The sequence below is a fragment of the Salvia splendens genome, chromosome 17 (assembly GCF_004379255.2).
Source record: "Salvia splendens isolate huo1 chromosome 17, SspV2, whole genome shotgun sequence".
NCBI classification, from domain to species: Eukaryota; Viridiplantae; Streptophyta; class Magnoliopsida; order Lamiales; family Lamiaceae; genus Salvia; species Salvia splendens.
In genome coordinates, this window is record NC_056048.1 from 9,675,898 (window position 1) to 9,820,076 (window position 144,179).

Consider the following 144,179-nt stretch of genomic DNA (forward strand, 5'->3'; position numbering starts at 1 on the left):
ATCATTTTATCGGCTGTAAGTATCATTCTATCCGGCAAAACTATCATTTTATCAGTTTTATATCATTTTGTCACGTTAAAGTATCATTTTATCAGCTTATATGCAATTTCTCCAGCTAAACTATCATTTTTATAAGCTAACTGTCATTTTATCCGCTTAGATTATCATTTTATCAGGTAAAAGTATCATTTTATTAAACAAAAATGTCATTTTATACACCAAAAATACCTACCATTCTATCGGCTGAAAGTATCATTCTACCCGGCAAAACTATCATTCTATCGGCTGAAAGTATCATTCTATCCGGCAAAACTATCATTTTATCTGTTTTATGTCATTTTGTCACGTTAAAGTATCATTTTATCAGCTTATATGCAATTTCTTCAGCTAAACTATCATTTTTATAAGCTAACTGTCATTTTATCCGGTTAGATTATCATTTTATCAGGTAAAAGTATCATTTTATTAAACAAAAATATCATTTTATACACCAAAAATACCTATCATTCTATCGGCTGAAAGTATCATTCTACCCGGCAAAACTATCATTCTATCGGCTGAAAGTATCATTCTATCTGGCAAAACTATCATTTTATCAGTAAATCTAACATTTATAAGCTAAAAGTATCATATTATCAACTCAGAGTATCATTATATCCGGCAAAACTATCATTCTATGCAATAAACCTATCATTTTATCATTTTATCATTTTATCAGTCAGTCAAAAGTATCATTATATCATCTCAGAGGATCATTCTATCCGGCAAAACTATCATTCTATGCAATAAACCTATCATTTTATCATTTTACTTGATATTTGGCGAAATTCAGAAATTAAATGAGGGAAATGATAGTTTTACCCCCGCGCTTTTTTTATGAAGTAAATCTAAGTTTGAATCTCAAAACTATCATTCTATGCAATAAACCTATCATTTTATGATTTTATCATTTTACGTGATATTTGGCAAAATTCAGAAATTAAATGAGAGAAATGACAGTTTTACCCCCGCGCTTTTTTTTATGAAGTAAATCTAAGTTTGAATCTAGACCGCGTGATTTTAAAAAAGTGTGGTCCAGATTTGGTTATAGGGTTATTACGATATTTAGGGGTTATCATATGATCACGACTCTATATATATATATATATATATAGGATTGTATATATATATGAGTATTAAGGTCCTATTGCTCCCTTAGTGTTAAGTTACTACTTAATATCAACCATTAGATTATGTGGATGGACAGATTAGGTGAAACTTTGATAAATGAATCCGCTTTGCATTATTAGGCATATTCTGTGCATTATATGAGTATAACTGTAAAACAACATTCAATCACAGACGTTTCAAAACGGAAGGAGTGCGAATTAAGAGGGATTTTGCATAGACCTTCCACTTACTCTCTCTCTCTCTCTCTCACACACACACTCTCTCTCTCTCTCACTCCAATCGTCTCACCCCTCAATCCACGACTGAAATTCGTCTCCCCTAATTCACCCCAATTTCCAAACCCTAGCCGCAACTACAAGCCACCGGAAATCAACAACACCGTCGAATTTCGCCCTAAATCAACCTCCAGCGCCGTTTCACAGTCGAAACCTCACTCCCTTCGCGCGCGACCATCTAGTTGAAGGCGACGACAAGGTGGGGTTTAAATGGTTAATTTTTTGGTAATACCCACTGTTAATCGCCGATTTTCACCGCCTACACATCACCTACTCGTTGATTCAGTAATTTCTCCCAAAAAAATCACGGTCTTCAAACTCGTTTTGTTCGATATTTTCTTCAATCATAAAATTGAGTTCATTTTTGTTAGGGTTCTGTCTATTATTGAATTTGTAGTTATTTACTGGTTTACAATTGTGTATTGGGCGATTATGTAGTGGATATGTTATCGGGTTTTGATTTTTTGTTCGTATCACAAATCCAGTATGACGAAGAGAGGCCTACCTTTAAAAAGCCAACCAACCCAGGCAGCAAGTGAGCAATCTATTGCATTTGCATTTAGAATTCCTGGAGTAGTGGCGTGCATTTTTGAATTATTGTAAGCAGTGGCTTGCTGGTTTAATAGAAAGGTTGTAAATGAGTGAATGTTATATTCATTTGTGCATTATTTGATTGCGTGTGTAAATTATTTATCAAGTGTTATGCATTATCTAATATAAATGCGATAAAATATTGATACCTTCGATTATAATCATGTTCTGATGTCGTATGTTGGACAATAGCGAAGCAGCCTAGATTGGACATTGACGAAGCGATCGATGATGTTATTCCAATTGCGATTGCGCACAAATTCCGGGAGAGATTGGCTGAGCAAAGGGCCGAGACGAGTACCGCTCATGAAGAGGCAGAGCATAGGAAACCAAAGAGCTGGAGTGATGGTATCGATGATGATTGGATACGCTTAGTATTATGTGTTTGAACTTTATGTTTTTTTTATAACTCATGTTGGAAGGGAAAATAGCCGACTTGTGGCTGAGTATGTTTTGAACAATATGTAATGTGCTTCTTGCAAACGTAATCATATTTTGGTATTAGTGTATGATGTCATCAACGCAAAGTCTATAATTGATGTAAATTACAGAATAATGACACTTCACTCCTTAATAATGTAAAATAGGTAGAAAATAATGTAGAACAAGTTAACTTGATTTTAATAATAATGTACAACAAACTGAATATATATTGTATATAGAGGTATGCGATCATAGACTCTCAAAAGCGTAATGGATGTAATTAACCGAATAATGTACAGAATGTGCTGATTAATGAATGGAACTGGAATAATATTGTACAGTAAGTTAAGTGCTTGTGAATAATAATGTACAACTTCATGAATAATAATGTACATTAACAGTTTAATAATGCAATTTATAATGTATAGAATGTGTCTAATAATGAACTGTACTCGAATAATTGTGTACAGTAAGTTAAGTGCATGTAAACAACAATATATAACTTCATTAATAATTATGTACATAAACAGATTAAAAACATAAAATTAGTATGCATAAAATGTTGATAGTGGTAAGACTAATAAGACGAAGACAACGAATTGGATAATAAGACTAAACCGAAAAACATAACCAATAATGTTGTAAGGTACAAAATACTTCAACATTTCCTCTTGCCCTTACGAAGCTCTTCCTCCTTCGCCATCTCTTTAAGCATTAGACAATTTCTAGAGTCATGATGGCCCATCTCATCGCACGCCTTACACCGTCTAAGAGGCCTAATAGCCTCCTTTATAGCCTTTTATCTCTTGGAAATCAGACGGCTCGTTGAGCTACTTGCGTGGCCCTTGGTCATGATAACATTTGGAGGATGGACCTCAACTACATCAAGGCTTACCATTCCATAAAACTCTTCAATCATTCGCTTCTTTTCCGAGGCGGACGTTGTAGGAGTTCCAGCTTGAAGAGAATTACCAAGTTCTTCCACATCACCTACGAATGCACGGAGCACATCAATGTCCGTCTCAAATCGTCGAAGAAAACCGTAGAACATCGAAATCCCATGATTTGAAACAATTTGGATAACCGTCTGCGTTTCATAAAAAAACCAGAACGTGCATTCAATTGGTCATCCTCGTTCGACTTCTTCTTGCCTTCCCTATTGCATACAACATAATACAAAGTTGTAACAACATCCGTCTTCCTCATTCCTTATTTGGGCGTATCAAAACCAACAACGTGGGCATATACATCGTAAAACACAAAAGCGAAATCTAGGAACTTCTGACCAACGACGGGATTCAATTCTATATTCTACATTATATTGCACATCATTAACATCATCATATACATTATTCCTACACCACTCACCAAGTCATAGTTCTTCCACTTAAAGTTACCTGTACCCAGCGCTTCATCATAAATAAAAGTCCAGAATGCCTCGAACAACCTTTTTTCTTCCCACTCAGGTGGTGCGTCCACCACCATGTGTGTCTACAATTTTTTTGGGCTAATTAGTTAATCATTTTTAATTATCAGAGTAATTGTTGTACAACATAATAAAATTTTGTACTCACGCAAGCAAGGACATGTTGAGAAGAAAATCCTGAAAACCGTCTCCGGAGCATTGAGCTTTTCCATATTATTAAGGTACGAGCTCCAAGCAGCAATAATACCAGGCGAAACTGGCTTGAACGGAGCCAAAGACTTGAACTCACTCTGCACAGTTCTATTAAAGTTGTCTTCGTAAACAACAGAATCCCTGACCAACATTAAATCGTTCAATAAATTAACAGATGTTCACGCAAAAGCAAAACCATAACTACAATACTTACTGATTTAGGTCAGCTATGTTAAGTACCCGGTAGTACAATTCTTTGTCCACATTATTAGGCTTGGCTATAATTCGAACCGCCCGCTCGTTGAATGGAGAACGCACAGCGAGACTTGCCTTCTTCAAACGACCGGCTGCTTGATTCTTACCCTCCTGCACGAATACACTCAATGTTTACAACAAATAAGAAACAACCCAACATGGTTGTTGTAACATATGCACTAATATACTGTAATCATTAAATAAGTTAGTTAATACCACATCTCCAGCCTCATATATGTGGATCTTCTTGCCTTTCCCCTTTCCTGCAGCAACCCTTTTTCAATGACCAACTCTTTTCCCTTCCTACCCTCTGCAGCTCCATCTTTTGTTGGTTTTGTAGTTTTTTCAACATAAATCTCAACACCATTCCCCTTTCGAGCAGCAGGTTCCTTATTGAAAAATACAAAACAAATTAATGTAGTGAATCAACTATGTAATGTAGCAATACATTCATATAACATACCAAATCATGCATATAATGTACCAATGAAACATATAGTGTAGCAATACATGCATATGCTGCAGGTATAACAATGGCAATAATGTACCAATACATGTATATAATGCAGGTATAACAGTGTTTATATCATACAATTTCAACCCTAAGACAATAACAATATATCCAACAGCCCTTAAGATGTAAATACCTTGCCACTCTCTACAACTGCACTCTTTTTTGTCACCATAATATTTTCATGACCACTGTCACCTTCTTTGCCCTTTCTCTGCTCATTCACATGTAATTCAAAAGAAAAATCCTTAGCATAATGACCGTTTTAATGTACATTTGAGCAAAAAATGCTTAAATATAACAAACCTTGGATTGCTCTTTCTGGACTTTACTCTTAGCCTCTGCACCACCTCCATCTTTCTTCAGCACATTTGTATTATGTGATTGATCAACTATTTTTTCAGACCCCTGTACACAAAAGCATCATTCGGTTCGCTATGTTTTGAAAACAAGTTAATAATGTACCAAAGTACGATCACAAAAAAAATTGTAAATTCAATACCCCAGTCTTGGTCAGCTCTCCCACACCAGCCGCAATATTTGATGATGTCCCACTTGCACCTACTGAACTATGCTTTTTAGGTGAGTCTTCAAGTCCGGCTTCACCATCATTGTTAGATATGATATTGGGGATATCATCAGCTCTTGCCTCGTGCATTGGAATGTCTCTTGGCTGATCATCATCTCGCGGCTGATCATCTACATGCTGACCAACAACATGGGCATCATGTACTGTCTCAGCATTATTGTTTTCCCGTCCACCACCACTACCCTCTTCCCCCTGTGTTTGCTGTGTAGCAAAGGGGTCAGGACACCCGAACGCATCCAAAATAAACGATGGCCTAGCGAAGCTGCTGTTTATCGTCTTCTTCTTGTCGTATGCCGCCATCATCTTCTCTATTTCTTCAATCCATTCAAGACTATACTCTTCTTCATCCTCCCTTGCCTGCGGCAGTGTTGTCACAATTTCATCATCTTCCAAAACATTCTCATCTTCCACTCCCAACAATTTCTTTCCAATTTGAATGCCAACTCTAAAGCACTCATCGTCAAGCAACTCAACAGGTATTCGTATAAAATCATCAACCCACGTTGAAATTTCCTGCGCCATGTGCGCGCTCGAAGCGATAAACCGATCTCTGATTCACTTAGCCCTATACATGCTGGGTGCTCCTCCTTCTTTCTTGTTCGACCCTTCCAACCTCCTCTGTTCCTCTTCCTGAAGACACTTCTCCTTGTCAATCCGGCCCTCTAACCTCCCTAATCCGAATTGGTCATCCTCTGCGTCCCCCCTTTGCTTAAGCGCCTCAGAAGTCCAACCCTTTATTGTGGGACGGTGCGGATTACTCGCCGTCGACAGTGAACAACACGGTCCATATATGCGCACTGACAACAACCACATAACTGTGTCATATAAATTTGCAACAAAACAGATACGCATGTCTAACTTAAATCATGTATTTTTAACACGGGAGCATCAACGATGCAACAGATCAATAATGTAACCATATAGCCATATAATGTAACAGTTCAATAATGTAACTTCATATGTTTATAATGCATGTGTTATATCTATATAATGTAACAGTTCAACTACAATAATGATTATTGTAAGAAGTCATTAATTTATGAAACTTAACAAATAATTTAAGAAAACATATCAATAATGTACCAAAATATATTAATATTTTTCATGCAAATCAGTAATGCACCAACAAGTCCATATAAAACATAGTTGATGACTGCAACAAGATTGGCAGAATAGATAATGAAGCAATTACTGACTAATAATGTACCAAATTGTATGTATAATGCATTAACAACAGCTACACATTATTGCATATTGTGCCATGTAAGTAATGTATGTAAATTGTCATATAATGCATTTATTATTTCACTCACCAATAAGAAGTGGATAGGCCCAGTGAAAGACACACTTAGGCCTAGGGTCCAATTGGGATACATGACTTCAAGAACTGATAACAAGTACCCACACCAATTCATGTTCCTAATCTCATCCACATCATCGGTGATATGCAGAATCTTTGGCTTGCAATTGTCATTGGCCGAAGTCTCTATAACGACATTCTCCAACATAAACATGAAGAGTTGCTTGAAATCTGGACCCCATCAACATCCTCCATCATCATCTTCCCAACATCTCCAGGGGTCATTTTGAACCGTCCCTTATTACATCTTTATGCAGCGTAGTCATTATATACAAAGTTGGTTTGTTTTTCGGAGGGGCGATGAATGGGTGTCGAACCTCTTGGAAAGCCAAATGAAAGATGTACGTCCTCCTCGTCCAGGTTTAGGTCCTCACCCCCAGGCAATGGAATCTGCCACCGAGCAAGATTAAATTTGGTGAGAACCCAATACGCTAGGTATCCGGGAATCTCCTTTATATTGAAACTGAGTATAGCTCCGAAACCCAGTTCATGAACGACTTCTATCTACCTAGGAGTTAGCCTTTTTAAACAATTCAGAAACTCCGTTGGGATCCATCGGCAGTACAGATGGTCGACTTTCTTCCCTCTAGACTTCCTCTGTTCTACCTCTTCTTGTGCTTAACTCGTCTCTGCCTTTTGGTCGGCCAATCTCTGTCGGAACTTCTGTGCTATTGCTACAAATATAACATCATCAACAACTTCCTCAAAGTCCACTCTAGGCTGCTTCGCTGCTGTCCAACAAGCAAGGAATTAAATTCGACGGTATCAATAATGTATCACATGATTATGATGTAATGCATACTACTTGATAAATAATGTACACAAGCAAGCAAATAATACACAGATGAATAAAAAATAATGTACACAACTGTCTACAATAATGTACAACTCCTCTATGAATACAAATACCAAATGCAACAGGCTTCTTCGTTGCTGTGCAAAATAAGACATCAGTACAGAATTAAAACCGACGGTATCAATAATGTATCACATTAATCTAATGTAATGCGTACTACTTAATAAATAATGTACAACGACAAGCAAATAATGCACAAATGAATACAACATCCACTCTATTATAAGAATTATATGAATGAATACAACATCGACTCTATTACAAGAATTATATGAATAATGTATAAGAGGGTATAAATAATGTCTCTTATAAATGTAATGGAATGTTGAAATCCCTTTAAATCCATAAGGTACAAAAAAACAATCAATCAATGTACGAATGAGATAAAATCAAGTAAGCAATTACATCACCACAACCATGTTGGACAGATAGTTCTATGAAAACGATACATGTACGTTTTAAAACCAACATAAAGAACACCTCTGCCTACCAAAATGTATAAGTAAACGACGAATACTTATGCAGAATAATGGAATTCTGCAAAAATAGGAAACCAAGACATTACTCACCTGCATTTTGGGTGGGTTGGCTCTTAAAAGGTCTCCCTCTCTTCGACATATCTTTGCATATCAGATATTCAAACCACTGTCCATCAACCACAGTCCAAAATCAGTAAGATTTCATCAACAAAATCAACCAAAACACAAATCTAAAACAGTAATCAACTAAAAAATTCAATAATGGACAAAACCATAAAACAAATGAACACCATTTCATGATTTACAGATAAATCGACCAAACGTTTGTGCAAAATCGTGAAATCGTTTAGTACAAGACTGATTAGTACTTGATTCAAACCACTGTTAGTCAACCACAATCCAAAATCAGTAAGCTTTCCTCAACAAAATCAAACAAAACACAAATCTAAATCAGTAATCAACTAAAAACTTCAATAATGGTCAGAATCCTAAAATAAATGAACACAAATTCATGATTTACAGAAAATATCGAACAAACGTTTGTGCAAAACATGAAATTGGTTGACACAAAACTGTGAATTGTCGACTATGTGGTGTTTTAATGCAGAAAATCGACGATACAAAAGTGTCTCTTACCAAAAATCGGAACTTTAGAAACCCGCCTTGTTGTCGACTGCAAATCGAGCAGCGCGTGACGAAGGAATCCCACTAGAACTGTGAATCTTCGATCGACGGTGCTTTTTAGGGGTGTGCATTCGGGTTTCGGTTCGGTTTTTTGCCAAAACCGAACCAAAACCGAAAAATCGAATTTAGTTCAAAATCCAAACCGATCCGAACCCGAAAAACCGAAACCGAAAAACCGAAAACTGAACTTAAAAAACCAAAAAACCCGAACAAAACCAAAAAATACGAAAAAAAAACCGAAAAATCTGAAAAAAATAAATATAATATAAATATATATTTATATATGTGTATTTTATTTTATTTTATATATACTAATAGAATATTTATATATAATATAAATTAATAATACATATAATATATATTATATAGTACAATATACTAAAAGAATATATATATTATATATAATATAATATATTAAATTAATAGAATATATATATAATTCGGTTTTTCGGTTTTTCAGTTTTTTCTTCGTCCGAACCGAATCTAACCGAAAAACTGAAATTTTTTTATTTTTAAAACCGAACCGAACTGAAAACCGAAATAACCAAACCGAATTTCAAAATTTCGGTTTGGTTCGGTTCGGATATTCGGTTTCTGATTTTTTTTCTCACCCCTAGTGGTTTTCACGGTGAAAATCGACGGCAGTGGTGGTGTGTCTTCGAAGTGAGTAGCGGCTAGGATTTTCAGCGGGTTTGAAATGGGGGAGAAGATTTTTGATCGTGGGTTGATGGGATGAGACGTTTGGAGTGAGAGAGAGTGTGAGCAGATGGAAGGTCTATGAAAATCCCGCTTAATTATCGCACCTTCCGTTTTGAAACGTGTGTCATCCAATGCAATTTTACTCTTATACCCTCATAATGTACAAATTACCACTAATAATGTAACACAGGGTCAGTTATTTAATCATCATCTGGACCGTCCACACCTTTAATCTAATGGTTGAGTTTATGTTGGAACTTAACTCTAAGAGGGCAATAGGAGCTTAATGCTCCCATATATATATATATATATATATATATATATATATATATATATATATAGTCCCATTATAGCAAATCTACTCCTTATTGCCGAACCGCAAAACCATACCAAATTAGGGTTTTTAGATCTAGTTTTTTATGGATGAGATGCACAAATTTATAAATTATTTTTGTCTTCATCACGAGCCTATTTTAATTCATCTCAGGGCAAATAAGTCATACTAACATATTACGAAGATTTAACTTCATTCCAGAATATATTACTCTATTCTAGTAGGTTTTTACTTCATTCCAATAAGATTATTACTTCATTCCAGTACGTAAAGACGGTTTTGCCGTCGCGTACCGTTCTTTCTCTCTACAATGTCTATCACCGCCGCCACGACGCTGAAAAAAAATGGAATGATAGCCTAATTGAATGATGTAATAAACTATTTGAATGAAGTATGTGTAGAAGCATTTAAAGTCCTACTGAAATGAAATAAAAAACTTTTTCCAATGAAGTAATAACGTTTCTAAATGAAGTAATAAACCTACTGTATAAATTGCATTTTAAAAAGTGAATAAAGTTAAAATCCAGTTCAATGAATTCGAATGAAACATGTGTTGAATCATTTCAAAACCTACTGGAAGTAAGTAAAAACATACTGTAGTTTCAAGGCATTACGTACCAGAATGAAGTAATAAACCTAATACAATGAAGTAAAAGGGGCTTGTAATGAAGACTGAAATAATTTACCCAACAATGCATCTCATAAAAAAAAGTAGATCTTAATGGCCCAAATTTGGTCTCTAGTTTGGTCTTTAATATTAGTTCGACATTGATCACAACTATAAAGTCCCATTATTCACAAATCCACTTCTTAATGCCGAACTAGAGACCAAATTAGGACCATTAGATCTTGTTTTTGATGGATTAGATGAGCTGATGTTGTGTTATTTTTCACATTCATTATGTACCGAATTTACTTCAACTGAGAGATAATTTTGTCATAACACATTATGAAGTAACAAACTAATGGAATGAAGTAATAAACTAATGGAATTAAGTAATAGAATGGTTGAATGAAATAATAAGTTCATTACTACTGCTTGACATTTAATACACATTGTATTTCAACAAAATGTCATATTTACTTCATTACTAACATTCATTTGGTTCATTATTTATCAAATATAGTTCATTACTACCGCTTAACGTGATTGTCAGCACTCTTATTATTGTTATGTTTAAAATCACCGAAACTCGTCCAACTCTTGCTCGAATTATGCCTACTAGTGATGCTCGACTTCACCTCATCCGGAAAAATCAGCGTATACTGTTCCTCCCCTTCCCTATTCCTCTTTATTGAGTGTCCCGCCGAGTGCGATATCGAGAACTTCTCTCTCTCCGTCTCCGTCTCCTGATTCCACCGCTCCTCGTCTTCCTCTGTGATGGTGACGCTGCAGCTGTCTAAGTCTTGGCGGACACAGGTGGAGGGATGGAAGGGCTTACGCCCTCCCCAACAAGATTTTTTTTCATCCTTTTCTATTTATAAATTTTTTGAAAATTAATGATAACAGTTTTAAGCCCTTCCAAAGCCAATATAATTGCAGACTAAATTGCTGGAATTGAATGATGTGAAGGGGCTGGACAAATTTTGAGGATCGAAAATTTGCAAAAGATAATGAAAGAAGAAAATGGCTGACGAAACTTTGGGGAAGAAGTTAGTGATATAATATTACTATATTAGGTATTGAAAGTCACATTTAAAAGTACTGTACCGTTTTGAGCTCCAATTAATGTTCTCTTATAAAATAAAATTGATTATGAAATTTATCCTGAGTTATAAATTTTGACCAATGAAAACTTCCTTAATTCCTTTTGCTATGTTGCATAAATGGTTAAACTTATTTCAAATATACGAGTAGCTAAAATGCATAACAAAGATTTTTTCTACTTTTCCAAGTTCTTTCACATCACTTCCTTTAATTCCTTTAGCTATTTTAAATTTATGATGGGTTGGACTAGTGTATATGATTTTTTACGATACAAGTATTACTTTTTCATATATACTAGTATATAATATGAGCCCGACTCAAGACAGGTGAAGCATTTTTTTAGACACGATACTTAAGAAATTGATGTGTTAAATGTTAAAAGTGGAAAGAGTAAAGTAAGAGATGAAATAAAATAAGAGAGATGAAAAAAGAATAAAGTATAAGAGAAGATAAATTTTTTGCCAAAAAAGTAAATGACTTAACTACTTTGAGATAATAAAAAAAAAGAATACGATACAATTACCTTGGAACAAAGGAGTATAATATAATAAAACTATACTCCATCAATTTACTAGAAATAAAAATTCTTTCATTTAAAAACCATTTATTAAAAATAGAAACTTTTCATTTTAGAAAATGGACACACAATCCACTAACACTAATTTCCCTATATTTTTCTCCTCCTCTATCATATTTTATCATTTTTTTTTTTTTTTTTCATTTTTTTTACTTTACCGATTTTGCATTAAAACTCATGCCGTTTTCAGAATTTCTATTTTTAGTAAATGAAAGGAGTATATGATTAAGCCCCTACTATTAATATTTCCTGCGTCCGCCACTGTTGGCGGGTACCCTCGTCCTCCTCGTTGACCGACACCCTCGGCGACTGCAGAGGTGAGTTGAGGTCGCGGTGACAGACCAGGCATGTCTTGTAGGACTCGAGCCAGAGGTCGATGCACTCGCGGTAGAACACGTGGCAGCAGGCGGAGGACGTCGATGCTCCAAAATTCCACCAGGCAGATGGCGCACTCTTGTAGATGAATTAATATGACCACAAGATTATAAAATTGGTAGATGAGATTTGGTCTCTAGTTCGGTCTTTAAAATTTGTTCGACATAGATCACAACTCTATATATATATATGTAAATAAAAGAACTTTCAACATTTTTTTTTATTTTTTCTCAAATTTTACTTTTTTAAATAAAATACATAAGTTTGAGATTTCTAATTTCTCCTTCAACAAAAGATTTCGATCAAATTAAAATTAATGTGGATATATTATCATCTCTATGTCAAAAACTGGCAAAACAATTTTTGTGTTATTTACTTGTAGTTATATGAACTTTTGACATATGAATTTTCACCTAAGCTTACATTTTTTTAAATTTAAATGTATGAACTTTGAGTTTTTCTCGCTGAATGAATCCAATCAAATTAATATTTTTGTATCGCTTTGAGACACATAGATTTATGAGATATTGTGCATTTAGGAAACATCTACTATATATTGGGAAAAAACCATAAAATCTCGAAAGTTTGAGAAAATTCTAGAAAATTTCAAAATTATTGGGAGGAATTTTTTTTAAAAAAGTTTGTGTGTTTACATACCAATTACCCTTTTCCTATTCAAAATGACATTACTTTAATGATTGTCGTTTTTGCCACATTAACATTTTCGACGGACAAGTCATCTTGAATTTGGAGGAAAAATCAGAAGATGTAAAGTACATGTATTTAAATTTGGAAGATAAAGTTCATGAAAAAGATTAAAAGAATCCAAAAATGTTAAAAGTCCGTGTATTTAATACCCCCTCTGTTATGCAATAGTGGAATAATAATTTTCTAGCAAAAATCAACACATTTATTCTCTTTTACTTTATTTTCTCTTTTACTTTATTATGTTTTACTTTATTATTTCTTCATATGACTATCCTTTTCATTTCTTACTTTATTAGTATTTTTCTGCTTAATTCATTTAACACAATTTTTATTAAATTTCGTGTCGAAAAGAAATGCTTCCACTGCTGCGGAACAGAGGAAATGGTAAATAATTCAATTACGAATATCAAAATATACAAATTCTTGTTAAATGCATATAAGAAAAAAAGACACAATGAGAGTGAATGAAAAATCTAAAGAAAATACAAAATAAAATTGAAAAAGGTCTACAGCTTCACCGCAACCGTCGCACCGCAGCCCCTGCAATCGCATTGGAACACCTGCCTTGCCACAAAAGCAACATCATTAACTTGCGAGTGCTTTTAGTTAGAGGTAATGTTAGTAATAATAAATAAATATATTATGAGCCACGACCGTTGCACCCCAGCCCCTGCAATTGCATCGAAACACATGCCTTGTCCCAAAAGCAACAGTGTTGTGAGTGCTTTTAGAGATAATGTTAGTAATAATAAATAAATGTATTTTGAGTATATAAATTGATGAATCACGGACCTAAAATGATATTTAAATAAATTGACATATTGAGTATAATGTATTTCTAACTTTTTAAATTGCTAACTCTGTTAACTCATTAATGCACTGTATTAAAAACGTCAACAGGATGACTTTAAAATGCCAACACAATATATTGAAATGACAATAAAATTATGTGTTGACATATTAATGTCTGCGTTGGTGAGATAGCAAAGTTAGCTACTTAAGAAAGTTAGTAATTGATCACACCTCACCTCTTCCTTTGAGTATAATATATTGTTAAATTGATATATAGAGTATAATATGTTATAAGATAGCAGTCTCTATGAATAAAAAGACAACTAATTTTTTGTGTATATACTAAATGCTAAAAATGATAGTAGTACTCGGAGTAGATATCTGTTCACAACAATGAGAAATGCAATATGAATAGCATTTCTCAATCCTAGTACATATTCTTGACTTTTAAGTTCTCCATTACACAATGGTCTACCATATTTATTTCTTCAACTGTCGAGCACAGTCACTTGCTTCATATATCTGTGTATATATAGGTCTAAAACCGCAACCCATTATACTCTTAGTTCACATATACCAATTCCAAAATAAAAAATACTTATAAGAAATGAGAACTACTATAGAGAATAGCCCAAGGCCTCTTGAAACATCATCTCCAATTCCATTTCTAAACACAAGAGGATCTCTTTCATCCACTCCCGGCATTCACTTAACTTGGCAGGACCTCTGGGTGACGGTGCCAGATAAGGCCGGCAAGCGGCGACCCATCCTCCGCGGCCTCACCGGCTATGTCCAGCCGGCCGAGGTCCTAGCCATCATGGGCCCCTCCGGCTGTGGCAAGTCCACCCTCCTCGATGCATTAGCAGGTTCACCTATGTATATATATTATAAATATTATATTGCATTAATATATAGGTTAAAATGCTCGTTTCGATTAAATGTTTGGATTATTGATACAGAGAGGCTCCATTTCAACACTAGACAGAAGGGAGACATCCTTGTCAACGGCCGCAAGCAGCGGCTTCCATTTGGAACTTCAGTAAGAATAATATAATAAAATAACGTTTAAATTACTTCACTGACAAAAAACAACAACAACAAAATATCTCTTTAATAATTACTACTAATAAGTTTATATTTACCAAGAACCGTTTTAGTTAAGCATGTGGATTTGACGCTCAAGTAACATCGGTCGATTTGGCTATACAGAACTCTCAGCGACTATGCCAACATTAAATTTGGCATGGTTGCCGTAGTAATTACTTACTTAATGCTGACATAGTCGCCTGAGAGAGTTGTATATGGCCAAATTGACATTTAAATTAATTTATAAAATTCATTAGTTTAATTTACTCTAAACGTTTCCTCGGTTCGCAAGGCGTACGTTGCCCAGGACGATGCCCTAGTGACGACACTGACCGTGAGGGAAGCCGTGTACTACTCGGCTCTCCTCCAGCTTCCAGATTCCATGCCAGAATCCGAGAAAAGGGAGAGAGCCGAGGCCACCATCAAAGAGATGGGGCTGAGCGACGCGATTGACACGAGGATCGGTGGGTGGAATGTGAAGGGGCTGAGCGGGGGCCAGAAGAGAAGGGTCAGCATCTGCATCGAGCTGCTGCGGAGGCCGAGGCTGCTGTTCCTCGATGAGCCCACGAGCGGCCTTGACAGCGCCGCCTCGTACCATGTAATGAAACGCATCGTTGGACTCGCCCAGCACGAGAGGATAAGCGTGGTTGCATCAATTCACCAACCAAGTTCTGAGGTTTTCGAACTTTTCCATAACCTTTGCCTTCTCTCTTGTGGCCAGACTGTCTATTTTGGATCCACTTCTTCAGCAAATCAGGTAAGGCAACATTTTCACCTATTTATGTTTTTTTTATGTTGTGACAAATTTTATTTTACTTTTTTTTGTGGAAGCAGTTTTTTGAAACAAATGGATTCATATGTCCACCTAAGAGGAATCCTTCTGATCATTATTTGAGAACAATTAATCAAGACTTTGATTTGGTGAGCGCTTACATGATTAGTCCTTCTTACATTATTAATTATTTATTGTTAATATGGAGAATTATTTACTGTGATGTTTAGGATATCGAACAAGGGTTTGCTAAGGAAGCTATTAACGTTTTGGTTAAAGCCTATGAGACTTCAGATACATTCAGAGAAGTGAAACAATTTGTGGATGAAATAAAACTACAGGTATTGATGTGGAATTGCCACGTACAAATCCTCTTTCATGTCTCTCTCCGACATAACCCTTCTGTAGTAAGTGAGCGAAAACAATGTGTGTGGATGAAAAATGGGAAGTACTAGGATATTTGTCGACAGTAATTAGATTAGACTTAGAGATAATGCACCTAAGAATTAATTTAATACATCGACAATGACTTTGTCAAATACTTTTTGAGCGCTCTGATTGGAATGAGCTATGGTTAAAGTAGTCAGCTAGTGACAATTTTCAACGAGAATAAAATTAATGAATTTAGATCAAGATTTATTGGATTTAGATTGTTATCAAGTTAATATGTTAGAAACCCAGTAATTCCTGATTGAGTTCATAATGTGTTGGAATAGGTTTAGATAACCAGTAAAAAAGAAATACTCCTACATATTATTCAAATCATTTTCATTTCCTTTTAAGAACAAACTATACTTTAATTTTATTCTATAAATTCATGAAAAATAGGTTTAAATCATTTATATGAGGGTTTTTTTATCATGTAAATCAAATTTATAAACTAGTTTTAGTTGTGTAATATCAAATTACAACCGTATAAAGCAGGTTTGTTTAATCATGTAAATAAGTTCGTGTTGTGTTACGGTATCATTAATATGTACGTGCTTAGCGGGGGTTATGTTCGGGCTCATTTTCGGGTTGAAAATTTTCTTAACAGGTCGACTTTATTGGGTTAGAACATTATCATATTAACACGATAACCACTCAATCCGCACGATTTGTCACCCTCCGCTACCTTCCCATGATTATTAAAAATGAATGTATGTACATACATTAAGCAATCTAGCGCGTAACATGCATATAGCTAGAGCGTTTTATTGATTGCAAATAAATTATTTCCATTAAATATTGAATTTTAATATTCATTTTATTGTTGTTGCAGAAGAATGGACGGTTGGAGAAAAAAGAGAAACAAGCTGGATTGATAAGTCAATGTGCAGTTTTAACAAGAAGATCATGTTTGAACATGTTTCGTGACGTGGGATATTATTGGTTTCGTTTTGGAATATATGTTGCTTTGTGCTTATGCGTGGGAACAGTTTTCTATAATATTGGCTCTACATACAGTTCCATACAGGTACTTAAATTTATGTGTGTTAGATATTGATTAAACGTTACATATGTATTTTCTATAAACACAAAATATTAATCTATGAATATAGAATGTCATGCTATTAGAAGACAATATATAACATTAACAGATATAGTATTATAAATAAAAGTATGTAAATTATTCATTTTCGATCAAAAATTTGTTTAATTCTTTAATTAATCTTAAGTTTGCGACCCAGATATATTTATTCCAATTACGCTAATTATTTTGACAGGCGAGGGCTTCAGTGTTGGTTTTTATTTCATCTTTCATGACATTTATGGCAATTGGAGGCTTCCCTTCGTTCGTGGAGGATATGAAAGTAAGTACTTCATAGGTGCATTCCGATCATAAAATGACATGTTATTTTAAAAAAGTAATTTATTGCAAGTATAAATGAGAAATGATATGTTATATACTTTATCTAAACATATTATGCGAGTAACATCCTCGATTAACTTTGTTTGTTTTATTTTGTATTAATATTTAGTTTGATTTTCTAATAAATTAAAAAATATTTCTATTGATATATCTAATTTCACAAAATTCATAAAATCAAAATCCGATTTGTTCGTTCCAAGCGGCTGCTTATGCAGATATTCACACGCGAGCGTCTCAACGGGCACTACAGTGTGGCGGCATTCATGGTAGGAAACACCATCTCCTCCTTTCCATACCTTCTCCTCGTAACGGTCATTCCCGGGGCGATGGCGTACTACCTTGTCGGCCTCCAGCGAGACACCAGCCACTTCGCTTATTTCGTGCTACTCCTCCTGAGCTGCATGATGCTGGTGGAGAGCCTGATGATGGCGGTGGCGACCATCGTGCCCAACTTCCTCGTCGGGATCATTGCCGGGGCCGGAATCCAGGGCATCATGATCCTTAACGACGGCTTCTTCCGGCTGCCCAACGACATACCGAAGGTCTTCTGGAAGTTTCCGGTTTACTACATCTCATTCCAAAGATACGCCAACGAAGGCTTCTACAAGAATGAGTTCGAGGGGCTGGTGCTGCCCGACGGGCATTCCGGGCAGATCAGTGGGGAGGAGATTTTAGGGCGTGTTTGGCAGATGGAAATGGGGCGGTCAAAGTGGGTGGATTTGGGTGTGGTTATTGGGATGGTGGTGGTTTATAGATTGCTGTTTTGGGGGATTGTAACGGCGACGGAGGTTATTAAGCCTATGAATAGAGCGATTTTGGCGCGATTAGCCACACAAAAGAGAAACACTAATGTGGAAGATTAGATTCGCAAGAATAAAAAGTCATCAATGATCAATTTTATTGTAATGTGCGTTGAATATCAATGGAATTATCTTTTTCTGTTTGAAATGTCATACTCTATCTGCAATTGTCCATGTTTGACTGGACAGCAAGGACAACATTTTTCTGTTTGAAATCATCAATGATCAATGGAATTGAGCGATTTTAAGAAATGTGTAGAAAAATGAATGGAAAAAGTTAATGGAATGTAGTACTCACATTTATTTATTAGTTTTATAATAGAATGTGATTGTAATGAATTGGTGGAAAGTAAAGTCCATTTACCAAAAATGGGAAACAAGTAAAGTGAACAACATTTCACGTAGAACCTAAAATGACAAAAATGGACAACATTTCACGGAAGGCGGGAATAATAATTTTCATTTAACTCACCTACAAAACACCCTATCTCTAAACTCTCGGATATCTCATTTTAGAAGCAAGTGTGGAGGGCTACTCTAACAAAGAGGTGGTTCACTTAACCTCACAGAAGAAGCACACCCTAGATCGGACGCCTCTCACTCACGGTCCGCGCTGAGTTGCCAAGTTGACGTGGCGGCCATCGGCGAGCTCAGGTAATTGGGCCGCATAAAACACTTAGATCACTTTAATTCTCACTTGGGCTTACAACAATCACATAAATGGTCCACAAATATTCAATGCCACTAATTTGGACCGACTTTGGGACCATTGTCACGTCTACTTATAAGTTGCTACAAAAATCAATGACTTATATATAGGTCAATATCATATTTTAAAAACAAAGTACCGTTTTATTTTTTCCAGTAAAGGTCAGTTTCATATTTTAAAAACATGGTTTCCACGGCACGATAAACTTAGTAAACAATTTCGTGTTTGCCACGTTGACATTTTTGACACACAAGTCATCTTCAATGTGAAAGAAATATTATATTTGATGAAAAATCTGAAAATGTAAAGATCATGTAATTAGATTCAATAGATAAAATACTAGAAAAAGGACCAAAAAAATATTAAAAGTTTGTGTGTTTATAAGGAAAAAACTCAATTATATATGAATATCAAAATGCACAGTTTCTAATCAAATGCATATATGAATAATAAAAAAGTACAAGTTTCACTAAAATATACTCCATCCATCTATCAAAGAAAGTATGAGATAATGTGTGTGCGAGTTGGTCAATCGATTCAAGCCCTCCTGGCACGGCCTTTAAATTTAAAGGCATTTACTCATAAAAAAAAGAGAGTACGAGATAATGTGAGTAAAGTAGGAGAGATAAGAGAAAAAGTTGATAAAGTAGTAAGAGTTTTTTTTAAGGATAGTAAAATTTCTACTCGATAAAATTTCTACTCGATAAAATTTCTACTCGATTAGACCATAATCCGAATAGGGTTGGCCCGAAATCCAGACTAACCCAATTGACACCCACCCTACAATAGCACCAGAACATCCACCTCATCAGCGTTGTGGTTATGTTGAGAGTAATATTAGTAAAGATTAGTAAGTATACTGTATATACACGAATTGATGAATAGTGATAGATAAATTGATATATTTAGTAATACTTGTAAGATAGTGTCTAAAAGAAACTAAACCTTTTATTTGTCATATTAAAATGCTAAAAATGAACTATTTTCTAGAAATGAGTGCAATGGAACCACAGCATCATGTTCACACTAGTGAGAAATACAGTTTTACTAGCAATTCCATCCTCCCAAAAGTACATATTCTTGACTTTTAGTATTCTATCTGTCCTAAATATTTTTGGACACATAGATTAAGAAATTATATTAAAAAGTAGGAGAAATGAATAAAGTAGGAAAGATAAAAAAAAGAGTAACATAGATGATAGAATAGTAACAATGATTGAATGTTTTGTTTTTTATCAAAAAAAGAAATGTCACAACTTAGTTGGGAATGAGGGAGTATTACCCAACGGGCGACCATATTTATTTCTTACTATCAATCATAGTTATTTGCTATATACTGATACGAGTACAACCCCGACCGTCGTGCCCATCGTGCCAGAGCAGGCACACGAGGTGGAGGAGGCGCCAGAGAGCAGTGAGAAACGACTCAATTATGACACGGTCGACAGAGGGAGACCCGCACCGTCTGCGACCAAGGAGTCTCGGCCTAAACCTCGAACTCGTCTGCCCAACAAATTCGGGGAGTTTGTCTCCCGTTAAGAAATTAGTTAGTTGTTCATCTTATTATTTTAATTAGTTTCTTTTTTTTGAAATATGTTAATTATCTTAATTTGTTTCCTTTTTGAATTAGGTTTATTTGGAAACATTATAATTAGCCGTCTGATTTCACTTTTTCAGGGAATGAATATCAATTTTCGCCTACCTGTTATTTTATTGCTTTCAAGTATCCAAAATCTAATTTTCCGAGCAGTCGACGGGATTCTTCCTCCCGGGATTCTTACTTCCCGTTTCCGGCATCACGATAAGGGAAAACCCCTTATCATATACTCCTACTACATTTTGTTAGAATATGCTAGAATCATGAATTAATAATAGGAGGATATCGAGGGATTTCTATCCTTTTAGAATGTGTATATTACTAGGTATATATTCTGTATTTCTTGCTCACTTCTTCATCCTTTTAGAATGTGTATATTACTAGGTGTATATTCTGTATTTCTTGCTCACTTCTTCATCCTCTCTATAAAGGCTGATATCTCTTTAACATAATATACAATTAATACAATATCATTCTCCCAGTACAGCTTATATAACACATTCTCTATATACATATACCAAGTCCAAAATAAAAAATAAGAAATGGGAAGTGCCGGCATTCACTTAACTTGGCAGGACCTATGGGTGACGGTGCCAGATAAGGCGGGCAAGCGGCGATCCATCCTCCGCGGACTCACCAACTATGTCCAGCCGGCCGAGGTCCTAGCCATCATGGGCCCCTCCGGCTGCGGCAAGTCCACCCTCCTCGATGCATTAGCAGGTTCACCTATGTATATATATTATAAATCTTGCTTAATATATTAAAATGCTTCCATTTAATGTTTGGATTATTAATACAGAGAGACTCCATTTCAACACCAGACAAAAGGGAGACATCCTCATCAACGGCCGCAAACAGCGGCTGCCATTTGGCACTTCAGTAAGAATTACTACATAATAGGAGTACTAAGTTTAAATTAGTTCACTCGGACAAAAAAACAAAATAAATTTATCTTTGATAGTTATTAAGTTTCCAATAGTATATGTTATAATGTTGTATTTAATTTTAGCTAATCATGTGAAATTTGTCTTTTAAGGAAATAGCATCCGCCGCCAATAGTATATGTTATGATGTTGTATTTAATTTTTGCTAATCACGTGAAATTTGTCTTTTAAGGAAATAGCATCAGCCGATTTAGCCATATATAGAACATCACATTTGACAGTCACTAGCATTAAACTATTTACTTAGCTAATTATGCCAAATTTAATGCTGGCATCGTCGTTGAGTTCTATATATATGGCCAAATTAACCTTTAAATTAATTTTAAAAGCTACTCTAAAAGCAGTCCTTGGTTCGCAAGGCGTACGTGGCACAGAATGATGCCATTTCGCACTTCAGTAAGAACTTAGAACTAATAATAACTTTTAAATTACTTCACTCCGATAAAAGACAACATAAATGTCTCCTTAGTAAATACTCTCTCAGCGTCATTTAAAGAGTCATTTCGTTATTTTTGATCGTTCATGATTTAATGAACCATTTACTTTATACCACTTTTATATGTGAATGATAAACCTTGGGGGTCTATCAATTGAACAGAGCACTGATAGTGTTTGTGATGAACGAAAAATAGCAGCCCTTGCGTGAACAAGGGTTTGAAACTAGGGTTTCGAGAAAAAGATTTTATTCCTTAATTCTCGATGATTTTGACTCTCTAATGAACTCTTTATATATAGAGTTCGGACCCTGCTTGATTCGACTTACGATTCGGGAAAGAATCCCGAAAAGATTTAAATAACTAATCTAAGCAATTGTTCAAATAAATAAGGAAAACTAATATAGTAAAAATAACTTAAATAAGGAAACTTCTAATGCTAATGGACGTGAAGTCCCTATACTTCGCCGGCCGCGGTGCGTTCCTCTTCGGCCTCTTTTTCTTGGCTTGTGCTGGGGTCAATCGTTCCTTCCTCTCGTTGCTGGTTCCTGCTCCTTGTCTGCTGCTTCCTCGGGTCTGCTGGTTGAGTCCCTATCAACTTCCCCTTCGTTAGAATCAACCTTGTCCTCAAGGTGGAGAGTAGGAAAATGGCGCAGCAGAACCTCCTTTGGCTCCCAAGTTGGTGTTGACGGATCTGACGACCAGTGCGTCAACCATTGAGACTATGGTAAACCGTCGACAAGGACGGTCCTCTCCGTCGACGCTCTGACTGGGCTGTCGACTGGCTTGCTGTTGTTGAAGTCCGTTGGTAGCTGGCGATGCACGGTGTCTGATAATGGTGGAACAAGAGGCTTGAGTAAAGACACATGGAACACGTCATGGATACGACTCTCCAAGGGTAATTGTAAGCGATATGCCAACTTGCCAATGCGCTCGGCAATGAAGAAAGGGCCATAGTAACGCCTGCTAAGCTTGGCCGAACGGCTGTAAACGAAGCAACACCTTATCTCCAACACAATACTCCACATGTTGCCGGTGCCTGTTTACGAATTCCGCCATACGCGACTGAGCCCTAGCCAAATTTTATTTCAGCTCCTGGAGAAGAGCAGTTCTCTCGCCCAGATTCGGGCGCACCTCTGCGTTTTTCGCCGGTCCCGCTGGTATGCCGAAAATATTAGGCGGATCCCTCCCATAGAGAGCCCGGAAGGGAGACATCCCAATACTCACATTCACGCTACAATTCATGGCCAATTCGGCCCACGGCAAAAATTCGATCCATTTTCTTGGCTGTTCAAAGTAAAGGCACGAAGATATTGTTCGAGAGCACGATTCGTCACCTCGGATTGGACGTCCGTCTGAGGGTCATACGCCTTTGTAAATTGCAGTTTAGTGCCGCTCATTGTCAGGAGTTCCTTCCAAAAATCGCTCATGAAGATGGTGTCACGATCCGATAACAGTTTATCGGGAAACCCATGTAACTTTACCACTGTGTCAACTAAGAGCTTTGCAACTCTCGGGGCATCAAACCCGGTTGGGAGTGCACTGAAGTGGGCGTACTTTGATAGTTGATCGACGACCACCATAATCGCAGTGTACCCATGAGAAGGCGGCTGCCCCACGATGAAATCCATTGACGCGGCTGCCTAAACGAAATCAAGAATTGGCAGAGGTTGAATAAGGCCCGAAGGGCGGTCCGTCACATACTAAGTAACCTGACAAACCGCGCAAGTCTCCACATACTTCCGCACATTCGCTCGCATTCCCGGCCAATAAAATGAACTTACTACACGCGCGAATGTGCGCTTCTCGCCCGGATGGCCTGCAGACTTAGTGCCGTGACACTCTGCCATAACGTCTTGGCGGACCGAAGATTCCCGGCTGATATACCAACGGCGTTTAAAGAACAGGACACCGTCGACCACTGTAATTTGTGGGGGAGCAGTGTCGGCTGCCACTGCGGCGTGCAACTGGAGGATATCGTCGAGTTGGGAGTTCTCGGCTCTGATTGTCTCCAAAACTGCTGGAAACGGTCGAGTAAACAGAGTCAACATATTAGAATCGCTCGGCATCGGGTCCTGGTCGCGACGAGACAGAGCATCTGCTACCCGGTTCGAGGCTCCTGACTTGTACTCAATTCTAAATTTGAAACCCATCTGCTTCCGAATGTAAAACTATTGATCGGGAGTTTGAACAATCTGTGACAGCAAGTCCATCAAACTCCGTTGGCACCCCGAATTACAAACTCCCGGCCTAGCAAGTATTGCCGCCATTTCTGAACTACCTCGACAATCGCGTACAACTCTTTGTGATAGGTTGACGCTACGCAACGTCTTGGTCCCAATTTCTTGCTAAAAAACGCCAATGGGTGGCTGTTTTGGAGGAGAACCGCCCCGACGCCGAAATCGAATGCATCGATTTCAACAATAAAAGGGGTGGTGAAATCTGGCAGGTGCAGCACAGGGGCGCTGGTCATCACCGCCTTGAGGGCCGAAAAGCTTCCAATTAAAATCCTCCTTCTTTAATAAGTCAGTGAGAGGGGCCGCAATGATACTATAGTTCTGAACAAAGCGGCGATAATAGCCGGTAAGGATTAAGAAACCTCGTAACTGCTTCACTGTCGTTGGCGTCGGCCACGTAGTCATGGCTTCTATTTTTGCCGGATCGGCCCGAAGCTCACCTGCAGAAATTATATGACCCAGGTAGTTAATAGTATTCACACCAAACGAGCACTTGGATTGTTTGATGAAGAAGCGATTGGTGGATAAAATCTGTAGGACATGTTCCGAGTGTGCCGTGTGGGCATCCATAGAGGTGCTATACACCAAGATATCATCGAAGAAGACAATCACAAATTTTTGCAAAAACTGACGGAATATACTATTCATAGCAGCCTGAAATGTCGAGGGGGCGTTGGTCAAGCCAAGCGACATCACCAAAAATTCAAAATGACCATCGTGCTTGCGGAACGCGGTCTTGTGGATGTCCGCAATATGCATACGGATTTGGTGGTATCCTGAGCGCAAGTCGAGCTTAGAGAAGACCCGCGCACTGTGAAGCTCGTCAAATAACTCGTCAGCTGTAGGGATCGGGAAATGATCCGGGGTAGTGGCTGCGTTTAAAGCTCGATAATCGACACAAAAGCGAAAAGAACCGTCCTTCTTACGCACCAGCAAGACGGGCGACGGGAAAGGACTAGTACTTGGATGTATGACGCCCTGCTGAAGCATCTCTTTCACCTGGCGCTCAATCTTAGCTTTCTGAAAATAAGGATACCTATAAGGGTGTAAGTTCACCGACCGCGTCCCCTCGGGTAAGTGAATCTTGTGGTCCCACTCGCGGGGTGGGGGCAGTGTTGTCGGCACCGAGAAAACAGAGCCGAAGGATTCTAGGAGCGAAGCGATTCGCGGCTCCGAGTGGTGCTGGTCGCTGATGGTTGATGCCGGGGCGGAGTCAGGGGGAGTCTGGAGCAGCTCAAACAGATCACAGTCATGATCTTGGCCAATAAGAGAAAATAGAATGTTATAAGAGATCCGTTTTGGCGGTGCCTCGTCCCCTTCAAGGAGTATCACTCTATCCTCCCATTTAAACTCCATTGTCAAATCCCGAAAATCAATAGAGACCTTGCCCAGGTCCTGAAGCCATTGAACACCCAATATGACATCTTCGACCTGCAGAATAAACAATCTATGTCGAACATGTTTCCGTGTAGAGAGATAGGAGTTTTCAAACAGGCATATTTGCAACGCCATAATGCGTCGTTACCGACAAAATCACGGAAATGAGTAATAGCGTGGATCGGAAGACTTAGCTGTTCAGCGATGGTGGGATTGAAGAAGTTATGTGTACTGCCACCATCAATCAGTACGGACACCCGAGAATCGTGAATCAGGCCATGCAGGCATAGAGAACGGGGGCGCAGTTTTGGGCCGATGACATGAATGCAGGAGACGTCGTCCAAGAAAGCAATATTTTCTCCCTCTTCATCGGTTGCATAATCAGGATCGGGCTCCTCAACATCATCCTCGTCGTCCGCGCCAATCAGGACGTAGAATTTTTTGTTGCAGACGTGTTCCCTGCTGCCGAAAGTCGCACCACCAGAATGTTTGGCCGCTGTAATAGCCGAGATCTAATTTCTCGAGATTTATGAAATAAATACTAGAAATTTAAGAGAATGAGAACGAAAGAGTATTCGTTGATTTCTTGAAACACAATAATTGGAATTTCCAGTTAAATCTAAATTTACAAATGCTTGACGATGAAAATAAAGGAGAAAGAAAAGCGTTAACTATACGTAGACTTTTCCTACATGTTACAATATGAAACACTATCATATTACAACATAGAACTATTAACTTCGGTCTCTTCAACACGGGTTTCTCAACCCAGATTTTCGAGGGTCCGCTGGGCCGAACGAGAGAGGCTACACGAAGAGAAGTCAGCCTCGGTCCCTGCCAAAGGTAAACCGTTAGACAAAGAAAAAATGCATAGAAGAAGGAGAGTAAACAACTTGCACCAAAGAGGGAAAGGAAACCTTACCTTTCACAAAGAAAAGGGATGAAGGGCTTGGCTAAAAGAAGAATAAGGCCAGTCAATACCATCTGGCAGTGACAGACTCCATGTGAGACTGCAATTGGCAGCTCGTACCTCCACCACACAGCTGCCCTTGCCGAGAATATGGCTTACAAACCATGCCATTCAGTTGTGCACCTGCCGCAGGAGACAAACCCCATAAATGATTAGTGTACCATGTTGCTTTGTTACAAGGGAAGAAAGTGGTTAAAGAGGCTACATACTGCAGCAACCAGAACCGTGGGAAACCGTATCCCACAGATACACAGCCTGCAAGTTGCAGGGATATCAGTCAGTTTAAGTCAGTTTAACACAGTTAAGACCCCTTTTGTCAGCCAAGCAACAAGCTTTTGCAGCTTTCAGTTACAAGCTATGAATATAAATACATATGCTGATTCCCTCAGTTACACTCTATCGCCCCACAACATTGCTCCCTCAGTTAGCTAGCAGATTAGAGAGTGAAGAGAGTCGAGGCTAGAGGTAGAGTTCAGCATAATATTGTGCAGAGAAGGTAAGCTCACTTAGTTTCTAGCTCACTTTGAATGTCATACCATCACGTAGTAGAAACCTCACACCAAGGGTGAACACAAGCACACTAGGATGCCATAGTCAGAACTCAGGCACAGTAATCACATAACATTAACGAGCAAACACAATAGCCTTATCAAGTGAGACATATAAGCTCCCTGAAGCATGAACATTTATGAACACCAATTCAAAGGATCGCTTCCTATAAGAGGCCGCATAGAATCACAAATAACGCGATGAATGACAAGTTGAACCTAGATCTGTAGTAGAGCCCTAACCCAAACTACAACACAAAATCGATTGAACATAGCAAATCTACCATAAGAACTAAGAGGGAGTTAGAACTTAGCTACATCCGAGAGGGAGACAGAGAAGGAAGGAGCTCCACCGGAACAGAGGAGGTGCTGCCCGGCGACGACGCTGCAGTAGAGACAGAGGCGACGGTGGTGTTGTCCCGTCGGATTAAAGGACGAGCAGCAACCGATTACAGCCCCTGCAACGTCGCCAACGGAGCACCGACGGTGGACTGTCGCGACGGAGGGAGAAAATGAGGCGATGCCTCTACTTCTTCTCTGGCAGCGAAAGATCAGAAACGAAAAGCAGCAGCGCCGCTGCTGGACCATTGACCGACGGCGAAACGCGCCGAAGAAAGGGAGACGGCGATGATGGCGGTGATTCCCGAGAAGGCGACGCCCTCCTCTGCCTATAACGCCGACTCGGCAAAATAGACAGCGACCAGCCGCGGCGCCAGCATGGGGCGACGGTGAACGGCGAGTCAGCGCCGTCACCGAGAGTGAAAGGGGCGGATGAGCTAGGGTTTCACCATTTCTAATTTGAGCTCTGAAATTGAATTTTGGAAAAGTGAAGAAGATGGGAGAAAAGGAAAGTGACGGTTTGGGGGAGTATTCTGGGTCAGAATTTTAGTTGCTATTTGGGTCTTTTTAGTTGGGCCTCAGAAGGAAAAGAAAAGAGAAAAAAAAAGGAAGGGAAATTTAGATTTGGGCCGCTGCACATTTTTAAGCTGGGCCGAAAATTTAAGGACCCCTAAATTAAATATTTGGGCCACGTTTAATTATTTGGGCCACCGCCCATAACAGAATTTAATCCATGGAATTTGATTCCCCTAAGCCACGGAAGAAAGGAAAATTTATTAAGCCGTGCGGAAATAGTACCCAGTAAATAAATAGATGAGAAACTCCATTAGTCACTGAAAGTATTTTTAAATACTTAAGATAATCCGGGAATTTAGTATACCCGCACAGTTCGGCCAGATTCCGAATAAATTAAATCGCCGATTTAATTACAGAATTAAGATTTCTAAATTTAGAAAGAAATAAATAAAATAATAAGCACACGCTTAGGCATGCATACATGCAAGATAAATAATTACTTAAAGCCTAATTTAAGAATTTTATTTTTGAAAAGGAACGTCGTCGCATGGCGCGTAATCCCAGTTCAGGAAGCGCCCGTTTGAAAGAGTTAAGCAGACGAGGTGGGCTTTCTTTTGTTTCTTTTAAAGCGTGTTTTATGTGAAAACATGATTAATTGAATATGTTGTCATGCCATGTTTTGTTTTATGATTGCCTATCTGTTGGCTATGCCAACCAGTTAAATCGAATTCGGGTTCCAGTAGGTCAGTAAATCCTACTAGGACTAGTGTACACATAAGGACCGTGAGCTAGCGCCAGGTTGGCTGGTCCAGGGGTAGTGAGCTAGCGCCAGGTTGGCTGGCCCAATGATCATGGAATGTGGCCACATTCCCGATTCACGCATTGAGATATGGTATATCATCAGAAGTTTAAAAGACTGCAGTCTATTTTCAGAAAGAAATAACAGTTTTAGTGACTGGGACTTATTTTCTGAAAAACCCCGCGTTCACTCAGATTGGATGACAACTAAAAGAGAAAAATTTTTCGGCATGAGCCCACTGAGTGCATCAAGTACTCAGCCCTGCATATTGTTTTCCTTAATGTGCAGGTTGATTGTTGTCAAGGCTGAGGAGGTGTTGGGACAGAAGAATAAGTAAGTAGGAAGGTAGATGGTGTAGTATGTCTTCGTACATATTACATCTGTCTTGGTACTCTTCCGTTGCGCAAATTTAGAACTTGCTTTTAGCAAAGACAATTGTCCCACAACTACTCTGATTCAGTATGATTGTACCCTCAACACATTTCAGACAATGTTTCCCTTGCTTTAAGCATCTTATGATGAGTTGGGACAGTTTCAGTAACATTTAGTCGCGATATAGCTACACTTTCTTTGACTAGGAAGATGTGGTCGTGACAGAGTGGTACCAGAGCACCTTTTCTTTCGCTCTGACCCAAGAATCTTCCTTCTAAGCCTTAGTCCAGAACAATAGTACTAGGCTAGGAAGTGAACATAATGATAAGTACAAGATCCCAACACCTAAGCTCGACACGACCAACTGCACCAGAAACAGGGGTCGACGCCCGCTCGTCCAGAAAAGAGAATTTCAAAGAAAGAAAATATTTTTCCGTTTCGAGAAGGAAAATGAAAAATTTCTAGATTTTCAGGAAAAGAAAAGAATTTTCACAACCCTACATGGGAACGAAAATGTGTATTCAAAATGTTTGCGTGATGCAACGTGATAGCAAATACTTTGCATAAGATATGCTTAATGTATCTGTGATATTTATCAAAGAGCTTGACAGAAATGTATAGCTGTCATGTGGGCCCATGTATGCGAACCTAGAGTGCTTTAGAAAAGTACTTTAGGTGAGACACATGCGACCAAGTACTAGCAGAACGAGAATTTGTTACCTCCTTCTAGGGCGACGAGACCAACTAACACCCACCAGTTTGGGTAAGCTTCTAATTCCAAGGAAATATGAGAAAGAAACGACGAACCAGAAAGTACTATTCAACAATTAAAGGAAGTCCATTCCTTTGAGCACACAGATAGTATACGTATATATATATATATATATGTATACTAGACGATAAACCAAGAAGGTCTCAATGTCTTTATAAAGACCAAGTCATAACGAAAATAGTGTACTTTCAAGCCTGTTCGGGAGATACATCCCTACACGAAAAGAGATCGTACCTGCAATCTAGTAAAGTGATCTAAGCTGGCGTAACAGGCCCAAGTGGCTACGTGACCCAGAAACGATACTTATAGCGTGCTATGAAGCACGAAGGAGAATGCAATGTTTTAAAAGAATCAGTGTTCTAAGTTATCGAGAACGATATGAAAGTATGACCTCCAGCTACGGTTATCAGTTTAATAGCATGAGAAACCCCATCTTGGAATGTATGGTTTCCTAGAACGTGTTTATCGTGTCAGAGCTCCACAAGAACAGACAAAGGAGTGTCACATAACTAGAACCGATGATTATAATCAGTAGTACTTACTTGGATTCCCAATGAAATTCCTTCTAAGAGTCTCCCCAAAGGACGGTACCCCCGCCTATTCAGACTTTAGTTTGACTCGCAAGTAACCTGTTTGTATTCATTTTTCTATGCGAGATTTGACTCACTTCCAGTTTATGGACTGTAGTCCTTTGACTCATCGTTCATAAAGAGTAAAGTTTGACTGTGTAAGCTCCGGTCATAAATTCTGAAGTTGTTTATATCTATGACTTTCAGAATGAGCTTATTCTTCAGACCTTCTCTGAACCTCCTGGATAACGATGTCCTCTCGTCTATCTAAAGACTTGTGATTGACTCACAATTTTTGCAAGAAATACGCCACTTTCATTTTTTTTCACGAAAGCAGTGATTCAGTTTCAGTTCCCAAATTTAGGATACTCCTATGTTTCAAGCATCGTTATTTGTTGTTGTCTCTTTTTGAGCCACAATATAGGGGATTTATATCCCGATTTCTTGGACCCATGCAATGAAATTTCATTCTTATGATGCTAATGATCACGACACTTAAACAGTTTTCCTCGGGGAATTTCATGTGGTGCTGGAACTTTTGTTCACCTCCCTATTTTAAAACCCTACAGAGGTGAAATTATTCTACCTCAGTTCCAGTACATGTATTATTCCTAGTCTCAGAATTTTTCTGCAACTTGAAGTTAAGGCAAGCATATTGCACTTTTCCCTAACGAGCTAGGCCTAGCTGATTTTTCTGAATAGTTCATTTCAGTGTATTGCCTTAATGAACCTATGAAATCATTGATGTGATTTTGTTATTCCATATCAAGATGCCTTTGAAGCATGATCAATGTTCCTTCATTGCAATCGCCTACGTTTCTAAATTTTTGCGGTTGAGCATCTTAGGCGGTGACATGTTTGAACCACTATCCTTGATGCTCAGATCCTTTCAGTTTAATTGGACAACAGTACTGTCCTATTTGGCAGCTTACTATGGAAATTTACAGTTAATTCATTTCCATCCAGTTTTCATGACCTATCTCATGATTATTTCTAGCTCCCACCAGGGGTGAGCCTCAGCTTCTATGAGTTTATCTGAAACCAGTTGAGCTATGTAGTTCTTTGAACTAACTCAGTACTTACCTTCAAGGTCGATTATCGATGAAAATTCATATGAGGTGAACAAGAGATGTTATTCTTGTCCAGTTGGGTAATCAGGAGCCCTTCAAATTTTCAGTCATACTCTCTTATGTTATTGGAATTTTGGTTTTTTTTAAAAACGTTTGATTTTATGTGATTAAGTGCTTTGCGTGAAATAAATTACCGTGGTAATTGTGGAATGATGAGCTTGAGATTTTATCGTTTTTTCCAATGTGGGGAAAAGATTAATAGGATCATGCATTTATCCTTTCTCGAGTCGATTCATTGAAATATTCGGCCCTTCCTAATTATTGAAATAGTACTTCTTTTTGTGGATTTAATTAATTATTTTGGGATACTTCTCCAAATTAAATCCAAACCAAATGACCCCTAAGTAGTACTATATGAAATTCGAACTCCATTTTATTTTCCTTGGGAGTGTCCGAAAATCTCCTATAGGAGAAAGAATTATTTTCATTTGATTTAATTGGTGCTTTATTGACTCCCTTCCTTTGATTTTAATCCAATTAAATCATGTTAAAATTTATTCCTTCACCCAAAATAGATAGAGAGTTGGGATATTTCCTTGGCTATTTAGCCTAGCAATTTTCGGCCCTCTCCAATAAAATTTGGAGAATATTTTATTTGTTTCCTAATTTGTGGAATCCCTATTTATTCAAATAAATTCCTTTGTCAATTTAATTGGGGATGTGAATATTTTTCTACTACTTCCCTTCCATGTCACACGCCCCATACTATTATTTTCCTTGTGGGAATTTAAATAATTGTTACCTATTTTATGGGAGCCTCTTTCCATAAAGAATTTACCAAAATTTAAATCCTATTCTATTTAATTGGGGATTTAAATAATTTCCTTGTGCAAAGTCCTTGAAATTTTCGGCCCCCACCACAATTGTTCCTACTTGGAGATTTAATTTATTTGTTTCCTTGTATTCATTATTTTTATTTCCCAAATTGTGGATTTATTTCTCTCCAAGTAAATATCAAATAATCTCTTATTAAATTTCAGCCATAATTTTCGAAAATTAGGCTCTTTATAATTGTGGGATTTTTATTCATTAGCCTATATTTTAATTCTCCACAATTTATTTATTTAATTCATTCATGGACTTAAACCTAGCAAATAAATACCAACTTATCAAACCCTAGCCCCCATTCCTTCAAAATTTCGCCCACCCCTCTCTCTCCCTCTCCCACACGGTTCTTCATCTCTCCCACTCTCCCATCTCCAAAAATCCTCCATCCAACCCTTGTTCTTGCAATCCGTTGAAGTTATCTTCGAGAACCTCCGACGAATCGCTCCATTCTACGTTTCTACCGATTCGTTTTGTCAAAGGAAGGTATATTCGCACACTTTTCCTCCTCCTTCTCTTTTGAACCATGTTTTGAGTCCTACATGCATGTAGAGAGTGTAGGTTTGATAGATCGCAAGTTTTAACGGGAGGGAAATTGTGTGTTCGTAAGAACTTGTTTGATTTTTTTGCATTGTTGGTTGAAATCATGGGTGTTGGATCGAAAAATTTGTGATTGATATGTGTTTGTATGCAAATATGTGAATGAGGAACGTGTGAGCATGAATGTGTGTTCTCGAGCATGAAGAATCGGTGTTTTGTTGTGGATGTTTTAAAAACCCTATTTTCGAATTTGAACCAGAAATCTGTGATGCACGACCAGTGACTTATGATCTGTGTTCGACCCATCAAACGAACGAATTTTGCTACGAAATTTTTACTGAGTAAACTTCAAAGTGTTTTCTGTGTCTCGTGTGAATTTCAGCCTGTTTTATCAAAAAATGAATTTTTAATAAATTTTTGAAGTTGACTGCGCAAATCTGCCAGAAACGTGAGTTCTCGCCAGGAATGTTTCATTTTCTGTTTGACTGACCAAATGACCTCCGATCGATGTGATTTTTAAACTATGTGAAAATGTGAAGTGTCTTCTGTGTTGTGTTAAATTTTTAGCCTTTTTGGGCATCGTATGAATTTATGGTGAAATTTTCAAATGAACTGCGCAATACTGTCAGAAATTGTATGTTCCGACCAGAGAGTTCAATATGTGATATGACTGACTGAATGACGTGATTTCGATATGAAAATTTTCATGGATGAACTTGAATGTGTCCTCTGTATCGTGACCAAAATTTAGCATGTTTTGAGGTCGGGTGAATTTAAAGTGATTTTTACAAAACGGTCGCGCATTTCTGCCAGTTTTCTGCCTTGATTAAATGAGACTTATTTCTCAAGTTTAAAAGTATTGTATGATGCATGTATGTCCAAGGAATGTGCTTAAATGTTGAAATCACTTGTGAGAAGTTGAAATGTGTTACGTGTGTTTTACACCTTTGAGATGTATGTTGGGTTTGGGAAATTGAGGAAAACGTTGAGAGAGAGACGATAGGACATGCATAGTAAAATAATGTTGTGTGAGGCTGACTTGTGTTGTCGTTGACAAGGGTGTTGGGTACTCGTGAACTCGAGGATCGAGAGTTGCTAAGTTGGGTTGTGAATTACTAAGAGAACGAGGTGGGCTTTCTTTTCAAACCTTTTTATTTTTCCGAAAAATATTATGTGGAGATACAAGGGTGGTTTAACTGTTATGTCATGCCATGGACTGTTTTTGTTATGAGATTGTGTGCCTGATGCCTAGTTCGTATGAGTTTACTCCGTTAGGCTACATGGCTGTTTTGTGAAACGAATTCGGGTCCGAGTAGGGCCGTAAACCCTATCGGGCTGTGTACACTGGTGGGATCGTGAGCCGTCCTTGCAAGTCGGCCGGTCTCGTGGGCGAATAGTGTGGCCACACTTTCATCGCACTGTGGTTGTGATTGTTGGATTGATGTGAAAAGTGGGGAGATTATTTGACTGGCCAGTCTATGAAACTTTTTGTGTTCTCGTGATATTTTCTTTACTACATATAAAACTCGAGATCACTGGTATGGATGACATAACTATATAAATGTTTTCGGCATGAGCCCATTGAGTACAATAAGTACTCAGCCCTGCATTTTCTTTTAAAAATTTTGCAGGTTGAGCGGGATGTTGCGGTGGATGTTGAGCTGGCTAAAGACCCTAGGATACGTTGTGTCGTCATACATAGGCGTGATCCTTGACTCTCTTGAACCTTATTTATCTGCTGCTATATTTTAAATTGTGTCTTAAGACCTTAATCTTTATGTTTTTGTGTTTGAACATGTATGGTGGTGTTAGGATTTAAACGTGTGTTTACGTCGTCTTTTGAAAATGGTATTCTTCGGGATTTGAGTTAATGTTTGCTTTACTTTAGTTATTTAATTGTTGTGTTTTCTTAAGTCTAATTTTTCCGTTATCCTTTTTTTTAAGTATTTTATCTTAGGTCTTTTCAAAAAAAATTTACCTTAAAATCTTTTAAGTAAGGTGTTCTTTTAAATTGTTGTCCATGCATGTCGGTCACGATCGCCGCGTTGTGGTACCCCTTGTTTGGGCGGTCATGACAATTAATCATTGAGTTATTGATACGAGACTATCAGAAAAGGCATGGTCTCAGTTTCTTTCAGATACGCTTGACAAATATGTCTCTATTGAGACACGTGCAGAAGATGAGGCACCAGCCAGAAGCGTCGCACAATCGACGGCACAAAGCGTTAAATATTTCACGTCTACGTACCGCTTGTAACAAGCTGGTAGAAGATCGAATATTATGCTATGTAGAGAAGTAACTAGCCTTGAGAAGAGAAACATCAAGGAATATACAAGGTTTAAATGACGTTCGATGACGTAAAGACCCATATATATATGTATGACAGTTTGATCGATCGAAATGCTTATTCCGAGTAGGATAAGTATGCCACCAGAACAAAGACTCAATCATGGTTAGGTAGTGAAAACCATGGAGAAAATGCAAGTACATTCGTGGCTTATGTTTGACGAAACAAATCCCATCAGCAAGAGGGATTCGTCTTAGCGGTGGCCAGGAAAAGCTAAAGCTGGAGAGATATTCGGGAAAGAGGAACGCAGGATAGCATCGCTACCCTCACCATCCCTACTATGAAGGGAAAAATCGAAATTTTTCTATAAAGAGTTATCGCAAGATAACGGGTTTATAGCCCTATAATATAGAGCAAAGGAAAACGTTGGCAATAAAATGCGAAGAAGTATTCTACGATATGCCACACCTCAATTAAGCGGCCTAGAAAGGAGCTGTCGATAGAGTTTTATGTTTATCTAGACACGAGATCTAGATCACTTTGGAAAGTAATGCTTGATTATTTCACCAGGAATCGCTCAGTCGAACCAAAAGGTGCATGGACACAGTAGCGTTGGGAGAAAGAAGCCAACACCTCCACATGCACTAATCCAGTATTCAAGGATTTAACGCAAGTAGAACAAAGTCTGTGCTAAATCATGATGAAAGAATCGCGGTAAGCACAAAAGCGTCTTGAAAGCGGTGAAAGTAGACTACCTCAGCTAAGCGAGAGGTTACGAGGTCGTTATGCCAGCGCAATGACTACGATTATGATCGATGCAAGCGTTAGAGAAATCAATATCTGGCGATGAAATCTAAAGCGAGGAATGGCTTCAACAGCCAGTCGAAATGAAACGTCTAATGGATGACTCGAATCAGTCATATTATCTCAGTCACCAGATAGAATGACGCTTAGGGAACAAGCAGAACTCAAGATCTAGATACAAGAACTACTAGACCCGCGTTTTATTAGACTCAGTGTGTGACCATGTGGTACACCAGAATTCTTCATGAAGAAGGATAGAACGTTGAGAGTTGAACAAGTTAGCACTCAAGAACAAGTACCACTACCGAGAATCAACGACCTCTTCGACCAGTTGCAAGGAACCAGAGTATTCTCAAGGATGGGTTTGAGGTCGGGTTATCATCAGCAGAGAGTCCGATAGGACGATATACCTAAGACTGCATTTCGCACCAGATATGGCCATTTCGAGTTCACTGTAATGCCTTTTGGGCTTACAAATGCCACAGCTGTGTTCATGGACCTAATGAACCGCGTATTCCACCCATACTTGGGCAAGTTCGTCCTAGTCTTTATAGATGACGTGCTCATCTACTCAAAGAACAAGAAGGAACACGAGGAACATTTGAGAGCCACTTTAGAGACGTTAAGAGCCGAGAAACTCTATGCTAAGTTTATCAAGTGTGAGTTCTGGCTTAACGAAGTGAACTTCCTTGAACAGATAGTGACAGCAGAAGGGATCCGAGTGGACCCTGTAAAAGTGGAAGTCGTGCAACGTTGGCAGTCACCAACGACGCCCAATGAAATTCGGAGTTTCCTAGGACTGACAGGATACTACCGACGATTCATTGAAGGATTCTCTAAGATAGCAAGGCCAATAACTCAACAGCTCAACAAAGGAGTTAAAGTCGATTGGACCCCAGAATGTGAAGCAAGCTTCCAACTACTAAAAGAAAAGTTGACCACAACACCAGTGCTAGCCGTGCCGGAGACGAGAGTCGAGTATGTGGTGTATACAGATGCATCGAAGGTCGGATTAGGGTGCGTGCTGATGCAGAAGGGCAAGTTGATTGCATATGCATCACGCCAGCTCAAACCACACGAGTTGAATTACCCGACGCACGACTTGGAATTGGCAGCAGTGGTGCAAGCTTTAAAGATCTGGATGCATCATCTCTATGGAGTTCGATGTGAGATCTTCATAGATCATAAGAGCCTCAAATACTTCTTCGAGCAGAAGGATCTGAATATGAGACAACACAGATAGCTAGAATTAGTCAAGGACTACGACTGGTATTAAGTATCACCCAGGCAAGGCCAATGTGGTAGCAGATGCCTTGAGCAGAAAGACTGCACTCCAGTGGCTACTTTCCTCACACAGGAGGAAGAGCTTATCCTGGAATTCGCCAAGATGCGACTGGAAATAGTAAGAGCACCGGACACAATGGACAGCGGAATTTCCACCTCGGTCATAGAACCAGACTTAAGAGCCAGAATCATCGACGCCCAGAGACGCGATGAGGCGTTGGAAAAGATCCGCCTCAAAGCGAGGACCGGAAAATGGGACAGTTACCGCGAAGAGGCGGATAACGCTCTCACCTTTGAAGGAAGACTGTGCGTACCCAATGATGAGGCACTTAGGAACGAGATCATGAGTGAAGCTCATGAGACGCCCTACACTGCCCATCCTGGAAGTACAAAGATGTATCAAGACTTGAAGAGACAATTTTGGTGGGATGGCATGAAAAGAAGCATAGCCTCGTTTGTAGAAAGATGTCTGGCTTGCCAGCAAGTGAATGCTTTACATCAACGGCCCTATGGGAAGTTGCAGCCCCTCAAGATTTCGGAATGGAAATGGGAGCGTATAGCTATGGATTTTGTGACAGGGTTGCCAAAATCTCAGCGGGGAAATACTGCCATCTGAGTGATTATAGATCGCCTCACCAAAAGTGCTCACTTCATACCAATTCGTATCACATACAGATTAGACAAGTTGGCACAGATTTATGTGCAAGAGATCGTGCACCTGCATGGCGTACCAGTAACGATCACTTCAGATCGAGATTCGAAATTTACTTCTAGATTTTGGATAAGCCTACAGCGAGAGTTAGGCACTCAGCTAAATTTCAGCACAGCATTCCATCCACAGACGGACGGACAGTCCGAAAAGATGATTCAGACATTAGAGGATATATTGAGAGCCGTAGTGCTCGACCGTGGAGTAAGCTGGGAACCAATACTTCCACTTATAGAGTTCGCCTACAACAACAGTTACTAGGCAACCATCAATATGGCCATATATGAAGCACTCTATGGGAAGAAATGTAGATCACCGCTTTACTGGGATGAAGTAGGTGAGAGAAGAATTCTCGGACCAGACTCTATTGAAGAAATGATAGAAATTATCCGACAGATCCGAGAGAGAATCAAAGAAGCTCAAGACAGACAGAAATCTTATGCAGATGTTCGCAGAACAGATTTACAGATCAAAGCAGAAGACAAAGTCTTTCTGAAAGTATCCCCGTCGAAAGGGATAGCTAGATTGGGCGTCAAGGGCAAGCTAAAACCGCATTTCATCGGACCTTACGAGATCCTAGAAACAGTCGGCCCTGTGGCGTACAGATTAGCACTCCCGCCAAGTTTCGGGAATGTACACAATGTGTTTCATGTATCGCAGTTGAGGAAATATGTGTTTGACCCCAAACACATAGTACACCAAGAAGAAATGGTGTTAGAACCAGATTTGAGCTATGAAGAAAAAAAAGAAGCAATTCTGGATAGAAAAGTAAAAGAATTGAGAAATAAAGTTATTGTAACAGTGAAAGTCCTATGGAAGCACCATGACCGCGAGGAGGCGACGTGGGAGCTTGAGGACCAGATGAAAGAAACGTACCCAGAGCTTTTTGCCTGACCGAGACAAAATTTCGGGATGAAATTTTAGTTAAGGAAGGTAGAATGTAATAGCCGAGATCTAATTTCTCGAGATTTATGAAATACATAATAGAATTTAAGAGAATGAGAACGAAAGAGTATTCGTTGATTTCTTGAAACACAATAATTGGAATTTCCAGTTAAATCTAAATTTACAAATGCTTGATGATGAAAATAAAGGAGAAAGAAAAGCGTTAACTATACGTAGACTTTTCCTACATGTTACAATATGAAACACTATCATATTACAACATAGAACTATTAACTTCGGTCTCTTCAACACGGGTTTCTCGACCCAGATTTTCGAGGGTCCGCTGGGCCGAACGAGAGAGGCTACAGCAAGAGAAATCAGCCTCGGTCCCTGCCAAAGGTAAACGGTTAGACAAAGAAAAAATGCATAGAATAAGGAGAGTAAACAACTTGCACCAAAGAGGGAAAGGAAACCTTACCTTTCACAAAGAAAAGGGATGAAGAGCTTGGCTAAAAGAAGAATAAGGCCAGCCAATACCATCTGGCAGCAACATACTCCCTGCGAGACTGCAATTGGCAGCTCGTACCTCCACCTCACAGCTGCCCTTGCCGAGAATATGGCTTACAAACCCTGCCATTCAGTTGTACACCTGCCGCAGAAGACAAACCCCATAAATGATAAGTGTACCATGTTGCTTTGTTACAAGGGAAGAAAGTGGTTAAAGAGGCTGCATAGTGCAACAACCAGAACCGTATCCCACATATACACAGCCTGCAAGTTGCAGGGATATTAGTCAGTTTAACATAGTTAGGACCCCTTTTGTCAGCCAAGCAACAAGCTTTTGCAGCTTTCAGTTACAAGCTATGAATATAAATACATATGCTGATTCCCTCAGTTACACTCTATCGCCCCACAACATTGCTCCCTCAGTTAGCTAGCAGATTAGAGAGTGAAGGGAGTCGAGGCTAGAGGTAGAGTTCAGCATAATATTGTGCAGAGAAGGTAAGCTCACTCAGTTTCTAGCTCACTTTGAATGTCATACCATCATGTAGTAGAAACCTCACATCCAAGGGTGAACACAAGCACACTAGGATGCCATAGTCAGAACTGAGGCACGGTAATTACATCACGTTAACGAGCAAACACAATAGCCTTATCAAGTGAGACATAGAAGCTCCCTGAAGCATGAAAATTTATGAACACCAATTCAAAGGATCGCATCCTATAAGAGGCCGCATAGAATCACAGATAACTCGATGAATGACAAGTAGAACCTAGATCTGTAGTAGAGCCCTAACCCAAACTACAACACAAAATCCATTGAACATAGTAAACCTACCATCAGAGCTAAGAGGGAATTAGAACTTAGCTACAGCCGAGAGGGAGATGGAGAAGGAAGGAGCTCCACCGGAACAGAGGAGGTGCTGCCCGGCGACGACGCTGCAGTAGAGACAGAGGCGACGGTGGTGTTGTCGCGTCGGATTAAGGGACGAGCAGCAACCGATAACAGCCCCTACGACGTCGCCAACGGAGCACCAGCGGTGGACTGTCGCGACGGAGGGAGAAAATGAGGCGATGCCTCTTCTTCTTCTCCGGTGGGGAAAGATCAGCTACGAAAAGCAGCAGCGCCGCTGCTGGACCATTGATCGGCGGCGAAACGTGCCAAAGAAAGGGAGACAACGATGATGGCGGCGATTCCCGAGAAGGCGACGCCCGCCTCTGTCGATAACGCCGACTCGGCAAAATAGACAGCGACCAGCCGCGGCGCTAGCATGGGGCGACGGTAAACGGCGAGACAGCGCCGTCACCGAGAGTGAAAGGGGCGGACGAGCTAGGGTTTTACCATTTCTAATTTGAGTTCTGAAATTGAATTTTGGAAAAGTGAAGAAGATGGGGGAAAGGGAAAGTGACGGTTTGGGGCAGTATTTTGGGTCAGAAGGAAAAGAAAAGAGAAAAAAAAGGAAGGTAAATTTAGGGCCGCTGCACATTTTTAAGCTGGGCCGAAAATTTAAGGACTCCTTAATTAAATATTTGGGCCACGTTTAATTATTTGGGCCACCGCCCATAACAAAATTTAATCCATGGAATTTGATTCCCCTATGCCACGGAATCCCAGGTCAGGAAGCGCCGTTTGAAAGAGTTAAGCAGACGAGGTGGGCTTTCTTTTGTTTCTTTTAAAGCTTGTTTTATGTGAAAACATGATTAATTGAATATGTTGTCATGCCATGTTTTGATTTATGATTGCCTATCTGTTGGATATGCCAACCAGTTAAATTGAATTCGGGTCCCAGTAGGTCAGTAAATCCTACTCTGACTAGTGTACACATAAGGACCGTGAACTAGAGTCAGGTTGGCCGGTCCAGGGGTCATGAGCTAGCGCCAGGTTGGCCGGCCCAAATATCGTGGAATGTGGCCACATTCCTGATTCACGCATTGAGATATGGTATATCATCAAAAGTTTAAAAGACTGCAGTCTATTTTCAGAAAGAAATAACAGTTTTAGTGACCGGGACTTATTTTCAGAAAAACCCCGCGTTCACTTAGCTTGGCTGACAACTAAAAGAAAAAATATTTTCGGCATGAGCCCACTGAGTTCATCAAGTACTCAGCCCTGCATATTGTTTTCCTTAATGTACAGGTTGATCGTTGTCAAGGCCGAGGAGGTGTTGGGACAGAAGACTAAGTAAGTAGGAAGGTAGCTGGTGTAGTATGTCTTTATACATATTACATCTGTCTTGGTACTCTTCCGTTGCGCAAATTTAGAACTTGCTTTTAGCAAAGACAATTGTCCCACAACTACTCTGATTCAGTATGATTGTACCCTCAACACATTTCAGACAATGTTTCCCTTGCTTTAAGCATCTTATGATGCGTTAAGACAGTTTCAGTAAGATTTAGTCGCGATATAGCTACACTTTCTTTGACTAGGAAGATGTGGTCGTGATAGCCGCGGAGCTGACTGCCGCTGCGGTGGTGTAGTGAGCAGCGGTTAGGGCTGCTGGCAGGGCCACTGCTCGCGATCGGTCCAAGTGGACTTGCGCCCAACTGTCGGAGGATTGGAGAGACGGTTGGCTATTGCTACACGCTGGGCTAGAGTGAACGCCTCCTCAAGGGAGACCGATCGCTTTGTAAGCAGCTCATGTTTCATCGGGTCCTGCAGATCCGCTATAAATAGAGTGATCAACAAACATATCTAGGTCGAAGAGTTGTTTGACAGCCAACAAGAATTTGTAACACCCAAACTTTTTTGTTTATTCTCGAACGGGCGTCGTTACGCATCTGAAAATTTTTTTGCCTTTATTTATTCGTCGAGAGAAGTATTTCACATTTTGAGCCAAACAATTATTCTTTCCTAGCCCAATTTGAAATTCAATTGTCATGAGCTCAAAACTTTTTAATTCTTCCTTCTTTGACCCCAAAATTAATCCTCTTTATTTTAGTCCAAGGATATCTATCACTCTTTAATTTCAAATCCGCTGTAGTTATCTCAAATCTCTCAAATCTTTTCCCATAGAGATATATATCTCTCCCATGATTCCACGTTTGTTTCTCACGCGATTTTCACAATTATAATCGGTTTTACATCAATAACTCTTTCAATGCCATCTTTCATGTAAAAACCATACCAAATAAAACCGAGAGATGAGAGAATAAAAAAAGTAAGCAGCGACGGAAGAAAAAAATTGAGGAAGTTAGTAGTGTGGCGGCTCCCGTTTAACCGAACGCTGCGGTGGAGTGAAACCGGTGAGAGCATGAGGCGATATTTTGGAGAGGCGCGAGTTCTGGGGTAATAATTTGGATTTAGGACTGTTTCTTGAATTGGGAGATGTAGAGCAATCGATGTTGAGGAACAATGGAGACGACGAGAGTTTGAGAGAGAAATATGAGGGTGCTTGTTGGTGAAAGATTTAGAGAGATACGCGAGGGGATGATTTCGGCGAGCAGCGAGGGCGCCGTAGTGCCGTAAACGAGAGAAAGACGCGGCGGCTGGAGATGACGGCATGAAACCACGCGACGGAGACAGACGGGACCGGAGGCTTCATATTAGAAATGGGCCACTCACCCCTTAAAAGGCCTTATAAGGGGGAGGGTTATCCACACTTATATAGGTGAGCTAGGATCGTTTCCAAGTCGATGCGGGACAAGAATTATGAATTTTAACACGCCCCCTCACGTGTGGGCCGGAATGACACATCGGACTTCCATCACGTGGATAGGCAAGAGAAGAGATAAAGAGATATAATCCATCATCGACTTGGGCCCGCTCTGATACCATATTAGAAATGGGCCACTCACCCCTTAAAAGGCCTCATAAGGGGAAGGGTTATCCACACTTATATAGATTAGATGGGATCTTCACCAAGTCGATGTGGGACAGAATTTAGAGAATTTAACACGCCCCCTCACGTGTGGGCCGGAAAGGACATCGGTCTTCCATCACGTGGGTAGGCAATGCAAGAGAAACCATCATCGATGTGGGTTAAAATTCATAATTCTTGTCCCACATCGACTTGGTAACGATCCTAGCTCACCTATATAAGTATGGATAACTCCCCCCTTATAAGGCCTTTTAAGGGGTGAGTGGCCCATTTCTAATATGGTATCAGAGCGGGCCCAAGTCGATGATGATCTCTTTATCTCTTATCTACCTCACGAGTGGAAGACCGATGTCCTTTCCAGCCCGCATCGATGATGGTTTCTCTTGCATTGCCTACCCACGTGATGGAAGACCGATGTCCTTTCCGGCCCACACGTGAGGGGGCGTGTTAAATTCTCTAAATTCTGTCCCACATCGACTTGGTGAAGATCCCATCTAATCTATATAAGTGTGGATAACCCTCCCCCTTATAAGGCCTTTTAAGGGGTGAGTGGCACATTTCTAATACTTCAACTACACCGTGACAACAACGACGCTACATTCTGACCGGCAGAGAGACTGTGAGCTGAGGAAGGGAGATGACAGCAGCAACGAATGGCGGACAGCAGTTGCTTGGCTAAACGGCGATGATGAAAGCCGAGCTGAAGCGTCAGAGATAGATGAGAGACCGAGAGGCCGAGGGAATCATCAGCCTTGGTAGAGCTGAGCGACGGAGACGGCGGGAGAGAAGGCAGATGGAATTGGATGACATAAGAAGGAACTGGACATTTTTCAAATGCCTTTTTTGGAACTTACGTAATGAGAAAAAGAGAGATAAGTATGACCCCTTTTACTATTTAATATATATTTGGCCATAAGATATGATTTCAAGCAATATTGATAAATAGTAGTATGGGATGGAGTTATATTTACAGATGTCTATGAGTTAATTAGGAGACTTAGGCCGCTTGCTTATTTGAGTTTGACTGGAATTTGAATACAATGACGACGAGAGCTCGGACGGAGTCAATACAAGGATGAATGCTATGTGCTAATATCACAGATATTTTAGAAATTCCTAAGAGAGATCGAAGGGGTGATTATTGCATGCTATTTGAGAACGGAAATGATTGACAAGTGAAGGATTTAAGAGAACGAGGTGGGATTTCTTTTCAAATAAGGGCAATGCCCTAAGTATATTTTTATGTGAAAATGATATGAATATTTGTCATGCCGTGTTTTGTTTTATTCGATGGAACCTATCTGATGGGGCTTTTGCCATCAATGGATAATCGAATTCGGGTCTGTCTACGGAGTGAGTCCCTATTCAGGCTAGTGTACACCTATGGAGATCGTGAGCCGTCTTTTGGGTCGGTCGGTCTAGTGACTTGGAATGTGGCCACATTTCTTGTCATCAATGGATCAGATATGGTAGACATCTATGGGAAAATGACTGATCAGTCGAATTTCACAATGGAAATGATTTTAGTGTCTCGGGCATTTTCTAAGTTAAAAGCCGAGGTTACTCAATGGTGGCATGATAAATACTTTTTTTATAAAATGATTTCGGCATGAGTCCACTAAGTGCATCAAGTACTCAGCCCTGCATTCTTTTTAAAAATGTGCAGGTTGAGCGTGACGGGTGCGGTGGGTGTTGAGCAAGACCGTTGAAGAAATTTAAGTGTTTAGAATGTGTCATGTCTTCACACGTGGCATATTCCTTCTCTCAAATGCTTCCGCTGAGTAGTTGTCATTCTTTTGAGTTCTTGTATCGCTGAGATAATATTCATTTTTGAGTTTTTGATTGTTGAGATACTCTGATTTTATTCGAGCTATTCCCATTTGTTTCGAGCTATGGTCGGTTTGTGTTATTTTCCTCTTTCTTCCCCGCTTCTTTAATCCTCCCCTAGTCGCGATCAACCGTGTTTTCTATCATTAGAAAATGCGGGCGTGACAGAATTGCTCCCAAGACTTGTTTTTACAATTGTCTTCCCAATATGTCAACCAACTCGATGTCGAGTGGTCGAACAAATAGCCCGTGAGCTCCAAGCGATCCTTCAGGGGTGTGTAGTGGAAGTTGTAGTACTGTTGAATTTTTCGAATCCACTCAGCGGCATGATCACCATTGAAACGTGGTGCTTCCGGTTTGAGCCGCGGTAACTCCTCCGCTGTCACGCCCTCCGGTGGTTGATCATGTGAGGGCGGCAATCTCCCGCCCTTGCTGGTGTTGTGGGTTTGTGCCGCGCCAGACGGTTGATTATTCAAGCTGGCATCAAGTAGCAAGGCCAGGCTCTCCTTAATTTCCCGGTTCGTCGACTCATGTCGGCGCGAGAAAGCTTATAGGTCGAACTGGTTAGAGTTCAACTTCTTGTGTTGATTAGCATACCTGATTTTCATGTCGATTAAAAGCTGTGTCAATTCCTCATTAGAGTAGCTTGCCGGCGGCGATTCCTCCTCATCCCGGGGGGAACTCGACGACATCACGAACGTAGGGAGAAGAGAACTCAATGTAAAGCACCAGATGATAGACCTTGGGGGTCTATCGATTGAACAGAGCACCGATTGTGTTTGTGATGAACGAAAAACAGCCGCCCTTGCGTGAATAAGGGTTTGAAACTAGGGTTTCGAGAAAAAGATTTAATTCCTTAATTCTCGATGATTTTGACTCTCTAATGAACTCTTTATATATAGAGTTCGGACCCTGCTTGATTCGACTTACGATTCGGGAAAGAATCAAGAAGGAAACCCGAAAAGATTTAAATAACTAATCTTAGTAGGTCACACATAGAGTTCGGACCCTGCTTGAGTCCCTATCAGCGAACCTCATATTCCATCAATTTTTTACCATTACAATCCATTATAAAATTAATATTAAAAGTAGGTCACACATTCCACTTATTTTCTCCATTTACATTTCTACACAAAGTCAACCAATCTTGTAAAACCCATGTCAACAAAATAATTTTTTAAATAGTGGAGAGATGGAGTACTAAATTTTCCAAATTCTATAGAACTCTCGGACGACTATGCCAACATTAAATTTGGCATAGTCACACGCAACTATGCCAAATTTAATGATCAATTGTTGATAAAGTTAATGTTGTTATAGAAGCTGAGAGTTCTATATGGACAAATCGACCTTTAAATTAATATATACAATAAAATTCCTTAAACGGTTTCCTGGGTTAGCAAGGCATACGTGGCTCAGGACGATGCCCTAGTGACGACACTGACCATGAGGGAAGCCGTGTACTACTCAGCTCTCCTCCATCTTCCAAATTCCATGCCAGATCCGAGAAAAGGGAGAGAGCTTAGGCCACCATCAAAGAGATGGGGCTCAGCGACGTGATCGACACAAGGATCGGTGGGTGGAACGTGAAGTGGCTGAGCGGGGGCCAGAAGAGAAGGGTCAGCATCTGCATCGAGCTGTTGCGGCAGCCGAGGCTGCTGTTCCTCGATGAGCCCATGAGCGGCCTCGACAGCGCTGCCTCGTACCACGTAATGAAATGCATCATTGGACTCGCCCAACACGAGAGGATAAGCGTGGTTGCATCAATTCACCAACCAAGTTCTGAGGTTTTCGAGCTTTTTCATAACCTTTGCCTTCTCTCTTGTGGCCAGACTGTCTATTTTGGATACACTTCATCAGCAAATTAGGTAAGACAAATGTCTAATGGAGTAACAAATTTTTAACTATTTATGTTTTTTTAACGTTGCCACAAATTTATTTTACTATTTTGTGGAAACAGTTTTTTGAAACAAATGGATTCATATGTCTGATCAATATTTGAGAACAATGACAAATTTGTAATCTAAACATGAACATGTTAAACATGCTGAAAGAAAAGAGAATCTGATCTTGTTCATTGATTTTGAATTGAATGAATTTACAATGCGGAAATCACCTTATATACTTAGTGATGAAAGCAAAAAATATCTAACTAACTAACTAACAACCAAGATAACTAACTAACGAACTAATGCCAGCTAGGATAACTAACTAACACAAGCTAAAACGGCTATGATAAGCTGAGCTCAGTCCTTCACTCGAACCATCACCTTTTCACTTCATGGTCAGCTCCTCGGGCATGCACTTGATCATGTTGTCACTTGCTCCTTGATCATGCTGTCACTTGCTCCTTGATCATGCACTTGATCATGTTGATATATTTGAGAGCCCCCCTCAAGATTTACTATACACTGATGTAAAATCAATCTTGGCCAGCAAATTATGAAATGGAGTTGCAGCCAAAGGCTTTGTAAATATATCAGCAAGTTGGAGATGATTATGGACATGTGTAGGTTTAATGATACCTTCAAGTAGCCTTTCCCTAACATTGTGACAGTCAATTTCAATATGTTTAGTACGCTCATGGAACACGGGGTTTGAGCTAATGTATACTGTTGCCTGGTTATCACAATAGAGAGGCACATGTTGCTTTACTTGAACACCAAAGTCTTTTAGCAATGCCAAAATCCAAACTACTTCACAGCATGCTAAAGCCATAGATCTATATTCTGCTTCAGCTGAGGATCTGGAAACCGTGTGTTGTTTCTTTGATCTCCAGAAAATCAAAGAGCTTCCCAAAAATAAGCAGAAACCAGATATGCTTTTTCTTGTGTCTGGACATGCAGCCCAGTCTGCATCAGAGAAGATGCTCAGAGAGAGATCTGCTTTAGCTGAGTAGAAAAGACCATGGCCTAGGGTGCGTTTCAGATATTTAAGAACTCTTTCAGCTGCTAGCATGTGTCCAGGGCAAGGTTCGGATAAGAACTGACGAATTTTATTCACTGCAAAGGTGATATCAGGCCTGGTTATGCATACATTGGTGCAAGATATCTAAGCTCACAACTGAATTTACAAAAGCAGCAGATTGTGAAACATCTGTAGGGTGGTGAGATGCTATCATTCTCGGATCAATGAGTGAAGAATGTTCAAAATCAAACATATAGAGATTTCCAACACGTTTACCCCTCCCAATCGTGGTCCCTAGTAAAGCTTCCTGAATATTGAATTGGTTATGAGTGAAAGTAATAATGTATGAAGCATTTTTTGGTTAAAGCACTGACAGAGAGCAAATTGAAAGAGAAGGAAGGAACATGTAAGACTGAGGTGAGAGTGATTTTAGGAGTAAGAACAACAGTACCTATGTGAGTTATAGGTGCTGTCTGACCATTTGGGAGATTTACAGAGGCATTGGAAATGGGGGAGACAGATGACAGCAGTGATAGATCATAGCAAACATGGTGTGTGGCACCTATATCTAGAATCTAAGTAGATAGACTAGAATGTGAGGAAGATACGGTATTAACAGATGGGGAGAAGCAAATCATATAAGAAAAATGATTGTATGATTGTGTAAGCTGAGGCTGGGTGACAGATTGTGGAGATTGAGCTGGTTCTGGAGCAGTGAGAGAGCTTTGAGTGTGGAATTGACTTTGCAAGAGATTCACAAGCTGCTGATACTGATCCATACTAGGCAAATTTGCAACAACAAGCTGAAATCCTTTCCAATTAGAGGAATCAGAATTATCTTCAACACAATTGACAGATTTGTGCTTATATGAACTGGACTGAGCAAATCCAGTAGGTTTGTATGAGCTGGACTGAGCAAATTCAGTAGGCTTTGGTTTGTCTCGGCTATATCCTAAGGGAAAATCATGTAGAAAGAAGCATTTGTCCACATTATGATTGGTTTTTCCACAATGACTACACAGAAATTTGTTGAAGCCTCTGCCAAAGCCTGAAGCAGCATGAGCAAAAGGTTGTTCACTCATGGCTGGAGCTTGAGCAGAAGAATGAGTTGAGGATATCAGATTTCCATCAATTCTCCGTTGCCTTTCCTCTTGAACAACTAAGGAGAACACCTTAGAAAGTGAAGGCAAAGGAGTAATAGCTAGAATATTAGACTTGATTTGAGAAAAGGAAGGGTTTATACCAATCAGAAGTTGAATTGTGCAATCATCTTCCTGGTGTTGATGCCATCAATCTGCACTATTGTAGGTGCATCAGTTGCAAGTGCACCAAGAGAGAGGTTGTGAATTTTTGAACTCATCCCAAACCGTTCTCAGATTAGGGAAATAGCTGCTAACATCAGAAGAGTTTCCTTGATTGAGAGTCATCAGTTGCTGCCTCAATTGATACAAGCGAGCAGAATCACCTAGTGATCTGACCAGATCTCATATGCATTATCCATAAACATAATGCTCGAACAAATCTGAGATGAAACTGAGTTGCGCAGCCATGCAACAACCATGCTATTGCATATGATCCATGCTTGATGCAGAAGATCATCACCATTTGGACGAAGAATAAATCCATCAACAAAAACTAATTTGTTTTTAGCAAGCAAAGCTGTGATAAACGAACGACTCCATGTTGAATAATTGGAGCCAATCAATAGTTGTGGAACAAGAACTACTCCATGATTATCACTAGGATGGAGGAAATAAGGACTAGAAGTGTCCTCGGTAGGTGGAACTGGAGTTCGATTGCGTCCATTCATCATGAACAAATCGAAAAAAAAGAAAAAACAGAGAGAATCAGCGGAAGATCTTAGTTTGCTCTGGTACCATGAAAAATTTGTAATCTAAACATGAACATGTTAAACATGCTAAAAGAAAAGAGAATATTGATTCTGAATTGAATGAATTTACAATGCGAAAATCACCTTATATACTTGGTGATGAAATCAAAAAATATCTAGCTAACTAACTAACAACCAAGATAACTAACTAACAAACTAATGCCAGCTAGGATAACTAACTAACACAAGCTAAAACGGCTATGATAAGCTGAGCTCAGTCCTTCACTCGAACCATCACCTTTTCACTTCATGGTCAGCTCCTCGGGCATGCACTTGATCATGCTGTCACTTGCTCCTTGATCATGTTGATATATCATGTTGATATATTTGACAAAAACAATTAATCAACTCTTTGATTTGGTGAGTACATAATTAGTCCTTCTTTCATTATTATTTATTTATTGTTAATATGGAGAATTTTTTAATGTGGTGTTTAGGATATCGAACAAGGGTTTGCTAAGGAAGCTATTAACGTTTTGGTTGATGCCTACGAGTCATCTCATATTTTCACACAAGTGAAACAATTTGTGGATGAAATAACAGGTAATGATAGAATTAACTGACATGCCAAGGTACAATAAATACCTCTTACACCACTCTTTCTCTCGTAGAGTTTTCTCAGCGTCTGACAGTACTCATTATTCACAACTTCCATCCAGGTCTCAGATCCAGGTCTCAAGTTCCATCCACGTCATTTATCCTCTCATTTTCTACATCAGGCCACAATTCCCACAAGCCTACATACCCCATTCAGGCCACAAACATTAATAAGCACTATTCACAACTTCAAATTATTTTATTCTTAAAATTGAAAACGTTAACAATTATACTTTGAAAAATTTATTGTCCAGTCGGAAATTATAAATCACAAACCATAGAAATTAAAAAAAAATACAAACCCTATAAATTAAAAATTACATGTTTTAAAAATTCAAAAATTACAATTCCTAAAATTTGAAAACTTTGAATAATTATATTTCAAAACTTCATAGGAATAATGTAGAAGGAATGAAAATATTGTGGAGTTCAAATAGGTAAAAAAAATTTAAAATTAATTTTTAATTAAAAAAAGGGGATCCGGGTCCGGCCAGAACGCCCCGCAATGCCAGGCTGGGCGTGTCCTGGGAAGCGAGCAACACCGGGCCGGATCGTGCCCAGGCGCGGCCTCAGGTCCCTCCGGTTGCCCCGGACCCTTCCCATCCCAATCCCCGTCACCCCACAACGCGCCAGGCCCGAGCCGTACCCTAGTTACGGCCCGACCTAGCAACATTGGGGATGCTCTAAGATATACTCGCTTCGTCCGTGAATAGGAGTCTCATTTCTTTTCGGCACGATTTTTAAAAATGTTAAGAAAAGTGAATAAAAGAAAGTTAATGGAATATGAGTCCCAATTATTTATATTAGTTTTAAATGATATATGAGTGGAATAGGTTAGTAGAATGAGAGACAATTTTACCATTTATATTTATATTAGTACTAAGATATTTGTCGATAGCATTTAGTGTTGGAATCGTGCTTGGTCAAATCATTTTTTACTAATAATAAATGTTACAAGACATTTAATTTTGTGAAATTAAATGCAATAACGTCGATCTACATTCCGAGTAGATGACCGTAGTATATTCATTTTCTCAAATCCTATTCCTGGTGAGTGAGAAATAATATATTAAAGTTGGTCACAATAAAGTTAGAAATGAGCTATGTGAAAAGACTAAGGGATTAATTAACTAAGTGTTAATTATCCCACATCGGGGATGATAGACTTCTTTGATGAAGTATTTAATCAGATAAATTATCATGTGTGATAATTATCGTGGAATAAGAGGGGTGACAGAGCCCACACGCGCGCGGTGCACCGTGACCCATGCCCGTGCACCGGGTGCCTGGTGCCTTGTGCCTTGGACCCCGACGCACAACCGGAGTCAAAAGGTCCCCGCTGGACCCCGACCTATAACGGGAGACGAAAGGTCCCCGATGGACCCCGACGGTCCATGGTGTATCCCGTCGTGTAGCATATCCAGGTGCGTCGTGTCTCTTCAGCTCCCACTGGATAGTGCACCAGTCAGTAACCCCCGGCGGTTACAGTCAAGCCATCATGGCACACATGATGACTGTTGACTCCATCAATGCTCCTGCGGGTGGACTTGGCCTATAAATAGGCAGTCACTTCATGCATTGCACAGAATTAGACACACAACACATTTGCATAGCTCTCTCCCTCTCTCTGCACTGTCTTCCCCGTCGAAGCTCTGCCCTCGCCATCATCTAGTTCGCCGGAGCTTGTTCCGTCTGCGGTGCTGCAACGAACAAGACGAATCCGTTTTATCTTTGGGGATGACACGTCAAACCGAGAGCACTACCGGGGCGTATCTCGTCTTGCGGAAAGAGAACTCCTCGACTCGGCTTACAATTACATCTTTACGGTTTATTGTTTCGAATTCTGTTTTGTATTTTCAATTAAATTTATTTCCGTTTACTTTCTCCGTACTTCATTGGGTTGTATTGCCCGGTTAGTGTATCGTAGTTTAAACAATCATTTTCGACAACAATCGCAAGACGAGATATACTTGCCGTTGAAGAAGGAGATTGGACTTTAAATTGAATCTAAAACTTTCGAAACTAATACCTTGGCATGGAGATGGAACCCGTTGCTGCGTTCCCCGTCGTCGCTTTCCCCGACTCCAACACCGACGTACCCACTGTTCCCCGCTGGGACCCCGTCGGGTCCCCGCCATGACCACGACTCCCGTTGAGTCCACATCATTACCATTGATTACCCAAGCGCCTTGAGCGATTACTAACCCGTTTGGGTTGACTGGTGCATCCACCTTTGGTGGCACCGATGGTTCCACATTAAGTGGTTCCATGGGATCCTTGATAAGATCGAGTGTTGGACCTTTCGAGGTCAACAAGGGTGTTGGGGCCTTCGGGACCAACACAAAGAAAGACGGTTCCACTTTTTGTGGTTCCGCCAGATCCTCCAATGGATCGTGTGTTGAGTCCTTTGGGATCAACACGAGTGTTGGGGCCTTCGTGGCCAACACGCAAACCGACGGTTCCACTATTACTGGTTCCTTTAGATCCTCTAACGGATCAAGTGTTGAGTCCTTCGGGGCCAACACGAGAACTAGTGGTTCCACGTTTAGTGGTTCCATAGAATCCTCTAATGGATTGAGTGCTGGGACCGTCGGGTCCAACACGAGAGTTGATGTCGTTGGGATCAACACGACTGACTCCAATGTGGGGGAGAGACCTCATGAATGGCCAATGACATGGAAGTCCTACGAGACGTCTCCCGTCGTTCCCAATGATAGGGACATAGGGTCGTTGGGCGTGTCACATTGGTCTCAATGGACGTCTCCCGTTCGTCGGGAGACATAGGAGACGTTTTACTCCCGCCCGTGCCTTAGAAAATGTTGGAAGACATTTGGCACATGTTAGGTCCCAAGGGACGTTTCCCGTTCGTCGGGAGATATGACGGACATTTGACTCCCGTCCGTGGCATGGGAAATGTCAGGAGACATTTCTCACCCGTCCGTGCCTTCAAAACGTTAGGAGACATGGGGAGACATTTCGCTCCCGTTAGTGCATTAGAATATGTCGGGAGATGTATGGCACACATATGTGACGTGGGAAATGTTGGGAGTAAATTTTGCACTCGTCGGTCTCCTGATCGTCGGGAGACATGGGCTCCCATCCGTGCCTTAGGAAATGTCAGTAGACGTGTTGCACCCATACATCCCTGTGAGATGTTGGGAGAAATTTTGCACCCGTCGGTCAACTGGTCGCCGGGATACATAGGGAGACATTTGGTTCCCGTTCGTGCCTTAGCAAATGTCGGGAGACATAAGGCACAGTCGGTCCCTTATAAAATATCGGGAGACGTTCGACACCCGTCCGTGTCTTGAAAAAATGTCGGGAGACATTTGGCCCCGCCCATTCCATGGGAGATGTCGGGAGACATTTGGCACCCGTCCAGATATCGGAAGAAAGATGAAGCCTCCAACCAAGAAGCTTGGTGTAGCCAAATTTATCAAACATGCCAAAGGCAACATAGCCACTGTGGTAACTGAAGAAGTCAACCACGTCGAGAACAAATGTGGTTAGTACATCGACATGGGCGTCACTGCCTACGTGTGTGCCGATAGAAGTAAGTTCTACACTTACAAGACTGTTGAGGGGAGGAAGCTCAACATGGGGAACCAAGCCTCGTCCAAATGTGTCGACTTAGGAGATATGGTCCTCAAGATGACGTCCGACGTGACAATCACACTAAGAAAGTGCTACATGTCCCGGACATACGCTAGAACATAGTTTCTGGATCAATAGTTGTAAATATGAGTTTTTAAACTTGTATTTGAATCTAATAAGTTCTATGTGTATATAGTTTGGAAAATCCATCGGAAAATGTTATGTAACCGATGGTCTTTTTAAACAAAGTGTATCGGCTATTCGCCGTGTTGAAAAGCCATTGGCTAATAATGAAAATGCAAATACTTCCTCCTATTTGTAGCATTATAGATTGGGACATGTGAATCCTAATGCTATAAAATTTAGTAAACTTGAATTTACTATAGACAAAAGAAGTCTATACCCAAAACAAATGTGAGATTTGTCTTGAGGTGAAAAATGACTAGATTACCGTTTCATTCTGTTGAACAGAACACGAAACCGCTTGAATTAATTCACACCAATGTATGTGATTTAAAATTCGTACAAACTAGAAGTGGTATAAAATACTTTATCACGTTCATAGATGATTGCACAAGATGTTGCTATCTTTATTTTTTAAGAAGTAAAGATTAAGCAATTGAAGTGCTAAAAAATGATTCAAAGTGATAGAGGAGGCGAATACTTAGCCTCGTTAGGGGAATTATGCAACACAAGTGGTATAATTCTTCAAACGGTTGCACCATATTCACCACAATCTATTGGTGCTACAGAACGCAAGAAACTGAACTCTTAAAGAGATGATAAATGCGTTACTGATTAGTCCAGGGATGCCCCAGAACATGTGGGGGAAAGCTGTTTTGACAGCTAACTACATCCTAAACAAAATCCCACTCAAAAGTAAGGATGTTACTCCTTATGAGTTGTGCAAGAGAAGGAAGTCATCCTACAAATACCTCAAAGTGTGGGGGTGTTTGGTAAAGTGATGGTTCCAACGCCCAACGAGATTACAATCAGTTCTAAAACGGTCGATTTGTTGTCCACAAGTCTGAAATACTGACTGTGACTGTGGGAACAACAATCGAGTCAAGAAATGCTATATTTCTTGAAAATATATTTCCTCGCAAAGACAAGGAAAATGTTGCACCCAATTCTGAGACGGGAATTGAGGATGAAGCCACTAGTTCTAAATCAGTGGATGAAGAGTGAAAGAGCAGGTTTATGTCAGGTGTCGTTTCGAGCAAAGGATGTATCCTACTGATCAGGATGGAAGTCCAGCTAAGCCACTTCTACTGACTAGTATAGTGGACGTAAGGGTCGAATCCCATAGAGATGATGCGTTTGGGTATCGTGGTGATATTCTGGAAGGGTTGGTTAGCTACCACGCTTTGGGTTGAGACTTAATCTAGGCTGGAATTTGAGATGGTACTCTACAGATTAAGAGGTGGGAGAGATGTTTGACAGGCGGCTGTGTACGTGAGAGTGGGGAACATGATGTTTCAGAAACATATGGAAAGCACGAGTTTACTATAAAAGGCTAAACGAAATATCAGAGGAAAAAGAGGTAATTAGGTGACTAGGCCTACAGATCTGAAAAGTAACAGCTGAAAAGTAAGGACAAAAGTAAAAGTGGTTAAAAAGCAAAAGTGGTCCCAAAGTGGATAGGGATGTATTCTTCTTCAATAAGAATCAATTCAGATAAGCAAATCCAGACTTATCACCATAGTTAACACAGATTAACAACTTCATGAACACAGATCTACAATTAAAACTTCAAATCAAAAGATCCAACACCGAAACTGCAACTAAACTTACTGGGTGACATGCAAGGTGGCAGAAACTACGTAAACTAGGCCTTCACACTTAACCATTTCAGATCTAAAATCTAACAGCAAACTGAACTCATAAACTCAGATCTATCAACTCGGAAATGAAAACATGCTCGCAACAACTGGAAATTACCGTAACAACTGGATCTAAGCTATCTAGGCAGAAAAGAACGAAATCAAACAAGAACCGATGCAGAAAAACAGCTTTGTATCATAAAATCGTTTGGATCGCAACTAAGACTTTAAAGTAAGCAAATATTGAACGTGCAACAGATCCAACGTAAGAAAACAAAGTGCGATTAACTAAGAAAGCAAGTAAAGATTGTTTTGCCACTTCGGGCAATGAAACTGTTAACACTACAAAACACGCTGACTAGAACGAGAGGATGTGGAACTCCGGTGAACTGCTGAGCTTCAGGTGACCATGGTTGTGGCGAGGAACGAGAATATGAAAGATAATGCTGAAGGATTGATCTACCGAAGAGAGATTTCTAACTAAGCGTAGGAGTTGATGAACTAATTGATGATGATTCTCTCTCCAAGTGGCTTCTTTTATAGGGTGGCCTCCCTTGATTTTTAGGGTAGACGCTTTTCATTAAATGACTCTTTTGCCCCTTGCTTGCGGCTGATTTTCCCAGCTATCCTTCTTCTCCATCTCGAGCCTTTTTGGCATGCATCCTGGTCAGTATTGCACCCTACTGACGCCCTTTTTACCTGAATTATCCGAACATTCCCATACTGGCTAGAACACTTTCCCTGCACACTTTAGCAACTGTTTTGCAGATATATTCCAATTATGCACATTATACTGACCAGTAACCAAGGCCTAGAATACGACTTATCAAACTGCTCACACTTACCCCATGCTTGTCCTCAAGCGTGAAGAACAAACAAAAGAAGTAAGTCGAATTCTAGGCTGGTTACACCCCTGACCGACTCTATCCTAACCTAGACCCTAAACTATGACTCAAAGAAAAACACTAAAACAAAGACAAACACACATAAAAAAACAAAAGAAAAAAAACACTTAAACACATTAATGCATCAATCGAGCTATATTTTCAACCATCTCTCCCCTTGAGATCAGGTGCAATCCGGCCTTAGACAGCCTTGAACTTCTGCCGCCCCCCCTTTTCCTTTCCAGTCAGTACATCTGCTCGTCAAGATCACCCATACTCGTGGCCACACACTGGATTCGCTCAGTCACTCATTCCTCACCAGGGATGCTAGGACTGTTTTCTCTCAATATGCTAAACCACGGATGCTTTGGACTCGAATTTCACGTGCAGCTCCTGAAGGTCTTAAAGGCTTGTAACGGGGCTATTGGTTTGTCGTGTTTGGGGTGGTTGTCCCTAAGGCTCTAAAGTTCTAAAACTACTACTTTATTTTGATGTGGGGGAACTGTGTGCACTTGGGGCTCTTGGTTGTTGCTTCCTTCGGCCGGCGTTTCTGACTTTGACTTCCAACTGGTCAGTAGCTCCTTGTGGCTTTGGCACCCTTATTCCTTCTCTTCTTTTTGTGGTCAAATATTTTCGACCATTTTCTTCGCATTTTCTCATTTTCTTCTGTGGCTTCGCCACCCTTATTCATTCTTATCTTTTTGGGGCCTGGAATCTCGTCCTGGTCATTTGCTCCTTGTCTCTCTCTTTCTTGCTCCAGTTGGTTTCTTTCTTGTATGTCCTTCTGGCCAGTGGCCTCCTTGCCTCATGCCTTGCACACAACAGTCCAGTGGCTAGGGGTTATATCTGGGTATATACGGCTAGAAAGTGGGGTTCTACATGGTGTTTTTTTTGGGGGGGGTTTCCTACTGCCTTCAGTGTTTGCTACAAGCGGTCACTTCACCCTAGGCAACTTGTGGCAGCCACTATTTTCTTTTCTGAATTAGTGGAAAGTGGTTCTACTTTAGGCTTTTAACTCACATTTTAAGAGGGCTTTTGTGTTTGGCTCTAAGTATGGGCTTTTCTCTCATACTCGCATCATCTATACTGACTAGGAGATACTAAGGGGGGTGGTTTCCATTTTCCAGCATGTCTTATCTCCTTCGATTCCCCTCACCGTCAGCTCGAGACAGTTGAGTTTTAAGCCCAATAAACACGTATAACAGACCTAAAAACTAGACCTGGAAAGACAATAATACAAACACAGAAGACACATATGTACATATGTCATACTGGCCATTGCATCCCCCCTCCCACTTCACAAGTGTCTGCCCTCAGATAGAGCTGTGAAGTGGAAAAGGTAATGGCTAGTATGACTGACATACAGACATACCAAATAAGAAAACACATGCTTCTATTAAAAACTTCTCACACTTAGACTATATATAATAGGCTAAGTGGGAGAATGTTAAAACCTAAACAGAACCCAACAAACACAAACACATATATACAAAAACTCCTCACACTTAGACTACGCAGTAGGCTAAGTGTGAGCTACATACACACGAAAACAAAGAAAACACGAACACATGCGTCAAGATAACAAACCTTTTACTTCTCACACTTAGACTATTATATAGGCTAAGTGTTATGAAAGGGGTTTTCTCACATACTACACAGATTATATTACCTAAAAAAAAACACAAAAAAATGAAAAATGAAAAACTAAAACTTAAGAAAAACTTACTTGTCAGGTGGGGTGGTGGTCACGCGTTTCTCCTGCTCCTCCTCGGTGCAGGGACTGGTGCAGGTGGTTCCTCCAAATCCTCTTCCTCGTTTCCGGATGGTTCCTCCTCAGATTCCTCTTGTTCCGCCTTTTCTTTCTGCTCTGCTTCTTCCGTCTCGGGTATTACCTCCTCTGATACTCGTGGTTCATTAGTTCGGCCTCCGTGGCCACTCGGTCCGGCTTCTCTCACTAGCTTTTCTTCCGCTAATTCCTTCAGAATTCCTTCCATCACGTTAGTCAGGCGAGCCAATTCCGCCCTAGCCTGTCGATTCTCTTCAGCCAACTCTTCCACTGCCTTCTCTAGCCTCTCCTGTCTCTGCTCTTGATCTCGCATTCCCGGATGTGCTGCAGATCTCCCAGTCGGTATAGCTTCCTCACCCATCGCGTAAAACAGTGGTACTCCTTGTCTCATGTACACATCATTTGTCCGGATGAAAAATGGGGTGTCAAACAACCCTGGGGGGTCTACCATGATCTGGGGAGATAAGCCTTCAGCCTCTGTGATGATAATGTTGTTTCTGACGAACACTCCCAAGATATGGCAGAGAGCGAGGTTTGTCGCTGGGTGGGTGGCAATTAGATGGAATTGGTACGCTGTCCAAAATCCTAGATGTAATTTCCTTCCGCGCTTCGCGCACCACAGAAGGTATAACTCTGTCATTGATGTTCTTACCGCGGAGTTCGACTGCCCCAACAAATTGAAGTCCAAGTGAAGCTGGACTAGGCGTAGGATTGGGTTATTGAAATGGATTGAGCGAGAGTGAGTGGATGCAAATTCCCCAGAGGCTGGGTGAGTTAACTCCTCCCATACCTCATGGGGCTCGAAGTCTACGTGTCTACTGGGAATTCCCCGTTCTCTGCTCCGCCACTCCGATCCTATCGCCTCCTCCAGACTGCACATCCCTAACCTTACTGTCCACTCAATCAGATTCATACTTATTTCCCCTCCAAACAGACGGAAGCTTATAGAAACCTCATCCAAATCTGTTGTGACCCTAAATCGGAATGTGGTAAAGAACTCCTTTGCTAACCTAACACTGATGTTCGGATTCCCATTCTCCAACAACCATTCGAATCCTAACGCATGCAAATAAGAGAGAAACTGCTCGCGGGCACCCAACTCATCTAAAGAAGGAATATGAAGTACCTTTCCGCTCTTCACTTGCTTACTCCCTTCATCCTTGCTATCGAAAACTTTTTGTAGCTCCTTCGAGTCGAATAGCTTCATCTCCTCCACCAGATCATTAGTAAGGTCCACTGTCCAGCGTCAGTACCTCAGTCTCTCTACCGGGGGATGTACTAGCTCCCGATGATCGTGCGGAAGCTGTTGCTCACTGTACTCTTCATTTTCCAAGGAAATATCACTGTCCGATTCTGACTCTTCACAGACAGCGTATTCGCTATCACTTTGTTCCCTCCGGTGTTCCTGGGCTCGTTGAACTGACTCAGTAATGACTATGCCAGTGTTCACTGTACGTGGCTTCTTGTTGCTGGGCTTCTTCTTCATAGGGGCCTTCCCCTTCCGTTTTCTCTTTGCACGGTATCTAGCTTCCTCTCCATCATCCTCGTCTTTCTCTTCTTCGGGTTCCTTCTCAGCTTGTGTTGAAAATTGATCCTGGGCAGTGGGACTGGTCTCCTTGTGGCCTATTGACCTGGATGCGAGGTCCAGACCCTCAGCCATCCCGTCAGCCTCTTTACCTTGGCCACTCAGTGTTGGAGAGACCGCTTCGTTTTCCCTTGTAGTATCCTCTAAGTCAGTAGTAGGTAAAAACTCCTCCCCAGGTTTTGTGGGAGTAGCCCTTTCCTCATCACTCAAGATCTCCACCTAATCTGCCTCTGTGTTTACCTTTGCTTTACTGGATGCCCACTTCCCTAAGCATCTTTGCGACACCCTCTTCGGCTTTGGCTATTCTGACCTAGGATCGCCCTTCAACACCAACTTCCTCTTGACAGCTTTTGGTTTAATCACTGGCGGTACCACTGGTCCGGGTACCTCTGTTCTTGCAACTGTTTTCTCATCCTCGATATGCACATTACTCTTCCCCGCCTCCGCCTGGGGAGTTGTTGACTCTGTCTCTTCTTCTCTAGTTTGGCCTCCCACCACTTTGTCTACTGGCCGTTCGGCTAGGCCTTCTGAGTTGTTCTCTCCATCGTCCTTCTTACCCTCTTTTACTGCCCTTGATGCGAGGTCTAGACCCTCAGCCATCGTGGCGGTACCATCTTCCGTCCGATTTACTTCATCCAGAAGAGCTTGAAATTCTTCATCAGTCATTAGGCCCTGCTTTTTGGCCGTCTCATTTAGATCTATCTCTTCTCTCGCTGTTTCTTGAGGAATGGGCTCCGCTGTCGGCGTTTTCTCTGGTTCGTCGCCTCCCTTCTGGCTCTTTTCCTCCTTTCTTCTTCTCGCTTCCCTTTCCTCTGGGTCAGAATCGTAGTAGGCCGAGATGGGGTCAACATCCGTTGAGTCGCTTCGTTGAGAAGTTTGGGCGGATTCCGAGGGTTAGGTTGCCGAGGGAGGTTCCCCTTCCGGTGCAATTTTTGATGAAGTCGGAATGGAAATGGGTGGTTGTACGGTGGGCTGCACGATCGGTTCTGCTGCAGTTTATGCCGGGGCTTTTCCAGTTGTGCTCGATTTTCCCCCGACTTGGCTGAAACCGGCCAGCGCCGCCGCCCAATCTCTATTAGGGTCCTGCTATCGAAGGAATTTCGCCATTGCATCTAAGGAGACCATTGTTGGCGCCTGAGGAGTCGGCTCCGGTAGTTGCGGTTCTGGTTGTGGGCTCGGCGGCCGTCCTTCCCGCCGCGATGGTGATTCTGGAGTTTCTTCCCTTAAGGTTGAAGTGGGTTTGATTTTCTTTGCCCATGCTTTCATTCCCATGGCTTAGATCTTTGATTTTCTGTGTGTAATGTGGGGGTTTGGTGTTTGTGGAGAGATGGTGAGAAATTTTGCAGAGAGAAATTGCAGGTGAGGGTTTTGAAATGAAATGGGGGAGACGGTGTGGTTTTAAGAGTAGAATGGGTAGTTGAGGGTTTGTAACCGGCTATAAGCGGTTTCCAGGTTGGCGTCGATTCGTGTGGGAGGCGGTTGAGCGCGCTACTTCCTGATTGGACGTCGTCTGTCCATTTCTGCACACGCGCTCTGCCAGCCACTGTCACACTGCAAAAGCTGCAACAAAGTCCCAATTCAAATTTGGCCCTTTAATGATTCCCCCCTATATTTTCCTAGATTAGAAACAAAGTAAAAAAAAGGACACTTAAATAAAATAGGAGTTTCACCAAAATGGGATTCTGATGGTCAGTATATACTCCAAATTAATAGTTAAGGTCCGAAAATATTTTTAGGTTTTCTTAAAATTAACTAAAAGGCAAAGATTAAATTAACTACTACATATTTGCACTATTTACACCTCTCTTAGGAAAATTGGAATTCTACTTTGTCAGCATATGTAAATTACGCTAAAAGGAGCTAGCCCAGAGGAATTCCACTCCCTCTCCTACCGGTCAGTATGAAACCTGAGTATGTGGTTGCAGTGGAATCTCGTCCACCACAGCCATATCACTATTGTCCCTAAATACCTTTAGCCTATGCCCATTCACAATAAAAGGTTCAGAGTTAGGAAGACTCCCTGAAATCTCCACTGCTCTATTAGAACGGAGTGTAGTGATGACATAAGGCCCTGTCCACTTCGACTTGAGCTTCCCAGGCATGAGCTTCAGGCTCGACTGGAAAAGTAGTATTTTTTGCCCAACATGGAGATCCTTGGTCCTCAGATTCCTTTCGTGCCACAACTTGGTTCTCTCTTTGTACCACATGGCTGAGTCGAACGACTCCAATCTATGTTCCTCTAACTTCTGCAACAGCAGCTTCCTTTCCTGTTCACAGGCTGTAGCATCCACATTTACTTGCTGTACTGCCCAGTATGCTCGGTGCTCAATCCCGACGGGTAAGTGGCACATCTTTCCGAAAACGATTCTATATGGGGACATTCCTATAGGAGTTTTATAGGCTGTCCGATATGCCCATAGAGCATCCTCTAACCTCACGCTCCAGTCTTTCCTAGAAGGACTGACGGTTTTGTCCAGAATCTTCTTTATCTCTCGGTTAGAGATCTCGGCTTGACCGTTTGCTTGCGGATGGTAGGGGCTAGATAATCTGTGGTGCACACCGTACTTCTTCATCAAGGCTTCGATGGTGCGGTTACAGAAGTGGGTGCCTTGATCGGATATTATGGCCTTTGGTACTCCGAACCGACTGAAAATGTTACTTTTGAGGAACTTGGCAACCTCTCTTGCTTCACACGTGCTCGTGGCCTTGGCTTCTACCCACTTGGAGACGTAGTCAACTATAACTAAGATATACAAGTTCCCATACGACGAGGGAAAAGGCCCCATGAAATCCATCCCCCATATGTCGAACAACTCACAAACAATGATCGGGACTTGTGGCATTTCATCTCGTGCTGATATTCCACCGGTCAGTTGACAACGCTCACAATCTCTACAGAATTCGTAGGCATCTTTGTTGAGGGTTGGCCAATAAAATCCGCTATCCAGAATCTTTCTTGCCGTCTTCTTGGGACCAAAGTGTCCTCCACATGCCAAAGAGTGGCAATGCGTCAATACGTCTCTCTGCTCCCAGTCCGGAACGCACCTTCTTATCACTTGATCTGCCCCTAACCTCCAGAGATACGGGTCGTCCCAAAGTAGTATTTCGCTTCACTCTTGATCTTCATTCTTTGAGCTTTGGTGACGTTCGGCACTTCTGGAACCTCTCCTGAAACTAAGTAGTTGGCTAGGTCCGCATACCATGGCTCATGTCCTATTTTTTCCTTTCTTTTTTCTGTCACATCTTGGCCAGTAAGCTTCATCACTTCTTCCCAGTCAATTTTTATGGCGGCGAAAATCATTTCATACAAGTGTTCCTCAGGGAATCGATCTCGTACTTCCTCGCTGCTCCCATCTTGCACTATCCTGCTCAAATGATCCGCAACTTTGTTTTCGTCCCCTTTCTTGTCTTCTACCTCCCAATCTAACTCTTGTAACAGGAGTACCCATCGGATCAAACGGGGTTTGGATTCTTTCTTGGTAACCAGGTACTTAATGGCTGCATGGTCAGTATAAACGATGACCTTGGATCCCAACAAGTACTGCCGAAACTTCTCGAATGAATAAAACACGGCCAACATTTCCTTCTCAGTGGTATCATAATTCCTTTGGGCTTGATTTAAAGTTTTAGACGCATAGAAAATTACATACCTTCTTCCCTTGATCTTCTGACCCAGCACAGCTCCTACTGCATAGTCGCTGGCATCACACATGACTTCGAACGGATGATCCCAGTCAGGAGCCCGGATAATGGGTGCAGATATCAACCTCTCTTTGAGGAGGTTGAAAGTAGTCTTGCACTGTTCGTCAAAATTGAATTCCACTTCGTTTTGAAGAAGTTTGGTAAGGGGTTGGGCAATTTTGGCGAAGTCTTTAATAAATCAGTGATAAAACCCCGCGTGCCCCAGAAAACCCCTTATTTCCTTCTGGTCAGTAGGGAACGGTAGTTTGGAAATGACGTCCACTTTGGCCTGATCCACCTGGACCATGAAATGACACTTCTCAAAATTCAAGACTAGGCTCTTCGCTCGACACCTCTCCAAGACTACATCTAAATGACGAAGGCATGAGTCGAAAGAGTCTCCGTAGACTGTGAAGTCATCCATGAATATTTCTATACACTAATCAATTAGATCGGAATATATGCTCATCATGCATCGCTGAAATGTTTCCGGAGCATTGCAAAGTCCGAACGACAAGCGTCTGTACGCATAGGTTCCAAACGGGCAGGTGAAGGTGGTTTTATCATGGTCTTCAGGGTTCACGTAGATTTGAAAATACCCGCTGTACCCATCCAAAAAACAAAAGTACTTCTTCCCAGCCAGTCGTTCCAACATCTGGTCGATGAACGGTAGAGGGAAGTGATCTTTCCTGGTCGCGGCGTTCAGCTTGCGGTAATCTATGCACATCCGCCAACCAGTGACTAGCCTTGTCGGTATCAGCTCATTCCTCTCATTTTGAACCACCTGAATCCCGGACTTCTTGGGAACCATGTGCACAGGGCTGACCCACTCGCTATCAGGCACCGAATAGATAATCCCTAATGACAACAACTTCAAGATTTCCTTCAATATTTCCTCCCGCATGTTGGGATTCACCTTTCTCTGCGAATCTCAATGTGCCTTTGCCCCTTCTTCTGGCCTAATATGATGCATGCAGACGTCAAGGCTTATTCCCACCAAATCTGTAAGGCTCCATCCAATTGCTTTCTTGTTCCTGCCTAGGACGGCCAGTAGCCTTGCTTCTTGCTCCTTTGTCAGGCTGCTGCTTATGATCACCAGATATGAATTTTCCTCCCCGAGAAAGGCATACTTCAGGGTTGCTGGTAACTTCTTCATTCAACTTGTGGGAGAAGTGTGTCTGCTGGTAGAGGGTTCCTTGCAGCATCCCCTTCCTTTTCTAATTCTCCCTCTGAAAATTCATCTGTACTGACTGGTAGCTTAGCCCCTGCGGCTCCAATAAATTCTGATTTCTGGCAGAAGTCCTTAATAGCTCCTTCTATCTCTTCATCAGTTAACCCTTGGCTACTCATCAGGTCACACCATGCAGCTGTCTCTACATCAGCCTGCCCATATACATCCAATGCTTGTAGCTTTTCCTGCAATAATTCAGTCTCAAGAAAATATTGGACTAGGGGGTCAATTACATCCACATAGCATAGATTTTCAGAATCGATAGGCTTTTTCATGGCCTCATTGATATCAAAGGTTGTCACGACCGCCCATACTAGGGGTACCACAAATGCGGCGATCGTGACCGACATGCATGGATAACGTTTTTAAAAGAAAATCCTAATTAACTTAAAGGAAGAAAGACATTTTAGTTTAAAGAAGTTTAAGGTTAAAATTTTACTATCACTAAGAAAAGGTTTATAATAAATACTTTTAAAAGAAAAAAACGGAGAAAATAACTTAAAGAAAACCAATTAACTTCTAAAGTACACCATTTAATTTAATTCACGAGAACACCATTTTCAAAAGATAACGTAATTACTTGGTGAAAACCTAACACAACCATACATGTTCAACCACAGTACGAAAAGATTAAAGTCTTGAGACATAGTTTAAAATATAGCAGCGGAAAATAAGGTTTAAAGAGAGTCAAGGATCACGCCTATGTATGAAGACACAACGCGTCCTAAGGCTAGCTCAACATCCTTCGCAACATCCTGCTCAACCTGCAAAATTTTAAAAGAAATTGCAGGGCTGAGTACTTGTTGTACTCAATGGGCTCATGCCGAAAATATTTTATATAGTTATGTCATCCATATCAGTGATCTCGAGTTTTTATATGAGATTAAGAAATTACCACGAGAACACAAAAACGTTTCATAGACTGGCCAGTCAAACAATCTCCCCACTTTCTCAACAATCCATCAATCACAATCATCATTCCATGTGCGACGAAAGTGTGGCCACAATATTCGCCCACGAGACCGGCCGACTAGCAAGGACGGCTCACGATCCCACCAGTGTACACAGCCTGATAGGGTTTGCGGCCCTACTCAGACCCGAATTCGTTTCACAACACAGCCATATAGCCTAACGGAGTAAACTCAGACGAACTAGGCATCAGGCACACAATCTCAATCAAAACAAACCATGGTATGACATAACAAGTTAAACCACCCTTATAACGCCACATAGTATTTTCGAAAAAATAAAGAGATTTGAAAAGAAAGCCCACCTCGTTCGCTTAACAATTCACAATCCAACTTATGGCAACTCTCGTTCCTCGAGTTTGCGAATACACAATCACCCTTGTCAACGACAACACAAGTCAGCATTCCACAAAAATCATACTACTATGCATGTCCTATCGTTTCTCTCTCATCGTTTTTCTCAATTAACCCAACCCAAAGTTCGTCACAAAGACGGAAAAACACACCGTAATATATTTCAACTTATCACCCGTGATCACATCATTAGGCACGTTCCTTGGACATACATACATCATACAATACTTTTAAACTTGAAAATAAGTGTCATTTTATCAAGGCAGAAAACTGGCAGAACTGCGCGACCGTTTTGTAAAAATCACCATAAATTCACCCGACCTCAAAAGATGATAAATTTTGGTCACAATACAGAGGACACATTCAAGTTTATCCATGAAAATATTCACACTGAAATAACGTCATTTAGTTAGTCATATCATATATTGAACTCTCTGGTCGGAACATACAATTTCTGACAGTATTGCGCAGTTCAGTTGAAAAAAATTCACCATAAATTCATACGATGCCCAAAAAGGCTGAAAATTTAACACAACACAGAAGACACTTCAAATTTTCATATAGTTCAAGAATCACATCGATCGGAGGTCATTTGGTCAGTCAAACAGAAAACGAAACATTCATGGCGAGAACTCACGTTTCTGGCAGATTTGCGCAGTCAACTTCACAAATTTATTAAAAATTCATTTTTCAATAAAACGGCCTGAAATTTACACGAGACACAGAAAACACCTTGAGGTTTACTCAGAAAAAGTTTCGTAGCAAAATTCGTTCGTTTGATGGGTCGAATACAGATCATAAGTCACTGGTCGTGCATCACAGATTTCTGGTTCAAATTCGAAAATAGGGTTTTTAAAACTTCCACAACACAACCACCGATTTTCCATGCTCGAAAACACCAAATCATGCTTACACGTTCCTCATACACAATTTGCATACAACTTATATTATTCACCAATTAATTCAAATTCAACTTCACATGAATTCAATAAAAAAAACACATAACTATCAAAGTTCTTATGAAATCACACTTTCCCACCGATTAAATTTTCGATCTATCAATCCTACACCCTCTATATGCATGTAGGATTCAAGAATGAAGTTTCAATGAAGAAGATGAGAAGAAAGACTTAGTTATACCTTCTTGAATCAAGAAAACAAACGGTAGAAACAAACGTTGACACGATTCACCGGAAATTTTTGAAAAATCCACTCCAATTGAAGCAAGAACAATGGTGGAGGAAGTTTTTGGAGAGGATGTGGAGAGGGGGAGGAGAGGCACGAAATTTTATGAGGGAGATGGGGGCTAGGGTTTAGTTTAAGTGATTATATAGTCCTAGGTTTAATCCCATTAATTAATTAATTGTGGAGGAATAAAATAGAGGCCAATAAAATAAAATCCCACAATTAAAAGGAAGACAAGTATTTCGAAAATTATGGATAGAAATTCAATAAGGAAATTATTTAGTATTTACTTGGAGATAAATAGATTCAAAATTTAGGAAATAAAACGATGTATATTCCATAAACAAGGGAACAAAATAAATTAAATCTCCAAATAGGAAATAAAAGGAGGGGGCCAAAATTAGTAGGGTGCACAAGGAAATTATTTAAATCCTCAATTAAATAATAATAGGGTTTAAATTTGGTAATTTCTTTATAGGAAAATACTCCCATAAAATAGGTAACAATTAAATAAATTTCCACAAGGAAATTATTCAACTCTTAATTTAATTGGGGTGAGGGAATAAAATGTGGCAAGATTTAATTGGATTTAATTTGGATAAATATCCCAAAACAATTAATAAAATCCAAGAAAGAGAATATAGTTTCCAATAATTGGAGGGGGCCGAAAATAGCCACTTTATTTGGCTAGAACAAAATGCATGATTTACTTAATTAATCACCCACATTGAATAATATAAATAACACTTTATTCCAAATCACTCATGACAATTTATTCCACATAGTCAACTCAATCAAGTAGGAACAATTAAATTTCATAAATGAAATTTCCAATCGACATATTAAAATAAAAGTAAATTTAATTTAATTTTTTTTGGGATGTTACATCCTTCCCCTCTTAACAGAAATTTCGTCCCGAAATTTTGACCGTCTCACATAAACAACTCGGGGTATTTTTCTTTCATACTTTCTTCTAACTCCCACGTGGCTTCCTCGGAACCATGGTGTTTCCACCATATTTTCACGGATGCTATTGACTTGTTTCGCAACTATTGCACCTTCTGATCTAAGATTGCCTCTGGCCTTTCCTCGTAGTTCATGTCGGGGGTAAGGATCACCTTCTCTTGATGAATCACATGGTTGGGGTTGAACACGTACTTGCGCAACTGCGACATATGGAACACGTTGTGCACATTCCCAAAGCTGGGAGGTAACGCCAAACGGTATGCTACAGGACATACTTCATCGATAATCTCGTACGGCCCTACAAAACGCGGTTTCAGCTTGCCCTTCACTCCAAGTCTCACAACTCCTCTCGTCGGGGATACTTTCAGGAACACTTTGTCACCAACGTCGAATTTGATTTCCGTTCGACGCACGTCAGCATACGACTTCTGCCTATCTTGGGCTTCCTTGATCCTTGCGCGGATATGATGCACAATTTCGGTCATCTTCTTTATAGCGTCGGGTCCTAACATCTTCCTCTCGCTAACTTCATCCCAATAAAGTGGGGATTGACACTTCCTGCCATACAAGACTTCATATGGAGCCATATCGATCGTCGCTTGATAGCTATTGTTGTAGGCGAAATCAACCAACGGTAGAACAGTTTCCCAACTTTCCCCTCGATCTAAGACAACGTCTGGCAACATATCCTCAAGCGTTTGAATCGTCCTCTCTTACTGCCCGTCCGATTGCGGGTGATAAGCAGTGCTGAAGTTTAGTTGTGTGCCCAATTCTCGTTGCAAACTCATCCAAAACTTTGATGTGAACTTCGTATCGTGGTCGGACACATTGGTCTTTGGCACTCCATGCAAACGTACAATCTCGCTCACGTAGAGCTTAGCTAACTTGTCCGCGCCATAAGTAATCTTCATCGGTAAGAAGTGCGCGCTTTTAGTAAGTCGATCAATGATTACCCAAATCGCGGTGTTGCCCTTCTGTGACTTTGGCAAACCCGTCACGAAATCCATAGCTAGATGCTCCCACTTCCATTCGGGAATCTCAAGAGGTTGTAACTTCCCATATGGCCGTTGGTGTAAGGCCTTCACCTGTTGGCATACTAGACATCGTTCCACATATGACGCTACGTCCCCTTTCATTCCATTCCACCAAAACCGTTGCTTCAAATCCCGATACATCTTCGTGCTTCCGGGGTGTGCGGTGTAAGGCGTGTCGTGCGCTTCATTCAAAATCTCCTCCTTTAGCGCCTCATCGCTCGGCACACACAAACGTCCATCGAACGTCAAAGCATTATCCGCCTCCTCGCGGTAATGATCAAGCTTTTCGACTCTCACCTTTGCACGTAACTCCTCCAACTTTCCATCACGTCGTTGGGCTTCTATGATCTTGGTTCTCAATCTGGCTCAATCACTAGCGTCGCTAATCTTGCATCTACCGTCTCGGGAGCTTTCACTATTTCCAATCTCATCTTGTCAAACTCGTGAATCAACGCTTCCTCTTGCGTTAGGAAGTAAGCCAATTGTGGTTGGTTTTTCCTACTCAAAGCGTCGGCGACCACATTCGCCTTGCCCGGATGATAATTAATACCACAATCATAATCCTTCACGATCTCTAACCAACGTCGCTGTCGCACGTTTAGTTCTTTTTGCTCGAAGAAGTACTTGAGACTCTTGTGATCGGTGTAGATTTCACATCTCACTCCATAGAGATGATGTCTCCAAATTTTCAGTGCGTGCACCACTGCTGCTAACTCCAAATCATGCGTCGGAAAATTCAACTCATTCGGTCTCAACTGTCGGGAAGCATATGCTATCACCTTCCCATCTTGCATCAACACGCATCCTAGTCCTACTTTCGACTCGTCCGTATAGACGGTGAAGTCCTTGTCGGGTTCTGGTACCGCTAGGACTGGGGCTGTAGTCAATTTCTCCTTCAACAGTTGGAAACTCGCCTCACACTCTGGCGTCCAAACCACCTTGATTCCCTTCTTTAGTAGTTGCGTCATCGGTCTCGCAATCTTAGAGAATCCTTCGATGAAGCGTCGATAATATCCCGCCAATCCCCAGAAACTGCGGATTTCACTTGGCGTTTTCGGCGACTTCCAATTCTGTACGGCCTCGACCTTTGCTGGGTCTACTTGAATTCCATTTGCCGTCATAATATGACCCAGAAATTTCCCTCGAGTCAACCAAAACTCACACTTACTAAACTTGGCATAAAGCTTCTCATTTCGCAACGTTTCCAACACTGTTTGTAGATGCCATCCATGCTCCTCCTTGTTCTTCGAGTATACTAAAACATCGTCGATGAAGACTAACATGAACTTGTCGAGATACTCATGGAAAACTCGGTTCATCAAGTCCATGAAGACAGCCGGGGCGTTGGTCAGCCCAAATGGCATCACGACGAATTCATAATGGCCATAACGAGTGCGGAAAGCAGTCTTAGGCACATCCTCTCGTCGGACCTTTAGTTGATGATACCCTGATCTCAAATCCATTTTCGAGAATACGCCCGCTCCTCGAAGTTGGTCAAATAAGTCATCAATCCTTGGCAGTGGATACTTATTCTTCAAGGTCATCTTGTTGAGCTCACGATAGTCGATGCACATCCTCATCGTCCCATCCTTCTTCTTAACGAACAAAACTGGCGCTCCCCACGGTGACACACTGGGTCAAATGAAACCCAAGTCTAACATTTCTTGCAACTGTATCTTCAACTCGGCCTATTCCTTAGGGCCATTCGGTATAGCGCCTTCGATACTGGCGTAGACCCTGGTTCCAAATCAATAGTGAACTATAATTGTCTATAGGATGGCGGTCCAGATAAAGCTTCGGGAAACACAACGGGAAAATCTTGTACTACTGCCACGTCTTCCACTCTCAAATCCTTCTTTTCCTCTCCGTTCAAGTACACAAGATACGTTGGACGCCCTTTTCTTACCATCGTGGTTGCTTGCAATGCAGAGATTATAGAGGTTCGTCGGTTCATGGAGATCCCATATAAGATGGTCGGCTCTTTGCCCGGGGCTTGAAAAGTAATGTGTCTCCCTTTACAGTGAATAGTCGTGTGGTTCTCGGCAAGCCAATACATTCCCAAAATTATATCAACGCTCTCCAAGGCATGACGTGTAAAAGTCGAGCTACTACTCTTAACTCTCCTAACATAAACTTTAGTCAAACAGTCTTAACTTGGATATGAACCGATTTTGAAATATAACAATTGGTTATGATCATCCCCACGGAGCTTGAAAGAACATAAGATAGGTCATCAATATGGGATGAAATCAAATAAATGTCAATTCTCATAGTAGACTACCAAAAGATAATTCAGTTGTTCGACCAAATTTGAAAGGTCCACACATCAATGGATAATGACTTAAAGGGTTGAGGAAAAGAAATGATCAGTTGCATGAGGTACTGATCATGGTTCAAGGAAAATCATAATATGGACTGACAAAATCACATCAATGGGTTCATAAGTTTGTGAAAGGAAATCAAAGTCAAATGGGCTATTGAAAACAAAAATCAAGTGGATTAAGTTTGTTAAGGCAAGGAACAGAATGTAGGCCTTAACTTTGTTTTGTAGAAAGAAAGGTCCTATTATGGAAAGGGTACACATAGTGGAACTGAACCAAAAGAATTTCACTCTGTAAGAAAGAACTTGACACAGACATGGTGACCAAATGAAAAGTTGAACAAAAGTTCCAAGAGAATTATCCCACAGAAAACATGTCTGCGAAACGTGATTGTATTGAAGGACATAACTGCAAGCAGTCTTAGGAATGAAGTTCAATAGCAAAGGCTCACAAAGTCAAAATATTGTTCGTATAAATAATAAGTCAAAGAAGACTACAATCAATCCAATTGTCCAAAGTTATGAAGGCAACACCACTTTCCAAGAATTGAAAGTGAGTTATGACTCAATGGAGGAAAAGAAATAATATGCATCACTTGCAAGGGGTGAATGAAACAAGCTGTTAAATAGACAATGGCTCACGGCTATTTGAAAGGTCCTGAAAGATAACTTCTTATAATCCAAGTAAGAACTGTTGATTAGAATAGTTTGTTCCAGCTATTAGAGTCGCACCTCCTTGTTCATCTTTCGCAAGCCGAAACTGGTAACGTCGCTCTAAGAACTGTTGATTCCATGCTGAGATTCTTCATGTCATTGCCGCTAATAATGATAGTCGGAATCCATATCTTCATAAAATCCTTTGCATATCATAATGACTATCCTCGTTGGACATTGTTATCATCTTCGTGCTCCTTACAAGGGTATGAAGATCATCTCCCTCGTGCTTCCACTTACGCAAGATTAAACTATACTATTTTAAATCGCGAGTATGATCGCCCGTCGTTGCATGAAAATATCTCTTAGCATCGGTTCTTCTTGTCTCGCACCTTGACTTAAGCGTTTGCCTAAACTCTCATATTCTCGTACGTTTCATTGCTCGGAAAAGCAATTGTTAAGTTTTTAACTTAGAACTACGATTCGCGCGGTCAACTAGGCTTATATTTTAGGTACTCTAAGTTCACAACACAAATCATCATCTCATAGATCATCATCTACTTCAGTTTACGTCATTCATACCTCAAGATAAACACACCACATTTTCACATCCCATAGCAAAACACTTTCGAACTTCACATTATATTCAAAATTTTTGAAACAAAATTTCTTTACACTTTCACACTTTCCAAATTTTTTTTTCCACATCTCAATTTTAAGGTAAAAGTTTTGACTCAAACTGAAACGTACTTTCGCATCAACTTTCATCACTCTTATAAAACACTCCATAGAATGACGCATCATACTTCGCACCTCATAACATACATAACATCACACTTCCATGGCTCAATTTTTCAAATGAAAAGGTAATTTTAATTTTTTTTAAACAATTCATAAACACAACATTTTCCATTGATCAATTAATTTTCCCAAAAGAAAGAACGTTTCACAACATAAACATTTTTCCTCAATCAAACTCCACTAGAACAACTAGTCATTAATATTACAAAACATCAACCACAAAATCATTTTTCCATTTTTCTCTTTTACATATCAAACCATGCAAATCTTTCAAAACTCATAACACATTTGTATTCCAAACAAAACACTCATGCACTTCACATATTCACATATACGTTTGAAACAACATTTTTTTTTTAATTGTTTTTTTTTTTCTCAAAAATTTCAACATGCTCAAAACAACTCATCAACCTTCATCCTTCATGTAAAACACTCCATCATCCTATGCTCATATGCTTTTGTCATATCACTTACACACACATAACGCATACATAGGTCATCATGCCAATCTTGCTCATATCTCACATACTCATACCATACCAATATCATGTTCGTACATACAACACGTGCTTAAATTATATTGTCATATTCCACATATTCATACTATCACGATATTGTTTTCACATTATACACGTGTTTAGATCATCATGCCAATCATGCTCACATTCAACTTCTTTATGTCATCACATCATTTATTAACGAATTTCAATCATGAAAATCACATCATCACGTAATTACTTGCTCATGCATTCTTTTGCCCAAAACATCCTCATCATATCGTCAATTTTATACATCGTTCACACATTTCATCAACAACTTAAAACATACCATACTTTCCTTGGTTGAGCTTGATGCTTTGGATGTTGAGCCTTCGTGACACTTCTAGTAAAAAAGGGTTCACTAACTTAGACTCAAAGTGAAAGAAGACTCTCAGACCAGAGCGAAAGAACAAAGCTCTGATACCACTCTGTCACGACCGCCCATACTAGGGGTACCACAAATGCGGCGATCGTGACCGACATGCATGGATAACGTTTTTAAAAGAAAATCCTAATTAACTTAAAGGAAGAAAGACATTTTAGTTTAAAGAAGTTTAAGGTTAAAATTTTACTATCACTAAGAAAAGGTTTATAATAAATACTTTTAAAAGAAAAAAACGGAGAAAATAACTTAAAGAAAACCAATTAACTTCTAAAGTACACCATTTAATTTAATTCACGAGAACACCATTTTCAAAAGATAACGTAATTACTTGGTGAAAACCTAACACAACCATACATGTTCAACCACAGTACGAAAAGATTAAAGTCTTGAGACATAGTTTAAAATATAGCAGCGGAAAATAAGGTTTAAAGAGAGTCAAGGATCACGCCTATGTATGAAGACACAACGCGTCCTAAGGCTAGCTCAACATCCTTCGCAACATCCTGCTCAACCTGCAAAATTTTAAAAGAAATTGCAGGGCTGAGTACTTGTTGTACTCAATGGGCTCATGCCGAAAACATTTTATATAGTTATGTCATCCATATCAGTGATCTCGAGTTTTTATATGAGATTAAGAAATTACCACGAGAACACAAAAACATTTCATAGACTGGCCAGTCAAATAATCTCCCCACTTTCTCAACAATCCATCAATCACAATCATCATTCCATGTGCGACGAAAGTGTGGCCACAATATTCGCCCACGAGACCGGCCGACTAGCAAGGACGGCTCACGATCCCACCAGTGTACACAGCCTGATAGGGTTTGCGGCCCTACTCAGACCCGAATTCGTTTCACAACACAGCCATATAGCCTAACGGAGTAAACTCAGACGAACTAGGCATCAGGCACACAATCTCAATCAAAACAAACCATGGTATGACATAACAAGTTAAACCACCCTTATAACGCCACATAGTATTTTCGAAAAAATAAAGAGATTTGAAAAGAAAGCCCACCTCGTTCGCTTAACAATTCACAATCCAACTTATGGCAACTCTCGTTCCTCGAGTTCGCGAATACACAATCACCCTTGTCAACGACAACACAAGTCAGCATTCCACAAAAATCATACTACTATGCCTGTCCTATCGTTTCTCTCTCATCGTTTTTCTCAATTAACCCAACCCAAAGTTCGTCACAAAGACGGAAAAACACACCGTAATATATTTCAACTTATCACCCGTGATCACATCATTAGGCACGTTCCTTGGACATACATACATCATACAATACTTTTAAACTTGAAAATAAGTGTCATTTTATCAAGGCAGAAAACTGGCAGAACTGCGCGACCGTTTTGTAAAAATCACCATAAATTCACCCGACCTCAAAAGATGATAAATTTTGGTCACAATACAGAGGACACATTCAAGTTTATCCATGAAAATATTCACACTGAAATAACGTCATTTAGTTAGTCATATCATATATTGAACTCTCTGGTCGGAACATACAATTTCTGACAGTATTGCGCAGTTCAGTTGAAAAAAATTCACCATAAATTCATACGATGCCCAAAAAGGCTGAAAATTTAACACAACACAGAAGACACTTCAAATTTTCATATAGTTCAAGAATCACATCGATCGGAGGTCATTTGGTCAGTCAAACAGAAAACGAAACATTCATGGCGAGAACTCACGTTTCTGGCAGATTTGCGCAGTCAACTTCACAAATTTATTAAAAATTCATTTTTCGATAAAACGGCCTGAAATTTACACGAGACACAGAAAACACCTTGAGGTTTACTCAGAAAAAGTTTCGTAGCAAAATTCGTTCGTTTGATGGGTCGAATACAGATCATAAGTCACTGGTCGTGCATCACAGATTTCTGGTTCAAATTCGAAAATAGGGTTTTTAAAACTTCCACAACACAACCACCGATTTTCCATGCTCGAAAACACCAAATCATGCTTACACGTTCCTCATACACAATTTGCATACAACTTATATTATTCACCAATTAATTCAAATTCAACTTCACATGAATTCAATAAAAAAAACACATAACTATCAAAGTTCTTATGAAATCACACTTTCCCACCGATTAAATTTTCGATCTATCAATCCTACACCCTCTATATGCATGTAGGATTCAAGAATGAAGTTTCAATGAAGAAGATGAGAAGAAAGACTTAGTTATACCTTCTTGAATCAAGAAAACAAACGGTAGAAACAAACGTTGACACGATTCACCGGAAATTTTTGAAAAATCCACTCCAATTGAAGCAAGAACAATGGTGGAGGAAGTTTTTGGAGAGGATGTGGAGAGGGGGAGGAGAGGCACGAAATTTTATGAGGGAGGTGGGGGCTAGGGTTTAGTTTAGGTGATTATATAGTCCTAGGTTTAATCCCATTAATTAATTAATTGTGGAGGAATAAAATAGAGGCCAATAAAATAAAATCCCACAATTAAAAGGAAGACAAGTATTTCGAAAATTATGGATAGAAATTCAATAAGGAAATTATTTAGTATTTACTTGGAGATAAATAGATTCAAAATTTAGGAAATAAAACGATGTATATTCCATAAACAAGGGAACAAAATAAATTAAATCTCCAAATAGGAAATAAAAGGAGGGGGCCAAAATTAGTAGGGTGCACAAGGAAATTATTTAAATCCTCAATTAAATAATAATAGGGTTTAAATTTGGTAATTTCTTTATAGGAAAATACTTCCATAAAATAGGTAACAATTAAATAAATTTCCACAATGAAATTATTCAACTCTTAATTTAATTGGGGTGAGGGAATAAAATGTGGCAAGATTTAATTGGATTTAATTTAGATAAATATCCCAAAACAATTAATAAAATCCAAGAAAGAGAATATAGTTTCCAATAATTGGAGAGGGGCCGAAAATAGCCACTTTATTTGGCTAGAACAAAATGCATGATTTACTTAATTAATCACCCACATTGAATAATATAAATAACACTTTATTCCAAATCACTCATGACAATTTATTCCACATAGTCAACTCAATCAAGTAGGAACAATTAAATTTCATAAATGAAATTTCCAATCGACATATTAAAATAAAAGTAAATTTAATTTAATTTTTTTTGGGATGTTACAAAGGTAAACTTCTCTCCATGAAAATCAATGCAAATTGTCCCTTCAGCCATATCTACAATCGTCTTGGCTGTTCGCAAAAATGATCTCCCTAGCAAAATACCACTAGATTCCCTAGCTTCAGACTCACTCATCTTGATCACGTAAAAGTCAGCAGGATAAGTAAAATCATGTACTCTCACCAACACATTTTTTAATACACCCTCAGGACTTATGCATGATCTATCAGCCAGTTGGATCAACACCCTAGTGTTTTGACAACGTTACTCCCTTCAACCGATTATAGATTGACAAAGGCATAACATTAATAGAAGCTCCCAGGTCACACATTGCATGCTCGACTTTTACATCTCCTATAGTTATAGTCAAAGTAAACATACCTGGATCGGCTCTCTTGGGTGGTAGCTTTTCTTGCACAATTGATGATACTATCCCTTCCACCATGATCTTCCCATCCTTCTGGGCTTTCTCGGCTATGAATTCTTTGATAAATTATCCAATCGGGGGTAGCTTCACGGCTTGGAGGAATGGTATGGTGATATCCAGCTTCCCAAAAATTGACATGTAATCCACTGGGTTTTCCTTCATCCTCTTGGTCACGAACCGGTAAGGGAATGGTTTTTTCTCTTTCGCCTCTTCAGTCGGTCCTTCAACAGCCTTCCCGGAGTTTTCCTTGGGTACATTCTGGGTTGGAGCCTCCTTCGTGGGTTCTGTTTCCTTAGGAGGGTCTCTCTTGGGCAGTACGCCTCTTGTTTCATTCTTTTCCAATGGTGCTTTATCCAAAAAGAATGGATACTGCATCTGAGGTAGAGGTCTGTTGAGCTCTCCCTCCGAGACGACATCCTTCAGTATATTCGTCCCACTAGGCTCTCCGTTGGACTTCTTCGGTTGGGGTCCTTCATAGGTTGTACCGGACCGCAATGTGACCTTGCTCACGTTCGCCTTTTCAGGAACATGGAATGTAGATGGGAGTTTTCCTGAATTTCCCTTCATTTCACCCATTGAACTCGCCAGCTGAACCAATTGCCTATTCATCATGTCTATGTTCGCCTTATGCTCCTTCTGGGCATTCTGCATCCCCTGCACTACTTCATTATTGGACTGCAACTCACCCTTGATACTTTGCTGCGAAGCGAGCAATTCTCCCATCAGGTCCTCCATAGATCTCCTCGACCTGTTAGGATATTGGGACTGATTTGGTCCTTGGTGATGGTTATACTGGGGGTTTTGGTTGGGTTGGTAATTTTGGAAGTTTTGCTGGTTCTGGTTAGATGGGTAGTGGTTATACTAGCCAGGAGGGTTGTACTGGTCTTGATGATATTGATTCTGGTTCTGGCCTTGGAAATGGTTCTGGCTTTGGAACTGGTTTTGGTTTTGCTGATGTTGGGAACCTTGATTATGCTGACTCTGGTAATTTTGGAAGTTTCTCTGGTGGGGTGGTACATAAACAGGGTTTGGGTTTTGGTTCTGCGGGTTCTGGTTATGGGTTTGTTGGTTCCTTCCTGACCAGTTGGCCTGGTGGTCGGGATTTGCGGGGCCACGGTTGGGATTCTGGTTCACGTGGAGGTTGTATTGATTCTGACATGGACCTTGGTTTTGATTTTGGTTCCCGTCTCCCCATCGAAAGTTCGGATGGTCCCTCCATGGTGCGTCCCGCTGCCTTCCCTGGATCCAATGCCCACTAGAATTGTAGTACACGACAGCATTAACTTGCTCCATATTGACGAAATCATTGGGCTGATCATAGCCCTGCCCTTGAATTCCCTGCCCTGCACCTTTGTAGCTCCCAGTTGGGGAAAGTGATGGTGCATTCTTCTCGATCGCGCTCAGGAGTGTCTTCTTCAATTCGTCCATCTTCAAATCCATCTTTTGCTCTATCTTATGATCTTGGTCAGTAGACAAGGCACTAGCAATTCTTTCTCTGCTGTAGCCATCCCTAGAATTGTCGTACTCCTTCTTTGCACTCAATAACTTCCCTAGGACCCTTTGAGCTTCGCTGACCCTTTACTGCGTGAAACTCCCTCCTGACGAAGAATTTGCCAAGTCTTTCGTTGCCTTGTTCATCCCCTCATAAAAGGTATGATGTATTTCTATATCGGCCATACGATGATTCAGACATGCATCCAAAACACTCATATACTTTGCCCAATAATCACTCAAGGGTTCATCGTAACCTTGCTTCACAGTGGTTATCTCTCTCTTCAATGCGCTCGTCTTCGATGACGGGAAGAATTCCCCTAAGAACGCCGACTTGAAATCTGCCCAACTCTCAATGGAATTGGGGGGCAGTCGCATGAATCAGGTGTTAGCCTCCCCTTTTAGAACGAACGACAAAGCCTTCAATCTGTAGTCATCCTCGGTCGCCCCTGCTGGTCTTCTCTGTGCCCTACAAATCTTACAGAACCCATGAAGGAATTCGTAAGGGCCTTCATAGCTCTTTCCACAGTACATGGGCAGGATTGCAATAACATGGGGCTTCACATCACAAGCTGTCTGCCCCGGGGTGACTATATAGCTTGCGGTGGTTCTCCTTCGGTATGTGCGTTCAGCGTCCCGATCTTTGGATCGTCATCATTGTGGTCTGCCATTCTCCTTGGGTTACCCTCCAACTGTAGTACCTGTTCTGGTATTCCTCCTTCTATGGTATCTTGCTCCTCGTCACTACTCGTGCCTATGTCAGACAGAGCTGTTGACAAGCCAGATCGAGTGGTTACGAGTATAGATCCTCGCTGAAGTATCTTCGGTCTCCGATGGTCAGGAGCCGAACTGCTTCTCATAAACTGAAAGAAAAAGAAAGAGAAAAAATTATGAACAATATATACGCCAAAGTATCACACACAATAACAGCTAATAACGTCATTCATCCCTGGCAACGACGCCATTTGAAAGAGCAGGTTTGTGTCAGGTGTCGTTTCGAGCAAAGGATGTATCCTACTGATCAGGATGGAAGTCCCAGCTAAGCCTGAACCTGGTATCAAAAAATCCTCAACCCACTTCTATTGACTAGTATAGTGGACGTAAGGGTCGAATCCCACAGAGATGATGCGTTTGGGTATCGTGGTGATATTCTGGAAGGTTTGGTTAGCTACCACGCTTTGGGTTGAGACTTAATCTAGGCTGGAATTTGAGATGGTAATCTACTGACTAAGAGGTGGGAGAGATGTTTGACAGGCGGTTGTGTACGTGAGAGTGGGGAACATGATGTTTCAGAAACATATGGAAAGCACGAGTTTACTATAAAAGGCTAAACGGAATATCAGAGGAAAAAAAAGTAGTTAGGTGACTAGGCCTACAGATCTGAAAAGTAACAGCTGAAAAGTAAGGACAAAAGTAAAAGTGGTTAAAAAGCAAAAGTGGTCCCAAAGTGGATGGGGATGTATTCTTCTTCAACAAGAATCAATTCAGATCAGCAAATCCAGACTTATCACCATAGAAACACAGATTAACAACTTCATGAACACAGATCTACAATTAAAACTTCAAATCTAAAGATCGAACACCGAAACTACAACAAAACTTACTGGGTGACATGCAAGGTGGCAGAAACTACGTAAACTAGGCCTTCGCACTTAACCATTTCTGATCTAAAATCTAATAGCAAACTGAACTCATAAACTCAGATCTATCAACTCGAAATGAAAACATGCTCGCAACAACTGGAAATTACTGTAACAACTAGATCTAAGCTATCTAGGTAGAAAAGAACGAAATCAAACAAGAACCGATGCAGAAAAACAGCTTCGTATCATAAAATCATTTCGATCGCAACTAAGACTTAAGTAAGCAAATATTGAATGTGCAACAGATCCAACGTAAGAAAACAAAGTGCGATTAACTAAGAAAGCAAGTAAAGATTGTTTTGCCACTCCGGGTGATGAAACTGTTAACACTACGAAACACGCTGACTGGAATGAGAGGATGGGGAACTCCGGCGAACTGCTGAGCTTCAAGTGACCATGGCTGTGGCGAGGAACGAGAATATGAAAGATAATGCTGAAGGATTGATCTACCGAATAGAGATTTCTAACTAAGCGTAGGAGTTGATGAACTAATTGATGATGATTCTCTCTCCAAGTGGCTTCCTTTTATAGGGAGGCCTCCCTTGATTTTTAGGGTAGACTCTCTTCATTAAATGACTCTTTTGCCCCTTGCTTGCGGCTGATTTTCCCAGCTATCCTTCTTCTCCATCTCGAGCCTTTTTGGCATGCATCCTGCTCAGTATTGCACCCTACTGACGCCCTTTTCACCTGAATTATCCGAACATTCACATACTGGCTAGAACACTTTCCCTGCACACTTTAGCAACTGTTTTGCAGATATATTCCAATTATGCACATTATACTGACCAGTAACCAAGGCCTAGAATACGACTTATCAAAGAGCCAGAATCGCGCAAGCGAACAAGGCATGATCCGAATGATGTGGTACTAAGATGTGGCAGCAGGGTCGAACACCAAAGACATTTGGTCCTGACTATATTGCATTCATGTTGGATGAAGAACCAACATCGATAAAAGTAGTCTTTTATGGCCCAGACGGGCTGATCTACCTGAAGGTGCTACACCTTTAAGATGCAAATGAGTCCTTAAAAGTAAGTTTAAGGCCGTTGGAACAGTTGATAAGTATAAATGGTGATTTAAGATGAAATCTATATGGAATAACCTAAAAGTTTTGTAGTACCTGGACAAGAGATAAAGGTTTGCAAACTGGTTAAGTCCCTCTATGGAGTCGTTGTTGCAATGACACTTGAAATTTGATAATGTGATGTTATCAAATGGATTTAAAATCAACGAATGTGACAAATGTGTCTACATTAAGAACACTGATAATGGATACGTTATAGTGTGTCTCTACGTTGATGATATGTTAATCATGGGTAGTAACACCTAAGTGATTAACTATACGAAAACCATGTTAAAGAGAAACTTTGACATGAAGGATGTGGGTCTAGCCGATGTGATTTTTGGAACGAAAAATTCTAATTCAAAGGAATCATCTTGACACAATCTCATTATATTGAGAAAGTACTAAAGAGATTCAACGCCTATGATGGCATCCCGGCTAAGATAACTATAGAGCTCAATGTTAACTTGAGCAAGAACAAGGGCGAGCCCGCTGCATAAGAAGATTATGCACGGGGCATTGAGTGCATTATGCATTTGACTAATTGCACTAGACTTGACATTGCTTGCGTTGTGAACAAGTTGAGTCGTTACACGAGCAATCCAAGCAATGAGCATTGGAAAGCTCTTGTAAGAGTTTTGAGGTACTTGAAATGTACTCAAAATCATGGGCTATAATTCTCCATATACCCCCAGGTACTTGAAGGGTACTGCGATGCAAATTGAATATCCGATAACAAAGACTCACTTTCAACAAAGGGGGTGGTGCTGTCTTGTGGAAATCCATGAAACAGACATGTATAGCCCGATCCACTATGGAATCTGAATTCATAGCTTTAGATAAAGCGGCGGAAGAAGCCGGATGGCTTAAAAACTTCCTTGAAGATATTCCATGTTGGTCAAAGCCCGTGCCTCCAGTGTTAATTCACTGTGATAGCCAAGCCGCTATTGGGAGGGCAAACAGTGGCTTGTACAATGGTAAGTCTCGACACATCCGTCGACGACATAATACCGTGAGACATTTGATCACAACAGGGGTGATTACAATTAACTATGTGAAGTCATTGGATAATCTAGCGGATCCGCTAACCAAAAGATTAAATCGTGATCAAATGAATAAATTACTAGAGGGAATGGGTTTCAAATCCACAAACTAAAGAATTCTCATAGTGGTAACCCAACCATGATGACTGGAGATCTCAAGAACTTGGTTCAATGGGAAAACAAAGTTATGAGAGTTCGTGTGAAACACTCATCTATATCTATTCCCTAGAGAGCAATAGAGTGTTGTAAAACTTGCCTAGTGGTGAGGTTAAGTCTATGACTTTAATTGATCCCTAAAGAATCTCATTGAGATGAAGTTACTCAAGGAGATCGAGTATGGCAAGATACTTAAACGGGGAATCACATACGTAAGTGTGAAGTGGGGCCGCTTCAAACAATACACTTATGAATCCAAAGTGGTGTCCAAGGCCTGAAATGGACACAAAACGAGAGAACGGATGAGGTTGAGGTGTTTAAGTGTTAACATCGTTGTCTCGGTGCACGCCGTGGAGAAATAGTTCAAAGCATCGCGCTACTAGTCTGCCTGTGTATCCGATGGTGTTGACTATGGATGGTTCAAAGACAAAAACTACATATCTTTTATGCTTACATACTGATGAGTCTCGTTCTCGGCCTTGGTTACTGGTCAGTATAAGGTGCTTTATTGGATAATATCGGCAAAATAGTTGTTAAGGTGTGCAGTTAGAAGTACTAAATCAGGAGGAAAGGTTCAGAAGGAATTCGAGTGAAAAAGCTACGAAAGTGTGCAAACTGGTTAGTATGACCAGAAAATATGCAAACTGGACAGGATGGATGCTACAGAACTGAACCAGAAAATAGGAGCTGAACATAAAGAAAAAGGGGGAATTTTTACACCACTTCACTTAGGACTTATCATCACTACTACATCACTTTTGAGGAGAATAGCTCCACTAGCTCTTAGTTCCATCTAAATCCAGCAGCCTGACTTGAAGATTCCGGCCACCTGCCGGCGAGGAGCATCATGCCTGATTCATTCCACCCGCCGTAGTTCCAGAAATTCCTCCAGTTTCAGTTTCGGATGAGCCAAACAATCTTTTTTTTAAGATTTCTTAGTTTAAGTACTTGTTTTTGCTTGCCTTTGACTTGGATTCCAGTAGCTACTTAGTTGAAACATCTTTTGGATGATAATCTTGAATGCAATGAAGTTTATTGTGGTTTTATTTTGTGTTTCAGCTTGCTTATTATTTCTTTCTGCCAAGTAGCTAGATCTGGTCGTTTTACGTTGATTTCTATTGTTTAAGTTCTTGAATCTGCTTTGCTTAGTTAGATCTAGGTTTTCTTGGAGTGTTTACAAGTTTTAATCGGGTTAAGTTCCTCAAAAATTGCATGGGAATCGTTTCTGCTTGCTTCTGTCACCTTGTCCCGCTGACCAGTTTGCGTAGATCTCAGTTTTCTTAGCTTTCGTTCTCGATTTCAAGTTAAATATTGCATTTACAAATTTTCAAGCTTGATCATTCATCAATGGAGTTTGTTAGATCTTGTTTGTTTAGCTTGGTGAAGAAGATAATGTCACAATCAAAGAATGGGACCACTTGTGTTGCTTTTGTTGCTTTTTGCTTTTGTACTTGCACTTTTTCAGCTTTCTGCACACCCAGGAGACAGTCTGCCAGCATGTCCTTTGATTCTCTTTACCTTTTGTCTAGCCATTTTTAGTAAGTTTCGTCTAGTAGCTTCTCACATGCACACTCGTACCCTAATTTACACACGCACTTAAATTTCTTTTAGCACGCAGCATTTAGAGCCCACCCTGACCTACTGGTCAGGAGGGGTATAGGTTCCATTTCATTTTCCGACTAGGTAAAACTCAACCCCAAAAAAGCGTGGTAGCTAACCAACCGCTCCCAGAATGTCATCACAAGTGTATCTCGCCTACATCCATCTCTGTGGGATTCGACCCTTACTCCACTATACTAGCCAGTAGAAGTGGGTTGAGGTATTTTTTTTGTTGATAGGGAAGATAGACACAGACCCAACGACACAGCTAGGTCTAGGTACGCTCCTGGCCAGCTGACACACACAGAGAGTCATAGTCTCATCTTTTCCCCCTTATCAAATGGCGCCGTTGCCGAGGATGAATGGCGTTATTAGCTGTTATTGTGTGTGATACTGTAACATCCCAAACTTTTGTGACTCTTTTATTTATGCCTTTGAAATGTTGATTGTGAAATTCTTGTTCTATGTGATTAAAGTGATTTGCGTGAAATTCATTGAAATTTCGGCCCTTCCTAATTATTGAGATAGTATTTCATTTCTTGGATTTAATAAATTATTTTGGGATTTTTCTTATCCAATTTAAATCCAAACCAATTGATCCCTAAATTGTATCACATGAAATTCGAACTCTAGCCCATTCATCTTGGGAGTTTCGAAAATCCCCTATGTAAAATGGGAGGATGAATTAATTTCTTTGATTTAATTAGGTGCTTTGTTGACTCCCTTCATTTGAATTGAATCCAATTAAATCATGTCATATTTTATTTCTTCCCCCAAATTAAAATACATAGTTGAAACAATTCCTTGGCCTTTTAAGCCAAATTTTCGGCCCCCCTCATGTTTTTGTAGGGGAGAATTTATTTGTTTCCTATTTTGTGGAATCCCTTTTTATTCAATTAAATACCATACTAATTTCCTATGTCTAGTTAAATGGGGATGTGAATATTTCCTTTTAATTCCTACCCATATCGCACGCCCCATGCTCCTATTTTTCCTTGTGGAAATTTATTCAATTGTTACTTATTATATGGGAGTCTTTTCCCATAAAGAAATTACCAAATTCCAATCCTATTCTATTTAATTGAGGATTTAAATAATTTCCTTGTGCTTTCTTCTAGTTATTTTCGGCCCCACCTTATTTTCCTACTTGGAGATTTAATTTATTTGTTTCCTTGTATTCATTATTTTTATTTCCTAAGTTATGAATATATTCTCCAAGTAAATACCAAATAAATTCCTTGTTGTGTGCTACATGGAATTTTCGAAATTCCTCCCTCCCCACAAGCATATTTTATTCTTTTAATTGTGGGATTTATTTAATTGTATTTTCCCCACAATTACTTAATTAATTAAATATTGAACATAACCCTAACCTTATTTAAACACCTAAACTAAACCCTAGCCCCCATTCTCCCTCAAAAAAATCGGCCCCCCCTCCTCTCCTCCCTCAACCTCACGCCTCTCCCTCTCCCTCACTCTCCATCCTCTCCAAAAACTTCTCCCACCATTGTTTCTTGCATCAATTGGAGTGGATTTTCAAGAGTCTCCGACGGATCACATCGTTCTTTGCTCCTACCGTTTTATTTTTGTCAAAGAAGGTATATTTGCTCACTTTTCCTCATCCCTTGCGTTTGAACCATGTTCTTGAGTCCTACATGCATGTAGTGGGTGTAGGATTGATAGATCGCAAGATTTAACGGGGGGAAAGTGTGTTTTCGTAAGAACTTGGATGGTTATGTGTTTTTGATTGAAATCATGTAATGTTGGATTGGAATATTTGGTGAATGATGTGAGTTTATGTGCAAATATGTGTATGAGAAACTTTAAAGCATGATTATGTGTTTTCAAGCATGAAAAATTGGGGTTTCTTTGATGGAAGATGAAAACCCTATTTTCGAACTATGAACCTGAAATCTGTGGTGCATGACTAGTAACTTATGATCTGTAATTGACCCATCAAACAAACGAATTTTGACATGAAATTTTTACAGAGTACACTTCAAGGTGTTTCCTGTGTCTCGTGTGAATTTCAGCCCTTTTTATCTAAAAATGAATTTTTAATAAATGTTTGAAGTTGACTGCGCAAATCTGCCAGAAACTCGTGTTCTCGCCAGGAATGTTTCGTTTTCTGTTCGACTGACCAAATGACCTCCGATTGATGTGATTCTTAAACTATATGAAATTTTGAAGTGTCTTCTGAGTCGTGTTAAATTTTCAGCCTTTTTGGGCATTGGATGAATTTATGGTGAATTTTTTAAATGAGCTGCGCAGTGCTGTCAGAAATTTTATGTTCCGACCAGAGAGTTTAGTAGTTGATATGGCTGACTAAATGACGTGATTTCAGTGTGAAAATTTGTATGGATGAACTTGAATATGACTTCTGTGTTGTGACCAAAATCTAGCTTCATATGAGGTCGGGTGAATTTATAGTGATTTTTACAAAACGGTCGCACAGTTCTGCCAGTTTTCTGCCTTGTTAAAATAACGCCTAGTTTCAAGTTTAAAAGTATTATATGATGCATGTATGTCCAAAGAACATGTTTAAATGGTGTAATCACTTGTGATAAGTTGGAATGTGTTACGTGTGTCTTTACACATTTGTGACGTATGTTGGTTTGGGAAATTTGAGAAAAACGACGAGAGAGAAGCGATAGGACATGCATAGTCAAATGTTGTTGTGGAAGGCTGACTTGTGTTGTCGTTGACAAGGGTGTTGTGTATTCGTGAACTTGAGGATCGAGAGTTGCTATAAGTTGGGTTGTGAATTGCTAAGCGAACGAGGTGGACTTTCTTTTCAAACCTCTTTATTTTTCCGAAAATACTGTGTGAAGTTATAAGGGTGGTTTAACTTGTTATGTCATGCCATGTTGTTTTTGTTATGAGATTGTGTGCCTGATGCCTAGTTCGTTTGAGTTTACTCCGTTAGGCTATATGGCTGTGTTGTTAAACGAATTCGGGTCTGAGTAGGGCCGCTAACCCTATCAGGCTGTGTACACTGATGGGATCGTGAGCCGTCCTTGCTAGTCGGCCGGTCTCGTGGTGATTGTGATTGATGGATTGGTGTGAAAAGTGGGGAGATAAATTGTCTTGCCAGACTTGAATTTTTGTGTTTCTCGTGATATTTCTTACTATATAAAATTCGAGATCACTGGTATAGATGACATAACTTATTAAAATGTTTTCGGCATGAGCCCATTGAGTACAACAAGTACTCAGCCCTGCATATTATTTTTCTTATGTGCAGGTTGAGCAGGATGTTGCGGTGGATGTTGAGCTGGCTTAAGTACCTAGGATGCGTTGTGTCTTCATACATAGGCGTTATCCTTGACTCTCCTAAAACCTTATTTTTCCGCTGCTATAATTTGAACTATGTCTCAAGACTTTTAACCTTCTCTTTATATTTTGTGTTTGAACATGTATGGTGGTGTTAGGTTTCAAACAAGTATTTACGTTGTCTTTTGAAAATGGTGTTCTCCGAGATTTAAGTTAAATGTTTGTTTGACCTTAGTTATTAATTGTTTTATTTCATAAGTCTAATTTTTCCCGTTGCTCTTTTAAAAGAATTTTACCTTAAGTCTTCTCAAAAATTTTTATAACCTTAAACTTCTTAAAACTAGGTTGTTTTCCTTTCTTAAGTTAATTAAGTCTTCTTTTAAACTGTTATCCATGCATGTCGGTCACGATCGCCGCGGTTGTGGTACCCCTTTGTATGGGCGGTCGTGACAGAGTGGTATCAGAGCCTTATTTATTCGCTCTGGTCCGAGAGTCTTCTTTTACTTTGAGTCTAAGTTAGTGAACCCTTATTGACCAGAAGTGTCACGAAGGCTCAACATCCAAAGCATCACGCTCAACCAATGAAAGTGAGGTATGTTTAAATCGTTGGAAGTACGCGAGATTGATGTATGAAATGTATGATGATATGATATGACATTTGACAAGTTTATGCATGTGAATGAATGATATGCATAAGGATGAGTTGTAATGGAATGAATATATGAGTATGATTGGCTTGATAACTTAAGCACGTACTATGTGCGTAAATATGATGTTGTAATAGCATGTCTGCGTGGAATGCGAGTATGATTGACGTGATAATTTAGACATGAATGGTATGTACAAACGTGATATCGATATAGTACGAATACGTGGGAGCATGAACTTAGTGATGTTTCCAGATGTGTGTTACGCGCGAGGATACCACGACGTTAACATAAAAAGATATGAGACCGTAAGATAGAATTTAATATCAAACTACGTGACAAACTTAAGACGCATCACAAACATACAACGATAAAATGTGTTTTGAAAAAGAAACTTTTCGTCTTCGCGTAGATGGCACGAATGAAACAAACCGCGCTTAAGAGCAGTCAATACAGTGCCAAACAACGACAAGCAATATACGATTACGATCACTTTTAGGGAGAAGAAGGAAAAGCCTTGAGAGAGGTTGTCGCCCGTTTTGAAACCTTATGGCGAGACGCCAGCGGGTACCCTGTATCGGCCTATGGTGGCATAAGAAGACTAATCGAGTTGATGCCCGAAAATTGGGAATCTTGGATGGAAGCAACAACCAGTCGATTCACGTGGTACGAACCAAGAAACCAGATGATGGCCGACGACATGAAAGGTTTCCTGAAGGCCCTAACGTGTGCTTTGATTGACTCACGTTCCGAGCGACCACCGTCGACAGAAGAAGGGAAAGATGAAACAGTATGGGAAGACAAAGACGTGATCGAGGTTAAACCCACGGCAGAAAGAGAAGGAGTACCACAAGAAGGAATGGTTTCGGGTTTTGAGGATGATTATGTGGACGATAGCATGGATATCGAAGAAGCCCTCCGCATGGTTGACGAGTATCACGTAGAAGAGGACCCAGAGGAAGGAGAAGACCCGGAAGAGGAAGAGGACCCGGAAGAGGAAAAGTATAACGATGGATAGTTAGATGCTATTTTGTTTTCTTAAGTTGTTATGACGATGGAAGTAGTACCTATTTGTTTTTATAACGAATGCTATGTTTTTCCTTTCCACGTTATCTATGGAAGTTCCACTTTTCGCATAACTTTACGTGCTTGTGTTTTATCGTATCGCACGCGTGCATGAAAGCAGTGGTGTTTTAATAACAATGAATATTCACAACGGTGCTAACCTGTGTTTTAGATCACCATGCCACCAAGACGTAGACGTGGTCCATGAGTGGAGAATAATGTGGGGGAACAGACAGAGGGAAGTGTCGGGAATCCACCCCCGCCTCCACCACCACCTCTACCCCAACCAAATGAAAGGGAATACATCAAAGCCTTTCAGAAAGAGAACCCACCCAAATTTGATGGATTGGGAAACCCCCGAAGGAGGAGGCATAGGTACGCGACCTTGAGCGTATCTTTGACTTTATGGGATGCACGGATAGGGAACGCTGGCCTGCGTGACTTATCAACTGACAGGACCCGCTGATTTTTGGTGGGAAAGCAAGAAGATAACCATGGACCCCGCTCGCCGCGAGGCGCTTACTTGGGAAGAGTTTAAGGAAGAAGTCTACAACAAATATGTTCCCATGAGTTATCGGCGGGCGAAAGTAGTGGAGTTTCACACTCTAAAACAAGGAAACATGATGGTCACGGAGTACGACCGCGCCTTATGTGAGATGACACGTTATGCGCCAGAATTAGTGGACACCGACGAGAAGATGGCTGCGAAGTTCCGTTCCGGCCTTAGGCCCGAGATAAGGGTAGTTGTGGCTAGTCGCAGGGGAATTCCTTATTCTGAGGTGTTGGGTTGCGCTCTAGACGTGGAAGAAGCGCTGCCCAAGAATGAGGGGACAACAAATCATACACCATCTGCACTCCCATCGAACTTTAGAGACAAGAGGAAGTGGGAGGAGAACCGAGCTCCTTTTGACAACAAGAGGCGTTTTCCCACTTTTCGGCAACCGCAGAATCATAGGCGCCAAATTGTGCCACAGCAGAGGGGAAACCCGCAGAGGACACCCTACTGTAGTCGGTGCTCCAAGCATCATGTTGGGGAGTGCCGAGTTGGAGGCATTCGGTGTTATGCCTGCGGTGGGAATTGGCACTTGTCTCGAGAGTGCCCAAATAACAACAAAGGTGGAGTGAAGAATGGGCAAGGACAGAGACCCCCACAACAACCTCAACCAATCCGACAAGTGGCCCCACAGCAAGCAAGGGCATATGCGCTCAAAGGGAATTAAGGGCAGGAACCCCAAGCCATCAAGGGCAAGGAGAATTTGGCAGGTATGGGAAAGCTCCAACAACTGCCTATTATTGTGCTGTTTGATCGGGTGCTTCGCATTCTTTTGTTTCCATGTCATGTGTGAATGCCTTAGAACTCCCTACTACTAAGCTTGAATCGAATTTGAATGTGTCTTCACCGGTTGGAGGATTGATTGACATTGTGAGAACTTGCTCGAACATAGAGTTTGTGTTAGGAGAACTAGGAGTAGTGGCCCAACTTTTGCACGTTATGCCTTTGGAGAATGTAGACATAATCTTGGGAATGGATTGGCTTACCGAGAACCACGCAATGATTCACTGTAAAGAGAGACAGATCTCTTTTCAAGCCCCGGGCGAAGAACCGACTATCTTGTACTGGATCTCCATGAATCAAGGAACCTCCATAATCTCCGCTTTGCAAGCAACTACGATGATAAGAAAAGGGCGTCCGGCGTATCTTGTGTACTTAAATGGAGAGGAAAAGAAGGAGTTGAAAGTGGAAGACGTGGCAGTGGTGCGAGATTTTCCCGATGTGTTTCCCGAAGCTTTGCCAGGACCGCCACCCGACAGACAGGTGGAGTTCACAATTGATTTAGAACCAGGGTCTGCGCCAGTATCAAAGGCGCCATACCGAATGGCCCCTAAGGAGTTGGCCGAGTCCGAGTTCAAGGTTCAGTTGCAAGAACTGTTAGACTTGGGTTTTATTCGACCCAGTGTGTCACCATGGGGAGCGCCAGTTCTGTTCGTTAAGAAGAAGGATGGAACGATGAGGATGTGCATCGACTATCGTGAGCTCAACAAGATGACCTTAAAGAATAAGTACCCTCCACTGCCAAGGATTGATGATTTGTTTGACCAACTTCGAGGAGCGGGCGTATTCTCGAAAATGGATTTGAGATCAGGGTATCATCAACTAAAGGTCCGATGAGAGGATGTGCCTAAGACTGTTTTTCACACTCGTTATGGCCATTATGAATTTGTCGTGATGCCATTTGGGCTGACCAACGCCCCAGCCGTTTTCATGGACTTAATGAACCGAGTTTTCCATGAGTATCTTGACAAGTTTGTGTTAGTCTTCATCGACGACGTGTTGGTATACTCGAAGAAAGAGGAAGAACATAGATGGCATTTACAAACAGTGTTGGAAACGTTGCGAAAGGAGAAGCTTTATGCCAAGTTCAGTAAGTGTGTTTTCTGGTTGACTCGAGTGAACTTTCTTGGTCATATTGTGACGGCAAATGGAATTCAAGTAGACCCAGCAAAGGTCGAGGCCGTGCAGAATTGGAAATCCCCGAAAACGCCAAGTGAAATCCGCAGTTTCTTGGGATTGGCGGGATATTATCGATGATTTATCGAAGGATTCTCTAAGATTGCGAGACCGATGACGCAACTACTAAAGAAAGGAATTAAGGTGGTTTGGACGCCAGAGTGCGAGGTGAGTTTCCAACTACTGAAGGAGAAGTTGACTACAGCACCAGTCCTAGCAGTACCCAAACCCGACAAGGACTTCGCCGTCTATACGGACGCATCGAAAGTAGGACTAGGATGTGTGTTAATGCAAGATGGGAAGGTGATAGCGTATGCTTCCCGACAGTTGAGACCGAATGAATTGAATTTTCCAACTCATGATTTGGAGTTAGCAGCAGTGGTGCATGCATTGAAAATTTGGAGACACCATCTCTATAGTGAGATGCGAAATCTATACACACCACAAGAGTCTCAAGTATTTCTTTGAGCAGGGGGAGCTAAACATGCGACAACGACGTTGGTTAGAGGTCGTGAAGGACTATGAATGTGGTATTAACTATCATCCGGGCAAGGCGAACGTGGTCGTCGATGCCTTGAGTAGGAAGAACCAACCTCAACTGGCTTATTTCCTAAAGCAAGAGGAAGCGTTGATTCACGAGTTCGACAAGATGAGTTTGGAAATAGTGAAAGCGCCCGAGACAGTAGGTGCAAGATTGGCGACGATAGTGATTGAGTCAGATTTGAGAACCAAGCTCATAGAAGCCCAGCGACGTGATGCAAAGTTGGAGGAATTACGTGCAAAGGTGAGAGTCGAGGAGCTGGATCATTACCGCGAGGAGGCGGATAATGCCTTGACGTACGATGGGCGTTTGTGTGTGCCGAGCGATGAGACGCTAAAAGAGGAGATTTTAAGTGAAGCGCACGACATGCCTTACACCGCACACCCCGGAAGCACGAAGATGTATCGAGATTTGAAGCAACGGTTTTGGTGGAATGGAATGAAAGGAGACGTAGCGTCATACGTGGAACGATGTCTAGCATGCCAACAAGTGAAGGCCTTACACCAACGGCCATATGGGAAGTTACAACCGCTTGAAATTCCAGAATGGAAGATGGAGCATCTAGCTATGGATTTCGTGACGGGTTTGCCAAAGTCACAGAAGGACAACACCGCGATTTGGGTGATCATTGATCGACTTAGTAAAAGCGCGCACTTCTTACCGATGAAAATTACTTACGGCGCGGACAAGTTAGCTAAACTCTACGTGAACGAGAATGTGCGATTGCATGGAGTGCCAAAGACCATCGTGTCCGACCGCGATACGAAGTTCACATCGAAGTTTTGGATGAGTTTGCAATGAGAATTGGGCACACAACTAAACTTCAGCACTGCTTATCACCCGCAATCGGACGGGCAGTTAGAGAGGACGATTCAGACGCTTGAGGATATGTTGCGAGTCGCTGTCCTAGATCGAGGGAAAAGTTGGGAAACTGTCCTACCATTGGTTGAATTCGCCTACAACAACAATTGTCAAGCGAAGATCGATATGGCTCCGTACGAAGCCTTATATGGTAGGAAGTGTCAATCTCCACTTTATTGGGATGAAGTCGGCGAGAGGAAGATGTTAGGACCCGACGCTATAAAGGAGATGACCGAAATTGTGCATCAAATCCACGCAAGGATCATGGAAGCTCAAGACAGACAGAAGTCGTATGCTGACGTGCGTCGAACGGAAATCAAATTCGACGTTGGTGACAAAGTGTTCTTGAAAGTATCCCCGACGAGAGGAGTTGTGAGGTTTGGAGTGAAAGGCAAGCTGAAACCGTGTTTTGTAGGACCGTACGAGATTATCGAAGAAGTAGGTCCTGTGGCGTATCGTTTGGCTTTACCTCCCAGCTTTGGGAACGTGCACAACGTGTTCCACGTGTCGCAGTTGCACAAGTACGTGTTCGACCCCAAGCATGTGATTCATCAGGAGGAAGTGATCCTAATCCCCGACATGAGCTACGAGGAAAGACCCGAAGCAATCTTAGATCGGAAGGTACAAGAGTTACGAAACAAGTCGATAGCGTCCGTGAAGGTGTTGTGGAAGCACCATGGTCCCGAGGAAGCTACGTGGGAGTAAGAAGACAAAATGAAAGAAAAGTTTCCCGAGTTGTTTTTGTGAGACGATCAAATTTCGGGACGAAATTTCTGTTTAGAGGGGAAGGATGTAACATCCCAAACTTTTGTGACTCTTTTATTTATGTTTTTGAAATGTTGATTGTGAAACTCTTGTTCTATGTGATTAAAGTGATTTGCGTGAAATAATTGTCGTGAGTGATGTGGAATGAAGTGCTTAATAGTTTATATTTTCCAACGTGGGGAAATAATTAATATGATCATCCATTTATTCTTTTTCGAGTCAATTCATTGAAATTTTTGGCCCTTCCTAATTATTGAGATAGTATTTCATTTCTTGGATTTAATAAATTGTTTTGGGATTTTTCTTATCCAATTTAAATCCAAACCAATTGATCCTTAAATTGTATCACATGAAATTCAAACTCTAGCCCATTCATCTTGGGAGTTTCGAAAATCCCCTATGTAAAATGGGAGGATGAATTAATTTCTTTGATTTAATTAGGTGTTTTGTTGACTCCCTTCCTTTGAATTGAATCCAATTAAATCATGTCATATTTTATTTCTTCCCCCAAATTAAAATAAAGAGTTGAAACAATTCCTTGGCCTTTTAAGCCAAATTTTCGGCCCCCCTCATGTTTTTGTAGGGGAGAATTTATTTGTTTCCTATTTTGTGGAATCCCTTTTTATTCAATTAAATACCATACTAATTTCCTATGTCTAATTAAATGGCGATGTGAATATTTCCTTTTAATTCCTACCCATATTACACGCCCCATGCTCCTATTTTTCCTTGTGGAAATTTATTCAATTGTTACCTATTATATGGGAGTCTTTTCCCATAAAGAAATTACCAAATTCCAATCCTATTCTATTTAATTGAGGATTTAAATAATTTCCTTGTGCTTTCCTCTAGTTATTTTCGGCCCCACCTTATTTTCCTACTTGGAGATTTAATTTATTTGTTTCCTTGTATTCATTATTTTTATTTCCTAAGTTATGAATATATTCTCCAAGTAAATACCAAATAAATTCCTTGTTGTGTGCTACATGAAATTTTCGAAATTCCTCCCTCCCCACAAGCATATTTTATTCTTTTAATTGTGGGATTTATTTAATTGTATTTTCCCCACAATTACTTAATTAATTAAATATTGAACATAACCCTAACCTTATTTAAACACCTAAACTAAACCCTAGCCCCCATTCTCCCTCAAAAAAATCGGCCCCCCCCTCCTCTCCTCCCTCAACCTCACGCCTCTCCCTCTCCCTCACTCTCCATCCTCTCCAAAAACTTCTCCCACCATTGTTTCTTGCATCAATTGGAGTGGATTTTCAAGAGTCTCCGACGGATCACATCGTTCTTTGCTCCTACCGTTTTATTTTTGTCAAAGAAGGTATATTTGCTCACTTTTCCTCATCCCTTGCGTTTGAACCATGTTCTTGAGTCCTACATGCATGTAGTGGGTGTAGGATTGATAGATCGCAAGATTTAACGGGTGGAAAGTGTGTTTTCGTAAGAACTTGGATGGTTATGTGTTTTTGATTGAAATCATGTGATGTTGGATTGGAATATTTGGTGAATGATGTGAGTTTATGTGCAAATATGTGTATGAGAAACTTTAAAGCATGATTATGTGTTTTCAAGCATGAAAAATTGGTGTTTGTTTGATTGAAGATGAAAACCCTATTTTCGAATTATGAACCTGAAATCTGTGGTGCACGACTTGTAACTTATGATCTGTAATTGACCCATCAAACGAACGAATTTTGACATGAAACTTTTACAGAGTACACTTCAAGGTGTTTCCTGTGTCTCGTGTGAATTTCAGCCCTTTTTATCAAAAAATGAATTTTTAATAAATGTTTGAAGTTGACTGCGCAAATCTGCCAGAAACTTATGTTCTCGCGAGGAATGTTTCGTTTTCTGTCCGACTGACCAAATGACCTCCAATTGATGTGATTCTTAAACTATATAAAATTTTGAAGTGTCTTCTGAGTCGTGTTAAATTTTCAGCCTTTTTGGGCATTGGATAAATTTATGATGAATTTTTCAAATGAGCTGCGCAGTGCTGTCAGAAATTTTATGTTCCGACCAGAGAGTTTAGTATTTGATATGGCTGACTAAATGACGTGATTTCAGTGTGAAAATTTGTATTGTTGAACTTGAATGTGTCTTCTGTGTTGTGACCGAAATCTAGCTTCATATGAGGTCGGGTGAATTTATAGTAATTTTTACAAAACGGTCGCACAGTTCTGCCAGTTTTCTGCCTTGTTAAAATAACGCCTAGTTTCAAGTTTAAAAGTATTATATGATGCATGTATGTCCAATGAACATGTTTAAATGGTGTAATCACTTGTGATAAGTTGGAATGTGTTACGTGTGTCTTTACACCTTTGTGACGTATGTTGGGTTGGGAAATTTGAGAAAAAATACGAGAGAGAAGCGATAGGACATGCATAGTCAAATGTTGTTGTGGAAGGCTGACTTGTGTTGTCGTTGACAAGGGTGTTGTGTATTCGTGAACTTGAGGATCGAGAGTTGCTATAAGTTGGGTTGTGAATTGCTAGGCGAACGAGGTGGGCTTTCTTTTCAAACCTCTTTATTTTTCCGAAAATACTGTGTGAAGTTATAAGGGTGGTTTAACTTGTTATGTCATGCCATGTTGTTTTTGTTATGAGATTGTGTGCCTGATGCCTAGTTCGTTTGAGTTTACTCCGTTAGGCTATATGGTTGTGTTGTGAAACGAATTCAGGTCTGAGTAGGGCCGCTAACCCTATCAGGCTGTGTACACTGATGGGATCGTGAGCCGTCCTTGCTAGTCGGCCGGTCTCGTGGGCGAATAGTGTGGCCACACTTTCGTCGCACTGTGATTGTGATTGATGGATTGGTGTGAAAAGTGGGGAGATAAATTGTCTTGCCAGACTTGAATTTTTGTGTTTCTCGTGATATTTCTTACTATATAAAACTCGAGATCACTGGTATGGATGACATAACTTATTAAAATGTTTTCGGCATGAGCCCATTGAGTACAACAAGTACTCAGTCCTGCATATTATTTTTCTTAAGTGCAGGTTGAACGGGATGTTACGGTGGATGTTGAGCTGGCTTAAGTACCTAGGATGCGTTGTGTCTTCATACATAGGCGTTATCCTTGACTCTCCTAAAACCTTATTTTTCCGCTGCTATAATTTGAACTATGTCTCAAGACTTTAACCTTCTCTTTATATTTTGTGTTTGAACATATATGGTGGTGTTAGGTTTCAAACAAGTATTTACGTTGTCTTTTGAAAATGGTGATCTCCGAGATTTAAGTTAAATGTTTGTTTGACCTTAGTTATTAATTATTTTATTTCATAAGTCTAATTTTTCCCGTTGCTCTTTTAAAAGCATTTTACCTTAAGTCTTCTCAAAAAATTTTATAACCTTAAACTTCTTAAAACTAGGTTGTTTTCCTTTCTTAAGTTAATTAAGTCTTCTTTTAAACTGTTATCCATGCATGTCGGTCACGATCGCCGTGGTTGTGGTACCCCTTTGTATGGGCGGTCGTGACAGATACTTTGGCGTATATATTGTTCATAATTTTTTTTCTTTCTTTTTCTTTCAGTTTATGAGAAGCAATTCGGCACCTGACCATCGGAGACCGAAGATACCTCAACGAGGATCTATACTCGTAACCACTCGATCTGGCTTGTCAACAGCTCTGTCTGACATAGGCACGAGTAGTGACGAAGAGCAAGACACCATAGAGGTAGGAATACCAGAATAGGTACTACAGTTGGAGGGTAACCCAAGGAGAATGACAGACCACAATGATGACGATCCAGAGATCGGGACGCTGAACGCGCATACCGAAGGAGAACCACCGCAAGCTATAGTAGTCACCCCGGGGCAGATAGCTTGTGATGTGAAGCCCCATGTTATTGCAATCTTGCCCACGTACTGTGGAAAAAGCTATGAATGCCCTTACGAATTCCTTCATGAGTTCTGTAAGATTTGTAGGGCACAGAGAAGGCCAGCAGGGGTGACCGAGGATGACTACAGATTGAAGGCTTTGCCATTCGTTCTAAAAGGGAAGGCTAACACCTGGTTCATGCGACTCCCCCCCACTTCCATTGAGAGTTGGGCAGATTTCAAGTCGGCATTCTTAGGAGAATTCTTCCCGTCATCGAAGACGAGCGCATCGAAGATAGAGATAACCAGTGTGAAGCAAGGGTATGATGAACCCTTGAGTGATTATTGGGAGAAGTATATGAGTCTTTTGGATGCATGTCTGAATCATCGTATTGCCGATATAGAAATACATCATACCTTTTATGAGGGGATGAACAAGGCAACGAAAGACTTGGCAAACTCTTCGTCAGGAGGGAGTTTCACGCAGTTAAGGGTCAGCGAAGCTAAAAGGGTCCTAGGGAAGTTATTGAGTGCAAAGAAGGAGTACGACAATTCTAGGGATGGCTGAGAAAGAATTGCTAGTGCCTTGTCTATTGACCAGGAGCATAAGATAGAGCAGAAGATGGACGAATTGAAGAAGACACCCCTAAGCGCGATCGAGAAGAACGCACCAACACCTTCCCCAACTGGGAGCTACAAAGGTGCAGAGCAGGGAATTCAAGGGCAGGGCTATGATCAGCCCAATGATTTCGTCAATATGGAGCAAGTTAGTGCTGTCGGGTACTACAATTCTAGTGGGCATTGGATCCAGGGAAGGCAGCGGGACGCACCATGGAGGGACCATCTGAACTTTCGATAGGGAGACGGGAACCAAAATCAGAACAAAGGTCAAGGTCAGAACCAATACAACCCCCCACCCAAACCAGAATCCCAACCGTGGACCAGCAAATCCCGACCCCCAGGCCAACTGGTCAGGAAGGAACCAACAAACCCATAACCAGAACCCACATAACTAAAACTCAAACCCTGTTTATGTACCACCCCAACCAGTTCAGTCAGTACCCCTCACACCAAAATCAGCCAAACTACCCTTACAATCAAAACCATCCCATCTACCAGTCGCATCCCAACGGCCAGTATACCTCCCATCACCAGCAAAATCCCTACCTACACCACCTGAATCCCAATCACAGTCAACCCCACAACTCTAACCAATTCGGCCAGTACCCCTCTCATCAAAATCAGCCAAACTATACCTACCACCCATACCCTAACACCCAGTATAATCCCCACCATCAACAAAATCCTAACCATTTCCTATACCAAAACAAGTCAGGAAGATCTATGGAAGAGATGATGGGAGAGATGCTTGCTTACCAGCAAACCATGAGGATCGAATTTCAGTCAAATAATGAAGTGGTGCAAGGCATGCAAAACGCCCAGAAAGAGCATAAGGAAAATATGGACATGCTGAATAAACAACTGTCCTACCTGGCCAGTTCGTTGAACGAGATTTGTGGGAATGCGGAAAGGCTCCCAGTTACGGTGCACATACCTGACAAGGCTAATGTGAGGAAGGTGACATTGTGGTCAGGAACATCCTACAAGGAGCCTAAACGGAAGGAGTCATTTGGGGAATCAACCAAGACGAAGGATAAGGGAGACATACTGACCAAGAAGAGTGGTCCTGATGAAACTGAGCCAGTTGCTGAACCTCAAATCAATCAAGGTCCGGAAGAGAGTTCAAGGGAAACCACTACAGAACCTGATGAAGAGGTGAAGGAAGAAAAATCATTCCCTTACTGTTTTGTAAAAAAGAGGAAGGAGGGAGAACCCGTAGACTACATGTCTATCTTTGGGAAACCCTCTTAAAATGGTGAGTTAAAAGCCTAAAGTGGAACCACTTTCAGCTAAATATTTAAAAAAAAAAGGAAAGAAAAGAGTGGCTGCCACATGATGCCTAGGGTAAGGTGACCGCGTGTAGCAAGTCCTGAAGGCATTAGGAAATCCCCCCATGCCAAAAAAAACACCCTTAGAACCCCTCTTTCTAGCCAAATCTATACCCAGATATAACCCACTAGCCACTGGGACTGTGTGTTTGCGAGGCATAAGGCAAGAAGGCGACTGGCCAGAAGGACGTACAAGAAAAATCAATTGGAGAAAGAAATCGAGAGGTAAGGAGAAAATTGACCACGAAAAATTACGGGTCCAAAAAAAGAAGGAATAACTGTGGCAAAGCCACATTAAAAAAATTATGTTGAAGAAAATGGTCGAAAACACTTGACCACAAAAAGAAGGAATAAGGAATAAGGGTGGCGAAGCCACAAAGAAGCTACTGACCAGTTGGAGGTCAATATCAGGAAACGCCCAGCCAAAGAGAAGCAACAGCCAAAAGCTCAGATACACACATTTCCCCCACATCAAAATAAAGTAGTAGTTTTTGAACCTTAGAGCCTTAGGAACACCCACCCCAAACACTACAAACCAATAGCCCCATTACAAGCCTTAAAGCCCTTCAGGAGCCGCACGTGAGATCTGAGTCCGAAGCATCTGTGGTTCAGCAATTTGGGAGAATAGTCCTAACATTTCTGGTGAGGAATGAGTGACTGAGCGAACCTAGCTTTTAGCTTATAAGAGTGGCGATCTTGACAAGCGGATAGACTAGCCAGTGAAGGGGAGGGTGGTAGAATTTCGAAGTTGTTTACAGCCGGATTAATTCAACCCAAGGGGGAGGATTGATTTAAAATATAGCATGTGTAATGTGTTTATGAGTTTTTTTTCTTTTGTCCATTTTCTTGTTTTTTGTTTTCTGTGAGTCATCTATGTGTTGAAGAGTCTTTTACGCTTTAGAGTCTTACGTCGGTGAAGGGAGGTAACCAGGCTTGCGAACTTAACTCATTATTTTTATTTAGCTTGTTTCTTCATACTTGAGGACAAGTATGTGTTAAGTGTGAGCAGTTTGATGAGTCTCGTTCTCGGCCTTGGTTACTGGTCAGTATAAGGTGCTTTATTGGATAATATCTGCAAAATAGTTGTTAAAGTGTGCAGGTTGAAGTACTAAATCAGGAGGAAAGGTTCATAAGGAATTCGAATGAAAAAGCTACGAAAAGTGTGCAAACTGGTTAGTATGAGCAGAAAATACGCAAACTGGCCAGGATGGATGCTACAGAACTGGACACGAGAAGGAAGGACTTGCTTGGAATAATCACCTATCTAAAGAAGGGCAAAATTGTCATTCCACATAAAGAGAAAGACCTAGAAATTAGGGCAAGCCACCCTATAAATAGGAGCTGAACATAAAGAAAAGGGGGGAATTTTTACACCACTTCACTTAGGACTTATCATCACTACTACATCACTTTTGAGGAGAATAGCTCAACTAGCTCTTAGTTCCATCTAAATCCAGCAGCCTGACTTGAAGATTCCGGCCACCTGCCAGCGAGGAGCATCATGCCTGATTCATTCCAGCCGCCGTAGTTCCAGAAATTCCTCCAGTTTCAGTTTCCGATGAGCCAAACAATCTTTTAGTTGTTTTGTTTTTAAGATTTCTTAGTTTAAGTACTTGTTTTTGCTTGCCTTTGACTTGGATTCCAGTAGCTACTTAGTTGGAACATCTTTTGGGTGATAATCTTGAATACAATGAAGTTTATTGTGGTGTTTCAGCTTGCTTATTATTTCTTTCTGCCTAGTAGCTAGATCTGATAGTTTTACGTTGATTTCTGTTGTTTAAGTGCTTGAATCTGTTTTGCTTAGTTAGATCTAGGTTTTCTTGGAGTGTTTACAAGTTTTAATCGGGTTAAGTTCCTCAAAAATTGCATGGGAATCATTTCCGCTTGCTTCTGTCACCTTGTCCCATTGACCAGTTTGCGTAGATCTCAGTTTTCTTAGCTTTCGTTCTCGATTTCAAGTTAAATATTACATTTACTAATTTTCAAGCTTGATCATTCATCAATGGAGTTTGTTAGATCTTGTTTGTTTAGCTTGGTGAAGAAGATAATGTCACAATCAAAGAATGGGACCACTTGTGTTGCTTTTGTTGCTTTTTGCTTTTGTACTTGCACTTTTTCAGCTTTTCTACACACCTAGGAGACAGTCTGTCAGCATGTCCTTTGATTCTCTTTACCTTTTGTCTAGCCAATTTTAGTAAGTTTCGTCTAGTAGCTTCTCACATGCACACTGGTACCCTAATTTACACACGCATTTTAATTTCTTTTAGCACGCAGCATTTAGAGCCCACCCTGACCTACTGGTCAGGAGGGGTATAGGTTCCATTTCATTTTCCGACTAGGTAAAACTCTACCCCAAAAAAGTGTGGTAGGTAACCAACCGCTCCCAGAATGCCATCGCAAGTGTATCTCGCCTACATCCATCTCTGTGGGATTCGACCCTTACTCCACTATACTAGCCAGTAGAAGTGGGTTGAGGTATTTTTTTTTGTTGATAGGGAAGATAGACACAGACCCAACGACACAGCTAGGTCTAGGTACCCTTCTGGCCAGCTGACACACACACACACAGAGTCATAGTCTCACCTTTTCCTCCTTATCACATACCTCTTGAGGGTTGAGCTTGTGTCTGCATACATATGCATTTGGCAATTTCCACTCATGTGGGGGATTGTTAGAATCGTGCTTGGTCAAATGATTTTTGACTAATAATAAATGTTACAAGACATTTAATTTTGTGAAATTAAATGTAAGAACGTCGATCGACGTTCCGAGTAGATGATCGTAGTATATTCATTTTCTCAAATCCGATTCCCGGTGAGTGAGAAATAATGTATTAAAGTTGGTCACAATAAAGCTAGAAATGAACTATGTGAAAAGACTAAGGGGTTAATTAACTAAGTTTTAATTATCCCAAATCGGGGATGATAGACTTCTTTGATGAAGTATTTAATCAGATGAATTATCATGTGTGATAATTATCGTGGAATAAGACGGGTGACAGAGCCCACACGCACGCGCTGCCGCCGCCGCCCGACCGCGATCCGCGACCCGCGCACCGTGACCCTGACCCGTGCCCCGTGCACCGTGCACCGGGTGCCTGGTGCCTTGTGCCTTGGATCTTGGCAATTGGTCTTTGGGTGGTCTTTGGGCTGTTCTTTGGAGCTGGTCGTTGAGCGTGGTTTGAGCCCCGCTTGTTCTTTTTAGACCACCCCAAACTCCACGCTATCCCCGACGGATCCTGGTCCACGTCATGGTCCTGCTGGACCCCGACGCATGACGGGAGACAAAACGTTCTCGCTGGACCCCGACGCACAACGGGAGACAAAAGGTCTCCCTCTCTCTGCATTGTCTTCCCGTCGAAGCTCTGCCCTCGCCATCATCTAGTTCGTCGGAGCTTGTTCCGTCTGCGGTGCTGCAACGAACAAGACGAAGTCGTTTTATCTTTGGGTACGACACGCCAAACCGAGAGCACTACCGGGGCGTATCTCATCTTGCGGAAAGAGGACTCATCGACTCTGCTTACAATTACATCTTTACGGTTTATTGTTTCGAATTCTGTTTTGTATTTTCAATTCAATTTATATCCGTTTACTTTCTCCGTACTTCATTGGGTTGTATTGCCCGGTTAGTGTATCGCAGTTTAAACAATTATTTTCGACAACATTTTGATTTGAAATAACACACCTAATAATTAAATTAATATCGACAATAACTTTCTCAAATATCTTTTGAAATCATTGTGTTTACGTACGGACAAGGGCGGACACATGTGGAGAGAGGGTAGGGCTTTAGCCCCTAATGAATTTATATTTTTAATTTTTTCTTTTATAAAGTTTAATATTTTTTTCATAATTTATACATATAATTATACTAAAGCCCTTGTTAGTAATTTAAATCACATGGAAAATTGTTTTCAAATAATATTTTAAAAATATAGCCTTTATTAATGCTCATTTCTGCGTCCGCCCCAGCGTACGAATGGGTGTATGGATACAATTTACTTTTGTAGCAATAAAATTGTGATTCTGACTCTTCTAAAATTATATAAATAATCATTTTTCAAGATTTCTTAAGAATATGTGTATACCAATTTCTAACATGATATTAAAACAAGCTCAAGTTGTTAATGAACTTCTTTAAAGTCTGATAATTATTCCAGCCACGCATGGTATAGGCGTATTGAAAGCTTTTCTTGATGGGTCTCTCTATTATAAATAGGGTAGTTTGATGATCATCGAACCACACAATTAATTATATTGAAACTCCTTTTTATCTCATGTCGACAAAATTATGATCATAATTCCTACCCCCTACGTCCGTAAAAGAATGTTTCATTTTACCATTTCGGAGTATTTGCGATTTATAATCTCATTTACCTTTTTCCATTCAAAGTAAATGGACCTGCCATTCACCTAACTCATTATACTCACAGTCAATTATAAAATCAATATATAAATGAGGGATTCACATTCGACTAACTCATTTTCCCATTTTTCTTCAAAGTCAAACAATTTGGTTTAACCGATGCCGAGTTAAAATGGGACTATAAATAGCGGACGAAAGAAGTATATATATGAGTGGATAAATCATCCCAGTTTTTTTAAAGGAGCGAGTGACCTATTTAGTGATCTAAATTATTCAGGAGAGTCATTTCTAATAGAGTAAATGCCAATTTTAGTCCTAAACATATGACCGAAATACGAATTTGGTCCAAAACATTCACTTTTTGAAAAACGGGTCCAAAACAAATGAAATCCGGGTCGATTAGGTCCATTTTTTACAGTTCCATCAATTTTTTATGGTCAACTGTCGATTAGCGAAATGTTGACCCGATTAGGCAATTTTGATTACTGTAGCATATATATACATTTTTATTGAAAAAATTGAAATGCAAAATTATAAATGCAAAATTAAAAACAAGTTTATGATATTAAAATGCAAAATATATGAGATTCACTTTAAAACTTTCATTTCTCCCTCCCTTTCTTCTCCAACAACTCTACTTTCATCTTTCTCTGCAACACCACCATACACCATCCGACCGACCCATCGGATACGGCCGACTCGAGGTGCAGCAGGGGTTCCGGAGACGGCAGCAACGCTCAAGACCTTCGATTTAGCTACGTTTTTGCAATTGCAAGAAGGTAGCGTTGCTTCGGATTGTCACCAACCAAGCAAAAAATTGAGAAATTGGTGAATGTTGTGTCGAATTGTCTATGATTTGTTGTTGTTGTAACAATTATTTGTGTATTCAAGAAATTTGATGGATATGAATGTATAACCCTAATTTTGAATGATGAATTTTGAATTTTGGATCTTAATCTGAATTTGATTTTGAATATGATGGATTGATTTTGAATCCTCTACATACCATTATGGGATGGATTTTTGAATTTCGATTAGAAATTCTGGATGGATTTTTTTATTGTGAATCTGAATCAGAAAACATATAACTTAATAAACGTCAAAGTAGTCCATAATATTCATAATAAAGCTCAAATAGGTCCTGAACATTTTACAATAATTAGATGACTAATAATTCGAGATTAAGCCTAATCGGGTTTACATTTGGCTAATCGACGTTTGATCGTTAAAATTTGACGGAACCGTAAAAAATGGACCTAATCGACACGAATTTCATTCGTTATGGATCCGTTTTTCTAAAAATAAATATTTTGGACCAAATTCGTATTTCGGCCATATGTTTAGCACCAAAATTGACCTTTACTCTTTCTAATACACTGATTTGACTTATTCAAGTGAGCTATTATTAAAGTAGTCAGCTATCATCCCATGATTATTAAAATGAAAGAATATACATACATTAATTAAGCAAGTTCATCGCGTGACATGCATATATAGAGCGTTACATTGATTACAAATAAATTATTTCGATTAAAATAAAAAAATGTAAATATTCATTTTTTTGGTTGCTGTAGAAGAATGGATGGTTGGAGAAGAAAGGAAAACAAGCAGGGTTGATAAGTCAATGTGCAGTTTTAACAAGAAGATCATATTTGAACATGTTTCGTGATGTGGGATATTACTGGTTTCGTTTTGGAATATATGTTGCTTTATGCACCAGAGAAGATTCCTCTCGCTTCTCTCTAAGAGAATTTCGCCTGCAACACCGCCCCACCATCGGATTACTAACTGCACGTCGGTTTTCCGACCTGATCTTGGTCACCCACCTTCGCACTTTCATCCACCATCAGCCCCTACCGACACCATTCTCCTGTCTCGGAGCCTGCCGTAACATGGAGGAACCAGGGGAAAAACCCCCTGCACCACCTCAACCGCTTCCGGAAGGCCTGCCACCCCAACCAAGTCCAGCCTCCGCTCCGTTTTATGCCACTAGAAGAGGGCTCTTACGACAACAAGCTGCAAGAATGAAGAAGGGGAAGTCTTTATCTCCGCGCTTCCTAGCGAGTAACACCTCGAAGCTACCTTCTAAGGGTCGGAAAAGTTTGACGTCCATTCCGGAAACCAGGGCTATCCGGCAACGACTTACCTACGGCGCACTCTCGGAATCCCAAGGACCGACTGGAGGAAAAGCCTCTGCAGCAAAGCAGCAAGGTGGCAAGAAGAGGGGGAAAGGGAAAAGTCTGAGGGACAATAGCAAAGCCCCAGTCTGTGAAGGCATTCGTGGACTGCCTAGAAGAAGATGTGGAAGCGGAGGCCGTCATTGACGCCGAGAAGACGGATATGCTGATGCTGGAAGGAAATTGCAGTACGTACCAACTAGAGGAACATCTTGCAATCATCCCATCTTCGTCGGCAGTTGTCGACCAAGTTCCGGCACCGGTCTCCAAGGAAGCAAAGGAGAAAAGTACTTTTTTGCCGTTGCCAGTCTGAACAAGAAGACAAAGATCGTATCCCCAAAAGCTGGTTACAAACAAAGTGAGGAGGGAGGACATGCAAAGGATATCCTTGTGGTGGAACAAAACATACAAACAAATGAACTTTTAGAAAGTCAACAACCTCTCTCACCTAATATGGAAACTGCAACAGTGGCACATCTTGACCAGCATCACCTTCGAGGAGACCTAGAAGCCGACTCAGCTAGGGAACTAGATGCTGCACAGCCACTCCAACCGCCGAGGAGACCTCACCGAAACCCCAGTGACATAGTTAGCCCGGAGAACAGGGGAGGGCAGTCCGACTATGAGATCAGCTTCCCTCCGCTTAGGGGAAAAGGCCCTGCAACCCCTCGATCCAATTCTATCAAGGATAATCATAAAGATATTGATGCTGAGCAAGATGAACGTGACACCAATGTCCAGAGCATGGATCTAGATGGCACCCCGGCTAGGCTTCCACTGGAAACAAATGACAAAAACGGAGGGATGAATGGCAATGAAAAATCAAGACCATTCAATGCCTGGTCGAACAGAAACAACAACAAACTTATCTCTGGCCTCAACCCATCCGCCGCGAAGCCGCTGGTGGCGGAGCACTTGGCCTTTGATCCGGACAAGCTCAAACCGTTAGGAGAGGCAGGAGAGACCGAAGGAATCCCCATGATCTCTTTCACGACGGCCGATACCGAATTCCTAACAGAAAGACTGGGGTATACAGTGGTTGGTAAATTCTCACATTCAATCCCCACTGTTTTTCATATTCAAAAGGCTTTAGGTAACATCAAGTTCTCCGGTGGCTTCTCTTGGAAATATTTAAATGCAAAACACATCATTATCCAATTCACAAAATTGTTAGATTATGGTAGAATGCTGAATGGCCCGAGTGGGGCACCTGTGTGGTACATTGATAGACATCCTATGCGTGTATTCAAGTGGACAGCAGAATTCGACCCCTTCTTTGAATATCCCATTGCCGCCGTTTGGTGCAATCTGATCGGACTGTCGATACATCTCTATGAACATTCGGCCCTCTTTGCAATTGGGAAGCTTCTGGGGAACCCTATACAAGTGGATCGGGCAACATCTAACCAATCGCGACTCTCATTCGCGCGCATCTGTGTCGAGATAGACATCTCAAAAAAACCTATTGAAGAGATCATTCTGATTCTAGCGGGGAGGGAAATCCGTCAAAAGGTAACATGGGATAGAATTCCTCTTTATTGTGAAGATTGTCGGCATGTTGGTCATTCTAGAGAGATATGTTATGCGAAAGGGAATGGCAACAAACCGGAAAGGAAAGACTACACAAGAGCACAAGCTGAAAGGAAAGTGAGGTGGAATCGGCAGCCCAAAAGGGTAACTATGGAGCCTATCAAAGAGCTGCGAGGCAGACAGAAGCTCAGCCACAGCCGATCGTTTCGCCCAATCCGTTTGACATATTGGAAGCTATCACGGTACCGGCTCAAACGAGTCCCGAAATTGAAGGCCCTTCGTCAAGCATAAGAGATAATAACCTCCCAAGTCGGGAAGGGAAGCAGAATAATTTGGAGGAAGAGGGATTCCAGTTGGTTGTGAGGAAAAAGGGGAAACAAAACAGGAAAACCTCGACCTCACCGCATCGAAACTCAGACAAGCAGCCCCAGGACAAGACAAGACAATGTTCGCTTTCACCATGAGCAGTTAGGAATGTAGTCGAAGGGGCGAGGGAAGAGCAAAATACCAGGGGATTTACTCTATTGCGGAGAACACAACAACCTCAGTCTACACCTAACTACCCCTATCAGCGGGAGAATGGTGGCTTCAATGTTGAGTCTTTTGAGGAGATCATGAACTCTGGAATTATTTCAGAAGACGTGGACACAGGGGGCATCTATCTGGAAAGAATCAACAACCTACCAGAAAGAGATAAGCTGGTTGAGAGGCCAGATGCTTTCGAGTCACTTGATGATACCGAACAGAAGAAACTGAGGTTGATGTCCTCAGGTCAGCTACTATAGTCTCTCCATATCGAGCAACCTCATGATTTGGAATACCCGGGGGGTCGGGAATGTAGGCACCCTGAGCACGCTTAAGCACCTGATCAAAACCTACAGATTATCCGTTTTGGCTATTATCGAACCTCTGGTCCCCCCTCAACCCAACGCTCTTAATAAAAAGCTGGGGTTAGTCTTTAGGGGCAGCAACACTAACGGGCAGATTTGGATCCTATCTCAAGAAGAGGTGCAAATTGAAATTTTGGATGACTCGGAACAGCTGCTTCACGTCCGAGCTACGTCCCGGCAATGGCCATCACAATGCTATATATCGGTAGCATATGGCAAGTGCACACGACGAGGAAGATATCCTCTGTGGAGTAAACTTCGAGAGTTGGCAGGGGAAATGGATGGCCTGCCTTGGATGGTGAGGGGAGACTTCAACACCTTGACATCGGAAACGGAGAGACAAGGGGGAACTACTGGCAGATACAGGGAAATGCTAGACTTTGTAGAAACAATCGAAGATTGCCAACTGTTGGATCCCGGATTCGACGGACCAAAATTCACCTGGGCCAAGAGCACGCTCAGAGAAAGACTCGACAGAATACTACTCAGAGAAGGATGGACAAATCTGTTCCAATCTACAAGAGTTACTCATCTACCTCGGGTATCCTCCGATCATGGCCCTTTGCTTATTCGTTGTAACATTTCTGGCTCTGTCCATCGCTCTCCTTTCAGGTTCCAAAACATGTGGACCAAACACCACAAATTCATGCAACACATCGCAGAGGTGTGGGTCGCGGACACCGGATACAATGGAATGCTTAATCTCCAATTGAAGCTGACTAGAGTTAAATGAGCACTGAAAAGATGGAACAAAGAAATCTTTGGCGATCTCTTTGAGAACCTCAGGCAAGCAGAACGTAGAGCAGCCGATGGGCAAACAAGGTTTGATGCGGATCCTTCAGCTGAGAACTGAGAATGAATGAACAAGAGCTCGGCAGAATATATCTTGCAAGTTCGAATGGAAGAAGAGTTTTGGAAACAAAAAACAGCTATCAAATAGGCGGTGGAGGGTGAGAGAAACACAAAATTCTTTCATGGATGAGTAAAACAAAAACGGATCAGATCTCGTATTCATTCAATCAAGGAAGGGCGCAGAGAAATTAGTGAGGAGGGAGAAATTAGAGCGTCGGCAACGGCCTATTTTAAGAATCTTCTATCCTCGGAAGGAGAGGCCGCAGCTCAACCTGATTTTTCAATACTCCAGAAACTGCCGGAAGACACTAACTTGGAGGCGTTATGTGCAGCCCCAACGTTGGAGGAGGTTAAAACGGCTGTGTGGAACATCGACACCTATAGCACACCTGGGCCGGATGGCTTCTCATCCCTTTTCTTTCAAACGTGCTGGAACATAGTAAGAACGAACGTGCATGAGGCAGTCTTAATCTTCTTTGAGGGGTCCTACATGCCGAGAGGTTTTACGTCAGCAATGCTTATCCTCCTTCCGAAAAAAGATAAACCAGAAGCATGGTCGGACTACAGACCAATCAGCCTGTGTAACGTAACGAATAAAATTATCTCAAAAATTCTGGCATCAAGGCTGGCTCTACTACTTCCAAAGATCATTTCCCCGAACCAGAGTGGATTCATCCGAGGTAGACTCATCAACGATAATGCCCTCCTTGCTCAGGAATTAATACACGACATCCATAGAAATCACCCATCACCTAATGTCGCGGTCAAACTTGACATGGCAAAAGCCTACGATCGAGTGCAATGGGCCTTCCTGTTGAAAGCCATGCATAACATGGGCTTTCCGGAGAAATGGATCGATCTGATCAAGCTTTGTATCAGCTCCTGCAGGTTCTCTGTCTTAATTAACGGGAGCCCAGGAGGATTCTTCCAATCATCGCGGGGACTCAGACAAGGAGACCTGTTATCACACGGCCTCTTCGTGCTCGCAGCGGACTACTTCTCTCGGCTGCTAGACAAACTCATAATAGGCAAAAAGGAGATGAGATATGGTACAGGGAGGAACTGCATCAGCATATCGCACCTCTCGTATGCAGATGATATTTTGGTCTTTACACAGGCGAGCGATGCGGCACAAACCAAACTTGGACAATGTAATCAAACACTACGAAGAAGTCTCGGGCCAAAAAATCAATGCAGCTAAGAGCAGCTTTTATGTGCATGATAAAAACTCGGCATGGGCAGCCTCCACTCGGAGGAATGGAGGTTTTAGTAGGGGTTCATTTCCTTTCTTCTACCTCGGCGTTCCTCTGTACAGGGGGAAAAAAAGAATGAGCTCTTCTAGTTTATCAGAGACAAAATTTCGAGCCGAGTACTCTCATGGTCCCATAGACACTTATCCTTTGGAGGTAGGCTCATGCTCATCAAAAGTATGCTCAAGTCCATACCTCTCCATGTTTTCCAAGTCCTAGAACCAACCGCATCGGCTCTCCACCGCATGGAACAAATCCTAGCAAGGTTCTTGTGGGGCTCTTCAAATGATTCTAGGAAAACTCACTGGATCAAATGGTTAGACTGTTGCAGACCTTGCGCAGAAGTAGGGCTGGGCATTCGGAGGTTCCATGACATTGTTCGGGCCTTCAGTTATAAACTTTGGTGGAGGTTTCGCGAAGGAGAGTCTCTCTGGGCACAATTTATGTACGCCAAATACTGTTTTCGTTCTGCGCCACCGGTGGTCTCTATGTCTCGCAGACATAGCCCTATCTGGAGACATATATTTCAAGCGGGAAAGAAAATCCAACCCTTCATGCGGTGGTCTCTGGGGGAAGTAAAAATCAGCTTTCTGGAAGATATTTGGCTCGAGGAAACCCCGCTACAGGATCTGGTGAACACGGAACTTTCGGATGCCAATCTATTGGTGTGTAGTTTCTGGAGAGGGGATAGTTGGGATCAAGAAAAACTCGGATCCTTTCTTGAGCAGAGGGGATGCCCGGCATCAGTCCTAAGGAAAATTTTGGAGACCCAGTTCTATAGGACGGATAAGGATACTTGCCGGTGGAATCTTACTGGGAACGGTAACTTCACCTCGGCATCAGCTTGGCAACTAGCTCGAAACCATCAGCCGATTGACAGCATATAAACACGTTTGGAGCAAGGCTCTAACACCCTCCATGTCCATCTTCATGTGGCGGCTGGTGGCCAATCGCATACCGGTGGATACAAAGATCCAACCTAGGGATAATTGGATCAAAGTAAACACGGACGGTGCGTACTCTTCTTCAAGAAATAAGGCAGGAGGGGGAGGAATTGTCCGCAACTCGGAAGGCAAAATGATCACAGCTTTCTGTGATGCCGTCCAAGCAGCCTCTAGCCTGGAAGCTGAACTGAAAGCACTCTAGCTAGGTATCAAATTTGCAAGCAGACGTGGAGAGAATATTTGGGGGGAAACGGACGCGATAACTATCGTTCAAATGATAACAAGGGATGAACTCGGCCCAGCAGAGATCAGACACACCATCTGTCGTGTCAAGCATCTGATCAAAGGATTCAACACCAAAATATCCTACATTGCGAGAGAAGGAAGCAAGCCAGCAGACTTCCTTGCAGAGCAGGGACTGGAGGGGCAAGGTCTGAGAGTCTTCGACCAGTACACAGCACCGGCTAGGCTGAAAGCCTTGGCTGAGATGGAGGCAAACGGAATACCTAACTTCCGCTTCCAAACTCAATGGGCTGAACAAGGAAGGCAATAAGGGAATCTCCGGAAGGTTGGCTTGGAGTAGCGTTTAGAGTATTCAGGTGACTCAGTCCTCGGTCGAGGAGGAGCCCTTTGCGTACTCTCAAGAACATCATGTTAGGCGTTTCATTTCTGATGTAATTGTAGCATATTTTGTAATCTCCGACCTCTTTTTGGGATGTCTTGTAACCAACTTGTTTTTGTGGAATGAATGGGTTGAGGGTCCGCCTAACCCTCCGCCAGGAAGGCATTTGTCTAAACAAAATGTTGCTTTATGCTTATGCGTGGGAACCGTTTTTCATAATATTGGCTCCACTTATCGTTCCATTCAGGTACTTAAATTTATGTGTGTTAAATCGTAATTAAACTTATTTATAAATCAAATATAGAATGTCATAATAGAAGACAACATATAAATAAACATTAGGAATTAAAGTTTGTAAATTATTGAATTTCGATCAAAATTTGTTCACTCTTTTAATTAATCATAATTTTACTATCAGCTGGTCGATTTATTCCAATTACTTGTTCACTTGTTTAATTATTTTGACAGGGGAGGGCTTCAATGTTGGTTTTTTGTTTCATCTTTCATGACATTTATGTCAATTGGAGGCTTCCCTTCTTTTGTGGAGGATATGAAAGTAAGTATTGGTGCATTTCAGATAATTCGATTTTAAAAAGACATGAGAATTTTTTACAAGTAATTCCTCCGTTCTAAGGAAGATGACCACTTCTTGGGACGGCTTGAGATTTTATGCATTCTTATTTGAAGGAGTTTGAGTAGAGAGAGAGAACGTTATTGGATGTTTTAACGTAGGAAAGATGAATAAAGTAATACAGAGAAAAGTCTGTCGTCTAGTTTTAAATTGTTAGTCGATTCCCTCTGCAGATATTCATGCGCGAGCGTCTCAACGGGCACTACAATTGTTAGTCGATTCTCTCTGAAACACAATCTCCTCCCTCCCATACCTTGTCCTTGTAACGGTCATTCCCGGAGCAATGGCGTACTACCTCGTCGGCCAGCCACTTTGCTTATTTCGTGATCCTTCTCCTGAGCTGTGTGATGTTGGTGGAGAGCCTAATGATGACCGTGGCGACCCTCGTGCCCAACTTCCTCGTTAGGATCATTGCCGGGGCTGGAATCCAGGGCATCAAGATTCTTAACGACGGCTTCTTCCGGCTGCCCGACGACATACCGAAGGTTGTTTGGAAGTTTCCGGTTTACTATATCTCATTCCAAAGATACACCAACAAAGGCTTCTACAAGAATGAGTTCGAGGGGCTGATGCTGCCCGACGGGCAGTTTGGGCAGATCAAGGGGGAGGAGATTTTAGAGCGTGTTTGGCAGATAGAAATAGGGCGGTCGAAGTGGGCGGATATGGGCATTGTTATTGGGATGGTTGTGGTTTATAGGTTGTTGTTTTACAGCCTATGAGTAGAGCGATTATGGCCTCGCCAAGGACTAATGTGGAAGATTAGTTTTAGAGGAGTTCATTACTCCCTCCGTCCAACAATAGGGGTTACATTTAGTGTGAGCACGAGTTTTAAGAAATGCAAAGAATAGTGAGTTGGAAAAATTAGTGGAATACGATTTATATTGATTTTTTTATAGTAATTAATTAAATGTGAGTGAGATGAGTTAGTTGAATGTGAGACCTATATACCATTTGTGGTAAAAGTAAAATATAATTTTATTGTGGATTGGAGAGAGTATTTTTAATAATACTGGGTGATTTTACTAATATTTAATTGCTAATGTATCCATGCTGAATGACTAACAGAATTCAAGTAGAAATATGAAAGAAACTAGCATGTGCCGTAGTGCAAGAAGGCCCAAATCAGTTAGTGCTTTTGTGTTTCTTGTTATATTGCTTATAGCTAAGGTATGTTTAGGCTTGATAGAGTTTTAGGTCATTTTGTTGTGCATATCAACCTAACACAATTATAAGTCATCTGATATCTTAAGTGGATGGATGAGATTGAATTATAAGAATAGAGTCAGGATTGCTTGCCTATTAACAGAACCATAGTACTCCCTCCGTCCCGCTTTAGGAGTCCTAGTTGAGTTGGACACATGTTTTAAGAAAGTGTTTGAGTGTTTAATAAATAAATATTGTAGTGGATGTTGGAGCAACTTTTAATTGAGTGTGTAATAAATAAATGTTGTAGTGGATGTTGTGACCCACTTTTAACACTTTTTTACTTACTTTATAGGCATTTTTTATTAGTTTATCTCAACCGAGACTCCTAAAGCGGGACGCCCGAAATTGATCAACCGGGACCCCTAAAGCGGGACAGAGGGAGTATTAATGAAATTACTCCTTCCGTCTAGTTTTCATTTTGATTCATCCCTTATTATTTGTTTCATTATATTTTTACTACTTTTGATAGTAAACCCTATTTTCTACTAACACATTTCTTCGAGATGGTACCGAATCATGTTTTAGTCATATTTTTATCCTAACTCACATATGTAATTTTATGCAATGTTTAACTAATTTATATGGAAACTAGATAAAGTTATAAAAAGTATTCATACAACATAAAGAATGATGCATTTCATATTTTGATATGATATGATCACCTTTCGTCTTAGTGACAAAATTGATTATACTCAATGATTTAATTTAGTTTAACCAATTAATATTTAATTGTTATCTTAATTGGATTGGTATACTAATTTGAAATTATTTATTCTTAATATTAGTTATTGTTTAAATTATTTTTTTCCTTTTTTAAGAGAATTACTAATGGTTCCTCTTGTGGTGACTAAAACCTCTAAGCATATTGAGTGAAGAAGAAATATCTTATCAATTAATATGGACTTAATGCTTTATTTATTTTTATACTCCTTTCGTCCCATAAAAATAGTCCTCATTTTTCATTTTAGTTCATCTCATAAAATCATTCCACTTCATTGTTGGCAAGTTTTTTATACTCTTATGAGGCGGGCTCCATTCTCAACCAATAACACTTCAATCACTTTTTTATTTCTCTTACTTTCCCAAAATTCTTATTTTTATAGGACAAAGGACTCAAGGAAGTAATATTATTACTACAAATCATTTAGAGCATCCGCAATGGCGGACGAAACGCACGCCCTAGCCACCGGCTAGCGGATAGGGTATGGCGTTCGTCCACTATTGGAGTCGGCGAAGGGGACAGACTAGCGGTTGTCCGTGGAGGGAGGGCGCGGCGAATTAACGAATAGTTGTGGGCCTATACGTCCGGGGAGTGAAATCGGTTGGTGCAAGAGCACTTGCGCCAAGAGCAACAACCAATGGTCCCTCGCCCCATCCATCATCTAGTTGTAGTCTACCGGGACCACCTCGGTGCCCATCAATGGTTGTTTGACGACTACTTCGCTGAGGAGCCGCGGTTCAGGGAGTCCTTTTTCCGGCTGCGTTTTAGGATGCATCGGCCGCTATTTCTGCGTATCGTGTCATCTTTAGAGGCTCGATACAAGTATTTCCGGTACAGGGAAGATGCGAATGGTAGACCCGGTCACTTGCCGATACAGAAGTGCACCGCCGCAATCAGGCAGTTGGCATACGGAGGTGTGGCCGACATGTTCGACGAATACCTTCACATAGGCGAGACGACTGCTTGCGAGTGTCTGCAGCATTTCTGTCGGGGCTTCATTCACATATTCAGGGAGAGATATCTTCGAAAGCCTACCCCCGACGACTGCCAAGGTCTGAAGGATAAGCACGGGAGGGTGCACGGTTTTCCCAGTATGTTGGGCAGCATAGATTGTATGCATTGGGAGTTGAAGAACTGCCCCACTGCATGGAAAGGGATGTACACGACCGACTTCAAAGGCAAGAATCCCACCATGATCCTCGAAGCCGTAGCTGACTCCTGCTATGGATTTGGCATGCATATTTTGGGATAGCCGGGTCGAACAACGACATCGTCCTCCAATTGTCACTCCTTTTCATCGAGCAGTGTCTGGGCGTTGGTCCGACCATCAGTTTCGTCGCCAACGACAACCAACACGATATGGGCTACTATTTTACGGTTGGGATATACCCTAAGTGGCCCGTATTTGTGAAGAGGATCAGATGCCCAACAGATCCAAAGAATATTTACTTTGCGCAAGGATGTGGAGCGGGCATTTGGTGTGCTCCAGTCTCGATGGGCGGTGGTGAAGGGTCCAACACGTTTGTGGTATGATGACTGCATTGCTGATGTCATGTATACATGTATTATCATGCACAACATGATCGTCGAAAATGAAGGTCCAGAACTGACTGATTGGGCCGCTGAAGATGCTACCGGTCCAAGCCACGGTGTGGCCACCGCCAATGTACGAATGGGGATACCCCGAGGGGGGGGGACGCTGAAAGGGTCCAAGCATTTGCCGATATTCGCCAACAAGAAGCTCATATTCGACTCCAGCATGACATAATTGAAGAGTTATGGGCACGTAGGATTGCACGCTGATATCTAATGTAATTTGTTTAAATCGTTGTTTTTTTTAAAAAAAATTTACTAGACTTTTTTTTAAAATTGTACTAGGTAAGTTTTTTAATGAACTTATTATTGCACTTTCTCTGTATTCGTGTCAAATTTTTAATTACGTATTTGTTAATTTGTTTGCTTGGCTAGGACGTTGGCTAGTTCTAGTGCTAGTGTAAACAGCAGCTCAACGCTATCAATTTCAGATCTCGAGCACAATCAAGATCAATACTTGAACGAATAAGAACAACACACGCAATGCTGATTGAAAATGAGTAACCAAGAATTTATGAACTCAAGGAGAAACGGTGAAGCACTTTTATTGAATCTCTGGAAGAATTCCAACTAACTCAAGATGAAGAACTCTCTTTTACTTTTGTTAGTTACACAGCTCGATCCCTGAAGCCGAGACTCTAACTAATTCCTCTCATTCTATATACAAAGTTTTGAAGGGAAAATCCAAACAGAAATTACAAGAATTTGCATATTAGACCCTGAGCTTTTACACATCAGTCCCTGAACACTTCATTAGTTGTCCACAACCCATAGAATGATAGCTTGAAACTCATAGAATGATAGTTTCCAACTACAAGAATGATAGTTTAGTTTTGCCCCAAATTCCATAACAAATCTCCACCTTGGGACACAACTGAACAAACTTCCAAACACTTCCAACTTCTTTCATTCACTTTAGCTGGATTAGATTCACCAAATCCATACAATACTTCAGTTTTGAACCGGGTAACACTTTTGTAAGCATATCAGCTGCATTGTGTTCAGTAGCCACCTTCTCAATCCTCACTGAACCTCTTTCAACCTCATCTCTCACAAAATGCAGCTTGACATCCACATGTTTGCTCCTCTCATGAAATGTGTGATGTTTAGATAGACAAATAGCACTATTTGAATCACATAGCACTGTTACTGCTCCTTGATCAACACCAAAATCAGAGCAAATGCCTTTCAGCCAAATACTCTCTTTCACAGCCTCAGACATGGATATGTACTCAGCCTCGGTTGTTGAGAGTGCCACTACCGATTGCAGATTTGATCTCCAACTCACTGCAGCACCAAACAAACAAAATATGTAGCCTGATTGGGACTTCCTTGTATCTATATTTGTTGCAAAATCAGAATCACAATACCCCATGATAGGCTGCTTCTCAACTCCCTTACTTCCATCAAATAAAATTCCATAGTTCTGAGTTCCATTCAGATATCTGAGTATCCATTTTAAAGCATGCCAGTGATCTAGGCCAGGATCTGCCATGTACCTGCTAACAGCACTAACAGCATGGCTGATGTCTGGTCTTGTACACACCATGGTGTACATGATGCTCCCAACTATATTTGCATATGGGATCTTGTCCATTTGTCTCCTCTGTCCATCATTCTCAGGGCTCTGACTTGTGCTGAGCTTGAACTGCTGACTCAAGGGAATAGTCACTGGTCTACTGTTGTTCATTTGAAACTTATGAACAACATCCTTGATGTAGTCTTTCTGAGTCAGCCATATTTTCCTCTGATCTCTATCCCTCATGATCTCCATGCCCAGAATTTTCTTTGCCTTCCCAAGATCTTTCATATCAAATTCAGCCTTCAAATCTGCCTTCACTAACTCCACCTCTTCCTTATACTTGGCTGAGACTAGCATATCATCCACATACAACAACAGATATGCCACAGCAACTCCATCCCTTCTCTTAACATAAACACAATGATCATATAGGGATTTTTCAAAACCAATTTTCTGCATAAATGTATTAAATCTCAGATACCACTGTCTTGAGCTTTGCTTGAGACCATATAAGCTTCTCTTCAACAAGCACACCATTCCTTCGTTTTCTGGTTGAATGAAACCAGGAGGCTGCTCCATGTAAATCTTTTCTTCAAGCTCTCCATGAAGAAAAGCGGTTTTAACATCAAGTTGCTCCAATTCCCAATCTCTGTGGGCAACTATAGCAAGAAGAACTCTAATGGAGCTGTGTTTAACCACGGGGGAGAATATTTCATTGTAATCCACTCCCTCCTTCTGTGTAAACCCCTTGGCTACCAACCTAGCCTTAAATCTGACTTGGTTGTTGTTGAAAGCTTCAATTTTCTTCTTAAAAATCCATTTACAACCTACTGTTTTCTGATCAGTGGGTCTTAATACCAAGATCCAGGTGTGGTTTTTGTACAGACTATCTATCTCCTCTTGCATAGCCAATAGCCACTGGTCCTTCTCTGGGCTTCTTATTGCTTCTTTGTAAGTTGAGGGCTCATGATACTCCATCTCCTCAGCTATAGCCAATGCATAATGCATCATATCAAAATCATTGAATCTTGAGGGCAGCTTTATATTTCTTCTGGCCCTGTCTCTAGCTATCAATCTTTCTGGAGTCTTGCTGTCAGTTTGAGGTTCAGGAGATCTGCTATTGTCTGATGTGTCTGATGAGGTTTTTTTCTGACTCTCCACCTCAATCTGAATTCTCTGGACTTGTGAACTGAGGAAAGGCATCTCTGACTCCCTGAAGATGACATCTCTACTCATCACCACCTTCTTATTTCCTTCCTCACAACACCATAATCTGTAGCCCTTAACCCCCTTTTGATAGCCTATCATCACACATCTGAGAGCCCTTGGCTCTAACTTTCCTTGTTTAATATGGGCATATGCTCTACACCCAAATGGCCTTAATATGGAATAATCTCCATAAGAGCCATACCACCTACTATCTGGGGTTTGATTCTCAATAGCAGCTGATGGGCATTTGTTGATCAGGACAACAGCAGTGGAGGCTGCTTCAGCCCAGAAAAGCTTTGACATTCCAGAGGCTATCAACATGCATCTGACTCTTTCAAGAATGGTCCTATTGATCCTCTCTGCAACCCCATTTTGTTGGGGGTTGTGTGGGACTGTTCTATGTCTCTTCACACCCTTGGCTCTGCAGAACTCATCAAATTCATGGGATAAGAACTCCAGCCCATTGTCAGTCCTTAGACATCTCAATGGCTTTCCTTTCTCCAACTCAACCTCAGTGCACCATTCTTTAAATCTTTGAAATGTCTCTGATTTATCTTTCATGATCATAATCCAAACCTTCCTTGAAAAATCATCCACAAAGGATAAGAAATACCTGCCTCCTCCAATGCTATTCACTGGTGCAGGGCCCCATATGTCACTGTGAACATATTGGAGAGGCTCTGTTGAGTTGTGTTTGCCTACTTCATATGGTAGCTTCTTGATTTTTCCAAGAATGCACTCTTCACATGATCCAATGGCTCTCTGTATCCCAGATTCATCCATCTGAATAATGCCTTGCTTTACCAGCTGTGTCAGCCCGGTGTCTCCCACATGGCCCAGCCTAGCATGCCAATTGATGATCTGTGAAGTAGAGTTAGCCAAACCAGCCACTGCCTCAGCTTGTAGATAATAGAGCACATTGTTTCTGATAGCCTTCATGATCGTTTTCCCATTCTTTGTAACAAGCATCTCTCCACCAAAAAGAGTCAATCGATAGCCATTCTTCTCAAGAAGCCCCAAGGATATCAGGTTCCTTTTGATGGATGGGATGTACCTCACATCAGTGAGAGTTCTCATAGATCCATCATCCATCCTCAAACATATCTTCCCCACACCCTTAACATCACAAACGTGATCATCTCCCAGCAGCACCGAGCCATCAGATTCCTTGAAATCCATGAACCATTCAAGATTTGAGGACATATGGAAACTGCAGCCAGAATCCATGATCCATAACTTGGATATAGGACTTCTCTGAACCACATTTAGAGCTCTAGCTTCTTCAATTTCTTCAGTGATTGCCGCAGTTCCTTCTTCCTTATGATTTTCAGCTTGCTTTTTCTTCCAAGCAAAGCAATTCTGCTTGATGTGTCCTGGTTTTTTACACCAGAAACAGCTTCTTGTTTCCTTTTGATCTCCATCTTTTGCAAACTTTGGCTTCCACTTATCAGATGATTGTTTCTTGAACTTGAACGGCTTCTTTGAGGTTGCTTTCACATTCAGACTTTCAGCTGCTTGATCAATCGGTTTGTTGATGGATTTCTGCATTCCTTTCAATTTTAATGCAGAATAAACTTCTTCCAAAGTCACCTTGGAATCTCTCCCTAGAAGTATGGAGTCCTTGAATTGTTCAAAATTCGGGGGCAGAGCATTGAGCAACATCAGCGCTTTATCTTCATCCTTCATAGGATCATCAACACCCTCAAGATCATCTATGCATTTTCGAAAATATTCCAGCTGATCCGCCAGATTCTTGGAGTCCGAGAATCTAAAGTTGAACAATCTTTGCTTGAGATGCAACCTATTGGAGATCGACTTCTCCATGTAGATTTTCTCCAATTTTTCCCATACTCCTGGACTTCCCTCAAAACCCTATCACTGAGGCATAATACGATTGAGCTATAAGCCTTATATTCCAGCTCCTGCGCTTTCCCCGCATCCACCCCCTGAAGTTCCTTCTTGTCCATCTTGGATTTGACATAATCCCAGACACCTTGCTGCATCAGAACAGCTTTCATTTTCAATCTCCAAAGGCCAAAATCATTTTCACCGGTGAAACGCTCAACATCGAATTTTGCGGTAGGCATACTTGAATGCATCGTCTTCTCTCGTTCCCACAGACGGCGCCAATTTGTAAACAGCAGCTCAACGCTATCAATTTCAGATCTCGAGCACAATCAAGATCAATACTTGAACGAATAAGAACAACACACGCAATGCTGATTGAAAATGAGTAACCAAGAATTTATGAACTCAAGGAGAAACGGTGAAGCACTTTTATTGAATCTCTGGAAGAATTCCAACTAACTCAAGATGAAGAACTCTCTTTTACTTTGGTTAGTTACACAGCTCGATCCCTGAAGCCGAGACTCTAACTAATTCCTCTAATTCTATATACAAAGTTTTGAAGGGAAAATTCAAACAGAAATTACAAGAATTTGCATATTAGACCCTGAGCTTTTACACATCAGTCCCTGAACACTTCATTAGTTGTCCACAACCCATAGAATGATGGCTTGAAACTCATAGAATGATAGTTTCCAACTACAAGAATGATAGTTTAGTTTTGCCCCAAATTCCATAACAGCTAGCATATTACTCGGCTGTGGAAAGTCCTGATGATATGGCAGGTGTTGGGAAGTCCTAGTAATATGGCAGAACATGTTTTTGGTTAGTCCTAGTGCTAGCCTATTGGCTATGGCGTCCTATTGTGGATGCTTTTGGAGTTGTGTCATGTTATTGTTTACTTACGTACATATTTCACTAATTCAGTCAAGTTGGACTCTTGAATTGGTACATATGAAATTTTTTTTCAAAGCTTTATTTCTTTATAAATAAATAAATTGTGCAATTAAACATTTAAACACAAAAGCATGACGACCAATGATCGTTAAACAATTTTAAATATGGATAATGGATTGACGCTCTCGCTACATACGTTTATTTTTCGCATAAATTATTACATTATCCCTATCGAGAGTATTCAAAATTAAATAGTACTCCTACTTCCTTTAGTATCATTCCAAAAGATCTCAACTCGGGAAACATATCTCGAGCTCCATCTCATATCATTTGACTTGTTTCTTTTAAATACGTATGAGAATTTTAAAAAATATATATTTAATGATTAAGCAAAAAGTTGAGAGATGATATAATAAGAGAAAGTAGAAAAATTAAAATAGAAAATATTAATTTTTTTATATAGCACGTGATAGTCTGAAATGGATACTCTACTCAACATGATAGTAATAAATAAAGAGAGAGAATAATTTTGTTGATGGTATATTTGTCAAGAAAATACTCTGAGAAAGAACGATTAGTTCTAAGCAATAGAAGAAGTAAATGAATAGTTGATATGTATTGTATTTTCATTTTGAACAAATATATAATTAATCAAATAGGACCGACAATGACCTAAAAATCAGTATTTACATAATGTAATTAATTCGACAGGTAAAAACCGTTGAATGGAAGCACAAAAGAGGTGTGTAAAAAAGTGAGTGGAATTGAATATAATTGAATATAAAAAATTACATGTTAAAACAGAGCCACCCATGTGAGTTCTCCTCTGGCAACTGCAAACCTTGACCCATTTCATTCTACTAACACTCACTCACTTTCTGTATGTATTTGTTGCAGCAAAAAAGAGCGGCCCCCACACTCCTGCCTGACATCATGTAAAGGGGTTTAATCAGGGTACGCAGTCAGGGACGGATCTAGGAATGTAAATGGAAGGGGGCAAAATTATATGTATAGGAAATTTAAGAATTTAAGAAGGGGAAAATATAAAGAAATTTTAAAATTTTTGCAAAATTATTAAATAAAATAGTATATATCAATATATTTGAGGAGGGGCATTTGCCCCACCTAATAATACATTACATCCGTCTCTGTACGCAGTATCCCGTTAAGGGGGAGGCCTTAACCCACTGACTGCCAGAAGCCCATCTCCTAAGGCCTCACACTTGTGCCTAAGAAATGGAAGCAACTACACGACAGTAGTGGGATTCGAACCCAGGCTCATTGCAGCAACATCTGCGTTGCCAACTGCGTTATGCCCCTACGGGCTGTATGTATTTCTTATTTATATGAGATGTGTAATAAAGTCTAGAACTATAGGGATATGTGCATGAGAATGAACATGAAGTACTCCCTACAAATCCAATTTTGATACAGTATATCTATATATAGAGCTGAGCAGCTGAGATAATCCTAGCCGGTCTTATTGTATAGCTACCCGGCGTGGAAATTTTGTCTCGGTAATTATACGCATAGTACTCAGTAAATGAGACATTTTTGTTTTAACACAAAACTTTAGATAGTGCTTTTTAATGAATTAAATTAATAAAGTAGGAAAGAAAAATAAAGTAGGAAAAATTAAGAGAAAGAATAAAATAGAAGAGCTAAAATTGGATAGGGAAGCGAGTTATTTTTGAAAAAAAAAGAAATGATACGAAAATGTAAAACATAGAGACAGTCGGTGAGATCTTCCATGTGAAGTGGTGTTGACGTTTTCCAAAGAAAGAAGAGAATCTGACTCAACTGTGCCCATACCTTAAACCATTTTTGGATTATCTATTGCATCGACTACTTACTAATTGCATTGGTGTGATAGTATAGTCTAAGGCCATCCACAACGCTGTTCCTATACCGTTCCTTAAACCACTATTTGAGGGCCCCACTGTACTTTTTTACTCCATTCCTTAACTAAGGAACGGAACCTGCAACCCTCCGTTCCTTAACCGTTCCTTAAATTACTATTCATTCAATTTCATTTTTTTTTATTTCCAACCCAATTCAATTTAAATAAACACACTTTAAAAAACAAACACACTTTATTAAAAAACACACAACATTAAAAAAAATTTCAACTTAAACGTAAAAAAATAAAAAGCACACAATTAAAATCCTAAAAAAATAAAAGTACACAATTTTAATAATTTCATCCGCCAAAATTTGCCCAAATGTGCTCAATTAGATCATGTTGGAGTTGGGTGTGGGCACTAGAGTCGCGTGTCCTTGCACGAATAGATAACCGTTCTTGTATAGACGGATGCGCTCCACTTCGAGGCGGACTACTTGCGGTTGAGCTTCCGGGGGATTCGTCGTCGAACCAATTTCCCGCCTCGGGTCCTTCGTCTTGGACAATCATGTTGTGCAAGATTATGCACGTATACATGATGTCGACCATGTTTTCCATGAACCACGTACGAGCCGGGGCTTTGATGATGTTGAAGCGCGCTTGGAGAACCCCGAACGCCCTCTCCACATCCTTGCGAGCAGCCTCCTGCTTCTGCGCAAAAAGAGTCTGCTTTTGGTTCGCAGACCCACTGCACGTCTTCACGAAGGTAGGCCACTTCGGGTAGATGCCATCGGCGAGATAGTACCCCATTTTATAAAGCCGGTTGTTGGCGACGAAGTTGATGGCCGGCGCTTTACCATCCAAAACTTCGGTCAAGAGGTCAGACTGGTGGAGCACGTTTACGTCGTTGTTCGACCCGGGGACCCCGAAGTACGCGTGCCAGATCCAAAGGCGGTAGTCGGCAACGGCCTCAAGTATAACGGTTGGGTGGGTGCCTTTGTGGCCGCTCGTGTAGGACCCCTTCCACGCCACCGGGCAATTCTTCCATTGCCAGTGCATGCAATCGACGCTGCCGAGCATCCCGGGGAATCCGTGCACTGTTTCGTGAAGGTTGAGCAGGAACTGACAATCGGTTGTGCTTGGCCTTCGGAGAAATTCGTCGGTGAAGGCTGCCCGGACGCCTTGGCAGAATTTGAGCAAGCACATTCGCCCAGTGCTGTCTCCAATGTGGAGGTATTCGTCGAACATGTCGGCCGTTTGTCCAGTCGCAAGCTGGCGGATTGCTGCAGTACATTTCTGCAGCGTCGTGTGGCTGGGACGGCCGACCGCGTCGAACCCTTCCTGGAAGAACTCTTCCCGGGCTGCCAAAGTATTCGCGATGTGGAGAAATAACGGTTTCCCCATGCGGAAACGGTGACGGAAGTACGTATCTCCCCAAACCGGGTTATCGCAGAAGTAGTCGCGTACTAACCTTGCGGCGGCTTCCTCCCGGTTACGATGGATGTTCGTACGGGAGCGTCGTTCGGGCGGCGCGGCTTCTTTCGCCTCCCGTCGTCGATCTTCTTCAAGTGATTGTTCCAATATTTGACGCATTTGTTGATAAGGATCCATTAGTTTGATTAAATTTGGGAGAAGGAAAATATAGTTGATTTGAGATGAAAATTGGGGTGGAAATAGAGAGGAATAGATGTGTGTTTGTGATTGAAATGAGTATGAAATAGGAGTATTTATAGAGTAAATAAATAAAATAAAAATTAAAAAAAAATAAAAAACGGATATAAAAAAAACGGTCTCATTACCGTTGCAAAAAAAAAAAAAAAAATTTTATTAAATTCGAATTAAAAAAAAAATGAATTATTGCGTCACCGGACGAAGCCCACTCGCGGGGCAGCGAATGGGCTTCACGCGTCGAATGGGAGGCCGCCACGTCGCCTCGGCGCGTGGCGGAACGTTCCGTTCCGCGTTCCTCCGGAACGGAACGCGGCACGGCATAGGAATGGCGACGGCACGGAACGGCGACGGAACGCACCCCGCAACGCGTGCCGCCGCGGAACCGTTCCGCCGGAACGGCATAGGAACCGCAACGGCACAGCGTTGCGGGTGCCCTAATGTCGTGGTAGTGGAAATAATTAAATGTATTCTTGACGTCATTGACTGTGACTTGAAAGTGCTTAGTTTTACTCCCTCCGTCCCCCAATTTGAGTCACTCTTTTCCATTTCGGGCCGTCCCCGAATAAAAGTCACTCTTCCCACTTACCATTTTTGGACATCAAAATTACCCTTTATTTCACAAAAAGTCAAAGGGGCCCCACATTTCACTACCTAACTCCATTTATTACACCACACATTCAAACTTTTCCTTAAAACTCGTGCCGAGTCAAAGAGTGACTCAAATTGGGGGACGGAGGGAGTATTTAGTTGTGACATTTCCAAAGAGAATGTGATTTACTAATAAATACACCCTCCATTCCGCTTAGTAGCGGATCCATATATTTTCATTCGGAGATGCAAACAATAAAAATAGTAGTCCATTTCATTCGGAGATTAAATAAATAAAAATATACTACTACTAATATGTACTCCCTATGTTCCATAATAATTGTCACTTTTATTATGGGTACGTGTTATAAGAAATGTAAAGAAAAGTTGGTTGAAAAAGTTAGTGGAACGTGAGACCCATTTTTTATATTGTTTTATAATAAAATGTGAGTGAAGTGAGTTAGTGGAATGTGAGACCTACTTATCATTTCTGGTAAAAATGAATTGTGACAATTATTGTGGGACGGACCGAAATGGAAAAGAGTGACAATTATTGTGGGATGGAGGGAGTATCTTACATAAATTTCTTGTGAAAGGTTTAATTTATATTTTAAAAATATTTTGTTATATAATAACCATATGATTAACAAATTATTAAAAAAATAATTAATACGAATAATTTATTATAAAAAAAGTACTGTAAAGTGAATTTTTAGAAACTAAAACCTAAATTTGGCCATCCTAATCTAGTTATTTCATATATGCCTACTTATCAGCCCACTAATTATCAGCCCAATAGCCGATTTACAACCATAAATAAATATACTTCTTCGTCCCATTGCAAATGAGACGCTTCTCTTGGGCACATAATTTTGGGTAGTGTCATTTAGCGGCTAAGTGGGCTAGTGGTGTTTGACGAGACACTGAGTCAAATGATGAATTTGTTACTGAATGACCGGCTGGGGATAACCCATGGCCGTATGTGCCCAATGTTCTTATTAATGTTCCCATGAAAAGTAGATAAGAAATGCAGTGTTTTGTTTTTGGGTAGTGTTTGAGCTTTAGGGGGATGCCCTCCTCTTATTTAAAAGAAAAGATAAAGTGAGAATGAGAAAAAGTAGATAAGAAATATATGAGAGATGATAAAGTAAGAAATAGAGTTGTACCCACTACGTCATTGGAAAGTGTGAACTATTTTCTTATTAATGTTCCCATGAAAAGTATGAATTTTCTAATTTTGTAATAGTTAAACAACAAATTACCCCTACACATCTTTTTATTTACAAATTACTATCATTACACTACACTACTAATGATGTGGAGCTCGTTCTTCACTAACACTAATTACCCGACCATTTATCTCTCTTTATTATTTTATCAATTATGCATTAAAAACTCATGATAAACCAAATGTTATATTTTTCCAGAGATGGAGGAGTTTTTTTTTCAGTAAAGGAAGTGCTTCAATTTAGTTGGAACGACTCAAAGAGGAATGTATCTCACTTACCGTGAGACGGAAGAAGAATTAAATAAAAAACTAAATAGCGTCACTTGTACATTATTTCATCTTCTTCATGTAACCTTCTTTTTTCATTCTTCCACACAAGTTCTTCCGCTAACTTTATTCTCCATAAATCAAGTAATGTCTCCTTGCATTATACGAAAATACAACAAACAAAATGGATATAATTGCAGTTTTAAGAAACTGAAAATTCATGAATTTGCGATTGCTAATGCGCTACCACATTTTTGGGTAGTTACTATTCAAAAATGCAAAATAAAGTCGATTTGGGGTGCATTTTGGTGTATAATCGAAGGTGTTTTCAACTATAAAAATGAGATTTTCAGTATGGTTGGAGAATGAAGATGCACTTAAGAAGCACATCTCACGAGCTCGTATAATGAGTTAATATCAAGTTTATAATTTATATTTATTATTTTACGTCTCAATTAATCTATAATTTTGATTTTGTTATAATTGAATTGAACATTAATCAAGTAGTCCTTGCGTCCCATTGAAGATGAAACACTTTAATTTTTTTAGTTTATCTCAATCAAGATAACATATTACTAAAAATAAAATATTTATCTCTATTTTATTTTCTCTCTATTATTTTACTATTTCACTTAACAAACAAAATAAAGTTGCATGAAATCTCGTTCCATCCAAGGAAAGGATCATCTTCGTTGGGACGGAAGGAGTACTTAATAATAAGATTCCAAGAAATTCTGCACTTGAACTTAGAAAGAAAGAGAGAAAAATCAACGAAACATGAAACTTAACAATCAATCACACATTTATGAGCAATTTAGAGCCCATTCCGATTGGCAAGCTTTTTCCGTATGGTGCTAATTGGAATGAACTTAGGTGATCTAAATTTGTAGCTGTCACTGTAAGATTAATCATGAGTAATATGCCTAAACTTGTTAAACCTACCTAACATAAAATCAATGATTTTCCATAGGCCATGATTCAAAGGGTGGTCACTACTTGCCTCTTTCAAGTCAATATGTACCCTGAATTATGCACATTTAATTTGCCTCTATTCTACTTATTGCCTTATTCACTCAATCAATCACCAGTCAAAACTCCCCTCGACACTAGTACAAAAAGTCATCTGCATCATTAAATGAAGCATTTAGCTACTTCCCCACCACTCCAATTAATTTCTCACATTTTCATATGCATATCCTCAGAGTGTACAACTACTTAATGCAAGTTTCAGACCATCCACAACGGGACTCGCCGGCGTCTCGCGTCTCGTCTCGCTGAGACGAGACCCCGGCGAGACGCGTTGCAGCCTCCATCTCGTCCCGTCTCGTCGCGCGTCTCGTCGCGCGACTCGACTCGCCGAGCCAGGAGACGAGCTGGCTCGCCACGCGCCTCGGCGACGTGGCGCAGCCCGGCGTCGTGCGTGACGCCCACTCGCCGGCCCGCGAGTGGGCGTCGTCACGTGCTGACGCAATAAATATTTTTTTTTAAAAAAAATTCGAATTTAAATAAAAAAAAATTTTTGTAACGGTATTATTACCGTTTTTTTGTTTTTTTTTTATATTTTTTTTGTTTTTTATTAAATTTTTTACTCTATAAATACTCCTAAACCCATCCTCATTTACACACAACTACACATCTATTCTTCATATCATCTAAATTTTCTCTCAAATTTTCGCTGAAATTTTCATAACCCAACTCAAGATGTCCGGCGACGGCGAGGGCAACTATGGCGGCTCCGGCTCCGGCGGGTGGGATCTCAACTCATTCGGCGATTGGGAGAACATGATCAACACATTGGGCGGTGGAGGTTCGTCAACGCCGGGGACCCAGGGTTCGGCGACGCCGGGGGGGTACCAACCACCCAATTTTGACCTTGATGCATATGTTCGTCCCAACGTCCCGCGGTTTTCGCAGGGATTATCCCAGATCCGGGAGGATTTTCCAGTTGATCCCACGCCGGGAGTAGGCCGAGGCGGTGGAGGTGGGCGAGGCGGTGGAGGTGGTCGAGGCAGTGTACAACCCCAGACGGGCGAGGACGAGGAGGAAGAAGAGGAAGAGGAAGAGGATCTTGGCCGACATCCGTACAACAACCTCGAAACGATGGCGGTGTACAACGCCTGGATCACGGTCTCGTACGATCCCATCGTCGGGAATCAACAAACCCGGAAGTGTTTCTGGGAAAAGGTTGTCGAGGTCTACCACCAAATAAAGCCGAACCGCTCCCGCAAGCGCACAGTTAAAATGATCCGCTGTCACTTTGACCGAGTCGACCGACAGGTCAAAAAATTCTGCGGCATCTACTCGGCGGAAGAGGCGCGCTACCAAAGCGGCGCCACGGCCACCGACATTTTGACGTCCGCTTTGCGCGCCTACTACCAGGACGAGGGACATCAATTCAGATTTGTTGATGTTTGGTGCGCCGTCAAGGACGAGGAACGATGGGCCGGCGGTTTCCGCTCCAGCTCGGGCTCAAACTCGAAGCGCACGAAGCATACGGCGAGTGGCCAATACTCGTCTAGTGCTGGTGCGTCTGGTGGTGACACTGCTGAAGGCATCAGCCAACATGATGCTGAATCCCAGGAGTTTGCGGGTACGGTCGGCGATGCAGGAGGATCAGCGAGTAGGCGCCGTCGGCCGCAAGGGACGAAGGCGGCGAAAGCGGCTAGAGCAAGGAAGGGCCGAGGCGAATCAAGCCAGCCGGCCTCAGGATCGGGCTCGCGAGGAGGCTCGGACACACTTATGGTGGCGTACATGACCGCCACAATGGCGGACACTTCCCGCTTCTCGCACTCCCAATACGCGGCCTGGTGGAACGGAATTGTGCATATGGCAGCACAACTTGGCCTTCCGACTCCCCCTCAACCTCGACCGCCTCCGGAGGATGATTAGCCCTTCCGATTAATTTTTTTTTTATTTTGTGTGTTTTTTTATTTTGTGTGTTTTTTTATTTTGTGTGTTTTTTTATTTTGTGTGTTTTTTAATTTTGTTTTAATTTTAATAAAGTGTGTTTGTTTAAATTGAATTGGGTTTTAAAAAAATTATAAATTAAATTGAATGAATAGTAATTAAGAGACGGTATAGAGACGGTTAAGAGACGGAGCGTTGCAGCCTCCGTCTCTTAGTTAAGAGATGGAGGAAAAAAGGACAGTGGGGCCCTCAAATAGTGCTCAAATAGTAGTTAAGAGACGGTTTAAGAGACGGTATAGAGACAGCGTTGTGGATGGCCTCATGCTATTCCCTCTGTCCCAATGAAGATTATCCCTTCCTTGGGTGGTACAGAATTTTATAAAACTTTATTTTATGTGTTGGGTGAAGAGAGTAAAGTAAGAGAGAGAATATAACATCTTGATTAGGACAAACCATAAAGGAAAATGAGTAATGTTCAGTGGAATGGAGGGAGTACAATATATTGTTACCCACATAAGAAGCACAGCTAATTTCGGAGGGTTAGAGAGTTGCGAGACTTAATGGAAGTTGTTCTTCGTTAATAGGACTAAAAGAGACTTTTTTCTTTCATTAATATATTCAGGCAGAAAATGCATATATTACGAATGTGGATAATGTTATTCATTTGACAAGTATAAGAAAATTTAAACTTTTAACATTTGTATTTAGTGCGGAGTGAATTATATAGATAGACCCTGACTATTGCATGTTGGATTTTGATATCTTTATTTTTGAGATACTCCAACATATTTAAGCTTTTTTGATACTTATATGTCCTTCACCCTATGAGGGTATTTTCAATTCGAAATAAATGACATATCATGTATCATCCAAAGGTATACTGTTCTCTTTATTCCACAATAGTTGAACTGTCCTTCGTCCCATAAATTTTATCACACTTCAATTAAGCACGAATTTTAGGAAATATAATAGAAAAAAAGTTGAAAAAATTAATGGAATATTAGTTCTACTTTTATATAGTATAAGTTTTATAATAAAATGTGAGTGGAAACAAGGTAGTGGAATATGAGGTCCACTACAAAAAATGGTACTATAAAGTAAAATGTGACAAATTTTGCGGGAGAGACAAAAATGGAGAAAACGTGACAAACTTTCTGGGACGAAGAAAGTATTCTATTTTGGATTGTATTAAGATAGTTGGGTCATTTTTTTGGCAAAAATTGATGTATATATATATATATTTTTTATTATTTTGCTCTTTCTTTCTTCACCTATTTTTTCCACTTAATATCTAAACATTCATTTATTAATCAATGTGCTAAAAAGTAATGCTCCAACTAAAATGAAACTAAAGGAGTTCTAATATATTACTCCATCCGTTCCGCGGTAGTTGAGTCATTTCATTTTCTGCACTCATTTAAAAAAAAATGATAATAAATAGTTAAAGTGGAAAGAAAGTAAAGCTGGAGAGAGAATAATGTAGAGAAAAATGATTTTACAATGAAATATTGAATTCATCAATCTTCAAATATTCTTATTTCGGAATACTCCATCTGTTCCATTACAAATGAAACGTTTTTATTTTTGAATGGTCCATTAAAAATGAAATGTTTCCTGAAATGGAAATATCATGATCTCAACTCTTTCCATCTCTCTTATTTTATTCTCTTTTCGTTAATTACAAAACAACACTATATAAAATTTCATCCCGAAAAGTAAGTGTTTCATATTTAATGGGACGAATGTGGTATAATGTATGAATCCTATAACACTTATTCCATATAGGGAGAATGTATAATTATAAATAAACTATATAATTCAAATAGTTGTATAAAAAACATCTTTCCAACATTTGAGCCAAGCTAACATTGATATCTCTAAAACTTCAAAATTTTACTTAGACCCCAAGAAATTTCACTTTCCACGCAATATTACATTTTTTTTTATCAAAATAATACTCCCTCCATCAAAGTATTATTAGTAGGAAATTGTGTTTACCTCATTCAAATGAGAAAAATTAAAAAAAATAAAAGTGTTTAATTTTATGAGATATAGATCAAATCGCCAAAAATAGTCTATTTTTTTTTATAGAAGAACGAAGGGGTATTTGTTTCTTCAATTTGTAGTAGCGTGTCTAGTTGTTTTCAACCCTCATCATCCCCACACTACCACCACCTTCGCTGAGTAATTTGTTTTCTTCTCCACTTTCAAAATTATAGGCACCTACACTACACCCCAACCCTCTACTTTCTCTCTCATCATCTTTCAAATTTCTCTCTCTATCCATTGCCCTCTCCTAAATCCAAGAATCAATCTTCCCTTCCAATTTTCATAAAAAAATGCAACCATGTCCATGAATTTTCCCTTGATCCTTCTTTCCCTCTCCCTCCTCGCATCAATTTCCCATTCCTCCAACACTCTCACGGTACATTTACACTTATTCATATCCAATATTAGATTTTTTAAACAATTAATTAATTACATTTTTTATTTCCGGCGCAGGATTCGGTGGCGGCGGAGAAGACGCGGCTGGGCTCGACGCCGCCGAGCTGCCACAACAAATGCAACCAGTGCCACCCGTGCATGGCGGTGCAGGTGCCGACGCTGCCGAGCCACAGCCGCGTGGGGCCCGCCGATTACTCCTCCGCCGGAAACAGGTACTCCAATTACAAGCCGCTCGGCTGGAAATGCAGATGCGGCGGCCATTTTTACAACCCTTAATTACAAATTCCATCCTTTTTCCAAAATTGAAAAAAAAAAGAGCATACACTGAAATTTCATTTCTAGTCCTTTTTCCATTTTAATTAACAATCAGAGTAGATTTTTTTTTAATATTTTTTGGATAGGTGATGTTAGCGGTGACAAGACATATATTTAATGTAAGATGTGGTTTTTTTAATATATGTAAGCATTTAATTTATTTAGTATGTAGGTGTCGGAGGCTATGCTGTTTTTGTACAGTGACTTATTACGTACTGATCAATTCTGATATTTCTGATACTGATTTTGGTTGTTTTGCTTTCAATTTTGTGGTAATAAAGAAGATTTTTGCAGTGATTTGGAGATGATTATTGATTTTGTTTTGCAATGGATTCGTGCTATGATGATTTACTGTCTTTATTGTCATATCATTTGGGGATTTTTATGCCCTACCTTCTGTCCTATGTGATTGTCGATGTTAGATATTGGTATCAATTTGTTTGTAATTACCATTACACCCCTCGGAAATCAAGAGGGGGGTAAACAGTAAAATTTGATAAATTACCGAAAGCATGTCCAGTGGTAATTATTAGAGCATTAGAGCATCCACAACCGTGCTCTTGCCAGCGGCACGGTTGTGGGCCCGGGCGGTACTATTCATGTCTGCTCTCTGGCAAGAGCACAACACCCACAACTGTGCTCTTCCGCAAGGACGAGCACAATTAATATAAAATTCAATTACACAAAAACATTTCCATAATATTAAAATTCATTTAAAACCCACAATAAATATTACAAATGACAAATAAAATTAAACATTGCATAATTAAAATCCTAAAAATTAAAAATTACATAATTAAAATCCTAAAAATTAAAAATGACACTACTCGTTGCCGAATTTCGCCCACATGTGGTTGATTAGGTCTTCTTGTAGTTGATTGTGGATTCGAGTATCGCGCATTGTGTGTCTTGTCTCGATCCTCTGGCCAACCGTCGTATGCTCGCCTCGGCGTAGGGGAGACCTCGCTGTTGAGCTTCCGGCTTCGTCCTCGTCGTAGAAGCTAGCCGCCCTCGGCCCTTCGTCGGCTATAATCATGTTGTGTAATATAATACACATGAACATGATGTCGGCGATATTATTCACGTACCACAGCCGAGCCGGGGCCTTCACAATGTTGAATCGAGCTTGAAGGACCCCGAAGGCTCTTTCGACATCTTTCCGCGCTGACTCTTGACGCTGCGCAAAAAGAACCCGTCTCGGGTCGTGCGGGTTGTGGAGCGTCTTCACGAACGTCGACCACCTTGGGTAGATACCATCGGCGAGATAGTAACCCATGCGGTATATATTTCCGTTGATGGTGAAGTCGATCGCCGGTGCTACACCATTCATCACATCATTGAAGAGTGGTGACGAATATAGCACATTCAAGTCGTTGTTGGATCCAGCAACGCCGAAATATGCATGCCAAATCCATAGGCGGTAGTCGGCGACCGCCTCAAGGATAAGCGTTGGGTCGCCGCCTTTGTGACCGCTCAAGTGTTGCCCCCTCCAAGCAGTCGGACAATTCTTCCACCTCCAATGCATGCAGTCAATGCTGCCAAGCATTCCGGGAAAGCCATGGACTGATTCATGAAGACGAAGCAACCGTTGGCAATCATCAGTGGTGGGTGCTCGAAGGAATTCATCCCCAAAAGCAGAACGAACGCCCTCGCAAAAATTCTTTAAACATAGGATTCCAGTGGACTCACCGATATGCAAATACTCGTCGAACATGTCGGCCGTTTGCCCAGTAGCGAGTTGTCGGATGGCACACGTACACTTCTGCAACGCCGTGATACTTTTCCGGCCGGCTGCATCTACACCTGTTTGAAAGTATTCAACACGTGCGGACAATGTGTTGACAATTCGCATGAACAAGCGCTTTGACATGCGAAAACGGCGCCTGAAGTAATCTGCCGGAAACCGCGGCTGGTCGGCAAAGTAGTCGGCAACGAGCCTTTCGTGAGCTCCCTCCCGGTCACGATGGATGTACCGTCGATTTGATCTGGTTCGTTGAGGAGGAGGAGCAGGGGTATTCGCCGCGACATATGCTTCGTAAGCGGCACGATGTTGTTCGTAGTATTCTTGTTCTTCGCGTTCCGCTTCCGCCATAATATGGGTGAAATCCATTTGAGATTTTGAGTGGGGGATGAATGTGTTGATAGTTTGTATGAGAATTATGAATGAGAGATGAATGAGAGATGATTTGATGTGATAAATGGATGATGAATGTGTGTATTTATAGATGATTTTGGGGAAAAAAAAAATAAAAAAAATCAAAAAAATTCAGAAAAACGGGAAAAAAACGGCCATATTTTTGGGATTTGGAAATTTTTTTTTTTTTATTTTTTAGCATTATTTATAATTAAATACCGATTTTTAAAAAAATAAATAAAAAAAAGTTTAAACACAACGGCTATGCCGTTGACGAATGGGAGCGCGCCACGTGTGCGTCCGCTGGCACGGACGTGCTCGATACATCGAGCAGCGCCGTGCCAGCGGCGCGGCTGCAGCGGCGGCGGTCCTGCGCCTTGCCAACGGCGCGGACGGCGGTGGCGTCTTTCGCCACCGCTGCGGATGCTCTTAGGGCGCCCTAAGGCGCGCCCTATGACGCGCCACGTCAGCAGTTTTATCCTCCTACCTCCCCACCTGCAGTGGGCGCCCTAAGGCGCGCCCTAAGGTGCGCCCTATGACGCGACACGTCAGCAGTTTTATTGTTTTGTTTAATTAATTTAACTGTTTTCAAATAACAAAAAAGTAGTAAATAAAAAACGGTCTAAATAACAAACGGCAAAGTTTTAATAAAAAAAAGTTACATCATTGAACTAATAAAAAAAAAAAACTAAGTCGGACCAATTGTCAACTTCCGACGCAGCTCATCGAGTAACGCCCGGAGATATTCGGCTTCGTCGGGGTCGGTACACTTCTTGAGGGGCCCTGTGCGTCTGCAACATCGTCCTTGCCATCGACGCTGTTGCTAACGACTCAAACGCGGTGGCCGTTTGGGTCGGGAGCTCTATCGGGACCGGAGCTTGGGTTGCAGCGGTCGACGATGAGGTCGCGGTCGCCTTCCCCTTGGCCTTCGCAGCCTTGACGCCGGAAGGACACCGGTGTGCCGGAACTCCCTTCATCCACGTACGTCCGTTTGAGGTCAACCGGGTGACTGCCACTGCCGCTGCTCGTGTAGTCACCAACTTCGGTGACCTTCGTCATCTTCGACGCACCAGTGTGCATAATTCCACCTTGGAACTTCTGCTTCTCCCTCAAGAGCGCCCAGATGGCCTCGTGCTTGAAATCGCCGAACATCGACCGGTACGACAACATCGCTTTAGTGCGCACGTCGCTCGCACTCTCGCCGCTCACCTGTGACCGCGTGAACTTCTCGAACTCCGCCGCGTACAAGTTCACTTGCTTCTTGACTTGATCCCAGTGCTTGCGGAGTTGCTCACGCTTGCGCTTGTACGCGGTCGGCGGCTTGACCGAATTGTATAGGTCCGCGATGCGTTCTCAGTACGCGATCTGTCGCTGGTTGTTCGCGAATATCGGATCTTCCGATACATCTACCCTACACGAAACCGCGTGCCATCGTCCGCGGTCGATCGTCCGCGACCTCCACAATGGGGCGGACGATGGCGCGGACGATGGCCATCGTCCGCGCTATCCTCCGCGACCGAAGTATAGGGCGCGACTATCGTCCGCGCCCTATGATGCGCACCCGCAATGGGTGCGGACGATGCGCGCCATCGGGCGTGCCATCGTCCACCCATTGCGGGTACTCTTACTCCCTCTGTTTCATACTAGTGGATGCATTTTTTTTCGGCGCAAAATTTAAGAAAAATTGTGTTCAGTTAGTTAATAAAAGGAATAACAAAGTATGAATAAAAAGGTAGAGAGATGGAGAAAGAAAGAGTAAAGTAAAAATATGAGAGAAAAGTAAGTGAGAAGAAAAGCGTGAACTTTTATTAAAAAAGAAATGTCTCCACTACCATAGAATGTATCAAAATGACAAAATGACTTCACTATTATGGAATGGAGGGAATATGTTTTTCGCGTATTTTACCGACGACATTAGCCCGCTGGTAATTCTAGTTACATAATTGTTGTTGGTTCCACTTTTGGTTTTTTTGATATATATATATATATATATATGGAATCATGTTATCAACTAAATTACTAAATCAATAATTAATAAACAATAGCTAACAAAATAAACATTACTATAATGGATAAATTTACAATGTTTATTTACTAAAATACTCCTACTGTGCCACTATAAGTGAGACGTTTCTTTTTGGCGCGCAGTTAGTTATTTTGTGAAGATGATAATAAATAGTTAGAACGGAGACAAAATAAAGTAAGAGAGAGAATAATATAAAAGGAAGTAGTCGTATATATATAATATTATTTTCTTACTTATTTGCTTTCTCACCACTCAAACTATTCATTACTATCATTTTTGCAAAACAACGTCTGAATAGAAACGCATCACTTGTAATGGGACGGATGGAGTACATAATTAAAGTATTCCATCCGTCTAAAAAAATAGTCTCATTTGTGGACGACACAAGTTTTAATAAGAAATTGAAAAAATAAAAGAGAGAAGAAAAAGTTGGTAAAGTAAGAGAGATATGGAGAAAAAGTGGGTAAAGTACTCCCTCCGTTTCCGTGTTAATAGAGTCATTTTTCTATTTTGGAAAGTTTTAAGTTAATTGAAGCGTTTCTATTTTTTTGCAAAAAGTAATTATTCATTTTATTTTTTTTCTCTTCATTCAGTTACTTTATTTTCTCTTACTTTTTTCACCATTCATTTAACACATTGTTCTTAAATTCCATGTCGAAAATAAATGTCTCTATTAACAAGGAACCGAGGGAGTACGAGAGATAGGAGAAAAAATAGGAAACATATGAGAGGGCAACTTTCCATTTTAAGAATTGAGACAATTTTTCGTAAACACCCAAAATGGCAAAATGAGACTATTTTTCGTGGAGGGGGGAGTAGTATAAAGTAAAAAAGAAATACATATTGTATCATACTCCGTCTGTCCATAAAATAATGTCTCAATTTATTATTTTGGGAGGTCCACACTCCCACTTCTTTTTTTTCCATTCTAGGAAGTGGACATCATACTATACAAAATTCTTATACTCACATTTTATTATAAAACAAATATATAAAAATGGGATCTACATTCTACTAATTTTTTCTATGATTTTTCTTTATATTTCTTAAAACTCATGTCAAATCAAAATAAGATTATAAAATGTGAATATGAAAAATATTTTGCAGTAGTTAGTTTGAGAAACATATAAAATCCATTAGGAATCATCGGGGTTCAGACTTGACTGACGGAACTGCTAGGATATCATAAGTTATTTTACAATCTCTTGCTTCACTACTAGATCATTTTCTATCTTCATTCTTTGATCTCAACTTAGTTTTATCTTTAGTCTTTTCTTAAACATTAAACATTTATTGAAGACAGGGACGGAACTAGACTTTCAAATAAGCCGGTGCTCAAATCTTAAAAATAATAATAATAATAATAATAATAATAATAATAATAATAATAATAATAATAATAATTTCAATTCAAATATAACATCTTTACAATTTTTATGAGGCTCTAGATGATAATTGTTTTCGATGTGATGTCATTTCTTGAAACCGTCGAAGAATGCTCATTTTCAATTTTGTTAAAAATTTCTCTCTCAATGTATACAACTAAGATATCATTCATTCAACCATCTCTCATTCTGTTTCGCAAATCAGTCTTGATAAATTTCATCGAAGAAAATACTCTCTCAACAGAAGCGGTCGCAACATGGAGGATCAGAGTCAACTCAATCAAACGGTATACCAAGGGAAAAGCCTTATCTCTTGTGGTAGCGACCAAAATCTTTGCAAGATTCCAAAACATTTATTATCTCAATTCTCAAAAGTTAATTAGGTTTTTCCTATTCAAGCAACATGGTTAAAATCATAAATAAATAATTTTAAATTTCATGCTATTAATTCAAAATCAAAAGTTAAATCACAATTAAAGAATCAAACCTCTAAATTTTTGCAAGTAGAGGCTAAACACGTAGAGGCTCTAAATTTTCTGAAGTAGAGGCCGTAATTTGCTGCTGCTGTAATTGTGATTTATGCGGCTGCTGCTGTAATCTTTTGTGTAGGAGATATAATTGGGCTTGTTCAAGTGCTACTATTGTTTTGTATTATTATTATTATTATTATTATTATTATTATTATTATTATTAGTATTATTATTATTATTATTATATATTAAAGGCCCTAGTCTTTTTAGTCCAATACAAATAATTAATGACCCACTTAGAAGCCCAATTTCATCAATGTGCCATCTTCTTCAAACTGAGGATTTGCAGGGTCTGCAGTTTCGTCTTCTTCAAATTGGGGATCTACAGTTTCATCTGCTCTTCGCCACTTCCTCTTCCAGTTTCGGCATCGCAGACTCGCAGGCACGTTATACATAAGAATTCAGGCCAACCGAAGCCGGGGCGGAAATCCGGCGGGGCGGGGCGCGACTGCATAGTGGGGGGTATGGGTCCGGTTCTGGCCAAGCCCCCGTTGGAGCGGTGGCTTGGCCGCCGGTATCTCCGTCCTGGTTGAAGATATTATGAAACACATAGTACATCCAAATCATCCTGAATTAAAAACTCTTTCTAGCAGAGGAGATCCCAAAATATGTTTCTTTTCCTCCAATTTCGCCTTAAATGCATATAGTCTAAATATGCAATCTCCAAATCAATTAACTAGCTTTCCATGATCATAAGTATGGTCTTTTAGCATGACAATGGAATTTGGAAAACCAATAGTAAAGTCCTGAGCTGTATAACAAAATGGTATTCTTTTTGTCCCATAAAATTTTGCGCTCTTGATTGGACACATGTTAATAAAACAGATAAAAAGAAAAAGTTATTGAAGTATTGTTATTGGACAATGAGTCTCACCTTATAAGAGAGAAAATATTTTCTAAAATTAGATAATTCATACTTTTGAGGGACAGATTAGAATGTAAAGAATTCATATTTTTATGTAACGAAAATAATAATAACTTAAGTAAATGAAATAATAACTGTCCTCATTTCAAGATGTCTATACAACATTAAAATTTCATTTCCGGAAAAAATACCTAATTCATAGGTGACATCTTATTATAGTAATCAGATATAGAATGTTAATTTCCTAAAAGGTCATTAAGCTATGGTACTTTATCAAATTAGTAGTACTAAATTTTACTTCCTCTTTCCCATTAAAAATAAAATATTTTCTTTTTTGGATAGTCCCATTAAAAATGTAATAGTATCTCATAAAATAGGAATAACATCATTTCTATTTTTTCATTTCTCTTAATTTACTCTCTCTTTATTTATCCACAAAACAACACTATATAAAATTCCACCGAAATCCAAATATTTCACTTTATTAGGAAGGTGGGAGTGTTTGTTTCAAAACGAATACATGTTTTTATTTTGATTTTCAATTCAAATATCTGCTTTTTATTCTATACAACATTAAAAATACCGTAAAAGCTTTCTTACGTATTTAAATGTCTATTTGTTTTATTCTTTAGGGCGACAAAATACAATTAAAGCTTTGTTACGTATAAACCATTCATGTTACATAATTTCTACTCAAAGTTAGGCAAATATGAAAATAACTCCTGGGTCGATTTCTTCCTCTGTTTTCTTTTGTTTTGATTTTTCTTTCAAATAACAGGTGTTTCTTTTTCCTTGTTGATTGATGCATTTTCTAATGTTGAGACATCAATCATGGTGCACTAATTATATCAGGAAGAAACACAAATAGCAGTGCATTTGTAAACAGGGTAGTGGCTACTTTAGATTATCTAAATCTCTAATACTAAGTTTTTATAATTCAATCACAATCTACCCCATATAATTACTTGTAGCCTTGTAGTTTCTTGTTTGATATTTTTATTTCTTGGTTCCTATTCGTTTTACTTACTGTTTTAGTTGTAACGACTAATAAAGCCCTACTCACCATCAAGTGGTTTGAGCATTTTATATTCATAAAATAAATTTAACTCTTGCATTTTATATTTCTGCCCTTTGGAATTGTACAAAATCTTGTTATATGTATTAATAACGAAATTTATTTGACGAACAAATTTGAGAAAGCTTTTGGTTGCCATTGTAAGATAAAATTAATTTTAAATTATACAAAAATGTTTGTTTATAGTAACTGGTTTTCAAACAATTATCATGAGTAACGAATTTGATACACGCATAATATTTTAGTGATATTTTATGAAATTAACCTCAAATTTAGATAATTATTTTCTGTCGAATAATAAGTTTTCCTTTGATCTTATTTAGTGTCCTCCACAATGACCAAAATATCATCTCACATTATTATCACAATGTATACAAGAAGCACAATCAAATTGCAAGCTTCATTTGGGCAGATCAACTATCTGTATGCATTGTAAGGATATTAATATCTTATTTATTCCAATTAAACAAATCTACACATCATAATTCACTTTGACGAGTTAATGCTTATTAATACATTTAGAAATTATAATAATGGACAATGTAACCGGCTTAACTCATTATTCAGTTAAGAGAGGGCTTCAAAATTAGTCCCTTAAAAATAAAGTTTGCACCTTTTTAGTCTATGGACTTGAACAAGAAAAAAAAATCATGTTTAAAAAGTGTCCCAATTGACTATTTTACTCTTGAAGGCACGAAGAGTGTATAAATTTTTATTCATTTTATTATTAAATAAATAATGACATCTTCACCTATAACACAATAGCCTACTTTAGAGAATAAAAAGGTGCAACCCTATTTTTCAAGAACCAATTTAAAGTCCACACTTTAATTACTTATTAACCAAAACAATTAAATACGATTAATTGTTTAAAATATTTTCAACTGTTTGACCTATTTTATTTTAAAAACAACTAGTAATAAATTAAAGAGAAAATTGCCCTAAAAAGTCACAAACTTTGAGAAAGTTTGATTTTTCCCACAAACTATAAAAGTTGCGACTAAAGTCACGAACTTTATCGGATCGTACAAATTTCCCAAATTACCGACATGACGACATATTTCCATTAAAAACTTATCCTACGTGGCATGCTGGAGGCATGACTTGGCAAAATTTTTGTCTGGGCACAAAACGACGTCGTTTTATGCTTTTTTTTATTGAATCTTCTTTACACGTCGTCGATTTTATCCCTAAACCGTTTGTCGACGATTTCACTCTTGTCGATTACGTTTTCCGTCGATTGAATTGTGGTTGCGCTTTCGAAATCAGCCAAAAAGAGGTTATATTACTTGAGTTTAGGGTTAAGCCAAAAATATTGCCAAGTCATGCATTCGGCATGCCACGTGGGATAAGTTTTTAACGGAAATATGCCACTGGGTCGGGTAGTTTGGGAAATTTGCACGATCCGATAAAGTTCGTGACTTTATGCGTAACTTTTATAGTTTGTGGGAAAAACCAAACTTTCCACAAAGGTTGTGACTTTTTAGGCAATTTACCCTAAATTAAATTAAAATACCAACAAAATTTGTGGCCCAATAAAATTAAAATTTACGGATCTTTTAAAAAATTGTACTACTAACAGTTTAACTCAAAATTACGACTTCATTTTCCTTTAAAAATCAGGGCAGATAAGGGATCACTCAGTTTTCAAGGTTTTCGACCATTTCCATTTAAAATTTCTAGTTTTTTTTTTATTTTAAGACACGATTGAATTTCAATTACCCAACAAATTTTGCAGAAATTAAACCCAAACTAATTCAAAATATTGAATTTGGTTCTGTAAATTTTGCGCACACTTTAGGAGGCACACAAAAAATTACACTAATAACGACGATCCTTTGACCTCATAAAAAAAACTTCAATGAATCAATGAAAAAATAAATCCAAGTGAATTGAAGGAGTTCAATCAGTATGAATCAAACCAAACTCTGCAATAATTGAACTTGTAATGGTTAATTGCTTAGCTGCAATTGAGTACTGGAATTCAGGAGCCGTCGATGGAAGAGTTGGTAGAGATTGAATCCTAGCTGTAGTAGGATTGATTGTTAGTTATATTAGTTAGCTTGATGATGTTTTAGTTACCTTAATGATGCATCTGCATATAAAAAAGGGATTAGGGCTTCTGAGACTGAGTTGTAATTGTAATTTTCCTCA

At 40.4% G+C, this 144,179-nt stretch overlaps 1 protein-coding gene, 2 long non-coding RNA genes and 1 pseudogene across 4 annotated transcripts; 3 read left to right on the plus strand and 1 right to left on the minus strand.

Annotated features, from left to right (window-relative positions):
• The first annotated feature begins 14,446 nt into the window (after positions 1-14,446).
• On the plus strand, positions 14,447-18,667 carry LOC121773693 (ABC transporter G family member 1-like). Of its 2 annotated transcripts, none has more exons than XM_042170597.1 (8): positions 14,447-14,870; positions 14,964-15,043; positions 15,383-15,847; positions 15,925-16,011; positions 16,093-16,203; positions 17,124-17,318; positions 17,569-17,655; positions 17,915-18,667. In XM_042170597.1, the coding sequence occupies exons 1-8, from the start codon at positions 14,612-14,614 to the stop codon at positions 18,575-18,577; spliced, it is 1,947 nt and encodes a 648-aa protein (XP_042026531.1). In that variant the 5' UTR covers positions 14,447-14,611; the 3' UTR covers positions 18,578-18,667. The 2 variants fall into 2 exon arrangements, with proteins under 2 accessions (XP_042026531.1, XP_042026532.1); XM_042170598.1 differs by having other exon boundaries at positions 14,449-14,870; positions 17,930-18,667.
• A 1,548-nt stretch (positions 18,668-20,215) lies between these two features.
• Positions 20,216-114,475, plus strand: LOC121774283 (annotated as a pseudogene).
• LOC121775283 lies at positions 39,277-41,131 on the minus strand. Its single transcript, XR_006045107.1, has 2 exons — positions 39,641-41,131; positions 39,277-39,552 (listed from the first exon to the last, which is right to left on the minus strand). It is a non-coding gene; the product is annotated as an uncharacterized LOC121775283 (long non-coding RNA).
• Positions 114,476-133,393: 18,918 nt separating the features above from the next.
• LOC121773891 lies at positions 133,394-134,174 on the plus strand. Its single transcript, XR_006044873.1, has 2 exons — positions 133,394-133,675; positions 133,753-134,174. It is a non-coding gene; the product is annotated as an uncharacterized LOC121773891 (long non-coding RNA).
• Positions 134,175-144,179: the final 10,005 nt, after the last annotated feature.

Bases quoted from the DNA above. Each gene is read 5' to 3' on its own strand.
- LOC121773693 (XM_042170597.1), top strand. From the start codon at position 14,612: ATGAGAACTACTATAGAGAATAGCCCAAGGCCTCTTGAAACATCATCT. The intron at 16,012-16,092 runs GTGAGCGCTTAC...TGTGATGTTTAG, and splicing joins TTAATCAAGACTTTGATTTG to GATATCGAACAAGGGTTTGC. The intron at 17,319-17,568 runs GTACTTAAATTT...TTATTTTGACAG, and splicing joins CTACATACAGTTCCATACAG to GCGAGGGCTTCAGTGTTGGT.